This window comes from Hibiscus syriacus, unplaced genomic scaffold, assembly GCF_006381635.1.
Source record: "Hibiscus syriacus cultivar Baekdansim isolate YM2019G1 unplaced genomic scaffold, ASM638163v2 tig00110258_pilon, whole genome shotgun sequence".
Taxonomy (NCBI): Eukaryota; Viridiplantae; Streptophyta; class Magnoliopsida; order Malvales; family Malvaceae; genus Hibiscus; species Hibiscus syriacus.
The window spans coordinates 189,934-333,325 of record NW_024062649.1 but is presented as its reverse complement, the minus strand read 5'-3'; the positions used below and the strand labels follow the sequence as shown (position 1 = coordinate 333,325).

The following is a 143,392-nucleotide window of genomic DNA, read 5'->3' as shown; positions in this document are numbered from 1 at the left end:
ATTTGCTTATTTTTTTTACAAAACGGACTGTGGATTCAGTGTTGGGAGTTCAAAGTGTGTTGGATAAATTTTATGACATGTTTGGGCTGAAAATTAATGTTGTTATGTGTGATTTTTTTTCTTGTGGTGTTTCCGGGGGATATTTAGATCGTATTAAAGAAAGAGTGGGGTTCAAGATTGGGTGGTTACCAGTCCGCTACCTAGGTGTTACTCTTGTAACTCAAAAATTATTAGAGAAGGATTGTCAGAGTCTGCTAACTTCCATTAGAGCTTAATGTGGCATTGGGAGAATAGGAAGCTAAGTTATGCTAGGCGATTGAAGTTAATACAATATGTATTGTATAGTATTACAAACTTTTGGAGTATGCAGCTTGTTTTTCCTAAAGCGATAGTGAAAAGGGTGGAGCAATTGTGTATGCAATTCTTTTGTAAGGGTGCGGACACGCCTACGGCGGGTGAAAGGGTAATTTGGGAGTGTTTTTGTTCTCTCAAAGCTGAAGACGGTCTTGGAGTAAAGGACCTGACATGTTAGAATAGAGGTTGCCCCATTTTGCTACTGAGGAAGCTTCTTACTAACGAGGGGTCCTTGTGGGTGGCTTGGGTTAGGGCCTATGTTATTAAAGGGATGGACATTTGGGAGTTTGAACTGCAGGGATGTGCTAGTTGGAGCTTAAAGAAAATGTTCTCCCTTCGTGGACTTTTGAAGGAGGTAAGTGGTAATTTGAGTATTGATTAGCGACAGTTGGGAACAAAGAAGATTTGGTATGAGATTAGATCAAAGAAAGATCGGGTTTCTTGGTAGCAGGTATTTTGTGAAACATTTTATGCTTAAATACTCCTCGTTTGTTCATTACTATTGTTGATTTGGATGTATTTACATGATTTTTGTGTAGGGCAATGACTTCTGGAAAATATGTTTAAAAGGGCTAAAAACTACACTTTTTGTTATGAAATCAAGGCTGGAATAGTGGGCATTAAATGCTGACGTGGCAGTGAGTCTGCCACGTCAGCAGCTTCTAGATGATCCAGTCAGTAGCTTCCAGAAGGTCCAGTCAGCAGCTTCCAGAAGGTAGATGCATGGTTGGAGCATTTTAAATTCAAGTTTAGGAATTATCTTTTTAGAATTTAAATTTAAACAATTATTTTTTATTTTTCATCCTATCTTTAGGACTTGAGAAGGCTATAAATACCCTCTTGGGTAAGCCTAAACAATCATCAATCAACTTTCTTTTAGTTCTTTATTATTATTTTTAGATCATTGGGATCGAAACTCTTTTCTTTTTTTATAAAATTTTATCATCTAGTTTTACTTTGTTTATTTTTCAAAGTTTTCATTTCCAAAATGCTAAGTATGACTTTTGTCATGCTTAGCTAATTTTATTTTAAGTCGATGGCTAAAACGATGACTCAATTCCAACGTGAGAACTAAAAAACACTTGAATAAACTTTGGAAATCTCTCTCAATTTCTTGAACTTATTTTCAAAAATCAAAACGATTTCTAAACCCAAGATTGACATCAGTCAGGATGTTGTTATAATTAAACGTGTGGGAGGAAGGATCGTCTTATTGAAAGCACATTTGAATTCCTGCAAACAAACTTAGCAAATTGATTGCTAAGAGGAAATTGAGATCGGAATCTATTATTATTGGAACCACATAAACCGAGTCGGTCTTTTACGAACTTAAATGGTTCTTGATCTACAACAATTGATGTTGATTAGATTAATTTCCAAAGTTGGAATTAAAGGTTTCACTTGGGTATTTGGTATACAAAGGATAGTCATAAGGATTGATTCTTGTAGATAAGTAACCGACGTGAATCCCGAGGTAAAAACCATTTTTGATGATCCGAGGAAACTGAGTTAAAGCGACAGCCCAAGGCTGATTTTACCATATCGAATTTATTTCTTTTAAATCTTCTTCTTAATTATTTTTTTACTTTTCTCTTTAACCTTCTTTATTTTCTTGTTTTTATTTTATTCTCTTTATCTACAAACCCCTATCATTACTTGAATACCACTCAATCCACTTTTTGGCGCAAAGGTTAAACAAAACATAAATAAATCAGAAAGTTTTCTTAGTTTATGTGGGATCGACCCTTACTTCTCCTTTACTACATTGTTTTCCTTTATCTATTATTTGAGAATGAATTATTTTGATAATAAGAACGACGTGTTTCAAATTGGCATCGTTGTCGGGGTCTAAAGGTAAGATACTGATTTATTTCTTTTATTTTTAATTTATGACCAGGAAGAACTCGGGAGAATTAGTTGATTTTGACCTGGATATCAAAGCGCGAGCCCAAAGAATCCGCACACAAATGCTTCGAGAGAAAAGAAAAATACAAGAAGAAAAATAACGGAGTTCAGAAAAAAAATCCAGATCTAGAGAGAGATTCTGAAATTGACGCATATACACCGAGATAAAAAAAATAAAGACTAGATCCCTAATGGCAGAACAAACGATCCGAAAGCTAGTTGCATGTAAAACCCCTAAACAGATACTAGTGACCTGATCCAATCTGAAGTGTCACATTAGGGCCACCGGAGTGACCCACTCTAAAAGTTCGGGAAAAATTAATTTTTTCTTAAATCATTTCAAAGGTAAATAATTTATAAATAAAATAAAAGTTCAAGAATCATTCGGACGATAAAACAGAACTCAATAATATAACAACATCAACACATTTTTCATACTCTGATATGAAAACAGAATATGACCTACATGCCTCCTGATTATATATGTATCATACTCAGCAAACAACATCGAAGGAACTCTCATACTAATGTTGTTACGGCACAAATCAATTCCTTTAACCTAAAATGGTGAGTACATAGTGAGATTTGGGTAAGCTCAGTAATACAATACTACCAGATGAATTCTAAAAGTCAAATAGATATATGGAAAAGTATGAAATTTCCTTAGTTATCCATACATATACAAGTCCTAGTAATGAGTTGAGGTTTCACTAATAAATCTTCAGGTAAGCTTCAAGAGACTTACAATTCAGAGGAAACATTTAGAGAGATAGATTCAAGAGATCGGAATAGGACGTCTAGTGTGTTTCCACAAAACCATAATAAATGAAATCATAGTTTAAAAAGAATTGTAGTTTTTCTCAGAAAAATGGATTTTTAAAATCATTGTAATACCCTCCAACCGAACACTCCATATGCAGTTCCCCAAAACTACATCCATAAGGACTTACCCTAGGCCCAATGGACTTAGGAACCAACCTAAGGGAGAACATTGCGTCCATAAGTACTTACCCTAGCCGAATCATAGGAGCCATCTGAGGGGAGTGCCCCAGGTCCATAAAGATTTACCCTAATCACAAAACAAAAGAGCCACCCAGGAGCCTACCCAAGGGTCGCCTTAGGCCCGTAAGGATTTACCAGCCTGATCGGGACTGAAGCTGCAGAACTCCATAACAGATCTCAAATAGTACCCCAATATAAAACAGGTTAACCAGTTAACAGAAATATCAGAATTAGGATCCAGATGTATCCAGCATCAAAAGGTATATATCAAAAACCAGAGATAAGAAAATAGAGATCAAAAACCCTATTTTTATTTCACATATCATAGACATACTTTATATAAACACAAAAAATATCCATGTGTATAGGGACCACACTAAATGATCCATATATTTTTCAGAGGCACTAGGTAATTATTAGGAATAAAAAACATGGACTTACATAAATTTGATTGGATTTCAAGAACGATGTCCCTATTAAAAGAGTTCAATTACTAACGGAGCTAATCATATTTTTAGAGATTGATGCTTCTGGGTCATATAGGATTCATGAGCATCATGAAAGTATTCAAGAACCTTTACATCAGGACAATCTAAGATTTAAGATATAACCAGACCGATTCTATTAATTATGTCATCAGGAGTATTTTAGACATTTTGATTTCTGGTGGATTCTTAGTAACTTAATCCAATAAGGGTAAAATGATGATTTATGATATTCAAGATTTATTTTGATTTACTGGGATCTCGGGTCCACTCAAATTGAACAAATCCTAGCACTGCGATACCTGACAATCATTTGAACCAAGATATCTTACTAATTTTTATTTTTTAACACTGACTGCACTAATTGAACTGATCACCTTCAAAGTCATCGTTGAACTGAACTAGTATTCTAGTGGTATTTATATTATTCTAAATTGCAATAATACCCAGAGTGACCAATGTGCTTGGGTCATCTCTATAACCTTTAGAGGTCGATACAATATTTAATGCTTCACTGGTACTTTCAAAACTTGTCCACAAACATTTGCTTAAACTATATCATAAGGGTATTTAGGTCATTTCAATACTCATGGTTATTTTAGTTGTTTTGGGGCTTGAGCATATTTTGATTATTTAGGGTCCAAGGGCAATTCAGTCATTCTAAAACTCAAGGATAATCCTTCATGAACTAGAAGTTCAATGTAATATGGATTTCAAAGGTAGAAGCTGACTTTCGGGGTTTCTTAACAGGTCGGGAATTCAATCAATGATTCAAAGGTACAAAAGGAACAAATATGAGTTATCATGTCGTTTTCACAATCACGGTAATCTTTAGTTCCTTTTTACAATTTAAGGGTATTTTCATCATTTTCCCACGTAAGGGTATTTTTGTAATTTCTTATCTAAGTATTCTCACTATTTGACCTTTAAAATAAATAATTAGAATTTTAATGGATTTGAGGCTTATCATATTTTCAATTAATCATTGAATCAATACTTATTCCTTATGAGCCTTATAATTCCTTATTGACACGTGTCATTATGATGTCAAAATAAATAGCCTTAATCTCAATAAAATAAATAAGAATAAGTAGAGTAGTGAGAGTAAGGTTCGATCCACATGGACTAGGAGTTTGACGATTTCCTAGCTTTTGATATGGCTTCAAGTGTGTTTTATAAAAGAAAATAAGAGGGGGATTTAAAAGTTGGAATAAAATGTAAAATGTGAAAGAAAAATAAAAAAAAGTAAACTAAGTAAATTTTAAGTGAAAATTCAACTGCTAAAAATCAGCCTTGGGCTAAAGCTTTTGACTCGATTTAAATCGATCCTTGAATAGGATTTTACCTCTGGGCTCACGTTGGTTACAGTCTATAGGGCCCAATCCATATAACTTGTATTTCTCTCAAATGAATCGAGAATCTAAAATCAATTTTCAGATCTTAACTCTTTGTGAGTTAATAGATACAATAGCTTATTAATTCAACGCTTTTAAATTCGGAAAAAACCCGACTCATATTCTGTCCTCTCAATAAAATCTAACCCAATTTTAGTTTCCCTTAGCAGACCGCCGCTAAGTGTGTTCACAGGAAGTTGAATGTGCCACGTGCTGATCCTTCCACCCAACTATTAATCGAAATCGAAATTCAATTCGAACGTGCACTTTTTGAAATGAAATCGCCTTTATTATAAAAGGATGATAGATTATCGATCATTGATTTTCGAAAACTAAAAATGTAACCTTTTAGGGTATGAATCGCTTTTCGATTATCACGACTTAGAATCGAGTCATTGCTCTAGCCCTTAGCTATAGAAAGCTTAGCTAAGCATGGTAGAATACTTAGCATTTTGAAAGAAAAATAAAGTAACTTGAAAAATAAAAAGAAAGAAAAACTTTTGTAAATCTAAAGGAAGAAATAAACAAGAGTATAATAAATTCTGAATGAAAATCGTTGCTTAGAGGCTTACCCCAATCGAGTATTTATAGTCCAAAAAAATATAGAAAATAATATTCAAAACAAAAGATAGTTCCTAAAGATAATTCCTAAAAACAAAAATAAGATAAATCCTAATTTAAAATAAAAAAATTGGACTAAGTCTCATTCTCCACGCCACTGTTGATTGAATCTTCTAGAAGTTGTTGACTGAGTTCTATTTCACCTGCCACATCAGCTACTACGTCATCACCACATCGAGCATTGCCCAACTCGATCGACTCGCTTGATAATCACCCATACTTTATACACGTTAACTCTATAGTAGAAACACATTTTTCATAATTATATTTTAAATAATTTTTATTCAATTGGAAAGTAAAGGACAAAACAAATAATTATCTTACTTTAAACATAAAATTATCAAAGATGAGACACATTTTAAATCTATACTTTTTTGAATTTTGAAATTTTAGTCCTGACTCAAATAATATAAAGATAATATATATTTTTGGAATCAATAAAAAGGTAATACAATTGAAATATAGAAACATAAAATGATTAAAATTCAAGAAGGAGAATCAAACCTATAATTTATGCATTAAACATGCATTTATAATAGGATAATATATCCACAATTTATGTAATAACATAAGTAGTAATAGAATAATTTGACCATTTTGTTTATGGGGTCCATTCATACAATGGCCCTTCCTTAAGAAATTTCCACCCATATAATTTTCCAGGAACACGCTTTTTTAAATGCAGATTAGAACATTATGCAAGTATGCTAGCTGGCTATCAAATTTCAAAGGTCGTTGTCTTGTTCAAGATTTCCAAACCCCAAATTGAAGGGTGCAAGTAGGTGCATTGTAAGTAGTTAGTGGCAAGTGTAGGGGCTGGGATAGAACAAATGACTAACAGTCGTTTCTATTGTTCTTATGTTTTTTTTCCTATAAAATTTTATAAGTTCGTCTCCTAACATAAAAGTTTGTATCCGCTCTTGAGCAAACACTGACGGAACCAATATATATTAAGTCCAAAACTTTCAAAACTTTCTTTTTTAATCATATATATATATATATATATATATATATGTGTGTGTGTGTGTGTGTGTGTGTGTGTGTGTGTGTGTGTGTGTGTGTGTGTGTGTTTGTGTGTGTGTGAGAGAGAAAATGAAACCTTTTTTAGAAATATTTTGACACCCTTTAAAAAGAAATTGACTCATATTTTAAAAAATATTTAACAATAAAAATTTTAAAATTCAATTTTTTCACTTAAAAAGATAAACTCGATTAGATAACTTATTTGTTTATGTCCTCAAATTTATCATTTTAAGAACTCAACAACCATCGCCCTATGGTTGAAGGACCATTTTGTAACTTAATAATTAGATGACTCAATAAAACAATGTCATATAGTCGAGGGACCTTTTGTATATTTTACCCAAAAGTCTAATTGAATGCGTGTAAAATTGTAACCCCTAGACCCGGCCTATGCGTTTCGACTAAGTCTAGTGGATCACATTATGATTATTAAAGACATTTTTCGAAACCGTTATTCCATCAATATAAAATCACATTATAAATAACATGAAATTATAAACAAATTATACTATCAAAATCTAACTCATAAATATAGTACCAATAAATAATAATTTAATTTAAAACACGTCTTCAAATTCAATATCACAATAAAAAGAGCAGTATTAGCAAAAGAGTTATCATTATAAAATCTGATATTTTAAAATAAGGTCCATGTCACCAAAATAAAGTCAACTTGCCAGATAAAAACATTACAATTTGATTTACTTCAAGAGATATGTTGATCCTCCAAGTGCTCGAACCAAGGTATCTAACCAACAGTATCTGAAAGGGGAAAACATTTTCAAAAGGTGAGCTAGGCTCAGTGTGTCCCAACATTTCCATAAAATCACCATAGGTACAAATCATAGTCCAGTAATCTCACAAATTCGTAAAAGAGTTTAACTTTTTGAAAATCATAGTTTAAACCATTTTTCTGGTACACCATCAGTAGTTCCCAAAAGTATTTTCCATATAGCTTACTTTATGCACATAGCAAAAAGAAAGCCGACTTAAGGATAGGCTATGAAGCTTGTATCCTTAAGCCCAAGTCAATAAGTCCATATAGCTTACCCTAAGCACACAGCAAAGGAAAGCCGACCTAATGAAACATCTTGGGGCCCTCAAGAGTCACATTAGGCCCAGTTAGCTTGATCAGAGCTATTCCATCGTATTTCAATTCCAAAATTCAATTGCACCGTGACATAAATTCCATAAATCCAAAAACATGGTAATCATATACCATTTCAAAACAAAAATTAGATAGCAGCCATATTCCATAAATTGTCACATTAAATTGGTGCATCCATAAAACAATAGCCAATGAATTCGGTGTACCACATATTAAAACCAATAAAACAGTTCAATAATAAGTAGGGAACACACCTCGACAATAGGTTCAAATAGCAAATTTACTGATTGCTGGTTTCACCACGCTCTGCTACAATTTTCGAACGGGTGAATACTGGCACACGTGGTTTAACTGATCTAGAAGAGCTGGGTCGAGCTGTCGAACGATCCGGAGAGTCTCTTGTACCTTCAAACAATAATATTTATCAGTCTCAAATCCTATTTAATTGTTCAAAGCTAGTCTTCTTAAGTATATAAGCATTTTTCAAGTTTGACTATCAATTTGGGGTATTTCGAGTCTAAATTTGGCCAAACGGATTGCGGAAACGAAATCAGGACGTCGAAAAATATAAAGTATGACTTTTCGGAAATTCAGATTCTTGGTCAAAGTCAAAGTCAACCACTTTGACCGTCGATTTGGAGACCTTCGGGTTTGAATTTGGCGAAACGGACTGCGGAAATGGATTTGGCATGTCGAAAACTATCAGGATAGGTATACTCAGAAAAGATTTACGGTCGTTTAAGGGTCGGTCAAAGCCATTTTAAGTTTTAGTCAAAGAAAGTCAACGGTCAACGGTCACGGTCAATGGTCAACGGTCAACGGTCGGGTCGGGTCAACGGTCGGGTCGGGTCAATAGTCGGGTCGGGTCAACCCGGTTCAGACCGGTCAAACCGGTTCAGACCGGTCAAACCGGTTCGAACCGGTCAAACCGGTTCAAAACTGGTCAAACCGGTTTTCCAGCAGCTCACTCTCCCTGCGGCGGCGCGTGCGGCGCGTGAACAGTGCCACGGTGTCGGAAAATTCCCGGAAAATTTCTAAAAATTATTTTGAGCGATTTCGAGATACTTACAACGATCGGTTCAAATTTTTGAACGGCGGAGAGCTCGTATTTCAACTCGGCCGAATCTTTGACTGCTCCACCTCCTCACGCGCCGCCGTCGACGGCGAACAAGGTTGACACCGGCGGACTCGCAACGACACAAGGAACACGATGATGCAGGAGGTGTCGTAAACGGAACAACGATCGGCGGTGAATTTAAGTTTTTCCCGGCGATAGAGCTAAAAAAACGACGATGCTTTGACTGAAAATTCCCGATGTTTGGCAGCGTTTCACTTCAATTAATTTGAAGGGTTTGTTCCTCGCTTGATGATGAACACAACGGTGGTTTCAATTTTACGATTGGACGTCGAACGGCGTCGGAATCGGACTTGGAAGTAAGGGTACGGGAGGAGAAAAACTTAAGCAATTTAACATTTGTGGTTTCTGATTTGAAACCAGAAACACGCTTAAATCACCAAAGCTGCCGACACTTTTAGGATAAATTTAGGGCTTGGTCCCTGAATTTCCTTTAACTCTAAAACAAGCTACAAGTTTTAAAATATTTCAATTTAGTCCTAAAAAAATTTACCAATTTTCACAATTAACCTCCAATTTCAATTTAATATTATTCTAAATTTTTCCGGGTTGTTACAATTCTCCCCCTCTACAAGAAATTTCGTCCTCGAAATTTACCTTATGAAAATAGATGAGGAAATTGAGTCTCCATTGACTCCAATGTCTCCCAAGTAGCTTCTGAGGGGCTACGATTACTCCACTGAACTTTGACCATTGGAATACGCCTATTCCGAAGAACTCGCTCATCTCTTTCTAAGATCTGAATGGGCTCCTCTTCATATGACAAATCAGGTCTCAGCTCTACTTCTTCAACCTGAATAATGTGACTTGGATCTGGATAGTATCTCCTCAACATTGATACATGAAAGACATCATGAATACGACTTAGCTCAGAAGGCAACTCAAGCTGATATGCAACAGGTCCTACCATCTTCAAGATACGAAATGGTCCAATAAATCTTGGACTCAATTTACCCTTACGCCCAAATCTCAATACTTTCTTCCAGGGTGAAACTTTCAAAAAGACCTGATCTCCAACCTCAAATTGTATATCTTTCCTTCTCTGATCTGCATAAGACTTCTGCCTATCAAATGCCTCTTTCAAACGGTCACGTATCAATCTGACTGTGTCCTCCGTCTCTCGCACTAACTCAGGTCCCAACGTTTTCCTATCACGCAACTCAGTCCAACAGATCGGAGTGCGACATTTACGCCCATAGAGTGCTTCATAGGGTGCCATACGAATGATGGTCTGATAACTGTTATTGTAAGCAAATTCAGCCAAAGGCAAAAATTTCTCCCAGCTACCATGAAAATCGATTACGCAACCCCGCAACATATCCTCAAGTATTTGAATCACTCTCTCAGATTGACCATCAGTTTGTGGGTGAAAGGATGTGCTATAATCCAATCTTGTTCCCAAAGCCGTATGTAGCGCCTTCCAAAATCTCGAAGTAAATCTCGGATCTCGATCAGAAATAATAGACAATGGAACACCATGCAATCTAACAATCTCTGAAATATACAATCTTGCCAGCTTGTCCAAAGTATAATTTACTCGCACAGGAATGAAGTGAGCTGACTTTGTAAGTCTGTCAACAATCACCCAAACTGAATCTTTTTTCGAAGGAGTCATAGGCAAGCTAGTAACAAAATCCATAGTAATACGCTCCCATTTCCATTCAGGAATCTTAATAGGCTGTAACAAACCTGATGGATGTTGATGTTCTGCCTTAACTTGTTGACAAGTCAAACACTTCGCTACAAAATTTGAGATGTCCTTCTTCATGCTGATCCAATGATACCTCTCTCTCAAATTCCGATACATCTTATCTCCACCGGGGTGCATAGCATATGGACTACTATGAGCCTCAGTAAGGATAGTCTGTCTCAACTCAGCATCATCAGGCACACAATACCGACCTTTGAAGCATAGAACTTCATCCCGGTCAAGGGCGTAATCTGAGCTTGTCCCCTGCTCTACTTGCTCAAAGATAGGAAGCAAGGAGCTATCAAAGGGCTGCTTAGCCTTGATCTCATCAACCAAGGTCGGCTTAACTTGCAATTCTGCTAACAAAGTGCCATCATCATATAAATTCATCCTGGCCATTAAAGATTTCAACTCCGATACCGTCTTTCGACTCGAAGCATCCGCTACAATGTTAGCTTTACCAGGGTGATAATCAATCACACAATCATAATCCTTCAGAAGCTCTAGCCAGCGCCGTTGTCTCAAATTAAGCTCCTTCTGGGTCAGGAGATACTTTAAGCTCTTATGATCCGTGAAAATATAACACTTCTCTCCATAAAGATAGTGTCTCCAAATCTTCAAGGCAAAAATCACTGCTGCTAACTCCAAATCGTGAGTAGGATAATTACACTCATGAGGTCGCAGCTGACGGGATGCATAAGCCACCACTTTACCTTCCTGCATTAAAACACAGCCAAGTCCTGAGTGTGAAGCATCACTATACACTGTAAAATCCTTCCCGGACTCTGGTTGAATCAACACCGGTGCTTGAGTCAAAACCGCCTTTAATTTCTCAAAGCTCTCCTGTTGTGCCTCGCCCCAGTCAAACGGCACATTCTTCCTTAACAACCTTGTCAAAGGAGAAGCAATGATCGAGAAGCCCTCAACAAAACGTCGATAATAACCAGCCAAGCCCAAGAAACTGCGGATCTCAGATACGTTCTTAGGTCGTTTCCAATTCATAATAGCCTCTATCTTGCTGGGATCGACCTGAACACCTCGCGCAGAAATAATATGCCCCAGAAACGACACTTCTTGAAGCCAAAATTCACACTTGCTTAGTTTGGCATATAGACGATGCTCTCTCAAAGTCCGCAGAACGATCTTCAAATGCTCGTCATGCTCTGCCTCAGTACGAGAATATATCAGAATATCGTCAATGAAGACCACCACAAATTGATCCAAATATGGTCGGAACACCCGATTCATCAAATCCATGAAAGCTGCAGGAGCGTTCGTCAAACCAAAAGGCATCACTAAGAATTCATAATGACCATATCTAGTGCGAATAGCCGTTTTTGCAATATCTGATCCTTTAACTTTCAATTGATAATACCCCGAACGAAGATCAATCTTAGAGAATACAGTAGCTCCTCGCAATTGATCAAATAAATCATCAATCCTGGGTAGTGGGTATTTATTCTTGACCGTCATCTTGTTCAATTTCCGATAGTCAATACATAATCTTAGCGACCCATCCTTCTTTTTCACGAACAGAACTGGGGCTCCCCATGGTGAAGTACTATGTCGGATAAATCCTCGATCGAATAATTCTTGCAATTGGACTTTCAACTCTTTAAGTTCCCTTGGAGCTATACGATAAGGTGCCATAGAAATAGGTGACGATCCCGGATAAGTCTCAATCTCGAACTCTACCTCTCTATCAGGAGGTAACCCAAGCAACTCCTCCGGAAAAACATCAGGAAACTCGCTAACTGTACGAATCTCCTCGATCATGGACAATGCACCCTTGGTGTTCAAAATACAAGCAATGAAGGTCTCATATCCCTTCCGGATCATACGATCAATTTCCATCGCTGAAACTATATTGGAGAGATAGCCGCGACGTTCACCAATTAACACAACGGTCCGGCCATCAAAAGTTTTCAGAGTAGCTCTCTTGTGCTCGCAATCTAGATTTACTTTGTGTTTAGTCAACCAATCCATCCCAAGAATTAGATCGAACTCCTCTAAAGAATTTCTCCATGTACCTCAAGAGGACAATGCCGAAATACTTTATTTACTAATACCGCTTGTCCTACTGGACTCGTAACTGTAATAGTATTTTCAGTGTTCTCAATTGAAATCTGAAGGTTTCGTGATACCGAGCTTGATACATAGGAGTGAGTGGAGCCATTGTACGATAATGCAAAGTATGGGATAGAATAACTAGTAAATGTACATTCAATAACCTCCGATTTATCTATGTTCTCCCGACATCTAGTGGCATAACCCAAAGTTGGCTGTCTAGCCTCAGAAGCTGTTGGCCCTTTATTTTGATGAGGTCGGGCTCTACTTTCTGTCCTGGACGCTGATTCTCGAGTCTTTCCTTGACTACGATCTCTAATTGGGGTCTGTACTGTAATCTGAGAACGCACAGGAGTCTGAGTAGTGGTATGCTCAAACAAAGTTAGCTGAGGACAATCCCTCCGATAATGACCACTAGATCCACACTGATATCAAAGACCCATCTTCTTACGACACTCTCCTGTGTGTTGTTTACCACAATACTCACAAAGGAGTCCATGATAATACGACGAGAAACCGTCTCGACTGCCAATTAACGGTGAGGATGCTGCAGGCCTAAAACGTGTATTGCTTCTCCGAGGGGCCAAAGTACGAGTCCTCTTCCCGGACGGTGCTGATGACTCAATATTGGTCGCTACTATGATCGGTGTAGTCATGCCAATACATGTGGCAGAAGGCATATTCATTGGGGTCGTAGGAGCAGGATCACCTAACGGAGGTGGGGGATCTACTCGTATCCCATCGATCGGGTCTGCAAATCTAGCCACTCGATCTCGTCCACGGCTAGTTTGACGACCACGTCTAGCACTAATTTCGATTGATCTCAAGTTTACTCCAGAAGATGAAACTTAAGGTTAGATCATCACTTGAAGTCTCGAACACAGTTAAAAATCTTAATAATTTTGTGACATGGCCTTAGTAACCCGTTTTGTAAAATATTTCAAAACCGTATTTTCAATGTGGACTCATACACAGTCCGAGGGTTAAAAACCAAAAGCTCTGATACCAATAAATGTAACCCCTAGACCCGGCCTATGCGTTTCGACTAAGTCTAGTGGATCACATTATGATTATTAAAGACATTTTTCGAAACCGTTATTCCATCAATATAAAATCACATTATAAATAACATGAAATTATAAACAAATTATACTATCAAAATCTAACTCGTAAATATAGTACCAATAAATAATAATTTAATTTAAAACACGTCTTCAAATTCAATATCACAATAAACCGAGCAATATTAGCAAAAGAGTTATCATTATAAAATCCGATATTTTAAAATAAGGTCCATGTCACCAAAATAAAGTCAACTTGCCAGATAAAAACATTACAATTTGATTTACTTCAAGAGATATGTTGATCCTCCAAGTGCTCGAACCAAGGTATCTAACCAACAGTATCTGAAAGGGGAAAACATTTTCAAAAGGTGAGCTAGGCTCAGTGTGTCCCAACATTTCCATAAAATCACCATAGGTACAAATCATAGTCCAGTAATCTCACAAATTCGTAAAAGAGTTTAACTTTTTGAAAATCATAGTTTAAACCCTTTTTCTGGTACACCATCAGTAGTTCCCAAAAGTATTTTCCATATAGCTTACTTTATGCACATAGCAAAAAGAAAGCCGACTTAAGGATAGGCTATGAAGCTTGTATCCTTAAGCCCAAGTCAATAAGTCCATATAGCTTACCCTAAGCACACAACAAAGGAAAGCCGACCTAATGAAACATCTTGGGGCCCTCAAGAGTCACATTAGGCCCAGTTAGCTTGATCAGAGCTATTCCATCGTATTTCAATTCCAAAATTCAATTGCACCGTGACATAAATTCCATAAATCCAAAAACATGGTAATCATATACCATTTCAAAACAAAAATTAGATAGCAGCCATATTCCATAAATTGTCACATTAAATTGGTGCATCCATAAAACAATAGCCAATGAATTCGGTGTACCACATATTAAAACCAATAAAATAGTTCAATAATAAGTAGGGAACACACCTCGACAATAGGTTCAAATAGCAAATTTACTGATTGCTGGTTTCACCACGCTCTGCTACAATTTTCGAACGGGTGAATACTGGCACACGTGGTTTAACTGATCTAGAAGAGCTGGGTCGAGCTGTCGAACGATCCGGAGAGTCTCTTGTACCTTCAAACAATAATATTTATCAGTCTCAAATCCTATTTAATTGTTCAAAGCTAGTCTTCTTAAGTATATAAGCATTTTTCGAGTTTGACTATCAATTTGGGGTATTTCGAGTCTAAATTTGGCCAAACGGATTGTGGAAACGAAATCAGGACGTCGAAAAATATAAAGTATGACTTTTCGGAAATTCAGATTCTTGGTCAAAGTCAAAGTCAACCACTTTGACCGTCGATTTGGAGACCTTCGGGTTTGAATTTGGCGAAACGGACTGCGGAAATGGATTTGGCATGTCGAAAACTATCAGGATAGGTATACTCGGAAAATATTTACGGTCGTTTAAGGGTCGGTCAAAGCCATTTTAAGTTTTAGTCAAAGAAAGTCAACGGTCAACGGTCACGGTCAACGGTCAACGGTCGGGTCGGGTCAACGGTCGGGTCGGGTCAATAGTCGGGTCGGGTCAACCCGGTTCAGACCGGTCAAACCAGTTCGAACCGGTCAAACCGGTTCAAAACTGGTCAAACCGGTTTTCCAGCAGCTCACTCTCCCTGCGGCGGCGCGTGCGGCGCGTGAACAGTGCCAGGGTGTCGGAAAATTCCTGGAAAAATTTCTAAAAATTATTTTGAGCGATTTCGAGATACTTACAACGATCGGTTCAAATTTTTGAACGGCGGAGAGCTCGTATTTCAACTCGACCGAATCTTTGATTGCTCCACCTCCTCACGCGCCGCCGTCGACGGCGAACAAGGTTGACACCGGCGGACTCGCAACGACACAAGGAACACGATGATGCAGGAGGTGTCGTAAACGGAACAACGATCGGCGGTGAATTTAAGTTTTTCCCGGCGATAGAGCTAAAAAAACGACGATGCTTTGACTGAAAATTCCCGACGTTTGGCAGCGTTTCACTTCAATTAATTTGAAGGGTTTGTTCCTCGCTTGATGATGAACACAACGGTGGTTTCAATTTTACGATTGGACGTCGAACGACGTCGGAATCGGACTTGGAAGTAAGGGTACGGGAGGAGAAAAACTTAAGCAATTTAACATTTGTGGTTTCTGATTTGAAACCAGAAACACGCTTAAATCACCAAAGCTGCCGACACTTTTAGGATAAATTTAGGGCTTGGTCCCTGAATTTCCTTTAACTCTAAAACAAGCTCCAAGTTTTAAAATATTTCAATTTAGTCCCAAAAAATTTACCAATTTTCACAATTAACCTCCAATTTCAATTTAATATTATTCTAAATTTTTCCGGGTTGTTACAAAAATACTTAAAAGACTTAAATTTTCCACGAACTAAGACTTTACGCAATATTTTAACGATCAAATTTCAACCATTCATGTCAAATTCATTGTCCCCATAATGTTGGACAAAAATTAGAAAATATTACAACGATTTAAGTATTAGTCTTGTGTATAAAATCAAATAAAAAGGAAGACTTTGTTTTTATTTTCCACAAAACCAACACTTTCAACACGATAACTATAAAGTAAAATCTCATTTCATAATTAAATTTCGTAGAATATTTATTTAATAGAAAAAAAGATAATTATTTTACTTTAACGATATCAAAGATTTTGTTTTTCTTGTCAACAAAATTAAAATTTTGGGTAAAATATACAAATGGTTTCCCGACTATAGAATATTGTTTATTGAGTCTCGCTACTATTAAAAGTTACAAAATGATCTCCTAACTATATGACTAGTCCTCTGACTATTAAAAGATACAAAATTATTTCATACACTCAAAAATAAAATCTTATTTATTATTTTAATGTATTTGTGAATTGTTACTTTGGAGTTTAGACTTTAAAATTACTTCATACACTCTTTTGATAAATTTTTTAATTAAATTTTTAATTTATGTTTATATTAGCTATATATAATATTTGTAGATTTTACCTATAGTTAAGAAAATAAGGTAAAAATTTCGGTGAGCTTAGCTAACAACGAGGCGAGCAATGAGCATCGAGCTTAATGAGCAACGAGCTTAACGAGCAACGAGTTGAGCCACAAGTTTTCTTAACGAGCACGAGTCAAGCAAAATTTTAACGAGCTTAACGAGCAACAAGTTGAGTTGAACAACAAATTTTTTTTAACGAGAACGAGTCGAGCATTTACCAACTCGCTTGATAATCACCCCTACTTTCTACACGTTAACTCTATAGTAGAAACACATTTTCCATAATTATATTTTAAATAATTTTTATTCAATTGGAAAGTAAAGGACAAAACAAATAATATTTATCTTACTTTAAACATAAAATTATCAAAGATGATACACATTTTAAATCTATACTTTTTTTGAATTTTGAAATTTTAGTCCTGACTCAAATAATATAAAGATAATATATTTTTTGGAATCAATAAAAAGGTAATACAATTGAATTATAGAAACATAAAATGATTAAATTTCAAGAACTAGAATTAAACCTATAATTTATGCATTAAACATGCATTTATAATGGGATAATATATAACAAAAGTAGTAATAGAATAATTTGACCATTTTGTTTATGGGGTCCATTTATACAATGGCCCTTTCTTAAGAAATTTCCACCCATATAATTTTCCAGGAACACGCTCTTTTAAATGCAGATTAGAACATTATGCAAGTATGCTAGCTGCCTATCAAATTTCAAAGGTCGTTGTCTTGTTCAAGATTTCCAAACCCCAAATTGAAAGGTGCAAGTAGGTGCATTGTAAGTAGGTAGTGGCAATTGCAGGGGTATGGATAGAACAGATGACTGACAGTCGTTTCTCTGAAAAAGTTAAATTATCATATAATAAAAATATTTTCTTTATATTTTCTATTGTTATTATGTTTTTGCTCCTACAAAATTTTATAAGTTCGCCTCCTAACATAAAATCTTGCATCTGCTATTGAGCAAACACTGACGGAACCAATATATATTAAGTCCAAAAGTTTCAAAACTTTCTTTTTTACTCATATATATATATATATATATACACACACAAACTATATATATATATATGTTTGTGTGTGAGAGAGAGAAAAAATGAAACCACTTTTAGAAATATTTTGACACCCTTTAAAAAGAAATTGACTCATATTTAAAAAAATATTTAACAATAAAAAATTTTAAATTTATTTTTTCACTTAAAAAAAATTCTTCATATAATTTCTAAATTTTACAACCCAATTTTTTTCAAGCTCCGCACCTTCGTTTATTTAATTTGCAGTTTGAATAAAGCTCTTATCCTTGTGAAAAGGAACCTGATAGCCTTGGTCTTAATATAGTTTTATCATTGTATAGGAATGTTCAATTATCATTGTATACTGTGACTTCCTGTTTACATGTTTTAACTCCAATCCCCAATCTTTTTATATGTCTTAACAAAAGGAACCTTAGTAAGATAAACTCGATTAGATTACTTATTTGTTTAAGTCCTCAAATTTATCATTTTAAGAACTCAACAACCATCGCCCTATAGTTGAAGGACCATTTTGTAACTTAGTAATTAGATGACTCGATAAAACAATGTCTTATAGTCGAGAGACCTTTAGTATATTTTACCCAAAAGTCCAATTGAATGCGTGTAAACTACTTAAAAGACTTAAATTTTCCACGAACAAAGACTTTATACAAATTTTAACGATCAAATTTCAACCATTCATGTCAAATTCAATGTCCCCATAATGTTGGACAAAAATTAGAAAATATTACAACGATTAAAGTACGAGTCTTGTGTATAAAATCAAATAAAAATGAAGACTTTGTTTTTATTTTCCACAAAACCAACACTTTCAACACGATAACTATAAAGTAAAATCTCATTTCATAATTAAATTTCACAGAATTTTTATTTAAATGAAAAAAAGATAATTATTTTACTTTAAAGATATGAGAGATTTTGTTTTTCTTGTCAACAAAATTAAAATTTTGGGTAAAATATACAAATGGTTTCCCGACTATAGGATATTGTTTATTGAGTCTCGCGACTATTAAAATTTACAAAATGATCTCCTAACTATATGACTAGTCCTCCGACTATTAAAAGATACAAAATTATTTCATACACTCAAAAATAAAATATTATTTATTATTTTAATGTATTTGTGAATTGTTACTTTGGAGCTTAGACTTTAAAATTACTTCATACACTCTTTTGATAAAAAAATTTATTTAATTTATTAATTTATTTTTATATTAGCTCTATATAATATTAGTAGATTTTACCTATAGTTAAGAAAATAAGGAAAATTTTTTGGTGAGCTTAGCTAACAACGAGGCGAGCAATGAGCATCGAGCTTAACGAGTAATAAGATTAACAAGTAACGAGCTTAACGAGCAACGAGTTGAGTCACAAGTTTTCTTAACGACTACTAGGCAAGCAAAATTTTAACGAACTTAATGAGCAACCAATTGAGTTGAACAACAAATTTATTTTTAACGAGAACGAGTTGAGCATTGCCCAACTCGCTTAATAATCACCCCTACTTTCTACACGTTAACTCTATAGTAGAAACACATTTTTCATAATTGTATTTTAAATAATTTTTATTCAATTGGAAAGTAAAGGACAAAACAAATAATCATCTTACTTTAAACATAAAATCATCAAAGATGATACACATTTTAAATCTATAATTTTGAAATTTTGAAATTTTAATCCGACTCAAATAATATAAAGATAATATATTTTTTTGGAATCAATAAAAAGGTAATATAATTGAATTATAGAAACATAAAATGATTAAAATTCAAGAAGGAGAATTAAACATATAATTTATGCATTAAGCATGCATTTATAATAGGATAATATATCCACAATTTATGTAATGAAATAAGTAGTAATAGAATAATTTGAGCATTTTGTTTATGGGGTCCATTCAAAGAATGGCCCTTTCTTAAGAAATTTCCACCCATATAATTTTCCAGGAACACGCTTTTTTAAATGCAGATTAGAACATTTTGCAAGTATGCTAGCTGCCTATCAAAGGTCGTTGTCTTGTTCAAGATTTCCACACCCCAAATTGACGGGTGCAAGTAGGTGCATTGTAAGTAGGTAGTAGCAAGTGCAAGGGCAGGGATAGAACAAATGAATGACAGTCGTTTCTCTGAAAATTTTAAATTATCATATAATAAAAATATTTTCTTTATATTTTCTATTGTTATTATGTTTTTGCTCCTATATAATTTTATAAGTTCGCCTCCAAACATAAAATCTTTGTATCCGCTCTCGAGCAAACACTAACAGAGCCAATATATATTAAGTCCAAAAGTTTCAAAACTTTCTTTTTTACTCATATATATATATATATATATATATATATATATGTGTGTGTGTGTGTGAGAAAGAGAAAAATGAAACCTCGTTTAGAAATATTTTGACACCCTTTATAAAAGAGATTGACTCATATTTAAAAAAAAACATTTAACAATAAAAATTTTAAAATTCAATTTTTTCACTTCTGAATTTGACAACCTATTTTTTTTCTAGCTCCGCCCCTTTGAGCAAATAGAAATACTTGGTAAGTCCTTAATTTTAAGGCTTTATAGTTGATCTCACGGACTGTTTCAAGTTTAAGATTTTGATTACTTTGCATCATCTGTATGAGCCCCGTCACGATGGCGAACGCTGAATACAATTATTTATAATTTATTTATTTTCCTTTTTTGTGGGGATTAATGTAATTTCCAGGAAGGAAGCAATGGAAAGGCGACTAAGTATGGTATTGGGGTAGATGATAGAAACCACATTGAGTCATAAGTCAATAGTTTGTCTGTGCATGGGAAGGCTGATGTATCAATTTCCAAGTCTTGCTTTTTCCTTTGTCTTGGTTTCATATTGGAATATATTATTCCAAACTTTTTTAGGAATTAATTATAGGTTTTTTTCCCCTATAAATAACAAGGTGGATCAAGGGCTTATTCAAATCATATACATACAAGTTCAAAGTAGCTGAGAGAGATGATGATTATGATGATGGAGTTGAAATGGTTTATTAGGATAGCTGTGATGAGTGTGTTGTTGGTGTTGGAAGGTACTACTACTTATGCTTGTTTGGAGCATGAAAAAATTGCTCTCCTGCAACTCAAACCTTTCTTCAATGGTTTCGATTATCTGAATAACTGGGATGAGGTGAAGATCCCTAATTGCTGTCAATGGAAAGGGATTGACTGCTACACCACCACCGGGCGACTCAAAGGACTTGACCTTAGTTACACAATGTATCGTAACAAGGGGTGGTATCTGAATGCCTCTATGTTTCTTCCCTTTGTGGAATTGAAGAGTCTTAATTTACGACATAATGCCATTGCTGGTTGCATTCAAAATGAAGGTCTTGCCCTTACTTTCATCTTTTATTATTCCACTATACACAGGTTTTCATCAAAAACTAGCTGTTGTTTTGCAATTACCCATAATTGTCACGTTTATTCTATTGAAGAAAAGCCACTAACTCCTTTTATGTATTTAAAAAATATTTTTGCAGGTTTTAAAAAACTCTCAACTGCGTTGAATAATTTGGAGATTCTTGACTTAAGTGGGAACCAGTTGAATGATAGTAGCATGCTATCTTTGAGTGAGCTTTCGTCTCTCCGGTATTTATATCTAGAAGACAATCAAATCCAAGGATCAAGTCATTCAAAGGGTTAATTAAGTTAATTAATCAAATAAACTTAAACATGGAATATTATCATTTATTTATGTTATTGCAGCAACTAATATGTTCACATCAGATTTTTTAATTTTAGATGGCAATTAACCCTATGTTGTTTTCAAGTTGGTCAACTTATTAAATATTCAGTATCCGATGATATTAATTAGGGACATGTTTCTACAATAGATGAAGCACAATTGAGGCTACCAAAGTTGCAGAAACTTGATTTGAGTTTTAATCACTTTCGGGACAGCACGTTTGCGTTCCTTGAGGGACTTTCAAACCTAGAATCCTTGGCTATGATTTTTCATTATCAACTAAAGTTTTAGATTTACCTTTTTTCTGTTTACCTGTTCATTAAAGTTTTGAATTGATATATATATATATAGGATTGAGTAATTTGACAAACTTGAAGTACTTGGATTTAAGTGGGAATCAAATAGAAAGCCTTCAATCCTTCAATGGTATGCATTTACATTTGATCAATTGTCTAAGACATAAATAAAATTTATGCTAATTTTTATGATTAAATTATGTAAATCAATCTTTTATAGATGCTGGTACAAAACTGAAGCAGTTTGCCCATTTAGAAGAGCTTTATTTAGGTGGAAATCTCTTCAACAACAGTGCATTTGCATCCCTAAAAGTGTTTTCAAATCTGAAGAAGTTGAGCATGAGCGAAAATCTGTTAAAAGGATCATTAGATATGAAAGGTAAAAGCATCTTTTTTCTGTCAAAATTCTTCCAAGTCTGTTAACAAAACTATTAATAACGTTCTGATCAATGGAGTTCATCTCTTATTTTTCTTTTCTTTTCTCATATTTGGATATATTTACCAACTTAAGGGAACTACATATGAGCGGTAATCAATTTAAAGACATTGTGATCCACAAAGGTATCATTTAAATAAACTTAGTTTTTGCTTAAACAAAGTAATTATCTGAAAATGATCCACCAGGTGGATTACTTATATTAAAAATAGGAAATCTAGAAAAAGAGAAAAACTGTATAATTAATAAAATGAAAGAACCAATAAGTTGGTCTAGTGGGATGAGGCACTAGGTCATTTAAGCAAGGTCAGGGGTTCGAATCTTGATGTTTGCGAATGAAGCAAACTGTGTTGGGAGGGTAACCTTTGCCTCTGTAATATCTGATCTGGATTTCAGTGATTTATTAGAAAATAAAATAAAATGAAAGAAGAGTAATTGTAAAGCTTATTGGTTCCTTACCGAATCAAGGTGTAAATTTATGGCTCAAATCTAGACCTCGTAATTTTTCAAATATAATTTGGGTAAATTGCATGTTTAGTATATAAACTATCAGTTTTCTTAAAACTATACTTTACGTTTAGTTTTTGTTTCATTTTAGTACATTATCATTGAAAACTTAAACGCACTGCATTTTTATGGGTAAATTCTTTCATTCATCACTCAATTATCTTCTCACTCCTATTTTGGTACTAAAATTCAAAAAAATTCAATTTAACTATTCAACTTTGAAATCACTTTCATTTTATCACACTAACATATTTATTAATAATTTTGTGACATGACATTTTTTATTAAAAAGTTTGAGTGATTAAATCAGGAGTAGTTTGAAAGTTAAGTAATTAAATTAAGAAAAAATTAAACTTTAGTGCCCAAAATAGGAGTGAGAAGATAGTTGAGGGTGATGAATGATGCAATTTACCCTTAAAAACGGTGTCATGTGCAAATAACCATTTTAGTTTTTTAACAACGGGATACTAAAACGAAACAAGAACTAAAACTTAGGTATGGTTTTGAAAATTTTAAAAGTTTAGGTACTAAAATTGATAGTTTATGTAGTAAATGTATAATTTACCCATATATTTTAGGTACTACAACTTATGCTTGTTTGGAGCATGAAAAAATTGCTCTCCTGCAACTCAAACCTTTCTTCAATGGTTTCGATTATCTGAATAACTGGGATGAGGTGGAGATCCCTAATTGCTTTAAATGGAAAGGGACACCACCACAGGGCGACTCAAAAGACTCGACCTTAGTTACACAATGTATGGTAACAAGGGGTGTATCTGAATGCCTCTATGTTTCTTCCCTTTGTGGAATTGAAGAGTCTTTATTTAGGAAGTAATGCCATTGCTGGTTGCATTCAAAATGAAGGTCTTGCCCTTACTTTCATCTTTTATTATTCCACTATACACAGGTTTTCATCAAAAACTAGCTGTTGTTTTTGCAATTAGCCATAATTGTTACGTTTATTCTATTGAAGAAAAGCCACTAACTCCTTTTATGTATTTAAAAAATATTTTTGCATGTTTTAAAAAACTCTCAACTGCATTGAATAATTTGGAGATTCTTGACTTAAGTTGGAACCAGTTGAATGATAGTAGCATGCTATCTTTGAGTGAGCTTTCGTCTCTCCGGTATTTATATCTAGGAGGCAATCAAATCCAAGGATCAAGTCATTCAATTAAGTTAATTAATCAAATAAACTTAAACATGGAATATTATCATTTATTTATGTTATTGCAGCAACTAATATGTCCACATCAGATTTTTAATTTTAGATGGCAATTAACCCTACGTTGTTTTCAAGTTGGTCAACTTATAAAATATTCAGTATCCGATGATATTAATTAGGGACATGTTGTTTCTACAATAGATGAAGCACAATTGAGGCTACCAAAGTTGCAGAAACTTGATTTGAGTTTTAATCACTTTCGGGACAACACGTTTTCGTTCCTTGAGGGACTTTCAAACCTAGAATCCTTGGCTATGATCGACAACAAATTGCAAGGTTCGATAGATATTAAAGGTAATAAAACTGTAACCTTTTTTGACATTTGACGATTTTTCATTATCAACTAAAGTTTTAGATTTACCTTTTTTCTGTTTACCTGTTCATTAAAGTTTTGAATTGATATATATATATATATATATATATATAGGATTGAGTAATTTGACAAAGTTGAAGTACTTGCATTTAAGTGGGAATCAAATAGAAAGCCTTCAATCCTTCAATGGTATGCATTTATATTTGATCAATTGTCTCAGACATAAATAAAATTTTTGCTAATTTTTATGATTAAATTATGTAAATCAATCTTTTATAGATGCTGGTACAAAACTGAAGCAGTTTGCCCATTTAGAAGAGCTTCGTTTAGATGGAAATCTCTTCAACAACAGTGCAGTTGCATCCCTAAAAGTGTTTTCAAATCTGAGGTATTTGAGCATAAGCCACAATCTGTTAAAAGGATCATTAGATATGAAAGGTAAAAGCATCTTTTTTCTGTCAAAATTCTTCCAAGTCTGTTAACAAAACTATTAATAACGTTCTGATCAATGGAGTTTATCTCTTATTTTTCTTTTCTCAGATTTGGATATATTTACCAACTTAAGGGAACTACATATGAGCGGTAATCAATTTAAAGACATTGTGATCCACAAAGGTATCATTTAAATAAATTTAGTTTTTGCTTAAACAAAGTAATTATCTGAAAATGATCCATCAGGTGGATTACTTATATTAAAAAATGAAAGAAGAACCAACAAGTTGGTCTAGTGGGATGAGGCACTAGTCACTTAAGCAAGGTCAGGGGTTTGAATCCTGACTTTTGCGATTGGAGCAAACTGGGATAAGACCTGATCTGGATTAGTTGGTTAATAGATCGGATAGTGATTAATTCAAAAATAAAATAAAATGAAAGAAGAGTAATTGTAAAGCTTCAACATAACATTCTTTTCATTGTTAAAATATTTATCTACTCCTTTCTCTCTCAGAAATTAAGGGATTGAAAAATTTAAAAGTTGTTTATCTCGATGCTGCTTTCACCGATGGAAGTATTTCGCTGCTGAACTTGGTCGAGGCTTTTTCAACAGTTAAGACCTTGTCTCTAGTTGGCAATCATCTGAACAAGGCTATGAGTACTCGAGGTAAGTCATTGTTTTCAATTCCAACACTACTTTATTATGTTTGATTAACTTCTAATACCAACTGCCATTTATTAGGATTAAATCTGTCGACGAACGTGGAGGAAATACTTCTCGATAGGTCTACTCTCAACACTAATATTTTACAGAGCATTGGAGTAATCACTTCTCTTAAAACTCTGTCTTTATCTGATTGTGGACTTATTGGTCCCTTACCTAATCAAGGTAAATTTATGGCTCAAATCTAGACCTCATAATTTTTCAAATATAATTTGGGTAAATTGCATGTTTAGTACATAAACTATCAGTTTTCTTAAAAACTATACTTAATGTTTAGTTTTTGTTACATTTTAGTACATTATCGTTGAAAACTTAACGGCACTGCATTTTTATGAGTAAATTATATCATTCATCACTCAACTATCTTCTCACTCCTATTTTCGTACTAAAGTTCAAAGAATTTCAATTTAACTACTCAACTTTCAAATTACTCCCATTTTAATCACACTAATATATTTTATTCATAATTTTTGTGACATGACATTTTTTATTAAAAAGTTTGAGTGATTAAATCAGGAGTAATTTGAAAGTTAAGTAAATAAATTAAGAAAAATTAAATTTTAGTGCCCAATCTAGGAGTGAGAAGATAGTTGAGGGTGATGAATGATGCAATTTACCCTTAAAAATGGTGCCACGTGCAAATAATCGTTTAAGTTTTTTAACAACGGGGGTACTAAAATAAAACTAAAACTAAAACTTAGGTATGATTTTGAAAATTTTAAAAGTTTAGGTACTAAAATTGATAGTTTATGTACTAAATGTAAATTTACCCATATAATTTCTAGAATGTATCTCTTCAATATTTTTTCATCAACTTTCTTTTATTTAATAATTTTTCAAACCAATTTTAATTAGAATTTCTATTACAAAATTTATAATATTTTCAGGATGGTGTGATCTAAAAAAAGCTTGAAATATTGGATGCAAGTTGGAATACACTTGAAGGGATGCTTCCTCTTTGTTTGAGTAACTTGACTTCTCTTCGTGAGTTAGATTTGTCTAAGAATCGACTCAATGGAAATCTAATTCCTTTAACAAATCTTACATCACTTAGATCCATCCATCTTTCAGGAAATCATTTTCAAATTCCAATGTCATTGGTTCCATTTACAAATTTACCAAACCTCAAGTTCCTCTACATTGATGAAAACAATATGGTAATGGAACCTTCCTCCTCTACGCCCATCCCAAAGTTCCAGCTAAGAGAGATCATTTTGTCAAACTGCATAACATCTCAAGAACTCAGTCTTGAACTTCCCACCTTCCTTCACTACCAATATGACTTGAGATTTGTGGATCTTTCTGGAAACAATTTCAGTGGAACGTTTCCAGTTTGGTTGTTAGAAAACAATACGAAGTTAGTGGAGTTCATCTTGAATGGTAATTCTTTTAAAGGTCGTCTCAGATTACCGTCAATTCCTAATTCTAATTTAGCTTCATTTGACATATCTGATAACAAGTTACAAGGTCAGATTTCAACCAACATATGTTCAATTTATCCACATTTGGTAATCTTATTCTTATCTAAGAATGCCTTTGAAGGTAACATCCCTCCTTGTTTAAGTGGCATGAAGGATTTATATTTTTTAGATCTGTCAGACAATCAATTGTCTGGAAGAGTACAGGAAGAGTTGATCATGAAAAGCTCGTTGTACGTCTTGAGACTATCAAATAACAACCTCAGCGGAAATGTAGTTCCTGCGATTCTCAAAGCAAATTGGTTGCGAAATTTATATTTGGATGGAAATAATTTTTCTGGAGAGATGGTCAATGTTGATGTCTCTACTATTCAGTTTCCAACTTCACTGCAGGAAATTGATCTCAGTAATAACAAGTTGTATGGAAAGCTCCCAAGATGGATGGGGAACTTGTCAGATTTGCGGAGATTGGCTTTGTCTAACAACAGTTTTGAGGGTTCTATTCCAATAGAGTTTTGCAAATTGAATGGCTTGGAAATTTTGGATCTTTCTCGAAACAATTTATCTGGCTCTATGCCATCCTGCGTCAATCCTCCATACATAGAGCATGTCCACCTTCATGGGAATAGACTGAGCGGTACATTGTCACTTGCTTTTTATAATAGCTCTTCACTTGTGACATTAGATCTTGGAGAAAACAATTTAACCGGTAGGATTCCGAAATGGATTGACACTCTTTCTTCTTTGAGTGTCCTTCTGTTAAGAGCTAATCATTTACAAGGTGAAATTCCAGTTCAATTATGCAATTTGAATTCCTTGAGCATTATTGACCTTTCTCAAAATATGTTTTCTGGCTCTATACCTTCTTGTTTGGGAAATTTAACTTTACAAACGCATGAGAATAAGATCATACAACATGGGCAAGTGATAGAAGCAACAGATCGTGAAATGAAAATAAACCATGCCTTTGTCGACAGCTACATTGAAGAACGGATAGATTTCAGAACAAAGAGTTGGTTCCACTCGTATGGGGGTAACATCCTTAAGTACATGACCGGGATTGATTTATCTTGCAACAACTTAACTGGTCAGATCCCACGCGAATTAGGAAACTTGAGTGAAATCCATTCTTTAAACTTGTCACACAACAACTTGGTCGGAGTTATACCCTCGTCGTTTTCAAAACTTAAGCAGATTGAGAGTTTGGACCTTTCCTACAACAAGTTGAGTGGTGAAATCCCAAACCAGTTGGTAGAGTTGAACACTTTGGAGGTTTTCAGCGTGGCATACAACAACTTGTCAGGCAGTATTCCAGAACCGAAAGCTCAATTTGGTACCTTCATTGAAAACAGTTATGAGGGGAACCCTTTTCTCTGTGGACCTTTACTGAATAAAAGTTGCTCGAAAGCCGACGCACCATCAACAGAGTCACCTCCGTCAGATGATGATGAAGGAGAAGATAATTGGGTAGACAAGTATGTTTTTTGTGTGAGCTTTGTGGTTTCCTATGTAGTGATGTTGTTGACAGTTTTTGTCGTGCTTTACATAAATCCACATTGGCGAAGAACTTGGTTTTCTTTCGTTGGGAAGTGCGTCACTACCTGTCGCTATTCAACCATGGGAAATTTCATTGTGTATCACATCTCCAAAATTTGTGCTTAGCTGCCATGAAGATTTCATTGAAGTTGTTGCGTGCAGATCCAAGGAAAGGAAAGAAAATTTGAACTTTTGATCTGATTGTTTCAAATGTGCTTGAGATGAATTGTTGCAAGTCTTTTGTTTAATTTGTTGTTTGAATAAAGCTCTTATCCTTGTGAAAAGGAAGCTGATAGCCTTGGTCTTAATATAGTTTTATCATTGTATAGGAATGTTCAATTATCATTGTATACAGTGATTTACTGTTTACATATTTTAACTCCAATCCCCAATCTTTTTAAATGTCTTAACAAAAGGTACCTTAGTAAGATAAACTCGATTAGATAACTTATTTGTTTAAGTCCTCAAATTTATCATTTTAAGAACTCAACAACCATCGCCATATAGTTGAATAACCATTTTGTAACTTAATAATTAGAGGATTCGATAAAACAATGTCTTATAGTCGAGGGACCTTTTGTATATTTTACCCAATAGTCCAATTGAATGGGTGTAAAATACTTAAAAACTTGAATTTTCCACGAACTAAGACTTTATGCAACATTTTAACGATCAAATTTCAACCATTCATGTCAAATTCAATGTCCACATAATGTCGGACAAAAATTAGAAAATATTACAACGATTTAAGTACGAGTCTTGTGTATAAAATCAAATAAAAAGGAAGACTTTGTTTTTATTTTCCACAAAACCAACACTTTCAACACGATAACTATATAGTAAAATCTCATTTCATAATTAAATTTCATAGAATTATTTCATAAGAGATTTTGTTTTTCTTGTCAACAAAATTAAAATTTTGGGTAAAATATACAAATGGTTCCCGACTATAGGATATTGTTTATTGAGTCTCGCGACTATTAAAAGTTCCAAAAATGATCTCCTAACTATATGACTAGTCCTCCGACTATTAAAAGATACAAAATTATTTCATACACTCAAAAATAAAATCTTATTTATTATTTTAATGTATTTGTGAATTGTTAATTTGGAGTTTAGACTTTAAAATTACTTCAGACACTCTTTTGATAATTTTTTTATTAAATTTATTAATTTATGTTTATATTAGCTCTATATAATATTAGTAGATATTACCTATAGTTAAGAAAATAAGATAAAAATTTCGGTGAGCATAGCTAACAACGAGGCGAGCAATGAGCATCAAGCTTAACGAGTAACAAGCTTAATGAGCAATGACCTTAACGAGCAACGAGTTGAGCCACAAGTTTTCTTAACGAGCACGAGTAAAGCAAAATTTTAACGAGCTTAACGAGCAACAAGTTGAGTTGAACAACAAAATTTTTTTTAACGAGAACGAGTCGAGCATTGCCCAACTCGCTTGATAATCACCCTACTTTCTACACGTTAACTCTATAGTAGAAACACATTTTTCATAATTATATTTTAAATAATTTTTATTCAATTGGAAAGTAATGGACAAAACAAATAATTATCTTACTTTAAACATAAAATTATCAAAGATGAGACACAATTTAAATCTATACTTTTTTTAATTTTGAAATTTTAGTCCCGACTCAAATAATATAAAGATAATATATTTTTTTGGAATCAATAAAAAGGTAATACAATTGAAACATAGAAACATAAAATGATTAAAATTCAAGAAGGAGAATCAAACCTATAATTTATGCATTAAACATGCATTTATAATGGGAACTATTAAAAGGATCATTAGATATGAAAGGTAAAAGCATCTTTTTTCTGTCGAAATTCTTCCAAGTCTGTTAACAAAACTATTAATTATGTTCTGATCAATGGAGTTTATCTCTTATTTTTCTTTTCTCAGATTTGGATATATTTACCAACTTAAGGGAACTAGATATGAGCTATAATCAATTTAAAGACGTTGTGATCCACAAAGGTATCATTTAAATAGACTTAGTTTTTGCTTAAACAAAGTTATTATCTGAAAATGATCCATCAGGTGGATTACTTATATTAAAAATAGGAAATCTAGAAAAAGAGAAAAACTGTATAATTAATAAAATGAAAGAAGAACCAACAAGTTGGTCTAGTGGAATGAGGCACAAAATAGCGGATAATATTTACCAACTAGTATATAATTATGTTCTGATCAATGGAGTTTATCTCTTATTTTTCTTTTCCCAGATTTGGATATATTTACCAACTTAAGGGTACTAGATATGAGCGCTAATCAATTTAAAGACATTGTGATCCACAAAAGTATCATTTAAATAAATCTCTTCGTTTAGTATATAAACTATCAGTTTTCTTAAAACTATACTTAACGTTTAGTTTGTGTTACATTTTAGTACATTATCTTGAAAACTTAACGGGGCTGCATTTTTATGGGTAAATTATATCATTCATCACTCAACTATTTTCTCACTCCTATTTTGATACTAAAGTTCAAAAAAATTCATTTTAACTACTCAACTTTCAAATTATTCCCATTTTATCACACTAATATATTTTATTAATAATTTTTGTGACATGACATTTTTTTATTTATATATAATTAAAAATAATAAAATTGAATTTGAAAGTTTGAGTGATTAAATTAGGAGTAGTTTGAAAGTTAAGTAATTAAATTAAGAAAAATTAAACTTTAGTGCCCAAAATAGGAGTGAGAAGATAGTTGAGGGTGATGAATGATGCAATTTACCCTTAAAAACGGTGCCACGTGCAAATAACCATTTAAGTTTTTTAACAACGGGATACTAAAACGAAACAAAAACTAAAACTTGGGTATGATTTTGAAAAATTTAAAAGTTTAGGTACTAAAATTGATAGTTTATGTACTAAACGTATAATTTACCCATAGAATTTTTTTGGATAATTCATTTTATTACCCAAAGAAGCAGAATTTGCTACAAAAACAATCACCGATCACAAAAACCTTATGTACACCCTACTTACAAAGCAAAAGATCGGTTTAAGCTATACCCGAAGAATTACAAAGGAAAGTATTAACACTATCAAGCCTATTTATGTTTTTTCCCCTTAGTTTGATACCTACGAATTCTTTGTTGCAAATAAGAAGTTCTTCGGCAGATCTTGAGCATCCTTGGAAAATTCTTCGGTTACGTTCCTCCCACAAAACATAGATTCGACCACACCATGCAAGCTTTAAAACAGTAGAAATAAGAGACTTGCCTTTCCAAGTGTTGCATGCCCAAACTATCATGTCCTCCTAAGATGAAATGGATTTCTTTAACCCGTTAAGAAGCAATATTGCCTCCCATAAATTAGAAGCAGTAGGGCATTCAAAGAACAGATGAGACCGAGTTTCCATCGCTGCATTGCAAAGAACACAATTCACAGTAGTTGTAATCCCCATACGTTGGAGTCGATCACGAGTAGGGAGTCGGTCTAAAAGAGCCATCCATGCTATTATAATGTGTTTAGGAATATGGAGTGGCAATTAACCCTATGCTGTTTTCAAGTTGGTCAACTTATAAAATATTCAGTATCCGATGATATTAATTAGAGACATGTTGTTTCTACAATAGATGAAGCACAATTGAGGCTAACAAAGTTGCAGAAACTTGATTTGAGTTTTAATCACTTTCGGGACAACACGTTTTCGTTCCTTGAGGGACTTTCAAACCTAGAATCCTTGGTTATGAACGGCAACAATTTGCAAGGTTCAATAGATATTAAAGGTAATAAAACTATAACCTTTTTTCACATTTGATGATTTTTCATTATCAATTAAAGTTTTAGATTTACCTTTTCTCTGTTTTACTGTTCATTAAAGTTTTGAATTGATATATATATATATATATAGGATTGAGAAATTTGACAAACTTGAAGTACTTGGATTTAAGTTGGAATCAAATAGAAAGCCTTCAATCCTACAATGGTATGCATTTATATTTGATCAATTGTCTCAGACATAAATAAAATTTATGCTAATCTTTTTTTATGATTAAATTATGTAAATCAATCTTTTATAGATGCTGGTACAAAACTGAAGCAGTTTGCCCATTTAGAAGAGCTTCGTTTAGATGGAAATCTCTTCAACAACAGTGCATTTGCATCCCTAAAAGTGTTTTCAAATCTGAAGAATTTGAGCATAAGCTACAATCTGTTAAAAGGATCATTAGATATGAAAGGTAAAGGCATCTTTTTTCTGTCAAAATTCTTCCAAGTCTGTTAACAAAACTATTAATAACGTTCTGATCAATGGAGTTTATCTCTTATTTTTCTTTTCTCAGATTTGGATATATTTACCAACTTAAGGGAACTACATATGAGCGGTAATCAGTTTAAAGACATTGTGATCCACAAAGGTATCATTTAAATAAACTTAGTTTTTGCTTAAACAAAGTAATTATCTGAAAATGATCCATCAGGTGGATTACTTATATTAAAAACAGGAAATCTAGAAAAAGAGAAAAACTATATAATTAATAAAATGAAAGAAGAACTAACAAGTTGGTCTAGTGGGATGAGGCACTAGTCACTTAAGCAAGGTCAGGGGTTTGAATCCTGACGTTTGCGAATGGAGCAAACTGGATGGGCCTCGCCTCTGCAGGAACTGATCTGGATTAGTCGGTTAATAGATCGGATACCAGTGATTAATTCAAAAATAAAATAAAATGAAAGAAGAGTAATTGTAAAGCTTCAACATAACATTCTTTTCATTATTAAAATATTTATCTACTCCTTTCTCTCACAGAAATTAAGGGATTGAAAAAGTTAAAAGTTGTTTCTCTCGATAATGCTTTCACCGATGGAAGTATTTCGCTGCTGAACTTGGTCGAGGCTTTTTCAACAGTTAAGACCTTGTCTCTAGTTGGCAATCTTCTGAACAAGTCTATGAGTACTCAAGGTAAGTCATTGTTTTCAATTCCAACACTACTTTATTATGTTTGATTAACTTCTAATACCTACTGCCATTTATTAGGATTAAATCTGTCGACGAACGTGGAGGAAATATTTCTCAATTGGTCTACTCTCAACACTAATATTTTACAGAGCATTGGAGTAATCACTTCTCTCTTAAAACTCTGTCTTTATATGATTGTGGACTTATTGGTTCCTTACCTAATCAAGGTAAATTTATGGCTCAAATCTAGACCTCATAACTTTTCAAATATAATTTGGGTAAATTGCATGTTTAGTACATAAACTATCAGTTTTCTTAAAACTATACTTAATGTTTAGTTTTTGTTACATTTTAGTACATTATCGTTGAAAACTTAACGACACTGCATTTTTATGAGTAAATTATATCATTCATCACTCAACTATCTTCCCACTCCTATTTTCGTACTAAAGTTCAAAGAATTTCAATTTAACTACTCAACTTTCAAATTACTCCCATTTTAATCACACTAATATATTTTATTCATAATTTTTGTGACATGACATTTTTTATTAAAAAGTTTGAGTGATTAAATCAAGAGTAATTTGAAAGTTAAGTAAATAAATTAAGAAAAATTAAATTTTAGTGCCCAATCTAGGAGTGAGAAGATAGTTGAGGGTGATGAATGATGCAATTTACCCTTAAAAATGGTGCCACGTGCAAATAATCGTTTAAGTTTTTTAACAACGGGGGTACTAAAATAAAACTAAAACTAAAACTTAGGTATGATTTTGAAAATTTTAAAAGTTTAGGTACTAAAATTGATAGTTTATGTACTAAATGTAAATTTACCCATATAATTTCTAGAATGTATCTCTTCAATATTTTTTCATCAACTTTCTTTTATTTAATAATTTTTCAAACCAATTTTAATTAGAATTTCTATTACAAAATTTATAATATTTTCAGGATGGTGTGATCTAAAAAGCTTGAAATATTGGATGCAAGTTGGAATACACTTGAAGGGATGCTTCCTCTTTGTTTGAGTAACTTGACTTCTCTTCGTGAGTTAGATTTGTCTAAGAATCGACTCAATGGAAATCTAATTCCTTTAACAAATCTTACATCACTTAGATCCATCCATCTTTCAGGAAATCATTTTCAAATTCCAATGTCATTGGTTCCATTTACAAATTTACCAAACCTCAAGTTCCTCTACATTGCTGAAAACAATATGGTAATGGGACCTTCCTCCTATACGCCCATCCCAAAGTTCCAGCTAAGAGAGATCAATTTGTCAAACTGCATAACATCTCAAGAACTCAGTCTTGAACTTGCCACCTTCCTTCACTACCAATATGACTTGAGATTTGTGGTTCTTTCTGGAAACAATTTCAGTGGAACGTTTCCAGTTTGGTTGTTAGAAAACAATACGAAGTTAGAGGTGTTCATCTTGAATGGTAATTCTTTTAAAGGTCATCTCAGATTACCATCAGTTCCAAATTCTAATTTAGCTTCATTTGACATATCTGATAACAAGTTACAAGGTCAGATTTCATCCAACATATGTTCAATTTATCCACATCTGGGAGACTTATTCTTATCTAAGAATGCCTTTGAAGGTAACATCCCTCCTGGTTTAAGTGGCATGATGAATTTATCATTTTTAGATCTGTCAGACAATCAATTGTCTGGAAGAGTAGCGGCAGAGTTGATCATGAAAAGGTTGTACGGCTTGAGACTATCAAATAACAACCTCAGCGGAAATGTAGTTCCTGCTATTCTCAAAGCAAATGGGTTGTTAAATTTATATTTGGATGGAAATAATTTTTCTGGAGAGATGGTCAATGTTGATGTCTCTACTTTTCAGTTTCCAACTTCACTGCAGGAAATTGATCTCAGTAATAACAAGTTGTATGGAAAGCTCCCAAGATGGATGGGGAACTTTTCATATTTGCGGAGATTGGCTTTGTCTAACAACAGTTTTGAGGGTTCTATTCCAATAGAGTTTTGCAGATTGAATGGCTTGGAATTTTTGGATCTTTCACGAAACAATTTATCTGGCTCTATACCATCTTGCGTCAATCCTCCAGACATAGAGCATGTCCACCTTCATGGGAATAGACTGAGCGGTACATTGTCACATGCTTTTTATAATAGCTCTTCACTTGTGACATTAGATCTTGGAGAAAACAATTTAACCGGTAGGATTCCGAAATGGATTGACACTCTTTCTTCTTTGAGTGTCCTTCTGTTAAGAGCTAATCATTTACAAGGTGAAATTAACTTTACAAACGGATGAGGATAAGATCATACAACATTACCGAATGGTAGGAGATCATGCCTTTGCCGATAGCTACATTGAAGAACGGATAGATTTCAGAACAAAGAGTTGGTTCTACTCGTATGGGGGTAACATCCTTGAGTACATGACCGGGATTGATTTATCTTGCAACAAGTTAACTGGTCAGATCCCACGCGAATTAGGAAACTTGAGTGAGATCTATTCTTTAAACTTGTCACACAACAACTTGGTCGGAGTTATACCCTCGTCCTTTTCAAAACTTAAGCAGATTGAGAGTTTGGACCTTTCCTACAACAAGTTGAGTGGTGAAATCCCAAACCAGAGATGGTAGAGTTGAACACTTTGGAGGTTTTCAGCGTGGCATACAACAACTTGTCAGGCAGTATTCCAGAATCGAAAGCTCAATTTGGTACCTTCATTGAAAACAGTTATGAGGGGAACCCTTTCCTCTGTGGACCTTTACTGAATAAAAGTTGCTCGAAAGCCGATGCACCATCAACAGAGTCAACTCCGTCAGATGATGATGAAGGAGAAGATAATTGGGTAGACAAGTATGTTTTTTGTGTGAGCTTTGTGGTTTCCTATGTAGTGATGTTGTTGACAGTTTTTGTCGTGCTTTACATAAATCCACATTGGCGAAGAACTTGGTTTTCTTTCGTTGGGAAGTGCGTCACTACCTGTCGCTATTCAACCATGGGAAATTTCATTGTGTATCACATCTCCAAAATTTGTGCTTAGCTGCCATGGAGATTTCATTGAAGTTGTTTCGTGCTGATCCAAGGAAAAGAAAGAAAATTTGATCTTTTGATCTGATTGTTTCAAATGTGCTTGAGACGAATTGTTGCAAGTCTTTTGTTTATTTGCAGTTTGAATAAAGCTCTTATCCTTGTGAAAAGGAAGCTGATAGCCTTGGTCTTAATCTAGTTTTATCATTGTATAGGAATGTTCAATTATCATTGTATACTGTGATTTACTGTTTACACGTTTTAACTCCAATCCCCGATCTTTTTAAATGTCTTAACAAAAGGTACCTTAGTCAGATAAACTCAATTAGAGAACTTGTTTAAGCCCTCAAATTTATCGTTTTAAGAACTCAATAACCATCGCTCTATAGTTGAAGGATCATTTTGTAACTTAATAATTAGAGGAATATAAAACAATGTATTATAGTCGAGGGACCTTTTGTATATTTTACCCAAAAGTCCAATTGAATGCGTGTAAAATACTTAAAAGACTTAAATTTTCCACGCACTAAGACTTTATGCAATATTTTATCGATCAAATTTCAACCATTCATGTCAAATTCAATGTCCCCATAATGTCGGACAAAAATTAGAAAATATTACAACGATTTAAGTACGAGTCGTGTGCATAAAATCAAATAGAAAGTTGTTTTTATTTTCCACAAAACCAACACTTTCAACACGATAACTATAAAGTAAAATCCCATTTCATAATTAAATATCACATAATTTTTATTTAATTGAAAAGAAAGATAATTATTTTACTTTAAAGATATCAAAGATTTTGTTTTTCTTATCAACAAAATTAAAATTTTGGGTGAAATATACAAATGGTCTCCCGACTATAGGATATTGTTTAATGAGTCTCGTGACTATTAAAAGTTACAAAATGGTCGTCTAATTATATGACTAGTCCACCGACTATTAAAAGTTACAAAATAGTTACCTTATTATTCATTGTGTTCCAAACTCATCCCATTTTCGTTAAAAATTGAAAATGGTTTGATCTGAAAGTTAACCTGCTAATTGGGATATAATAGTCATTTGAGATTTTGAAATCAGATTACATCATATATCAGTCAACAAGATAACGTCCAAACTCAAATTGTCATCATTTTTTGAATGAAAAATGACGAGTTTGGAGCAAAATGAATAGTTAGGAGACCATTTTGTAACTTTTAATAGTCAAAGGACTTAAAAAAATAAAGTCTTATAGTCCAAGGAATATTTTATAACTTTTAATAGTCGGATGACACAATAAAACAACACTCTATAGTCTGGGATAATTTCTATACTTTAAAGATTTCTACACGTTAATTAGAGAGCTCTTGTCATCATTAACTTATTGATAATTATTATAACTTAATGGTGCATAAAATGAAACTAATAATTCGTGAGCCTTGATGTTGAAAGTGAATGCCGATGGAGCTCGGGATCATCATGGATATGCCTTGTGTGGAGGTGTGATTCGAGATGGTAGGGGGAGTGGCGTCTTGGTTTTGCACGAGCTGTTGGTATTTGTTCCGTCTTTGAGTCGGAACTTTGGGTATGTTCGCGGGCCTGCAGCAAGCGTGGAACATTGGAGCTAGGCAAATTAATCTCGAAACGGACAATGGCGAGGTCTATAAGGAGCTTTCCGGTACACTTCCGGGGAGTACGACACCAACTATTTTGCAGCACATACGCTCTCTTCTGCAGAGGAACTGGGTGGTATCTATTTCGCAAGTTAAACGTAAAGCTAATCAGCTTGCCGATAGTATTACTAAGCTGGTTCAGACAGATGATTTCTTCGGACGGAAATTTGAGTCGATTCCTATTGCTCTCAACCGGATTTTGATTGAAGACAGCCTAGGCTTATGTAGCTAATTCTTTATTTCTCTTTGCTTACCAAAAAAAAATTACAATGAAAGCTTACAACTATAATAGTAAAATAAAACACGTAACAAAGATATTTTCTTAAACACGAGAAAATTAACTACTTAAGATCAGAAGAATCATACAAGGAAAAAGTTAAAAATCTAACTAAATAAACTCGGATAAAAGGTTGATCCAAACAGATCTGGTTGTATAGATAATCAAACGATTAAAGGGGATGAAGCTATTGAAAAGCCACCGACAAATCACAAATCAGAATTGAGCGATGTAAAAATATTATTCATGAACTCAAATCATGTATCCAAATTCAATCCAAGGATCTAAAGCAAGTAAGGTCAGCATGATAACAAATAAAGTGTCATCTTGATCGATTAGTCGTGATGATATCAAATCAAACCTTAAAAAAACAAAATAACAACTAAACGATAAAAAACGTGTCATAAAGATAACGAAAAATGTGTCATAAAGGCAGAAGAAAATGTGTCATAAAAATAGAAAAAAATGTTTCATAAAGACATAATTATTAAAAATAAAAAACAAGAAAAAAATAAAAATACGCTATAATAAAATAAATGATAAATAATGAATACCGACGGTCGGCAATAAGAACTAAGACTGATGTCGTCGTCGATCAAAAAAAAAAACTAACGACGACTAAAGAAAAAAAGAAAAAAATAGGGCAAACTATCATATAATTTTCCATTTTTATTTTAATTTTTTGGACTTTATTTTAATAAAATGACTTTGTTTAATGATTTTTCATAACATAGTCTCAAAGTATTTTCATAATATAAAATTTTAAAAGGTAAAGGTATTTAACATTTTTATATAATATTTTAATTTTTTATTATTTAAAATATAAAATAAATATTACAAAAAATTATAAATTAAAGTTAAGATTTTATTCCATCCAAATATCCCTAATGTGTTTTATCATTATGTGAGCTTATTATAATATTTGTCATGTTTTTGTCGCACGTTTAAAATGTGTTTGGATTGGATTTTTGGATCTGAACCTCACATCCTTCACTCGTCACTCGTATTGATTCGGGTTTGACGAGATTCAATCCAACCCGAAATCTGACTTGATTTTTAGATAAAATCTCACATTCAGCTTGATCTAATTTAACACATGTATAATTTTATTTTTAATAGGTGTAATAGTTATATTTTTAAATATATAAAGGATAGTTATATTATTTTTTGGATCAGATTAACATTTTTTTCATCATAAACTCGTACCTGATTATACCTTAAAAAATCAACCCAATTCAAACTCAATTTTTTTCTTTAAAAAAACTAACCTTATAAGAACAAGTCATGTAAAAAACCGACGAGTCTGTGTTATTTATGTCTTCTTACGTGCATCTTACAAACAATAATACAAAAAACAACAATCTACATGAAACATAAAATCATTTAGTAAATTTTTATATTTGCTTAATATCTTTGCATAACCCTAATGCATATGCATATATAACAAGATTGGATCACAAAAATCAACATTAATTTAATTTTTTTATTAAGCTAAGAAGATTATAAAGTAGTATCTATTCTAAATACTTTCAACCATTTGACATTGACCGCTCAATCATCGTACTGCAGTCGTTGGTGCTTGAACCTTTCTGAATTAGAAGAAATTTAGAAGAGTTGTCATTATAATATGTTAGTCTCTATAAAACTTTGTCTGAATTAGTTAATTAATATATTGAATTATCAAAATTAATGAGATTTTTTTTGAATAATGTGTTGATTTTTTTGTCATATAGGGTGTAGGGCAATTTCTAGGGATCCTCTAAAACGTACGTTCACTAGAAGTGGTTTGAAATAGATGAAGATTTCTGAAAACCGTCTAGAGTGTATAACGTCTTCTTCAGATTTCATACATGCACGATAACAGAGATAGCTGGTAACGTTTTATAAGTCGTCGATGATACAAACATCATTTAAAAAATCATCGTATAATTCAGATGACTTCCAACAGGTACCGTAATAAATACTTTAGTTAAAAAGCAATTTTCTTTATACTTTACCTGAATAATATTTTTTAACACATGATTGGAGTAATTTTACCCAAATCAATGATTAATATATATATTAAAAAAAGTTTACGACATGAGTTTTGCAATTTATTTGGGCCTTTTTCTTGGACCTTTTTTCTTTTATTAATTTTAACTTCAATTTTGTTTGGATTTGATTTTCTCCTCATTTTCTCTCTCGCGTGCATCTTCCACAACAAAGACCGATTAGCCTTCTTCTAACAAAGAAGAGCTCTTTATTTCCTCTATTTCTCTCAAAATACCCAACACTTCAATACCAAAAAAAAAAAGTAAAACAGGTAGAAAAAAACTGGGATTAAACCTTTGCTTACTTCCGCTGCTTATCTCTTTAATCTGTGATTTTATAATCTAATTTTTTTATTAATTTGAGAGAGAGAAAAAGAAGAAAAGAAACGATATTGTTCCTTCCTATAATGCCCAATTTGTTGCGGGCTGGGTAATAATCTAATCTTCCCAATTACCATTGAATTTTGTTTTATTTCGAAAACTGATTTAGGGTTATTTTGTTTAACATTCACGCTTTGAATCAAAGCTTTTTTTTGGCTTTTGATCGATACCCATTTACTCTTATGGTACTCAGAAAGATAAAGTTTCTATTTTGAAAAACCTTTTTAGGTTTTTTTTTTTCGTTTATTAATCGTTGGATGAAATTGGGGTCTTCTTAAAGTTTTCTATTTTTGTATAATGGGTACTTGGTGTTTGCTCAGTTGGAGTTTTTGTTTGATTGTATATTTTTGTTTCTAGGGTTTTCATCCGGATCAACGGATTGGGGGAATTTCCCGAATTGGGAACTGATTAGTGTTCTGATCAGAGTATGAATGAGCTCAACCTCTCGTTTTTGCAGTATCGGATTGAGGAGCTATTTCTCTCGAGCTTTGGTTTTTAAACAGATTGCTTAAGGGAAATGGTTATTGGAAAGCTTTTGGACGTGGAAGAAGATTGCTTTCGTGATTAGTTGCGTAGATAGTGATTCAAAAGCTTGAGGATTTAGTTGTTTTAGACAAAAGGGTGCTTGGGTTTTTAGTGACAAAGTTGGTGGATGATTTTGGCCTTGGGTTGTGTTATTGGGAGAAGAAGGTGATGATTCTTTATTGTGCTGTAAGCAACAGAGAGTATCAGATTTTACTTGACTAATTTTGTTTCTTAAAAACCCATTTGGTTTATCATAGTTTTTGAGCTAGAATTCTTGATCAGAAGAGCATTTCTTGAAGTTATATTTCTATTTTGGGGCATTGTTGAAGTAGCTTAGGGTAAGATAAGAGTAGGTTTAGCAGTGATTGGAGACTTTGCTGCGGTGATTTTGTCATTCGAAGTGATTTGTTTAGTGTTAGATAGTTGAATTGGGGCTACATTTGAGGTTAGGGAGATTAAAGAGCTTGGTGGATTTAGGAACTTCTTTGAGCTATCGAGAGTGACAGGGAGGTCATGGAGGAACATTGAATCTGGAAATGTATGCAGATATATGGTGCATGGATAGGAGCATAGTTACTTGTTGTTCTCTTTCTGGAACATTGCTACTGGAAGATAATCCAAGTGTTTTTGCGTTCGGAAGGCATTATCGTTTCGTGTTCTAAACTTCTGTGAAATGTCGCGTTGCTTTCCTTTCCCACCACCAGGATATGAAAAGAAGGCTAGGACCAATGACGTGGACTTGCTAAATAAGGTTAACATCATTTGCTTGTATTCTGCGCCATTATCATGGTAGAATCAGTACACATCAGTATCGCGATGAGAACAAATTCCCTGATATCTGAATTGGATTTGAGCTTGCGCTTTCTGTTTTTATTTCCATGCGATGTTAAACTCTTTATTAAGTTTTTTTTTTCGTTTTCTCTGAAAATGTATTTTATGTATGCATAATCTTCTGTGACTACTTTTACTGAGAATTCAGTAACGCCATGCCTTGCTGAATGAGGCGTGTATATAGTTTTATGGATTAGGTTGATAGGCTGTATCATGAACATATCATATAGGAATGGAGCCTTTATTTGAAATGAAGTCGAAATGGAGCCTTATTTGAAACGGTAGACTGGCATTGCTGGTGCTAATTTATATACTCACCATTAGGCACTAGTTGTTATATTTATGACTGAATGAACATCTCAATTGTTATTTCAATCGTATATGGTCTATATGAATCTATGTCATTTATATTTACGACTGAATGAACATCTCAATTGTTCTTTCAATTGTATATGGTCTATATGAATCTATGTCATGTTTTTCTATTATACTATTTTTCTGATGATTTATTTAATTCATAGAAAAAAATTTTGCCAATACCCTGTTGAATGAAAGATCAAGTCGGGTTAATATCTCTCACCTTTTCTTTCTCCTCGCTAGAGATAAGCTTCTACTAACTGATGTTTGACTTGCTCTATGGATCACACAATAAAGAATTTTACTATTTTTTCTTCAGGATTTAATGGATTTTTCAATCATCCTTCTTAATGTGCACTTTTATTTCTGTTCTTATTGACGATGATGTTATTGTTTACAACCTTTGATAAGTGACGAGTGACGACACCCGTGTGTAATCAAGCTTGTCCTAAGGTTTAGCTCCCCTCCACTAATTTTGTGTCCTTACTGATTATGATTAATGTATTGAGAAGTAATGGATGAAAAAATATTGGGATAGAATATCAACCACTTCTCCTATTGGTTCGAGTATAAAGTTATTAATTAATTAAGAACACATGAATTTACTTTGTGTCTGTTTTTACTATATCTAGAAGAATTGGTTGCTTCCCGAGTTTTGACATTCTTAATATCTGTTGGAATAGTTGAATCCATATGCACTTGTGTTTGACATTCTTAAGATGGCTGTTAATGTTTTATCATATACCTTTAATTCCCATTGTCACAACCTTTCAAGACGAAATGCAAAGGGATTTTTGAGATAATTATCTTCTACGATGGCCTGTATTTAATCCTGATATATGATCGGTGTCTAATATGTTGACCGAGGTATTTCCGTAGGTATCTTTATATCTGCACTGATTGTAACTTGGTGCAGAATGGATGTTTTAGTAATTGATTTTTTAACTTTTGGGGTTTGCCGAATATCTGTTTGGTAGTTTCTGAGTTATGTCAATATTTCTCTTTTGTATTTGGTTTATGAATCTATATTTAGAAAAACTGCATTCTCGATTTTCAGGAGAAACAAAAAGAGAAGAGTCATAAGGAGAAGAAGAGAGACAAGGACAAGGAGGAGAAGAAGAGAGAAAAGAAAGAAAAAAAGGCGAAAGATAGAAGCGATGGAAAGCAAAAGGACAAGGATAAGAAAGACAAAAAGGAAAAAGACAAAGATAAAAAGAAGGAAAATGGTCGAGATAAAGAAAAAGAAAAGGACAGAAGTAATAACTCAGAGGAAAAGAAATTTTCTGGTCATTCCGATGTTCAGAATGGGGAGAAAATCTCAGATGAGAAGAAACTTCCCGGAAAATCTGAAGGTCACAGTGCGGAGAAGTTTATCCAGAAAGAGAAGGTTAGGGATAAAGATCGAAGCAGTTTGTCAGGTGAGAAGAAACTTGCTGGGCACATTTCAGGTTATAATGGAGAGAAGATTGGCCAGAATTGTCATCTGGCTGAAGATTTCCGGGATTCTAAATTTGTGCAGGAGTTGGCGGGGAGGGTCAGAGATGAAGGTGCAGGAGCTAGAAGCGAATTGGTGGATAAGTTTACGGGTAGTGACCGGAAAAAGGATGAGGGAATGGTCAGTTTTGTGGCTAAGACTGCTAATAAATTGGCTGAAGAGAAGGAAAAGACCAAGAAAAGTGATGATAGGAAGTTCAATGTGCAAGGAATCGAGGAGGAAACGAGAGCTGGTGGAAATGCTATGGTTTCGAACCTTTCTGCAGCAAATAAAGCTAGAGTTGAAGGGATCCCCAATCAAGTGGAGAATAATGCCGAGAGGCGCGGGGAAGGGAAAGAAAAAACCAAAGAAAAAGGAGATGATAAAATCAGGGATAAACGCAGGGATAAACACAGAGAGAAGAAAAGTCACAGAAAAGCCAAGGATAGGGACAAAGCGAAGGAGGAGAAGGCGAAGGCAAAAGGTGAACATAGGAATTTGGAGTTGGATAACTTAAAAGGAAGCAACAGAGATGACCCTCTGAATACCATCAGGTTGCATCCTTCTAAGGAGGGAAACAAGGATGCCATTGCTGAGGAAAATCTCCGCAAGCGGAAGGACTTGGAGAAAAACGGATTTTTTCATGGTGAGTTTTATACCATGATTGTATATACAATCCCGCTGATCACTTGAAAACATTTTTGGTGTTAGTTTAGGTAGGTGATCACTTGAAACTTTGGTGCCTTTTATCTGTTAGAAAACCCGTGAACAAAATCGTGCGATTGCATTCATGGCTAAAATTTGTCGATTTTTTTCTTAGAAGGGGACAGAGTTTGGAGGATCTATAACCATCATGGTGACATGTACTGCTTTCTATTTTGTTTTTCTTGCAGTTGATGATGTTAGACCCAATAAGTTGCCCAAAATTTCTTCTTCTCAAATGTTGACGGGCAACGGAAAGACATTGGAGTCTTGTCAAGCTCCCATTCCACTTACTTTAGATAGCAAGGGACCAGGAACCAGTCCTAGAGTCGAGAATAAAGAACGCAAGGTGAATGGTATTGTTGAAGCTCAGTTGTCATCTGTCTCCCCAGCAAAGCATTTATCATCAAGTGCACAAGCTAGTCAAATCGATGTAGTTTCTACCAAACCGCCCCATCCGGATTCAAAGTATTTGAGCCAGGTACTTACTGTGCCCAAAATGGAAGAATGGTCTGATTTTGATGAGCAATCGTGGTTATTTCAGAATACCGAATCTCAATCAAAGAAACCCAAGGTGGGATTTTCGCAGATTGACGAGCCACCACAAGTATGGGCAGAGGCTCTGCAGATAGATTCGGTTGATGTTTACGCTCTCCCATACGTTATTCCATATTGATTTTCTTTATTAGTGGGCACATGGTTAACCTTCCTACACTGCAGCTGGGTTTTGCCCTTTGGGGGCAGATTCTTTGGTTTTTCTATTCAGCATTCTTTTGTTGTTGATCTCGAGTGTTGCAGTGAATGCTTTTGAACGACTGGCTGCCAAACTGATCTGTCACGGCAACCATCGCTTGGCCTCTTATCGGGCCATTCCACCGCCTGGAAGTGTAAGCTGCGTATTTGCATCCTAGCACGAGACTACTAATTCATGCAATTCACACGAAGAGATGGAAGCACACAACCGAACACAACCAAACGAGGGTGCCTTAGGAAAAGGTAATTTATAAGCTTGTGCATTCTTATTCGAATTGCTTAAGCTGATACGCTCTTTCTAATTGAGATTGCGAGAGAAACTGGCTGTGGGGTCTTTGCAATTCCACTGCAATTTTGATTTGTAACATATAACTCTTATTTTTACAATAAAATGTAAGATAGGGGAAAAGGAAGAAGAGGCATTCATTCATTCACCTCTCCTGTTGCTTCTATGTTGTTTCGACTCTTCGCGCCAAAGATTTTTCGGATTTATGATCATGGTCGGATACCCGTGGTTTAAGGGACAGCACGTAAGTATGTTATCGGCATCGGTTGATTCGACCGGAAATCTCTTGGTCAACTGGTTCAACTTCGATGTTTAAAAGAAAGCAACCCCTTTTGTATAACCAGCTTATTATAAGCTCAAATTGAAAGGAAAAAATAACCAATTCTTAACCTTTAGGCTACCTATCATCTTTTTTATGTTTCTTCAATATTGTCCACTCTCTTGAATTTTCGAATTATTTTTTAATTATATATTTAAATTATTCGTTTAATAGAACTTTAATTAACATGATTAGTTTAATATAGGCTTAATTAATACAAAAGTAAGGACCCGAATTATGTCTTGAAAAACGTTTTCTTTAAAGAATTATTCGTTAAAAATAAGTGAATGATGTTTTCTCAATTATACTTTTAAATGCTCACTATTTATTTTTAATTATAAAAATATTATTTTTAGTTAAAAAAATTTATTTATAAAAAAACCTTATTTTTTACTGAAATAAAAAACTCTAAAAAATTAAAATCTTTCATTTTAATCCCTATTACCCAAACAGTTGTAGGCTATCTCCAACCGTCATCGTCGAAGGGTTGAGTTTTGATCAGAATTTCACGGTGGTTCGAATGGTGGCGGCGATGTGACTTATGGACGTCGGAATCGGCCGAAATCGAAGAAGAATGGCGACGGTATGCGACGAACCTTTGAACGTTTCTCCACAACAAACGATGACATATTACGACGAAAGGTCAATGGAGATTTGATTGGAGGTCGACGTCGGTGCTGATGACGGTGGTAGTGACGATCACCTCTGTCCGGTTGGCAACTATGGAAAGGGGGAAGGGGAAAGAGGAGGCACGGGAGGTTTTTTTTTTACAAAAAAATTATTTTTATTTTTTAATTTTTAAATAAATTTAAACGTAACACGTGTCACTTAAAGGGGATATTTAAAGGCGGTTAATGTCCGGACACCTAAAAATATTTTATTTAATTAAAAAGCTCATTTTCCATTATATTTTAATGAAAAATATTAAATGACTTAAAAATATTTTTTAGATTAATTATTGTGGTGCACTTTAACACCTTAGTAGTCCAAGGCATAAGTTAGTCCCTACAACTAAAATTGTTAAACTTTTGAATTGCTTGTTGACACGGACCAATAACCAACTTAAAAAGTTGATTATCTTAAAATCATTTATATCATTTATATTTTCGTTAAAATATCCAAAAAATATTAAATGAAATCAATTAAACAAATAATTTAATTAATCAAATGTTTCAAGAGCTACTTTGACAGAAGCTATCAATTTAGGAGTCAATTTGACCCAAAGACAAGTTCAGGAGCCAAATTAACAGAAGTTGTCATTTTCAAGGATCAACTTGACCCCTCAAAACACTGAGGACCAATTTAACAAAAGTTACAAAATGCAAAGGACAATTTGTGTATTAACCCTTCAGAAAAGTGGCTTAAGACCGTAATATATATGAAAACAAAGATAAAATTAACATAAGTCAACCTTCAACAGATTTATGTACACATTAAAAGCCAATTAGTGGAATTTTGTTCTCAGATTAGCATTGGAAGTCCATATCTTTGAGCAATGATGATCAAATCACCATATACAAAGAGAGTCGAGTGATATATATATATATATAGACACATACAAAAGAAAGATTTTTGTATACATTTGAGGTTAAAAGGAAAGCTTTGTTTATAGTTCTTTAGATAATTCTTCCCTTTGCCGGCTCATTCGAGCTCCCCATGACATGTTCCCTCCGGCATCCCTGTTCATGCTTCTTCTCTTCAGCTCATAGCTGAGATTGCCATCGGTTTCTCCACTCGCTTCGATCTTCTAGATCCTGGTTATGAAGAGAATGTAAGAATTTAAAGCAAACAAAACGGATCCTCTCAGAAGACCTGAAAGGATGAACAGACTCTAAAGACTTGTTAACAGATTTAGCATTACTTAATCAGAACACGCAAATCCTATTCGCAAGGACAGTTTCAAACAAGGTCTTTTTAGTTTCCCTGATAACCATGTCAAAATGAGGGGTCATATGGGAGGTGTCCAAATTCGAACCGAAGAGTTTAAGCATACAAGTGCAACGATCACATCCGACCAGTATGGAACTGGTATCAAAATAAAGGAAATGTTTGAACATGGTGAGTCGAGAAACAATTGAAAAGTACAAAATCGAAGAATGATGACTAATTAACCATCTCTATCATCTGCAAAAAGCAAAAGCTAGCGTCCCCATATTCAGAAAGCATACACAGAAAAACTCCAGATTAGAAGTTCTACCTACTAATAAAAAAAGTCCAATGGATAGAGTTGATTGCTTGTTGTTCCGGGTACCCGTAACCACACGGCTCAGCGACTCATACTAGTCTTGGACTCGAAAGATATGATGTGCACATTGAAGACTAAATGTGAAGAGAACAAAGGTTCATCTTCCCGAAGCTGAAGCAAATCGAAAAAGGTAGTATCCGACACGTAGGGACCGGTCTCTTCTCCGAATCAACGCAAAAAGGATCAACCATTTAGAGTAGGATCAATCATTAGACATAGATGCAAATTCAGAAGAAAAAAAGAACGAAAACCATTTCACACAAGATGATTCAAGCAACAGAAAATATCAATTTCCACAAGAAAAAAGAGTCGGTTTTTCAAAAATCAATCTCATCATAAACAAACAGAAAGTAAGTCAAAAGATGAAGTACCCAGTCTACACTTTCATATCCTTTAAGCTTACCCATAATACTATAACAGCCAAGCTTTACTTCTATGCTAGTAACTTTACATGTTAACCCAATATGACCCTTGAAGACCCTTGTAATTACAATCTAACCACTACACAGAATTAAGCAGTTACCATCATCGGCAGTCAAAATGAAGTAGATTTCAACTAGAATATAATTTGAGAACTTCGTCAAAGCATCAATTCAGTTGATTGGTGAAAATGAGGAAAATGAGGTTTGGCAAAAGATGGAGAAGGGTTGTGGAGGTATGGTACGGAATCGAACAACTTGTAGAGAAGGGTTGTGTGTTTCCAAGGCAGAATCCGGCTAGGAAGATGTCGTGGGTGTGGAGGAACAGAGTTAATCCGGTGGGTGATTTTCAGCGGTTTGATAGCAAGAAGATTCTTTTTATTAGTGGGGATGGTTCAGGGACAGATTTCTGGAACGATTTTTGGACCGAAGTTCCTTCGTTGAGATCATATTTCCCATTGATTTATGATCTGGCCATATGTCACACCCCAAAATTTATAGAATTAACATTAATAATTATCTCGCTTATTTGCAGGGACGATCTTGACACACTGTTATAAATTTCGGAGTCAATTTGAGTTTCAAAGAAATTCAAGGGCTCCTTTCCATCGATGATCATTTGATATATAAAAGTTTTATGAATACATTTTATATATAACGTTTTCAATCTATAAAATCTATAATTAGATTTTATCATTATCATTAATATATTCATAATTTTACTTATAATTTTATTCTTATTTTCATTCACTTTGATCTTATCTTTTTTGCCACGTATTCTTTTTGCATGTCCAAATCCACATGACACGTTAGCCGCTTCATCACAGGCGGCTCATTGTTCCAAGTGGACTTCTTCAATGATTAATAGATTTGGGAGTGAGTTAATCCGACTATATGTTTTAAATTACGATTTTTATTTTATAATTTATAGATTTTTAAAATTTTATTTTTATTTTTAGACTATAATTTTTATTTCAAATTAATATCTACGCTTTTGAATATCATTATAATATAATATGACATAAATATTAATCAATTTAAAATAACAATTAATATTTTTAACAATTTTTTAATATGAGACATCATTAACATATATCAATAATTTACATAAGACATATTAATGTTTATGAGACATTTAATAATTTTTTTAACGATTTTGATAACATAAAACATCATTACCATTTAGCAATAATTTAAAGAGAAAATATATATATATGAACAATTAAAGATCAACTTAAAATAAATATTTGATGAGAATAATTTAAAAGATTTGACGAGAATAATTTAAAAGATTTGACACTGAAAGAATAAGAAAGTGACCGATTTACATAAGCAATTCATATAAATAATGGCCTTCGATAGTAAACTTAGAATCTAGAATGGTATAAGTTTAAATGTTTTTTGTATAATAATTGAACTATATCACTCCACAAACACTATTATATAATATGGTAAACTACACATTTAATACCTAAACTATCAGTTTTAATTCATTCTAATACATAAACTTTCATTTTCTTCAAAACCATATCTGATATTTAATTTTTATTTTATTTTAATACTACACTATTAAAAACTTAATGCGTTTAATACCTAAACATAATACCAAAAGTGATAGTCTAGGAACGAAATGAGTAATTTACTCTACATAATATTATATATTATATTATATGATTGAACACACTAAAACCCAAATATTAGTACATATTGCTACAAATAGAACTATCCGACGCATTCCTTATAGGATTGGGGGATTAGGGTTGTGATTCAAGCTGGGAGAACACCACCAAAATTATCTTAAAAGCAAACATCATTTTGAATTTTTTATGTTTGCTGGTCTATATATCCGTATCCGACTCATTCACATACCCAAACACGTAGGGATATTTTCTACGGATTGACCCTCCAAGAACGTGAACAGGCTTTAAAAATATTCCGAACACACACTATAACCTAGGTATGGAAATTTAAACACACTCATGTCAGATACATATCGATATCCGACACTCACACATGAATCCAAGTAACAGAGCCGCATGCTAACTCAACCATTTCCAGAGGTTTGATACCAAATCCGTGCTCTTATACCTACTAGAAACGAAACAATGCAAAAAAAGGGAAAGGGTGGGGGGGAGAAGAGGAAAAAACTAGGAAAAAATGGGAAAAAAGGAAAATTGAAGACGAAAAACAGGGTGAGTTTTCGGCAATGCCATTACAGTCCTACTGGAAATCAACAACCAGTAGAACATCAAACTATTTACAAATTACTTCAGACAACATAATTTCATTCAAGAACTAAAAGCTATACACCGAAGGAAAGACCACAACCAGAGTATTAATATCTAGGGCAGGGTATCAAATAGCGTTTCGAAAATGCTATAGCAGCCACGATATTACGGTCGCGCCACTGTCCGAAACTGTTATTTATGATTTTTACGATGGGTCACGGATTCATATCGATCGCGGTCGATTGCGCCCGCAATTTAACGGAAAACGGACGATTACGCCGATAACGGGACGCAACAACCATTATTCAACTGTGATTCTAAAATAAAATCAAAAACTAACATTCCCTGCATTTGATTCTCGGTTACGAGGGAGGTGACAGGATCTTTGAGCTTCAAAGAAGAGAATACTCTTATTCAAATCTTGGTTGTAGTCATGACCAGCAAATACAAAAGAAATGTAAAATAGAAGAAACAAATGAGCCATTGAAAATGGACGATTTCAAGGTTTGTGAAAAGAAAGGAAAAAAATTGAAAGGAAGACGACGCAGCCACGGGGGAGAGAAAGAAGAGTTAGAATAGGATTTAAAGCAATTTTGGTATAATTTTCAGTTGATCCTGTTCTTTTTAGGGTTTTATAATATGGTAACATGTTTTACATTATTTTCAAATTGGCCACTAAAATTAATTTGAGGATTTAGAAAAAAAATTCTCAAAAGTTAGAATTTTTAATTAAGAATAAATTAGAGTGTTACACTAATTTTCTATGAAATATTGACTTTATTTATGATTTTTTTACACCTATTTATAATTTAAAATTTTTTATATACCATCCCCATACCTTATAATTTTAGAAATTACCATTTTTCGTCTTCATCCCGTATATATTTCCGTATTAGTGTAACATAAGACAGAAGGTCAGAACTATTTTTTTTTCATACAATGATGAGAGGAGGAAGGGGGGAAGCATATAGAAAAGTCGGGGAAAAGGGAGGCAGAAAGGTGAGGAAGGGTGGAGGGCGTGACATTTCTTTTTTTTTAATAATTTTTAAAATACAATTTTAAATGATATATTAATTTGAGATCCTCCAACTTTTAAAATTTATAATTTAATCCCTAGTTTAAAATATAAACTTTAATTTTTATTTAATTTAATCTTCATTTAAGTAATCTAAATTTATTCAATTTAAATTTTATAATTTTATTTTAATTATATTTAATTTAGTCATTTTAAGGTAAGTTGTGCGACATTTAAAAAAATCCACTACCGCGATACCCGTAATGACTGCAATAACATCTGTTATGTACGCAACCGTGATAAACACAACACGACCGAAAACGTGACCGCGATCGCTATTTAAAAACCATGATCTAGGGTACAAATGCAAGCAAATCTAACTTAACACTTACTATCATACAAAGGACTCAGGCAATCAGTGTCATGAAAGATTACCTGTGAAAAAACCATGAAATAATTTTTTAAAGGGATCAACCAATCTGTGCTACGGGGCTAAAAAATAGACGCTGTTCATCCTCGCCGAGTCTGGTTACACAGGACCTTAAAGTAGCTTTGGAAAATAACTTTCCTTGAAATGAGGAAAAAAGAAAAAAAAGGAAAAAAATACAAGCGAAGTGAAAAGATAGAACCAAGCCTAAAGACAGCAGTCACCTTATATGACAAATCAACACTAAAGGAATTTAAGAAAAATATAAATTTCATAGCACTAGCTCTCTGCCACAAAGCAACTGCATACCTTGAAATAGATAAGTAAAAACCAACCCTCCAAACAGATCACGATAGGTCCAACAGGAACACCTTGTAAAAACCTGCATGAGTTGGATATAACAGGCCGTCTAGACCATCAAAGACATATAAAAGTGGACCCATGATCAAGCACATCAATCAAAGGCCAAAAGTTGTACATTCAAGACTGCTAGAAGACAGGTGACTCGAATAAAATAAAGACCAGCATGTGTTGGAATCTAAACAAGGATGCACGCTTGCTGACACATAAAAATAAATAGAGGTAGAGAGGATAAATCTAAACCAGGCCGGAAACATTCAAATAAATGCTTAATAAATTACAGTTCAGCAGTAGAGATAATGGTCCAACATACATCTAGCAGTAAAGAAGCTTGCAACAAACATTGCATGGTTGATTGCAGAAGAAAGCAGAACACTGCTTGAATTACTTTATCCATTGTAAATGTGAGCTCAAAGACTTCAATGTCAATCTGTTCCAGATGCCTGCAAAGGATAAAGGAGCACAATGGCATACATTTATGAAGAAACAACAAATGTCTGAAAAATCCAAGCACGAAATGAAACACTGAGCAATGTCTTAAGTGAACTGTTGTTCATATGGGAGCCAAAAGCTCTCATTAAACTTAGATAACTTGTTCATATCTGAACAAGTTTGGATTGAACAAAGGCCAAAGTGGAGACTGAGCACTCAGACAACTTGGAACAGCTAAGGTTCAGTAGCATGCAAAGCCCACAGATCATTTCTGCTGAGGTGAAATTGAATAATCTTCTGATCCTGCAAAGAATGTATAAGAGTTGCTATCAGTCCTATCTGTATATCTTTTTTAGTGTTATTTCATTTTCGGTGATTTGTTAAATTACCATTACTATCAAGCCACTGCTTACTACCTGATCTTCCAAGTTCGTTTTGCTCATCTGCATTCAATCTGCTATATGGAGAGATTTCTTTATCCCTGCCAAACTTCGGAAAATATTTGCTTTTCAGTTCCTGATCATCATGTACTGAAACTTTTGAGTCATAAGTCTCATATTTTGAAACCAAAATCTTGTCATCCCCTGTATTTTATAAATCATCCACAATGTAAGAAAGCAACTCATTACCATATCCAATCTTTCTTATTGTTTTACCAAAATGTGAACTTTTATTGTTACCATCAAAATATTACTTACCTTCAACTGACTTTGACCTTGATCGCCTTCTGTGCCTTGAATCATTGTCTTCAGAACTTCTTGGAGAAGATCTGCTTCCTCTAGCAGGCATAGCTTCAGGAGATAATAAATGTTTTTTTTCATGACGTTTTGATTTTTCATCTATTTTATCAGCAGAACAATGTTTGCCCTCGGTAGACCTTGACCTGGAACGCCTTCGGTGTTTTGATCTATTTTCATCAGAATTTTGGGAGGACCGCCTGCTTCCTCTGTGATGCTTGCCATAAGCAGTTCTTGACCTTGATCGCTTTCTATCACGATGCTTGCCATCAGCAGATCTTGACCTTGACCGCTTTCTATCACGATGCTTGCCATCAGCAGATCTCGACCTTGATCGCTCTCTATCCCGATGCTTGCCATCAGCAGATCTCGACCTCGACCACCTTCTATCCTGATGCTTAGATTTCCTATCTCTACTTCTTTCACTCCTCTCTTTGGCATAATGCCTACCTTCAGCAGATCCTGATCGGGACCGCCTTCTTTCACTATGTTTCAATTCATCTTTTTTCACTTCATCAATTTTACTGTTCGAGTGAACCTTGTCTTCTACAGAAACTGATCTGGACCGCCTTCTGTGTTTTGAATTGTTTTCATCAGCAGAAGACCTCCTTTTGTGATGTCTACCTTCTGAAGATAATGACCTGGATAGCCTTCTACTGCTGTGTTTTGTTTTTTCATCTAGGATTTCATTCTTTTTGTTGTCAGAATCAGCAGAGTTTGATCTAGAGCGCTTTCTATATTTCAATCTTCTTTCATCATCATGCTTTGGGGATGACCTATTTCTTCTCTGCCGCCCTGGTGATGTTGAACCAGGACGGGCTGATTTCCTAAGCCTAGGTGAACTTTCTCTGCTCTGTTTTGGGGAGTCTGAATCTACAGGAGGTGATTTTCTATTTGGAGGACTAGTACTCCTATTTCTCCTCGAAATAGATGAATGGCTATCACGTGATCTCTCTGCATCTCGTCTGCTACGCCTGCCATTGTCATCCCTATCTCTATAAGTATGTCGTTCACTTTCGTATCTTGAACGATGGTGAGACCGCACAGGTGATCGGGACCTACGGTCACGTCGGAAACGAGGCAGAGGTGAATAAGAGCGAGACCTCCTTCTTCGCCTATAACTGATTGGTGATCTTGACTTGGACCTCGACCTTCTTCTATAAATAATTGGTGACCTTGACTTGGATCTTAATCTTCTCCGGTAACTAAGGGGTGATTTTGATTTGGATCTTGACCTTGCACGGGAAGTGTATGGTGACCTATAAACAGGAGTTATGAATCAGTAGAACTCAAATCTATTATTAAGGTTTGAAGTCTAACTTAGAAACAAACAAGGGGAGACATTGATCACTTTTTGTTCCTAATATGTAAAATATCATCTTAAGACAATACCAAGATTTGGAAACATGAGAAAATCATTGCAAATAGATAACTGTTGCACTATTCTGCTCATGAAAAAATAAACTTAAGGGAGAATGCAAGTAACCGTATTATTTAACAATATGGAAGCAAAGCCTAAATTAAAATTAAGCCTTAGTAAAAAAAATGCATGCAAGGAAGTAGACTTGTCCTGACGAGGAGAAATACCTAGATTTACTCTTGGTTTCCTTCTCTTCTGTAAAAAGCCCATCAGCTTTTAGCTTCTTACTTATTTCTGCAGCTCTTGCTGCAGCTAACTCTGTTGCAGACTTCATGCTTGCAGCCCGGTTAGCTGCCTGCTGAGCAGTCAATGTCTGTTGCATAAGCAAAGCCTGTTGGAATTGCATCTGTTGCATGGCAACAGCTTGCTGCATCATCAAAGGCAGAGATGAAGAAGTCACTGATGAAATAGCTGGTTTTGGAGGAAGAGTTTTGGCCATCTCCACATTTAATGGTCGACCACCAATATCCATATTGTTCAATGCCAATGCAGCGGTTGCTTCCTCGGGTTTTGAATATTCTATGTAAGCAAAATGCTTTGAATCAGTGATTGTACACTCAACAACTGTACCACAGAAGCTAAAAAGTTGCTTCAACTGCTCCACAGTGAGAAGTGGGTTAAGATTGCTAACTTGTAAGGTTTTTTTCAATGAATCACACTTTGCAGCTTTGTCAGGAGAATCTGAAAATCTTAACTATTAGGTTGGGCATTCAACTGAAATAAATAGGAAATAGAAAAAAAATTAAAGAAAAAGGCAGTGGAAAACAAGATAGTGTAAACGGTGCAAGATGAACCTTTGGTTGACTGAGTTTGTGCCACCTGCGCAGCATGAGCTTGAAGGGCCTGAGCAGCAACAATAGCCTGCGCTGCAGCCATTGCAGCTGCAGAAGGTGCCATAGGAACCTGACTGAGAGTTCCCATACTGGTTGTTGCTGACAAAGCAGTCATCAGTAAATTGTGGGGAGGATGGTTCAATTTGCAGTCAGTTTTGGCATAATGGCCATTGAGGTATTCTCGACAAACTTCACCAAGAGATGCCCCCATTCCTGGCAAAATAGCACCTCCTGAAGCACCAGATACGATGCCTGGGATCATTCCCAACAAGCCAGGGAAAGCTCCAGAAACAGATCCCGTATAGTTTGGCATGTTGGGCATTGTTTGATTTACAAGGTTTGGATATGTGGATGCAGGAGCCACCCCTAGTACAGCTCCAGTAGAAGCACCTGCAATACAACAAATTCAACATCTGCTCCATGAGCACTTAAGAATGCAGTCATAAGCTATGCTCAAAACTGAAGTCACACATATCAACAATAAGCAAGAACAGAAATTCAAAATAAAGTTAGATGGCAGTGAGCAAAATTATATGAAGGTGAGACACATCAAGAACATTTCTCATTCCAATTTGTGAGCCTTCTTCACACAGAACAAGGAAAATAATACTACGAGTAGACTGAAATTCATATGAAAAGTAACAGCTACTCCAAATATTTGAATTTTGAGGATAAAGAAATTAGCATTAATCAGGACAATCAAATAAGGTTAACAAACATAGAAAAATTTACATGACAAGTAACAACAAAAGATACAATTAAAAATGAATAGACATAGAGTTAACAATGTTACCTGTACTGAAGAACACGGGGAATGGGCTACCCATGATCGGTTTCCCATTGCATTCAATGTTCACCATATAGTTCCCTCTCTTGGGAACCACATAAGTCACAGTGTAAGTCCCATCTCCCATATCCTTCACAATACCCTCCTGATCCGATCCCCCAACACCAACACCCGGCGAAACTTTCACCTGAATCTGCGCACCCCCACTCTGTACTTTCCTCCCATCTGCATCCTTCGTCAACACCATAAACGTGGAGGCTGCACAGGCTGTGCCGCCCGCTATTCCTGGCCCTGCTGCCATGCACTTGGCAGGATCCACAGGTCCAATTGGCTTGTCCACCAAGTCACTGGTATCGTCCTCGGACTCACTATCCGATGAAGCCGCCAATACATCCTTGTTACAGCTCTTATCAACATCTTTAAATGTGGCTTCAAAAGCCGCTTTGGCAGCCGCATCTTTTTCTGCCTCACTTTTCAGCTTGGCCTCTTCAGCTTGTTTCATCCATATAGGCTTCGCGCCGGCAGCCAAGCTTCTATCCGCCATCAAATTATAAAATCTAAAAAGAAAAAAGAAAAAAAAAAGAAGAAAGATAAAATCATCAATCATTCAAAATCCAAATCCAACAGCGAAATATTCCAGATCAAATTAAAATATTGAAAAATAAATAAATCGATCGAATGTACTCCAATAAACCTAGAGATTCCATAACTAAAAGATACACCAATTTCAACTTACGATTCAGATGCAACGCCAGAAAGAAAACCTACAGAATTGGTAAAGCAAAACCTTAATTTCGAGGCTAAAAAGGGGGGGAAATAAATTAAGAATTTGAGATTCTACTTTCGATAACTTTTGGAGTCCATCGGGCTATGTTTGGATGCAAAGAAAATTAAGGAAAGGAGGAGAAAATATAAGGGAAAAGCTCGTTACCTTATGCTGTTAAATTCGTATCTGGCGGCGAAATCGGGCGGTAAATGACTATATGAACATATATAGGGCAGATAGCGATGCGATGGGGGAAAACCATGATAAACTCTTTAAACAATTAAAATGTTAAATTCCTCTATTAGCCCATGTATTATACTTAATTTACGAATTCAATTTACATACTATAATTTATCCATTTTTAAATCTTTGTATTTTTTTTAATTTTAAAAATTTCATCCTAACAAACAAATAACGACTTAAATTAGAATAAAATCTGTTAAATCAAGACTTGAAATCTCTTATTGAAAAATAAAGAACAATAAAGACTTAAATTATAATAAAATCAAAGAACTATTTTCGTTATACTCATCATAGATGTTGCTTTGTTGAGTCCATCGACTATTAAAAGTTATAAAATGGTCACTCAACTATTCATTATACTCATCTTTTTCTATTAAAAATTAACGGTCTTCTGATCTAGATGTTAACATATTAACTGACATGTTAATGTATAGTTTAGACGAAAATTAATTTTTTAACAGAGAGAATAATTTGGATAATGAAAAATCAAGTGACTATTTTATAACTTTTAATAGACGAGAGACTCAACAGCTACACCATATAATCAAAGGATCATTTTGTAATTTTAATAATTGACTTAATAGATACAATGACTCTCAAACTATAATCTATTTACATTTTAACCATTATATTTTTGTTTTTAATCAAATATTACCCTTAAAGTATATTTTCGTTAACACTTATCTTTCGTGCTTTAACTTGACGATATTTTTTATATTGAAATTTTAACCAAAATTTTATCCTTCAGAGCATTTAGTAGCTGGGAATGATGATTGAAGCACTTGCAGATCCATAAATATTTTTCAGTATGGACACATATGTATTAATAATAAAAAATTTCATATGGGACAAACATAAATAAAATTTTAGAGTGGGCAATTTCAATAAAATGAACAACTAATATAAAGAAATTCAAATTTCAAGGTGAGCACAATAAAATTTTAAGTGGACATCTTTGATAAAATAAATAACTAGTATAAAAAAATTCGGATTCTAAGTTAGTCACATGCCCACCCTACGATGTACATGCATCCACAAGTGGATTGAAGAGAATAAAGATAAAGGAAGAGACCATGAATTTTTACAAGAAAGAAGATAAAATAATAAAAGTTTATTTTTATTTTTCTAAATTAATAATTTTTATATTACATGAATAAAAATATATACACATTAGTATCGAGAAGTTAAAATTTGACACTTGTTAATTTTATACTGACAAACAGCATATCAGATTCGAGCGACGTAAAAAGTCATCCACGAACACAAATCGGGTTTAATTATTAAAAATATAAAATATACTATAAAATATATTATTTTAATTATTTTAAAATATTAATATATTCGGATCGGATCGAGATCAGAGTTTTAGTCTAAAAATCAAGAAGGAAAAAAACCTAAAACTCATCGGGATGAGGCGGGTCAAGTATAAGATTCATATTTTCGAGTCGGGCAACTAAAAAATGACCCGGCCCGGCTTACCCGTCCCGTGCCCATCCCTTCACAAGTTGATATTTGAACTAGACGCCTTCTCCTAAGTTGGCATCAAAAATTGTTTTGCTCCCAGGTTAATACCAAACTTTAAATTACATCCATTACTTTGTTACTTAAATAAAATGGTTGAATATTATTTTCATGGGACACCAAGACAGAAAAAATTGAACCAAGACCCCAACCAATAAAATATTAAAAAGTTATAATTTAAAAAACTTGAGAATGGAATAAATTTGAGGGCTCAGTCAAAATCATAAAAGATTCGTCTGTAAATACTATGTTGTATTTGAAACAAGCCATATCCAGCAAACATGAAGACTCTTCGTTGTCTAGTTTCACTCTTTTTCTCTTTTCATGCTTCCTTTCTCTTGTGTTTTCTTCTCCAGATGATCTCCCAAAGCAATGCCTTGATGACCAGAGATCTTCCCTGTTGCAACTGCAGCATGATCTTTACTATTCCCCAAATTTTACTTTCTCTTCCAAATTTGAACTTCGGGATGTCAACACTGATTTTTGCTCCCGGGAAGGAGTTACCTGCGATACTCTTGGTCATGTCATTGGACTCGATCTCAGTTACAAAATCCTTTCAGGTAGCTCTCACTTCGTTTTCGATTTCCATCATCTTCAACACCTTAACCTTGCTGGAAACAACTTCAACACCACGCTGCTTTCGTATGGGTTTGATAAACTCCCAAATCTAACTCATCTCAACCTTTCAAGCTCATGTTTCCACGGCCAAATTCTAGTCGTCAAATGTAGATCAATTTCATTGTGAGGAGACTCAACTATCAATAGAGGTTTCAGGTGATTGGATGCTAAGATCATTTTTAAAAGTATTGTGTTCTTAGGAAATAATATGAAGGATTACATCCCCACACCGTTATATAGATATGTCTTGGACAAGAGGGTTTAGGGTAGATAAAAAGAATATGAAGAGCCTGAACAGCATTGGTTGTGTTCTTTTTATGCTGCATGTTTACCATAACATATTTTTCTTACTGCCATGCAGTTTTTCTACTGCGACTTCATGTCAAGAAACTCCTGATGTTACTGTTTTGAGTTATGTTAATGTGCTTTACTTTTACAGTGATAGTCTGGGAGATCTTTCAAATCATATTTTTCAAACTTATATTCTTAATTTACATATGTTCATTGGCTCTAGATTCACGTATCGTTGTGTTTCTTGTTGCTACTAAAAGATTAAGGTATTTTTGCAGGCTTTGGACACCTTCAACACTGCTGTTGCATGCCATGTTTACTATGCCATGTTCACAACATTCACCATTATTGAAATCATAATCATGTTTAAGGCAAATTTTCTTGCAACATACTTTCCCACTCTAACTATAAATGAATCGAGCTTTAATGGACAGATCTCTGTTTATTTTTTAGCTTCTTCATATGATTTTTTATTTGAATCAACTCATTAACATCAAATGAATATTCTCACTAATATGCTCAGTTGCGCAATACGGCTATCGGAAAGAGCAAAATCGCAACTGATAATTTGAGAAAATAAAAATGAAGATAAATAAGACACAAATTTTACATGGAGAACCTATAAATAATATAATCACGGGCAAAAGTAGAATAATTTCACTATGATAAAATAAGAATTACAACTTCTCTCGATCTAACCAGGAGAAAACAATAACAATTCTCTCTTGATAAAAAGAGAACAACTCTCAAGAAAACTCTATAAATTCTCTAGTATTGAAAGAAAACTAGGATGATTTTGGGATGATTTTGAAGCAAAACGGGTTAGTGTATTTATAGTTGAAGCTTAAATATTAATCTTATAAATATCCTAAAGTATAAGGACTAAATGAATAATTTTCATATCATTTTTTCAACCAAAGCTGCAAACTTTCGACTATTATTGCTGCCAACTTATTCCACCAAAAGTTTGGCCTTGCACCTAAAGTTTGGCCAAGTTGGCCACTTGACTTTTCAATTTAATGACTTAAACAGAGTGGTAGGGTATTATTCACATGCAGTAAAAACCGGGAAAGAAGACTTTAGACGTTTCCATGCAGTGCCAAAGACTAAGACTCTGGCCAATACATTATAGGAGATTAAAAAAACATTATACTCATACAAATATGCCTATTTATACCATTACCCGATCTGTTTAATTTCCTCATACCATCTCCAATAATATGCTAATTATCATGGAAAACATTTTATTTTTAGCCTCTCTATCTTTCTTCCTCTCTATTATCTCCTCTCCTTTATTTTCCTTCCAATTGCAACGGCCCATGCCGAGACCTGAACGACTGCTCCGGTCAGCTCATTTGCATCAGTGGCAAGTGCAATGACGATCCTGATCTGGGGACTAGTATCTGCCGTGGAGGTACCCCCACTCCACCAGCTTCACCAAACTGTCAACAGTCGGGTACGCTTCGATGCAGAGACCAAATCTATCCCACCTACACATGCTCACCTCCAGTCACGTCCTCCACCAAAGCTAAGTTGACAAACAATGATTTCAGCGAAGGCGGCGATGGAGGAGGCCCATCTGAATGTGATGAGCGGTACCATAGCAACTCCGAGCTTATAGTTGCACTTTCCACAGGTTGGTATAACGGCGGGTCAAGGTGCGGGAAGATGATAAGGATCAGAGCCAGTAATGGTAGAAGCGTGACGGCTAAGGTAGTGGATGAATGTGACTCAAGAAATGGGTGCGATAAAGAACATGCATACCAGCCACCATGTAAGAATAACATTGTTGATGGGTCCGATGCAGTGTGGAGAGCTTTGGGGCTGAATAAAGATTTGGGGATTGTAGATGTTACTTGGTCCATGGTTTAAACTTTTAATTACTTTTACTATTACCATAATAATAATGGTGATAAAATCTTTATTTATATATATATATATATATAAACTAAGGTTTACAAAAAAGTTTAAACAAAATAATCCAATAGTTATTATAAATTCTGATTACATATCAATAAGATTTACATGGACACGTATGTCTTCTAGAAGAATCAATATTGTACTCTGAATAAACGTGCTCGAATTCTCTGTTCTCTTAATAAATTTGAAGCTTAACTTGGAATGATGACTTGATGCTGAAGAAATAGAGTGATTCTGCAAAGAGACACTACCGCTAGAGCCATCTGTGATTATTTTCGCCGTTATTATATAAAACCCCCCAAAAGATCATTTATCGGAATAGTAACCTCAAACATTATTAATTGTAAAAATACCCTCAAACTCCACGTGTAGGACTATCTCGCGTTTTACAAAACGCGTTTAAAGGATCTCGCGTTTTATTGGATGAGAGATCCATCAACTTTTCAGGTCACTTCATTTAATTTGTGGATAAAGGGCACAATAAATGTGACACGCGTCATTATGATATCAAGATAAATTGCCTTAATCCCAATAAAATGAATAAGAATAAGTAGAATAATTACAATAGTGAGAGTAAGGGTCGATTCACAGGGACTAGGAGTTTGACAACTTTCTTGCTTTTGATTTGGCTTCATGCGTGATTTGTAAAAGAAAATAAGAGGGGGATTTGAAAGTAGGAATAAAAAGTAAAATGTGAAAGGAAAATAAAGAAAGTAAACTAAGTAAAATTTAAGTGAAAATTCAATTGCTAAAAATCAGCCTTGGGCTAAAGCTTTTGTCTCGATTTAAATCGATCCTCGAATAGGATTTTACCTTTGCGCTCACGTCGGTTATAGTCTATAGGGTCCAACCCCGTGTTTTTCTCTCAAATGAATCGAGAATATAAAATTAATTTTCAAATTCCGACTATTTTTGAGTTAATAGTGACAATCGCTTATTAATTCAACACCTTTAAATTATGGAAAAACCTGACTCGGATTCTATATTCTCAATTGAGAATCTAACCTGATTTCAGTTTCCCTTAGCGAACCGTCGCTAAGTGTGTTAAGAGGAAGTCGAATGTGACACATGTCAATCCTTCCTCCCAATTATTAATCGAAACTGAAATTCAATTCCAACGTGTGCTTTTTGGAATGAAATCACCTTGATTATAAAAGGATGGTCGATTACCGATCCTAGATTTTCGAAAACTGAAAATGTAACCCTTGAGGGTATGAAGCGTTTTTCGATTCTCATGACTTAGAATCGAGTCATGGCTATAGCCCTTGGCTATAGAAAACTTAGCTAAGCATGGTAGAAACCATACTTAGCATTTTGAAAGAAAAATAAAATAACTTGAAAACTAAAAAAGAAAGAAAAACTTTTATAAATCTAAGGAAGAAAAAAACAATAGTTGAATGAATTTTGAATGAAAAATTGATGCTTAGAGGATTACCCTAATGGGGTATTTATAGTCCTAAAAAAATCTAAAAAATAATATTCAAAACAAAAGATAATTCATAAAAATAAAAATAAGGTAAATCCTAATTTAGAATTAAAATTCAGCTAAGTCTCATTCTCCATGCACTGTTGATTGGATCTTCTAGAAGTTGCTGATTGGCCTTCTAGAAAATGTTGACTGGGTGCCATGTCACCTGCCAAGTCAGATACCATGTCATCACCATGTCCGCTACCACATAAAGGCCATGTCAGGTGTGTCATGTCTCAAGCCGTGCCTACTAATTCAGCCACGAATCTAGAAAAATAAAAAATTGCACGATTTCGTTGTTCTTAGCATAATTTCTGGAATTCAATGTCCTGCATCGAATATGAATAAAAAGGCCCAAGTCAGCAACTAAAATTATCTAATCAAAGAGTAATTAATCATAAAATAATGTATAATTTAACCGCTAATCAAATGGCCCCTCACTTATTCAATGCTTGTCCTCAAGCATTTCTCAATTATCATGTTAAAATTCTCAAGTTGCCAACTTTAATTCCATAGAATTTCTAAGATTTCTAAACAAACTCAATCAAGCAAATGTTGAAATTCAAGATCAACCAAGCAAAGCATAACCAAGCAAACTCAATCAAGCATGTGTAGTAAATCTTTAAAGCTAGAATTGAAACAACAGCTTTTGATTGGCATGAACCAGCGAAGCTTTTTTTTTTCTATCTTTTCAATGAACTCCATCAAAGTTTCAGTGTGGAAATTTCCACTCCTTGTGCCCATCAATCTATATCAAGCAGCTAAGAAATTTGGTGTATTTTTGTCATTTTAATGACTTAAACAGAGTGGTAGGGTATTATTCTCATGCAGTAAAGACCGGGAAAGAAGACTTTGGAAATTGGAAATTTCCATGCAGTGCCGGATTCTGGGAACTCTCAAGCTCCAGTTGAGAGCTCTCTAGAATTCTCTCTCTCCTTCCAAACAAGGAAATGAAGCAAATTGAATGGAATGACCGGTTTTAGGCCAGGTCTTTGTCATATATATGGCGTATGAAACGGTGTCGTTTCAAGGGGATGGTTTCTGTAATTTCGTCCATGGGAAATTTCTAGTTTGGATCCTCACATGTTTTGTAAACCTTCATTTTAGTCATTAAATAAAAGGGTTAATCCATGTGCGTTGTCCTTAAATTATAATAGGTTTATGTTTTGGTCCCTTGTTTCCTGTATTATTGAAAGTTGGTCTATTTATGTTTTCAGTTACTCGTATTTTCATGTATAAGCAATTTGGTCACTATTTTATGCTGAAAATTTTGGATTATTGCCAAATTAGCTCCCTGTATTTTTGTATTCATGTATTTTGATTCCTGCATTGTTTTCTTATTATATATCGACCCTTAACTTAGCATGTGCACATTTTGTAAATATTGTTACGCAAGTGATGCCATATCAAATATTTATATGAGTATATTTATGTATATATATGTACATATGTGTAGCATTGTTTGTATATTATGATTTTATATGTTTTATGTAGGATATATGTCGTTAGACCTTATTTGCACTAGATTTCTTTATTTTTTATACATATTTTATTATGATATGTGTATGCATAAATTATCTATATATATTTTTATTCATATTAAATTTCATTCTTATTTTATATTCCTTTATTTACTGATACTTTGCTCGAATATTTTCAAGAACTGTATTTGTAGAACGGGTGTGGAAAGTATCACTTGATCGAAGTGGTGCAATCGGATATGGCGTTCAAACAAAATGAGAGCTTGAAATAAATCGAAGTTTTAGTTCTATTTAATTCATTTTTATTTTTAGTTAAACAATATAATTTATGTTTCTCTAAATAGTAATTTATTTTGTTTTACGTAAAATGATGCCGATATGCAATTTATATTCGATTGACATTTTTATATATTCGAAGATAGAATATTCTTTTGCAAATGAGAAATAGTTGAGATAATTTTCCCAACGGAGGATTACAAATTTCAAGATTTATTGTAAGATGATTTTCTTTAAATAATTAATTCGAAGTAAATTAATTAAACTTTAAAAAATGGACCATTCTTTTAACTTTATATTCGATTCAAAGTTTCCACCATTATGACAACGTGTAAGCGATCAAATACCAATTTTGGGCGTTGTGGGAGTGTTAATCCTTCCCCAAGCGTAACCGACTCCCGGAATCTTTAAATCGAATTTTTGGTAAACGCAGACCAATTTTTCTCTTAAAAACGATTTTCCTTAAAATTGTTTTATAAGACGTTTTAAGTATTCGACCTACCTAACTCAAATGTCGATGACGACTCCTATCCAATTTAATTCAAATTAATTCAAAATCATCAATTTTTCAAAATAAAAGTCATAATTTTTTTTTTAAATAATACTTAATTGTTTTAAAAAAATGGTTATGAGATGAGGTTTATGGGTAATCAAGACATGTTTTTTATTTGACATTGGTGGATGTATAGAGATTCTACCAAAGTTAAAGAAAAAAACTGTTTCTGATGTTTATTTTTATTTTTCTCATAACATTTTTATATGTTTATTTTATATATGTAAGTTTATATTATGTGTTTATTTTACTATAAACCAGAAGATCTTTACAAAGGAAATTCACATTCATTGTGCTATCATGTATCTATCCATCACAACCAACGAAGAAGATTCCCAGTTTTGTGTTTATAATGACTAATTCCATGCAGTGATGAAGGGGTAGAAAGACGTAGACATTTGCATGCAACGCCAAAGACCAAGACTAACACTCCAACCAATAAAATTGAAAAGTCGATTAATTAGCCAAAATTCTCCATCTTTTCAATGAACTCCATCAATGTTTCAGTGTGGAAATTTCCACTCCTTATTCCCATCAATCTATATCAAACAGCTAAGAAATTTGGGGTATTTTTGTCATTTTAATGACTTAAACAGAGTGGTAGGGTATTATTCTCATGCAGTAAAGACCGGGAAAGAAGACTTTGGAAATTGGACATTTCCATGCAGTGCCGGAGACTAAGACTAAGGCCAATACATTATAGGAGATTAAGAAAACATTATACTCGTACAGGTTTGCTTATAAATATGTTGTATTTGAAACAATCTTCATTCACAGCCATACCCAGCAAACATGAAGAAGACTCTTTATTTCCTAGTTTCACTCTTCTTTCTTTTTTCGTGCTTCCTTTCTCTTGTGTTTTCCTTGGATGATCTCCCAAAGCAATGCCTTGATGACCAGAGATCTTCTCTGTTGCAACTGCAGCATGATCTTTATTATGCCCCGAATTTTACTTTCTCTTCCAAATTCGAGCTTTGGGACGTCAACACTGGTTGCTGCTCCTGGGAAGGAGTTACCTGTGATGCTTTTGGTCATGTCATTGTGCTTGATCTCAGTTACAAAAACCTTTCAGGCAGCTTTCACTCCATTTTCGGCCTCCGTTATCTTCAACACCTTAACCTTGCTGGAAACAACTTTAACACCACTCTGCTTTCGTATGGGTTTGATAAACTCCAACATCTAACTCATCTCAACCTTTCAAGCTCATGCTTCCATGGCCAAATTCCAGTGGAGATCTCATTCTTATCGAGGTTAGTTTCTCTTGATATATCTAATCAAGATGCTTGCTATTGGAGATATTATCAATTTCTCCACCCATTATACTACAATGTTCTATTGCCTTACGAACTGGAACAACCTCTTAAATTAGAGAATCCAGACTTCAAGACATTGATAAAGAATTTGAGGAATCTCACAGAGCTTTATTTGAATGGAGTGGACATTTCATTTCAAAGTAGTGAATGGTGTGAAACCATATCTTTACTACTTCCCAACCTTCAAGTGTTGAGTCTGTCAAACTGTGGTTTAAAGGGTCCATTATGTCCTTCACTCTCAACACTTTCTTTTCTTTCCAAACTAGACCTTTCAAACAATTACCAACTTATGGGTCAGTTGCCAGAATTTCCATCAAACAGTGCTTTACGCAGTTTGAACCTTCGTTTTACAAATTTAAGAGGGAAACTGCCCGAATCAATTGGCAACCTAAAGTTCTTGACAGATTTAATTCTTTCTGGGTGTCATTTTCTTGGACCTATCCCATTGTCAATTGCAAATCTTAGTCACCTGGTGAACTTGGATCTAAGATATAATAGTTTCAGTGGCCAAATACCTCCATTTCATAGATTTGGAGTTCCAAATCTTGCAGCTCTTCTTTTGGGCGGGAACAAATTTTCTGGATCGATAAATTCTTCATTATTTTCCCTTCCATCATTGCGAATATTGTCTCTCGGAGAAAATCAATTGGTTGGAAAAATTGATGAGTTTCCCAATGCATCTTCTTCATTGATCGAGAGATTATATTTAGGCAATAATTATTTCACAGGACCAATCCCGAAGTCAATCTTTCAGCTTCCAAGGCTTGAAAGTCTTCTTATTGAAGGGAATGGCTTTAGTTCCTTGAAGCTGCCCGTGTTTACCCATCTCAAGAACTTGAGGTTTCTCTCGCTATCCGACATAAGTTTGTTAATTCAAAGCGACAACAGAAGTCTTCAATATTTTCCCCAATTAGAGGCTTTAATACTAAGCTCATGCAACCTCACTGAATTTCCAGAATTCATCAAAACACTAGATAAGTTGACTTATCTAGATCTTTCTAGCAACCATATCCATGGTGTTGTGCCTAATTGGTTGTGGAAGACCACTCTTTTACGGGTAGACCTTTCTTTCAATCCCATTATTGGTTCAGAAAATCCAAACCGAACAAGTGACAAGGGAAACCTCACTTTTCCCCAATTAGAGGGACTAATTCTACGCTCATGCAACCTCACTGAATTTCCAGAATTCATCAAAACACAAGACAAGTTGACTGATTTAGATCTTTCTAGAAACAATATCCATGGTGTTGTGCCTAATTGGTTGTGGAATACCACTCTTTTACGGGTAGACCTTTCTTTCAATCCCATTAATGTTTCAGAAAATCCAAACCGAACAAGTGACAAGAGAAACCTCACTTTTCCCCAATTAGAGGAATTAAGACTGAGCTCATGCAACCTCACTGAATTTCCAGAATTCCTCAAAACACAAGACAAGTTGACTGATTTAGATGTTTCTAGCAACCATATCCATGGTGTTGTGCCCAATTGGTTGTGGAAGCCCACTCTTTTATCGTTAAACCTTTCTTTCAATCCAATACGTTTTCCAAAACAGCTTCCCATAAGTGATGCATTTCCAGAGCTCTTAAGGAGTCTAAGAAACTTAGAAGAACTCAGCCTCTCGAATAACCGAATAAGTGGTGCAATACCAAACTGGGCGTGGAAGAAAAGCCTGGACTATCTGGATCTTTCTAATAACCATCTCTCATCTTTGGACCAACTTTTATCCAACCAGAGTTTAACTTCTTCGCAGGCCTCTTTGCTTCGACCTATTTGTGATATGAGTCGACTATACTTTTTCGATGCATCTCATAACAATTTCAGTGGCCCCATTCCAAATTGCTTAGGCAATATGAGTGCCATCGAATATTTGGATCTTCATGGAAATAACTTCAGTGGAATCTTACCAGATTTTTCAAAGTCACCCAATCTGCGGATACTCAAAGTCAGTGAGAATAGATTGGATGGGAGGTTGCCAAGATCACTGGCGGAATGCACCCGGCTTGAAGTCTTGGATGTGGGAAACAACATGCTGCGTGATACATTCCCTTTTTGGTTGAGGAAATTGCCTGCGTTGACTGTTCTAGTATTGCGGAAAAACAAATTTTATGGTGAAATTAAACATTTCAAAAATAAAATTGTTTTCCCAACTTTGGATGTGTTGGACATTGCTTCTAACGAGTTTTTTGGTAAACTGTCCTTTGATCTCCTTCAAGCCACTCAACTAAGGTCGCTCAAAATTGGTGGGAATAAATTTGAAGGGAAGCTGCCAAGATCATTAGTCAATTGCTCAAAACTTGAGGTTCTGGACCTCGGAAACAACATGATTCATGATCCATTCCCGTTTTGGTTGGCAAAATTGCCTTCCTTGAAAGTTCTCATTCTACGAGCAAACAGATTTTATGGTACAATTTCAGAATCAAATGCTGAAAGTGGTTTTCCAAAGCTGCGAATATTGGACATTGCTTCCAACAAATTTTCAGGTGAATTATCCATTGAATTTTTGCAAAGTTTGACGGAAATGACAATGATGACTGATGGTGGCCAAGCTAATAAGCTAGATTACATCGGAGAGCGATACTATCAAGATTCTTTGACTATTGTCAATAAAGGGGTTGAATTGTTCTATGAGAAAGTCTTGACCATTCTTACTTGTCTTGACCTTTCCAACAATAGTTTCCATGGGAGAATACCAGGAGAAATACATATTCTCAAGGCACTTAAAGTGCTAAACTTGTCCCATAATAGCTTCTATGGCGAAATCCCATCAGCACTTGACAACCTAAAAGACCTCGAGTCTTTGGATCTCTCACTCAACAAGCTCTTGGGGAAGATTCCTCCACAGCTTACAAGTCTAACTTTCCTGGAGGCACTGAACTTGTCTTACAACCAACTTGAAGGGAATATACCACAGAGCAACCAATTCGGTACATTTTCAAATGACTCTTATCTTGGGAACCCAAAATTATGTGGGCGGCCATTGTCAAGGAATTGCGGTGAAGATGATCTTCCAGTGCCACATTCTCCAAGGGAAGACAAAGAAGATTCATGGTTAGATGCTATGTCTACTTGGCAAATTGCTTTGATAGGCTATGCTAGTGGTTTGGTCGCTGGGCTATGCATTGGATATACAGTGTTGAATGAGTTGGGAAACAAATGGGTTTACAAGCTCAAAAAGCATGGGGAAAGGAATAGAAGAAGATCAAGGTGACTCGATCTGAATTAATGTTTCAAAATCATCAGGTAAGCATTTCATCTTCTTTAAATTTACTTGAATTAAGTTTATGCATATAAAAATGATGATTGTTGCTCGTATTCTTATTTTCAGGCCAACAATCTGAGAAGACAGTAAGACCTATAGGCTTTGGTTTTTGTTATTTATTCCATGGAAAAGAAAGTGTGGATTGCAAGAGTAAAGTTCAGAAAAAGGCCTATCCCAGAATTGGAACGTACGTTGCCGCAACTCCCAATCTTTTTTCATTTCTCGACAACCCTCTATGTTTGTATCTTTAATAAATATATATGCAGTTGGAAAAGGTTAAACTTTGATCATTTGGAAGTAGGATTACACTGGACTGCCACCAGTGGCTGACCTCGACAGCATGTGAGAGGACATGAAGAATCTCGGCAATGATCCTAACAAGATCAGTCCACTGGTTTGTAATTTGGCTTTTATATGCACTTGTTCCTTCTATAATTTTCCACAAGTATGTAACCGTTTATTCGTTTTAGCATCCAGGTCCCTATGGATTTTGTTGTTAATCATTCAGAACAGCCTAATGTCACGAGATCTGAAAATGCTGTCCGTGCAAACACTGAACTTGAATCTCACATGTACAAAGAGAGAATTGCTTTCAGTAAATGCAGTTCTGGAATTCTTCACCAGGTAATGATGCAAACTTACATATACATGCATGCAAGTTCAGGGCAGTTTGTTCAAATGAAAGAAACTTTGGTACTGAGTTTGTATCTAAATAAATTTGAATATTAGCCCGGTATACCTCGACGCGTCGTCTTTAACAATGATGGAATACTTTTTATTTATGGTATGTTTTGATACAGCAATGATAAATGGATTAGGAATTGGTGGCCGTGGAGTTAGTGGAACGGAAGCAGAGGCAGCAATGCTAGGCCAGGTGTTACCCAACCCATTTTTCCTTATTTTCATGAATCTCTATGCAGTTGAAAAGCTTATTTACTTTTCTTTCTAATCTTTTATTTGCAGATTATGCAGCCCCCAAGCATGGTAATGCCTGGTGTTATTCAGGCATATTTATCGAGTTTTATGGTTAGGTCTATGATCACAAATCTTGACAGAGTTAAATGGCCTTTGTCCCCTTAAAGCTTCAAATAATTGCATTTGAAATAGAAAAGCACACAAATTAAAAGTGGTGGCTCACTCTGTTCACATCCCAAAAGACTCTTCGGATCAAGAAATGAAAGAGGTGACAAAGGGCCCTTGGTTGTTCGTGATGAAGCTGTTACATATACTCTCTCTTTTATGATTCGTGTAATTCCTTTCCATAACTTAATTCCTATGCAATAAGATACAAATTGGTCACTAATAGATATAAAAGCAACACATGCACACTCTCACCTACAAGCATTCCTCTGTTATAGAAAGTAATCCATAATTCTTGAATCTAAATGATAAGAACGTTTTATCTCTATTTTGTTGCAGGGGCCAATCTCCCTGGTGTTCTTGGCTTCCAATCCCACATCTTTAATTTGAAAATACATTTAAGGTAATGATCACTTTGGAGTATTTTATTGGATATTTCGAATTAAACATGAGCTGCATGCGTTTGGTTTGCTAGACATGCAAAAAGTTATGTCAATAATCTCCCTTGTGAGATCCTTCTCGGCCTTTCACCTCTCCAAACAGAAGTAATTAATATGCAGAAACTCGAGATCATAATGGTTATGTACAGATGAAATGTTTTTGGTTTTGTATATGCATGTTATTAGAGTCATATTGGTAGGCAACAACTTTAACCGTTATTCTAAGCGATTGGGGGCTAATGTTGTGTTTGAATGTACTATGTTCTTGGGCAACACATGAAGTGCTTGCTCATACAGGGATATCTTTTGAAGTTTTAAAGTGATTCACCCAGAAAAACGACAGACATTTGAAGACATATGATGATGGGCATGCTATGCTTCAATTCACAAGACATTTGGGGCACGTAATCTTTCTACAGAACTGAAACTTGCATGCTAATAATACCATAGAAGAGGATCAAGTTTGACATGGCCTTCTTTATTGTGTTATTCATCATTTTTAGATCAATTTTTTTATGCAGCTGAGAAGATATTTGAGGACCGGATGTTGATGAAAACCACATTTGACGGAGTGTTTCTCTTTTCGGAATGGATTAATTCTAGTGGACATGGTTCTGACTAGGGAGAAGCAGGTTGGCAGCATCCTTTTCATGTTTAGCCGCAACCACTGGTCTCCAAATTCTGTTCACTTCGGTGATAAAACGCTGGAAGTTCACAGGCACGGGACAACAAAGGTTCGCTGGACGAGGCGGAGCCAGGAACCTTCAGGGCGTGGAGTGTTATTGGTGAAGAAAATGGAAGGGTTCAACGGGGCAACATTGGTTCATGTAGACCCTCTTAACAGTCACTGAAACAAGCGGTGAAGGGAAAAATTGTCACCATTTAAGTTTGAGAATTTCAGTTGTGAACACAGTTTAGCGTAAACCAGAAGGAAACTCTGCTTCTTCCCCTGTTTCCAGGCATTGAAAGAAAATGGTATTCAATATTTATATAATTTTATTTTTTATAAATTAATGTATTTTAATGAAGTTTTGTATTCATATCATAATTACACTATAAGATTATGATATAATTTTTTAATGTGTTTTTCAATTAAAATTCTCTTATCACCCAAAAAAAATCACCTTTTTACTGCTTTACAACTTTTAAATGTTGAGTCTGTCAAAGTGTAGTTTAAAATGTCTATTATGAGTTCCTCTTTATGTTAGGTTCAAGTGCCTCCTGGTGCACATTTCCTCTTCAATTGATTTTTTTATTTAATATTGCGGTGACACGTGTCACCACCTTATTAGAGAAAAAATAGATTAAATTAGAATAAATAAAAAGTAAGAAAATATCCTCTAATCTGATAGTGACACGTTTCGCCATCTAAATTGGAGATTAAATTTATTTTAATTGAATTAAATTATGATTAAATTGATAGAATGTAAATATACTGAGGACGAAATATGTAATTATACCAAGTTTTTTAACTACCACGTCAATTCCTCTGTTAAAAGTTAATGGTCAATGACTTGATTGAAACATTTAAATATTTGGGTGGTCTGATTGATGAAATGGATACATCGGTGGTCAAAATGAAAATGGGCAATAGATAAGTGGTCTCCAATGTAATATACCCATTAATTTACTATTGTGATGCTTGGCTCAGTGGTAGTGGGGCACGCCATTTGTCTCAACAACTTGGTTCGAATGCTGTTCAAGGCAACTAATTGAATGATTAATTTATTAAATTAAATTAAAGTTAGGATTAAGTTACAAAAAGTGTAAGTAATAAATATTAAATGTGTAATTATTTAAAATTTTTATTAACTGCCACATCACCCCTTTGTTAGGTTTTAATGTCAGATGACTTGATTGATACTATAGAAATAGTTATGTGGTAAGAGCAATCAGTCTTGTTTTGAGTTTTACAAAGATGTTATGAACGCATGATGTTGGCATATTTGTCGAGTTTTACGGTTAGGTCTATGATCACAAATCTTGACAGAGGTAAATGGCCTTTTTCCCCCTAAAGCTTCCTATCATTGCATGCTCATTGATGGCATTTGAAATAGAAAAGCACACATTTTTTAGCAGGTGTCCAAAAGCAAAGGTGGCGGCTTACTCTTTTCGCATTGCCAAAAGACTCTTCGGATGGAGAAATGAAGGAGGTGACAAAGGGCCCTTGGTTGTTCGTGATGATGCTGTTACATATATTCGCTCCTGTATGATTCGTGTAAATATTTTAAATAACCTACTTCCCATGCAGTAGGATAAAAAATGGCCTTGGTTGTTCGGAAAATGATAGGTGAAAAGGCTTATCCCAGAATTAGTATGCTACCACAACTCTCAATCTCCTTTGAATTATATATAATTGAGGCAGGCAGAGATTAAAAAAGGCTTGAATTTCAAATCAACAAAGAGAAACTTGCGTTCATTAAATGGACTTCATCTGCTTTTAAAAACATGCTTGTTCTTCCTCCTGGTTCTGGAATTCTTCATAAGATACTGATACAAATATACATACACATGCATGCAAGTTCACAATTATTCGTTCATCTCAACTTGGAATGATAACTTGATGCAGATGAAACAGAGTGATTCTGCAAAGAGACACCACTGTTAGAGCCATCTGTTTTGGAATGATACCTTCATAGGAGATGAAGACTTTACCAGAAAGTTGAGAGATCTCCTTTGCTTCCTCTTTATAATTTTTCTTTGCAAGGAAGAATCAAATAGTTGAATGTTCAGTAGGTGAGAAGCAAGTTATGGACTCACTGCTTGCTTCATCATCTTCTCACCCTTAGAGCCATAAGAGAGATCCAACTGGATTTTGGAGACTGCAAATTGGATGTCAACAAATGCACAGATGAATAATTTTTTTTTATGTTCGTTTTACAGATCATATTCATAATAGTGTTTGAATTTCTTCTTTTCTCTGTAAGTATTAATTGATTGATCAACCTTAGATATATCCTTGTAAAGAATCTTTCAAACTTTAATGAAGTTGGTAAGAGTTGACATTTTAGATTCTCAAGGAAAGTAAAATAAAAAAGAAAATGTGCTTAGCATTTGAAATAGCCATCAAGTTCATGATTATTTTATCTTAACAAGTATACGAGCCGAGTTCATATTATCAAGTTCATGATGTGAGTAGGACCGTAAACGAGTCGAGTCGAGTTCGAGTATTACTGAGTTCGATTGGACTCGAAAAGTTTGAAATTGAACTTTACTCGACTCCAAAGCTCGCAAGCTTAAAATTGTGAAACTCGACTTGAACTCAAAATAAAAAATTGAAGCTCGACTCGAAAGCTCACAAGCTTCAAATTTTGAAGCTCGAAAAAACTTGAACTCGTAACATTCTTAGACTTAGATCGATTGAAGCTCGAATTATAAAAGCCTTGTATTTAAAAAATACCAATAACATATAAATGTTAATATCAGTAATAATTTAATTTAAAATTTGAACGCGTTTTTGGTGCGTAATTAAACTATTTTATCACCACTGACTCGTTCAATCACCTTACAACCAGGTCGAAGTTCTTCATGCATTGCATGCAGCAAAGACACGATGGGTTTCTTTTAGACTTTTACAGATACATGGTAGGAGAGTATGTAAACAATAAACTAATACAGATTTGTCTATAAATACAATGATGTACTTGAAACAATCTTCCATCACAGCCATAACCACCAAACATGAAGACTCTTTATTTCCTAGTTTCGCTCTTCTTTCTATTTTCATGCTTCCTTTCTCTTGTGTTTTCCTTTGATGATCTCCCAAAGCAATGCCTTGATGACCAGAGATCTTCTCTGCTACAACTGCAGCATGATCTTTACTGTGCCCTTGATTTCACTTTCTCTTCCAAATTTGATCTTTGGGATGCCAACACCGATTGTTGTTCATGGGAAGGAGTTACTTGTGATGCTTCTGGTCATGTCGTTGGACTTGATCTCAGTTACAGAAGCATTTCAGGCAGCTTTCACTCCATGTTGGATCTCCGTCATCTTCAACACCTTCACCTTGCTGGAAACAACTTCAACACCACTCTGCTGTCGTATGGGTTTGATAAACTCCCAAATCTAACTCATCTCAACCTTTCAAGCTCGTGCTTCCATGGCCAAATTCCAGTGGCGATGTCGTTCTTGACGAGGTTGGTTTCTCTTGATCTATCTAATCAAAAGCACTGTTATATGAGAAACGGTGATGGTTATTTTTATGATTCACCTACTCTGAAACTAGAGAAACCAAACTTCAAGACATTGATCAAGAAGTTGAGGCATCTCAGAGAGCTCTATTTGGACGGAGTGGACATTTCGTTTCAGACTGGTGACTGGTGTGAAACCACATCTTTATTACTTCCCAATCTCCAAGTGTTGAGTCTGTCAAACTGCGGTTTAAAGGGTCCATTATGTTCTTCACTCTCAAGACTTCCTTTTCTTTCCAAACTTGTCCTTGACTGGAACCCAATCTCTTATTTACCTCCAAATTTCTTGGTAAATTCCTCAAATATGACTTCTCTCAGCTTGGTAGATTGCAGTTTGAGTGGGCATTTTCCAACACAAATTCTTTTATTGCCAAAAATCCAAAGCATTGACATTTCGTTTAATGATCAACTTATGGGTCAATTGCCAGAATTTCCACCAAGCAGTGCTTTACGGATTTTGGAGCTTCCTTTTACAAATTTCGGTGGAAAACTGCCTGAGTCAATCGGTAACCTTAAGTTCTTGACAGATTTAACTCTTATTTTTTGTCAATTTTATGGATCCATTCCATCATCAATTACGAATCTTAGTCACCTTGTGAACCTGGATCTAAGATATAATAATTTCAGTGGTTTAATCCCTCCCTTCCATAGAATAGGAGTTCCGAATCTTGCATCTCTCTATTTGGATGGGAATGGGTTTTCTGGATCAATAAATCCTTACTTGTTTACCCTTCCGTCATTGCGAGTCTTGTCTCTTGGAGCAGATCGATTGGTTGGAAAAATTGATGAGTTCCCCAATGCATCTGCTTCATTGATTGAGGAATTAGATTTAGGCTATAATTATTTAACAGGACCAATCCCAAATTCAATCCTTCAACTTCCCAGGCTTGAAAGTCTTAATATCGGAGTCAATAGCTTTAGTTCCATGAAGTTTGACATCTTCTTCCAAATCAAGAATTTAAGGGAACTTGACCTATACAACATAAGCATGTTAATGGAAAGTGACAACAAAACCCTCACATTTCCCCAATTAGAGATCCTAGGACTAAACTCATGCAACCTCACTGAATTTCCAGAATTCATCAAAACACAAGACAAGTTGACTTATCTTGATCTTTCTGACAACCATATCCACGGTGTTGTGCCTAATTGGTTGTGGAAGGCCACTCTTTCACGGGTAGACCTTTCTTTCAATGCCATCGATTTTCCAAAACAGCTTCCCTTAAGTGATGCAAACTTCTCTTTTCCAATGCTGAGGCAATTATATCTGGGATCATGTAACATAAGTGTTTTTCCAGAGTTGTTAAAGAGTCTAGAAAATTTAGAATTACTCGACCTTTCGAATAACAGAATGAGTGGTGCAATACCAAATTGGGTGTGGAAGAAAAGCTTGGGTTATGTGAATCTTGCTTATAATCATCTCTCATCTTTGGACCAAATTTTATCCAACCAGAGTTTAACTTCTTCGCAGGCCTCTTTGCTTCGACCGATTTGTGATATGAGTCGACTATCCTTGTTCGATGCATCTCATAACAATTTCAGTGACCCCATTCCAAATTGCTTAGGCAATATGAGTGCCCTTCGATATTTGGATCTTCATGCAAATAACTTCAGTGGAATCTTACTAAATTTTACAACAGCACCTAAATTGTCGATACTCAGAGTTAGCGAGAATAGATTGGAAGGGAAGCTGCCAAGATCATTGGTGGAATGCACTCAGCTTCAAATATTGGATTTGGGAAACAACTTGCTGCTTGATACATTCCCTTTTTGGTTGGAGAAATTGCCTGCATTGATTGTTCTAGTATTGCGGGAAAACAGATTTTACGGTCAAATTAAATATGTGAAAAATAAAACTGTTTTCCCAACTTTGGATGTGTTGGACATTGCTTCTAACGAGTTTTCTGGTGAACTATCCATTGATTTCTTTCAAGCCAGTCAGCTGAGGTCGCTCAAAATCGGCCGGAATAATTTGGAAGGGAAGCTACCAAGATCATTGGCCACTTGCTCAAAACTCGAAGTTTTGGACGTTGGAAACAATATGTTTCATGATACATTCCCGGTTTGGTTGGTGAAATTGCCTTCCTTGAAGGTTCGCATCCTCCGAGCAAACAGATTTTATGGTACAATCAAAGCCTTTGACACTGGACTTGGTTTTCAAAACCTAAGCATACTGGACATTGCTTCCAACAATTTTTCTGGAAATTTGTCCGTTGAATTTTTGCAATGTTTGAAGGCGATGATGCAGACGATCGATGGCCGCAAATCTAAATTGGATTACATCGGAAGGCTGTACAACGGAGGGCAGTACTATGAAGACTCTGTGACAGTTGGTAATAAAGGGATTGAAATGTTCTACCAGAAAGTTTTAACCATTTTCACATGTCTTGATCTTTCCGGCAATGGTTTCCATGGGAGAATACCTAAAGAAATACGATTTCTCATGTCACTCAAAGTGCTAAACCTGTCCTATAATAGCTTCTTTGGTGAAATACCATCAGCACTTGAGAACCTAAATGAACTTGAGTCTTTAGATCTCTCAATGAACAATCTATCAGGTAAGGTTCCTCCACAGCTTACAGGTCTAACTTTCCTGGCGGCATTGAACTTCTCTTACAATAAACTTGAAGGGAGCATACCACAAAGCAATCAATTCAGTACATTTTCAAACGATTCTTATCTTGGGAACCCAAAATTATGTGGGCCGCCATTGTCAAGGAAATGCGATGAAGTTGGTATTTCGGTGCCACCTCCTCCAAGGGAAGACGGAAAAGATTCATGGTTAGATGCTATGTCTACTTGGCAAATTGCTTTGATAGGCTATGGTAGTGGTTTGGTCGTTGGGCTATGTATTGGATTTACAGTGCTGAATGAGTTGGGAAACAGATGGGTTTACAAGTTCAAAATGTATGGGAATCAAAATAGAAGATCTAGGAGACTCCATCCAAGTTAGTGTTTCAAAAATCATCAGGTAAGCATTTCGCTTTGAAACTTCAGTTTTCCTAATTTGAAAAGGTAGTTGTTGTAAACTACGAGACATTGCATATTCTTTCGAAATTTGGCACTGACCTATTTTTTTTATTTCAGGATGGACTGGAAGCAGGACATGGAATGTAAATTAAGGAGATACTATAAGAGATGAGGACTTCACCAGAAATTCGATATTGGGGGAATTGAAGCAGAGGCAGAACTGCTAGGGCGGGTATTCCCACCCCCTTCAATCTTATTTCCATGGATTATATGTAGTTGAAAAGCTTATTTACTTTTGCTTCTATTGCTTTATTTGCAAACTATGAAGCCCCTGAGCATGTTGTTGTTCAGGATATTGCGAGTTGGTGTAAGAACAACCAGTCAGGTTTAGATTTTGACCAAGATGTCAACAAGGCATGAAGTTGGCATATTTGTCGAGTTTTATGATTAGGTCTATGATCATAAATCTTGATAGAGGTAAATGTCCTTTGTCCCCATAAAGCTTCAAAGCGTTGCATGTAAGTTGGTGACATTTGAAATAGAAAATAACCAAAAGTATGGTACAAAATTTGTAGCCGGTGTCTTGATGAAAACACTGTGATGCTTCCTTTCTCTTGTGTTTTCCTAGTTTCACTCTTCTTTCTGCTTTCATGCTTCCTTTCTCTTGTGTTTTCCTTGGATGATCTCCCAAAGCAATGCCTTGATGACCAGAGATCTTCTCTGTTGCAACTGCAGCATGATCTTTATTATGCCCCGAATTTTACTTTCTCTTCCAAATTCGAGCTTTGGGACGTCAACACTGATTGTTGCTCCTGGGAAGGAGTTACCTGTGATGCTTTTGGTCATGTCATTGTGCTTGATCTCAGTTACAAAAACCTTTCAGGCAGCTTTCACTCCATTTTCGGCCTCCGTTATCTTCAACACCTTAACCTTGCTGGAAACTACTTTAACACCACTCTGCTTTCGTATGGGTTTGATAAACTCCAAAATCTAACTCATCTCAACCTTTCAAGCTCATGCTTCCATGGCCAAATTCCAGTGGAGATCTCATTCTTATCGAGGTTAGTTTCTCTTGATATATCTAATCAAGATTATTGCTATTGGAGATTGCCTTACGAACTGGAACAACCTCTTAAATTAGAGAATCCAGACTTCAAGACATTGATAAAGAATTTGAGGAATCTCACAGAGCTTTATTTGAATGGAGTGGACATTTCATTTCAAAGTAGTGAATGGTGTGAAACCATATCTTTACTACTTCCCAACCTTCAAGGGTTGAGTCTGTCAATGTGTGGTTTAAAGGGTCCATTATGTCCTTCACTCTCAACACTTTCTTTTCTTTCCAAACTAGACCTTTCATTCAATGACCAACTTATGGGTCAGTTGCCAGAGTTTCCATCAAACAATGCTTTACGCAGTTTGAACCTTTCTTCTACAAATTTAAGAGGGAAACTGCCCGAATCAATAGGCAACCTAAAGTTCTTGACAGATTTAATTCTTCATGGGTGTCATTTTTTTGGACCTATCCCATTGTCAATTGCAAATCTTAGTCACCTGGTGAACTTGGATCTAGAATATAATAGTTTCAGTGGCCAAATACCTCCATTTCATAGATTTGGAGTTCCAAATCTTGCAGCTCTTCTTTTGGGCGGGAACAAATTTTCTGGATCGATAAATTCTTCATTATTTTCCCTTCCATCATTGCGAATATTGTCTCTCGGAGAAAATCAATTGGTTGGAAAAATTGATGAGTTTCCCAATGCATCTTCTTCATTGATCGAGGGATTATATTTAGGCAATAATTATTTCACAGGACCAATCCCGAAGTCAATCCTTCAGCTTCCAAGGCTTGAAAGTCTTGCTATTGAAGGGAATGGATTTAGTTCCTTGAAGCTGCCCGTGTTTGGCCTTCTCAAGAACTTGAGGTTTCTCGAGCTATCCAACATAAGTTTGTTAATTCAAAGCGACAACAGAAGTCTTCAATATTTTCCCCAATTAGAGGCTTTAAGACTACGCTCATGCAACCTCACTGAATTTCCAGAATTCATCAAAACACAAGACAAGTTGACTGATTTAGATCTTTCTAGAAACAATATCCATGGTGTTGTGCCTAATTGGTTGTGGAAGACCACTCTTTTACGGGTAGACCTTTCTTTCAATCCCATTATTGGTTCAGAAAATCCAAACCGAACAAGTGATAAGAGAACCCTCACTTTTCCTCGATTAGAGAGACTATTGCTACGGTCATGCAACCTCACTGAATTTCCAAAATTCATCAAAACACTAGATCAGTTGACTTATTTAGATCTTTCTAACAACCACATCCATGGTGTTGTGCCTAATTGGTTGTGCAAGACCACTCTTTTATCGTTAAACCTTTCTTTCAATCCCATACGTTTTCCAAAACAGCTTCCCATAAGTGATGCAAACTTCTTTTTTCCGATGTTGAGGGAACTATATATGAGATCATGTAACATAAGTGCATTTCCAGAGCTCTTAAGGAGTCTAGGAAACTTAGAACGACTCAGCCTTTCGAATAACCGAATAAGTGGTGCAATACCAAACTGGGCGTGGAAGAAAAGCTTGGACTATCTGGATCTTTCTAATAACCATCTCTCATCTTTGGACCAACTTTTATCCAACCAGAGTTTAAATTCTTCGCAGGCCTCTTTGTTTCGACCTATTTGTCATATGAGTCGACTATTCTTTTTCGATGCATCTCATAACAATTTCAGTGGCCCCATTCCAAATTGCTTAGGCAATATGAGTGCCCTCGAATATTTGGATCTTCATGGAAATAACTTCAGTGGGATCTTACCAGATTTTTCAAAATCACCCAATTTGTGGTTACTCAAAGTCAGCGAGAATAGACTGGAAGGGAAGTTGCCAAGATCATTGGCGGAATGCACCCAGCTTGAAGTCTTGGATGTGGGAAACAACATGCTGCGTGATACATTCCCTTTTTGGTTGGAGAAATTGCCTGCGTTGACTGTTCTAGTATTGCGGAAAAACAAATTTTATGGTGAAATTAAACATTTCAAAAATAAAATTGTTTTCCCAACTTTGGATGTGTTGGACATTGCTTCTAACGAGTTTTTGGGTAAACTATCCTTTGATCTCCTTCAAGCCACTCAACTAAGGTCGCTCAAAATTGGTGGGAATAAATTCGAAGGGAAGCTGCCAAGATCATTAGCCAATTGCACAAAACTTGAGGTTCTGGACCTCGGAAACAACATGGTTCATGATGCATTCCCGTTTTGGTTGGCAAAGTTGCCTTCCTTGAAGGTTCTCATTCTACGAGCAAACAGATTTTATGGTACAATTTCAGAATCAAATGCTGAAAGTGATTTTCCAAAGCTACGCATATTGGACATTGCTTCCAACAACTTTTCGGGTGACTTGTCCGTTGAATTTTTGCAAAGCTTGAAGGCAATGACAATGATAACTGATGGTGACCAAGCTAATAAGCTAGATTACATCGGAGAGCGATACTATCAAGATTCTTTGACTATTGTCAATAAAGGGGTTGAATTGTTCTATGAGAAAGTCTTGACCATTCTTACTTGTCTTGACCTTTCCAACAATAGTTTCCATGGGAGAATACCAGGAGAAATACATATTCTCAAGGCACTTAAAGTGCTAAACTTGTCCCATAATAGCTTCTATGGCGAAATCCCATCAGCACTTGACAACCTAAAAGACCTCGAGTCTTTGGATCTCTCACTCAACAAGCTCTTGGGGAAGATTCCTCCACAGCTTACAAGTCTAACTTTCCTGGAGGCACTGAACTTGTCTTACAACCAACTTGAAGGGAATATACCACAGAGCAACCAATTCGGTACATTTTCAAATGACTCTTATCTTGGGAACCCAAAATTATGTGGGCGGCCATTGTCAAGGAATTGCGGTGAAGATGATCTTCCAGTGCCACATTCTCCAAGGGAAGACAAAGAAGATTCATGGTTAGATGCTATGTCTACTTGGAAAATTGCTTTGATAGGCTATGCTAGTGGTTTGGTCGCTGGGCTATGCATTGGATATACAGTGTTGAATGAGTTGGGAAACAAATGGGTTTACAAGCTCAAAAAGCATGGGGAAAGGAATAGAAGAAGATCAAGGTGACTCGATCTGAATTAATGTTTCAAAATCATCAGGTAAGCATTTCATCTTCTTTAAATTTACTTGAATTAAGTTTATGCATATAAAAATGATGATTGTTGCTCGTATTCTTATTTTCAGGCCAACAATCTGAGAAGACAGTAAGACCTATAGACTTTGGTTTTTGTTATTTATTCCATGGAAAAGAAAGTGTGGATTGCAAGAGTAAAGTTCAGAAAAAGGCCTATCCCAGAATTGGAACGTACGTTGCCGCAACTCCCAATCTTTTTTCATTTCTCCACAACCCTCTATGTTTGTATCTTTAATAAATATATATGCAGTTGGCAAAGGTTAAAGTTTGATCATTTGGAAGTAGGATTACACTGGACTGCCACCAGTGGCTGACCTCGCCAGCATGTGAGAGGACATGAAGAATCTCGACAATGATCCTAACAAGATCAGTCCACTGGTTTGTAATTTGGCTTTTATATGCACTTGTTCCTTCTATAATTTCCCACGAGTATGTAACGGTTTATTCGTTTTAGCATCCAGGTCCCTATGGATTTTGTTGTTAATCATTCAGAACAGCCTAATGTCACGAGATCTGAAAATGCTGTCCGTGCAAACACGGAACTTGAATCTCAAATGTACAAAGAGAGAATTGCTTTCAGTAAATGCAGTTCTGGAATTCTTCACCAGGTAATGATGCAAACTTACATATACATGCATACCAGTTCAGGGTAGTTTGTTCAAATGAAAGAAACTTTGGTACTGAGTTTGTATCTAAATAAATTTGAATGTTAGCCCAGTATACCTCGACGTCGTCTTTAACAATGATGGAATACTTTTTCTTTATGGTATGTTTTGATACAGCAATGATAAATGGATTAGGAATTGGTGGCCGTGGAGTTAGTGGAACGGAAGCAGAGGCATCAATGCTAGGCCAGGTGTTACTCAACCCCTTTTTCCTTATTTTCATGAATCTCTATGTAGTTGAAAAGCTTATTTACTTTTCTTTCTAATCTTTTATTTGCAGATTATGCAGCCCCCAAGCATGGTAATGCCTGGTGTTATTCAGGAAATTGCGAGATTGTGTAAGAGCAACCAGTCTGGTTTTGATTTTGACAAAGATGTTAACAAGGCATGGTGTTGGCATATTTATCGAGTTTTATGGTTAGGTCTATGATCACAAATCTTGACAGAGGTAAATGGCCTTTGTCGCCTAAAGCTTCAAATAATTGCATTTGAAATAGAAAAGCACACAAATTAAAAGTGGTGGCTCACTCTGTTCACATCCCAAAAGACTCCTCGGATCAAGAAATGAAAGAGGTGACAAAGGGCCCTCGGTTGTTCGTGATGAAGCTGTTACATATACTCGCTCTTTGATGATTCGTGTAATTCCTTTCCATAACTTAATTCCTATGCAATAAGATACAAATTGGTCACTAATAGATAAATAAGCAACACATGCACACTCTCATCTACAAGCATTTCTCTGTTATAGAAAGTAATCCATAATTCTTAAATCTAAATGATAAGAACGTTTTATCTCTATTTTGTTGCAGGGGCCAATCTCCCTGGTGTTCTTGGCTTCCAATCCCACATCTTTAATTTGAAAATACATTTAAGGTAATGATCACTTTGGAGTATTTTATGAATATTTCGAATTAAACATGAGCTGCATGCATTTGGTTTACTAGACATGCAAAAAGTTATGTCAATAATCTCCCTTGTGAGATCCTTTTCGGCCTTTCGTCTCTCCGAACTGAAGTGATTAATGTGCAGAAACTCGAGATCATAATGGTTATTTACAGATGAAATGTTTTTGGTTTTGTATATGCATGTAATTAGAGTCATATGGTAGGCAACAACTTTAACCGTTATTCCAAGCGATTGGGGGCTAATGTTGTGTTTGAATGTACTATGTTCTTGGGCAACACATGAAGTGCTTGCTCATACAGGGATATCTTTTGAAGTTTCAAAGTGATTCACCCAGAAAAACTACAGACATTTGAAGACATACGATGATGGGCATGCTATGCTTCAATTCACAAGACATTTGCGGCACGTAATCTTTCTCCAGAACTGAAACTTGCATGCAAATAATACCATAGAGGAGGATCAAGTTTAACATGGCCTTCTTTATTGTGTTATTCATCATTTTTAGATCAAATTTTTTATTTCTAGATTTTTTTCTATGCAGCTGAGAAGATATTTGAGGAGTAGATGTCGATGAAAACCGCATTTAACGGAGTGTTTCTCTCTTCGGAATGGATTAATTCTAGTGGACATGGTTCTGACTCGGGAGAATCAGGTTGGCAGCATCCTTTTCATGTTTAGCCGCAACCACTGGTCTCCAAATGCTGTTCACTTCGGTGATAAAGTGCTGGAAGTTCACAGGCACGGGACAACAAAGGTTCGACGGACGAGGCGGAGCCAGGAACCTACAGGGCGTGGAGTGTTATTGGTGAAGAAAATGGAAGGGTTCAACAGGGCAACATCGGTTCATGTAGACCCTCTTAACAGTCACTGAAACAAGTGGTGAAGGAAACTCTGCTTCTTCCCCTGTTTCCAGGCATTGAAAGAAAATGGTATTCAATATTTATATAATTTTATTTTTTATAAATTAATGTATTTTAATGAAGTTTTGTATTCATATCATAATTACACTATAAGATTATGATATATATTTTTTATGTATTTTTCAATTTAAATTCTCTTATTAACCAAAAAAAAAAATCACCTTTTTACTGCTTTACAACTTTTAAATGTTGAGTCTGTCAAATTGTAGTTTAAAATGTCTATTATGAGTTCCTCTTTATCTTAGATTCAAGTACCTCCTGGTGCACATTTCCTCTTCAATTGATTTTTTTATTAAATATTACGGTGACACGTGTCACCACCTTATTAAAGAAAAAGTAGATTAAAATAGAATAAATAAAAAGTAAGAAAACATCCTCTAATCTAATAGTGACATGTGTCACCATCTAAATTGGAGATTAAAATTATTTTAATTCAATTAAATTGATAGAATGTAAATATATTGAGGACCAAATATGTAATTATTCCAAGTTTTTAACTACCATATTACTTCCTCTGTTGAAAGTTAACGGTCAATGGCTTGATTGAAGCATTCAAATATGTAATTATGTGGGCCGCCATTATCAAGGAAATTCGATGAAGATTATATTCCAGTGCCACCTCCTTCAAGGGAAGACGGAGAAGATTCATGGTTAGATGTTATGTCTACTTCGCATATTACTTAGCATCCGGGTCCCGTTGAATTTTGTTGTTGATCATTCGTTCCAAGTTAGTGTGAGAAGATCTGAAACTGCTGTACAATCGTACATGGAACTTGAATTTCAAAAGAACAAAGGAGAGATTTGGTTTCAAAAAATGGGTCTCATCCGCTTTTGGAAACCAAGGAAGCGCAGATTGCCAGAATAAAGTTCGGAAAATGATGGGTGAAAAGGCTTATCCCAGAATTAGTATGCTACCACAACTCTCAATCTCCTTTGAATTATATATAATTGAGGCAGGAAGAGATTAAAGAGATTAAAGAAGGCTTGAATTATATATATTTCACCTGCCAAGTCAGATACCATGTCATCACCATGTCAGCTACCACATAAAGGCCATGTTGGGTGTGTCATATCCCAAGTCGTGCCTACTAATTCAACTACGAATCTAGAAAAATAAAAAATTACACGATTTCGTTGTTCTTAGCATAATTTCTGGAATTCAATGTTCTGCATCGAATATGAATAAAAAGGCCCAAGTAAGTAACTAAAATTATCTAATCAAAGAGTAATTAATCGTAAAATAATGTATATTTATCGAGTTTTATGGTTAGGTCTATGATCACAAATCTTGACAGAGTTAAATGGCCTTTGTCCCCTTAAAGCTTCAAATAATTGCATTTGAAATAGAAAAGCACACAAATTAAAAGTGGTGGCTCACTCTGTTCACATCCCAAAAGACTCTTCGGATCAAGAAATGAAAGAGGTGACAAAGGGCCCTTGGTTGTTCGTGATGAAGCTGTTACATATACTCGCTCTTTGATGATTCGAGTAATTCCTTTCCATAACTTAATTCCTATGCAATAAGATACAAATTGGTCACTAATAGATATATAAGCAACACATGCACACTCTCATCTACAAGCATTCCTCTGTTATAGAAAGTAATCCATAATTCTTAAATCTAAATGATAAGAACGTTTTATCTCTATTTTGTTGCAGGGGCCAATCTCCCTGGTGTTCTTGGCTTCCAATCCCACATCTTTAATTTGAAAATACATTTAAGGTAATGATCACTTTGGAGTATTTTATGAATATTTCGAATTAAACATGAGCTGCATGCGTTTGGTTTACTAGACATGCAAATTGTTATGTCAATAATCTCCCTTGTGAGATCCTTTTCGGCCTTTAGCCTCTCCAAACTGAAGTAATTAATATGCAGAAACTCGAGATAATAATGGTTATTTACAGATGAAATGTTTTTGGTTTTGTATATGCATGTAATTAGAGTCATATGGTAGGCAACAACTTTAACCGTTATTCCAAGCGATTGGGGGCTAATGTTGTGTTTGAATGTACTATGTTCTTGGGCAACACATGAAGCGCTTGCTCATACAGGGATATCTTTTGAAGTTTCAAAGTGATTCACCCAGAAAAACTACAGACATTTGAAGACATACGATGATGGGCATGCTATGCTTCAATTCACAAGACATTTGGGGCACGTAATCTTTCTCCAGAACTGAAACTTGCATGCTAATAATACCATAGAAGAGGATCAAGTTTAACACGGCCTTCTTTATTGTGTTATTTAGATCAATTTTTTTCTATGCAGCTGAGAAGATATTTGAGGACCAGATGTCGATGAAACCCACATTTAATGGAGTGTTTCTCTCTTCGGAATGGATTAATTCTAGTGGACATGGTTCTGACTAGGGAGAAGCAGGTTGGCAGCATCCTTTTCATGTTTAGCCGCAACCACTGGTCTCCAAATGCTGTTCACTTCGGTGATAAAATGCTGGAAGTTCACAGGCACGAGGCAACAAAGGTTCGCTGGACGAGGCGGAGCCAGGAACCTAGAGGGCGTGGAGTGTTATTGGTGAAGAAAATGGAAGGGTTCAACGGGGCAACATCGGTTCATGTAGACACTCTTAACAGTAACTGAAACAAGTGGTGAAGGAAACTCTGCTTCTTCCCCTGTTTCCAGGCATTGAAAGAAAATGGTATTCAATATTTATAAAATTTTATTTTTTATAAATTAATGTATTTTAATTAAGTTTTGTATTCATATCATAACACACTATAGTTAAATGAAAGCGAATACATACCAAAAGATAAATGAAAGCGTGTCACAAAGATATAGAAAAATGTGTCATAAAGATAAAATTATTAAAAAGAAATAAAGATACAATATAAGAAAATAAAAATAGAAGTAAAGAATATAAACAGTCGAGGACTAGCACCAAAGTTACTGCCCTTGCATGCAAGTCAAGGAAGAAAAGAAAGAAACAATAATCTTTTCAATAGTTTATTATTAGGGCATGAATTTTTTATTCGTAATCTTTGCTTTAATATGCCCTTGTTTAACACTTTGCTTTAGGTCCTACCATACTTTTGTTGACTTTAGTTCGATTGAAAATAATCTTATATTGAAGTACGTGTTCTCGTAGAAACAAACCTTTGTTGTTACGACAAGCTACCTATGTGACTGTCCATATAGAAAAAACAAACACCTTTTGTTCTTTTTCAGTGACACCGAATTTGTATTATTTTATGCATTTTATATACATTCCGACAACCAGGCAGGGTACAATCAATTACCATAACCTCTCAATGCAATTTTTCCAAGTAGATATACAAGAGATGCCTCTAGCAGTGGTGTCTCTTTTCACAATTACTCTGTCAAGTGTCAAATGTGGCTTTCATCAACATAAAGTTCACTACTACAGTATATATAATACAATTTGCAAATTCAAGTAACATGTCGGTATGCGCAATCACTTTCAGTATTGTCTAAGAACACGGTACGTTAAAAAATGATTTTAGCATCCAATCACTTGAAATATTGTGCTTGTAGTTCACTTGGCTTAATATTCAGAGGCGCTGTTACCCAGCGTACTGTCTTGAATGCAGCTGCATACAGTATAAGAGCATGTGATATGCATATAACAACATCATCATGAACAACCAAGAGTCCATTGTCTCCTCTTTCATTTCTCTATCCGAAGAATCTTTTGGCCATGCGAACAGAGTGAGCAGCCACCTTTGATTTTAGAGACCTGCTACAAAGTTTGTATCATACGTTTGGTGCTTTCTTTTTAAATACCACCGACTTAGATGCAACGATTTGTAGCTTCAGGGGGCAATCCGTCAAGATTTGTAATCTTAGACCTAATCACAAAACTTGACAGATATGCCAACATCATGCCTTGTTAACATCTTTGTCAAAATTAAAACCAGACTGGTTGCTCTTGCACCATCTCACAAATTCCTGAATAACACCAGGCAATACCATGCTTAGGGGCTGCATAATTTGCAAATAAAAGCATTAGAAAGAAAATTAGATCAGCTTTTCAACTAAATAGAGATTCGTGAAAATAAGGAAAAAGGGGCTGAAAATACCTGTCCTAGCAATGCTGCCTCCGCTTCAATTCCCCCAACTCTACAGCCCCAAATTCCTAATACGTTTATCATTGATGTATGAACCACACCATAAAGTAACAGTATTCCCTAATTGTTAAAGATGACTCGTTTAAGGTATATGCATATATAAGTTTCTTTCAAATATATTGAGAGACAGACACGATTGCAAAGTTTCTTTCATCTGAACAAACTACCCTGAACTTGTATGCATATATATGTATATGTAAGTTTGTATCTTTACCTGGTGAAGAATTCCAGAAATAGGAAGAATAAATAGCAGGTTTTGAAAAAGCAAATCTCATTTGTTCTTTTAAAATTCAAGTTCAGTGTGTGCTTGTACAACGTTTTCAGATCTTGTCACATTAACCTGGACTGAATGATCAACAACAAAATCAATAGGAACCAGGATGCTAAAATGAATGAATAGTTACATACTCGAAGCAAATCCATATAGCTCATATTTGTTAGAAAATTTTACTATTTTCTTCAAGTTGCCAATCTCTGCTTCAGCTTGGCCTGTTTGAAGTACCTCTTAAATTTACATTCCATGTCCCGCATCAAGTACATCCAGCAAGGAAAAAATGGTTAGGACCTGAATTCAGAAGCATATGTATATGTACCGTTTTTTACAACAAATATCATGATTGCCCGATGATTTTGAAACACTAATTCTGGAGTCACCTTTATCTTCTTCTGCTTCTTTTCGATCTTGTAAACCCATTTGTTACCCCACTCATTCAGTACTGTATATCCAATGCATAGCTCAGCGGCCAAACCAAGAATCTTCTTCATATTTCCCTAGAAGAGGTGGCACTGGAATATCAACATCCCATTTCCATGACAGTGGCGGCCCATATAATTTTGGGTTTCCAAGATAAGAGTCATTTGAAAATATGTTGAACTGGTTGCTTTGTGGTATGCTCCCCTCAAGTCCGCACACTCCTCATCGATCCCTTACGATATCGTTCAAGCCTTATAACCATCAAACTCAACTGAACCCCTCTTGAGTTATCTAGGGTGACCATTTCTTTAATTCATTAAAAAAATTCTTTCATTTATCTACCTTTTTTCTATATTCGATAATTAAAAAGGGTATATTTTAAGGAAAATCAAAAGATATTTGACATTGGTTGAGCAGGCCTGTAAATTGCTGGTGAGGCCGAAGCTGTTGCAGCCGAATTGTCGTCATGAACAGCGATGGCGTCCTCCGCCGGATGGGTGGACAAAAGTGAATACGGACAGTGCGCATAAGCCGAGGTCGGGCTTGTCAGCCTGTGGTGGAGTCTTACGCGACGACAGATGCAATTGGTTGAATGGCTTTGCTAAGGTTATCGGAGTTTGCTTTGCTCGATAATGGATGCTGAGTTATGGGGTATTATCGAAGACCTTGGAATAGCATGGGAGTTAGGTCTACCGAATGTTATTCTTGAAATTGATAATAAGGAAGTTTGCACGTTGGTTCAACATGGTCTTTGTATGGATCTACATTCTCGCTTACAGGTTCATGTCGATGATTTGTTACGGCGAGATTGGCGAGTAAACGTTCAACGTGGTGCATGTCGTCCGTGAGAAGAATCAAGTTGCAGAAGGAATGGCTAAATTGGCTTGGAGCCTCCCGTGTGTTTTTGCACCAGATCATGGCTCCTGCAGCAGATTTGCAGTGGCTGTATCATAGGTACGTAGCAGGTGTCATGCCTGCTGGCGTATCGGTGGAATAATCTACGGTTGAACACTTAACTATTTAGTCATTTTACTTTTTTCATCAATTCAATTTGATGTAGGATACCATTTAACTAACTAATTATACCACTTGACGTTAAGAATGCATAAAAATACTGATATGACAGTTAAAAGAATATAGACATAATTTAACATTAAATCCTTAATATTTATACATTCTCTCAATTTGATCCATAGAAAATAGGACAGCATGAAATCGCTCTTACCCAGAATCGAACCTAGACTACTACAATGAAGGAAGCATGCCAATATCAATGGGCTGTCTTCACGTTTTGTGCTAATAACGACACAATAATATATATATATATTGATACTAAAGTTAAGCCACCTAAAATTGAGTATTTTTAATTTAATTAATAATTTAATTGTTTATTAAATATAAACGATTGAATTTATATTTAAGTGTACAAATCATTAATATTTATTGAATATTTTATTTTTCTTGTATAAATTAATATTTAAAATATAAACTAAATCGTTTATGTTTAAAAAATATATTAATACAAGAAAAATAAAATATTTAATAAATATTAATGATTTGTACATTTAAATATAAATTAAATTATTTATATTTTTATTCATTTTATATTTAATAAAAAATTAGATTATTAATTAAATTAAAATTACTCAATTCTAGGTGGCATTAACTTTAGTATCAAGATATATATATTTTATTGTGTAACACAAAATGTGAAGACAACCCGATTTGTTTTGGCATGCTTCCTTCACTGTAGTAGCCAAGGTTCGATTTTGGGCAAGATCAATTTCTTGATCCCTTATTTTTTATCCATTCGGGTGGCGTGTCACCGCCTAATTGGATAGAACAATTATTTAACTAAATAAATTAAAATTGATATAAAAAAATCTCTAATCATGTGTTGACATGTATCATTAATGATATGTGTCATGGTCTTGTGTTGACACGTGTCAGATTCTGATTGAATGATTAATTTATTAAATTTAAATTTGAAATAAATTGAGAGAACGTATAAATATTAAGGACTAATAGAATTATGCCTATTCTTTTAACTTCTACCTCATCATTTCCATCCATTCTTAACGGTAAGTGTTCTGATGGAACAAATTAAATATTTAAGTTGTGTCTTACACCAAATTAAAATATCAGTGATAAAAATAAAATGACTAAATAATTAAGTGGTCAATTATACAGTTTACTCTAAATTTTTTTCCCCAACTAAAAGCTTATTTTGTTTCCCTTGTTTTTGGACCGTTCTAAGTCCTAACATAGGGATTGGCATGTTAGTACACATCATTAACGTGAAATCGCCACAATTTTGTCCCACTTGAAGGGAGCATTCCACAAGGCAACCAATTCAGTACATTTTCAAATGACTCTTATGATCTTGGAACCCAAAATTATGTGGGTTTCCATTGTCAAGGAAATGCGATGAAGATGATCTTCCAGTGCCACCTTCTCCGAGGGAAGACAAAGAAGATTCATGGTCAGATGCTATGTCTACTTGGCAAATTGATTTGACAGGCAATGCTAGTGGTTTGGTTGCTGGGCTATGCATCAGTGTTGAATGAGTTGGGAAACAAACGAGTTTACAAGTTCAACAAGTATGGGAAAAGGAATAGAAGAAGATCAAGGTGACTCGATCTGAATTAGTGTTTCAAAATCATCAGGTAAGCATTTACTATAGAAACTAGACCTTTTCTAATTTGAAAAGATAATTGCTGTAAACTACGATGCATATGCATCAGTGTTAAATGAGTTGGGAACGATAAACTTTGGTTTGTAATTTATTTCATGGAAAAGAAAGTGTGGATTGCAAGAGTAAAGTTCAGAGAAGGCTTATCCCAGAATTGGTATGTTGCCTGCCGCAAATCCCAATCTTTTTCATTTCTCCACAACCCACTATGTTTGTATCTTCTTTAAGAAATATATATGCATGTGAGACGCTATGAAGAACAAATGAACAAACAGTTCAAACTCGGTTCATTTGTTTATAATGACTAATTCCATGCAGTGATGAAGGGGTAGAAAGACGTAGACATTTGCATGCAACGCCAAAGACCAAGACTAACACTCCAACCAATAAAATTGAAAAGTCGATTAATTAGCCAAAATCCTCCATCTTTTCAATGAACTCCGTCAAAGTTTCAGTGTGGAAATTTCCATTCGATTAATTAGCCAATATTTTATTTGAGGTTTATGGATAATTAAGACATATTTTTTATTTGACATTGGTGGATGTATAGAGATTCTACCAAAGTTAAAGAAAAAAACTATATTCTCTTTTAGTTTCCTTCTGTTTCTGTTTCTGATGTTTATTTTTATTTTTCTCATAACATTTTTATATGTTTATTTTATAGATGTAAGTTTTCATTATGTGTTTATTTTACCATAAACCAGAAGATCTTTACAAAGGAAATTCACATTCATTGTGCTATCATGTATCTATCCATTGTTGGTTTTTGGCAAAAGTCCCACATTGGTTGTGTATAAGGAGGAGGGGAAATTCTTTTGTTATAAATAAAGCCCTCCTCCTCCTTAGTTAATCATCCCACAAATATAAGCCTTCTTCTATTTTAAAGGCTATTTGTATTCTTTCTCTCTTTGTAATATTTCCTCTATTAGTGAAATATTTTGGTGTTCTCTTTTATGTCTATTTAATAGCTATTGTCGGGTATAGTTGTTGTCAATTATTGTCCTATTAAAATTACTTGTCTTGGTAGTTCTGTCTAAGGAAAGTGGGTTTTAAGAGGGACCATTGTGACCCCTCCTCTTTCCTGGGAATCTACCTTGGGGTGATTTTTAGTACAATCGTTTTCACACTAGTCACCTAGATAATAGTTTTCACGGTGAATCTGTTATTGGTGGAAATTAACCCGAATTTCACAACAATTGGTATCAGAGCTCTTGGTTTATTTTAGTATGCTCTGTGGTTGCGGCTTAGGCTGATCTTCCACATCAGAAAAATTTCCTTGGGATAATTGACATTCTGCATTGGCAGCTATTAAATAGAATTTGTAGCAGAAATGGCAGACGCTTCTTCATCTTCAATTTTGGCAAGAAATGCTGTGACAAATGTTAGATTTGCAGTGGAGATTTTTGATGGCACCGGTCATTTCGGCATGTGGCAAAGCGAGGTTCTAGATGCCCTATTTCAGCAGGGTCTAGACATTGCTATTGAAGGAGAGAAACCAGATGATGTTGAGGAGAAAGAATGGAAGAGGATCAATAGAATGGCATGTGGTACTATTCGATCGTGTCTTTCTAGAGAGCAGAAGTATGCATTTTCTAAGGAAACTTCTGCAAGTAAATTGTGGAAGGCACTGGAGGAGAAATTTTTGAAGAAAAGCGGTCAGAACAAACTCTACATGAAAAAGAGACTGTTCCGCTTCAACTATGTACCAGGTACCACTATGAATGATCACATTACTAGCTTTAATCAGCTGGTGACTGATCTGATGAATATGGACGTGACTTTTGAAGACGAAGATCTGGCTCTGATGTTGATGGGATCACTTCCTGATGAGTTTGAGTATCTTGAAACTACTCTACTTCATGGGAAGGTTGATGTGTCTCTCAGTGAAGTAACTGCTGCCTTGTATAGTTATGAATTGAGAAAGAAAGACAAACAAGAAAACACAAGTGTCGAAGCAGAAGCTCTTGTTGTTAGAGGCCGTTCCAAGAGTCAGAATAAAGGAAGCAGAGGGAGATCGAAGTCAAAGTCCAGATTGAGCAAAGATGAATGTGCTTTTTGTCGAGAAAAAGGGCACTGGAAGAAAGAATGTCCCAAGCTAAAGAATAAAGGCAAACCTGAAAGGGGGAAGGCTGTCTCAGAATCAAATGTGGTCGAGTATGATGATGGAGATTCAGATTTCGCATTCGCTGCTACGCCATCAACCAGCTGTTCCAGTTCATGGCTGTTAGATTCAGCTTGTAGCCACCATATGACCCCCAATAGAGAATGGTTCTTTGATTTTAAAGAACTAAAAGGTGGAATTGTCTACACAGCAAATAATTCCCCTCTTGACACACTTGGGATTGGTTCAATTCGCTTGAGGAATCAGGATGGATCAATCAGAACCTTAACAGGTGTCCATTATGTACCAGATTTAATGAGAAATCTCATCTCTGTGGGAACCTTAGAGTCAAAAGGTTTAGAAGTGAGGGCAAAAGATGGGATTATGAGGATTATCTCTGGTGCACTGGTGATAATGAAGGGAATCCGAAAAAGAAACAATGTGTATTACTTTCTGGGTAGTACAATTGTTGGGACAGCAGCAGTGGCAGCTTCTACTGATGAACAGGAGTCAGAAGCAACCAGGTTATGGCATATGCGCTTGGGGCATGTTGGTGAAAAATCCTTGAAATTACTGATAGATCAAGGATTATTGAAGGGTGCTCGGGCTTGCAAATTAGCTTTTTGTGAGCATTGCATCAAAGGGAAGAAGACGAGGGTGAAATTTGGAACAGCAATCCATGATACTAAAGGTATTTTGGATTATGTTCATTCAGATGTATGGGGGCCTTCCAAGACAACTTCATTGGGAGGAACACACTATTATGTCACCTTTGTTGATGATTTTTCCCGGAGAGTTTGGGTGTATCCAATGAAGACAAAGGATGAGGTGCTAGGATTTTTCCTTAAATGGAAAAAGATGATGGAGACTCAAACAGGCAGAAAAATCAAACGTCTCCGTACAGACAATGGTGGAGAGTACAAAAATGATCCATTTCTGAAAGTCTGTGAAGAGGAAGGTATTGTTAGGCACTTCACTGTCAGAGGTACACCACAACAGAATGGAGTGGCAGAGCGTATGAACCGGACATTAGTGGAGAAGGTTCGGTGTATGTTGTCTAATGCTGGGTTAGGCAAAGAATTTTGGGCTGAGGCTTTGGTCTATGCTTGTCACCTTGTCAACCGCTTACCATCGACTGCTATTGGTGGTAAAACACCATTAGAGAAATGGTTTGGAGTACCTGCTACAGATTATGATTCCTTACATGTGTTTGGTTCCACTGCATACTACCATGTTAAGGAGTCAAAGCTGGATCCAAGAGCAAAGAAGGCGATTTTTATGGGGATCACCTCTGGTGTGAAAGGCTATCGTCTTTGGTGTCCAGAAACAAAGAAAATAATCTTCAGCAGGGATGTTACCTTTGATGAATCTACCATGTTGAGAAAGGTGACTTCAGAAAAATTGGAGCAGACAGATGGAACTCCCAAAAAGGTGGAGTTTGAAGGAAGCAAATTTGTCCCAACCAGTAAAGAAAATGATGTTGACTCTCCTATGGTAGAAGAAGAGTCAGATGAAGAAGAGGTTCAGACCCAAGAACCTCCACAGCAACATGAATCAATTGCACTCAGAAAGGGAAAGAGGACCATTAGACAACCTGCTCGTTATGCTGATATGGTCTCTTTTGCATCACCAATTGCAATTGATGACGTTCCTGCCACTTTTAATGAAGCAGTTCAAAGTTCAGAACATAAAAAGTGGAGGATTGCCATGAATGAAGAAATGCAATCCCTTCAAAAGAATCAGACGTGGAAACTAGCTAGTCTTCCGAAGGGAAAGAAGGCAATTGGGTGCAAGTGGGTATATGCAAAGAAAGATGGATTTCCTGACAAGAATAACATCCGCTACAAAGCAAGATTGGTGGCTAAAGGCTACGCTCAAACGGAGGGAGTTGATTATAATGAAGTATTTTCTCCAGTTGTAAAACATTCCTCCATCAGAATTTTGTTGGCTTTGGTAGCGCAGTTGGATTTGGAACTAGTTCAGATGGATGTAAAAACTGCATTTTTACATGGAGACTTGGATGAGGAAATCTACATGACTCAGCCAGATGGATTCAAAGTTGCTGAAAAAGAAGAGATGGTGTGCAAATTAGAAAAATCGTTGTACGGATTGAAGCAATCTCCAAGGCAGTGGTACAAGCGATTTGACAAGTTTATGATAGGGCAGAAGTACACAAGAAGCAAATATGATCATTGTGTGTATTTACGTGAGCTAGAAGACGGATCCTATATATATCTTCTTCTTTATGTTGATGATATGCTGATAGCTTCCAGGAGTCAGACAGAAATTGCGAAACTAAAGACTCAATTGAACAGGGAGTTTGAGATGAAGGATCTTGGTGAAGCGAAGAAGATTCTAGGCATGGAGATATCAAGGGATAAGAAATTGGGGAGGCTTTGTTTGTCTCAGAAAGAATATCTGAGGAAGGTACTAAAACGTTTTGGCATAAATGAGATGTCAAAACCAGTTAGTACACCTCTTGCTCCTCATTTCAAGCTCGGTGCATCCATGTCACCTAAGGATGATGCAGAACGGGAATACATGTCAAAGGTTCCGTATGCAAGTGCTGTTGGTAGCTTGATGTATGCAATGGTGTGTACGAGACCCGATATTTCACAGGCAATTGGGGTTGTGAGCAGGTATATGCATGATCCTGGAAAGGAGCATTGGCAAGCTGTGAAATGGATTCTGCGGTATATTCTAAACACCGTAGATGTTGGTTTGGTCTTTCAGCAGGACAAACAAGATGGTCAGTGTGTAGTTGGGTATTGTGATTCAGACTATGCAGGTGATTTGGACAAGCGTCGATCAACTACTGGTTATGTGTTTACATTTGCAAAGGCACCAGTCAGTTGGAAGTCCACCTTACAGTCAACAGTGGCTTTGTCTACTACAGAGGCAGAGTATATGGCAGTTACAGAGGCTGTGAAGGAGGCAATTTGGCTTCAAGGGTTGCTTGGTGAATTGGGAATAGAACAAAAGCACATCAAAGTGCACTGTGACAGTCAGAGTGCTATTCATTTAGCAAAGAACCAGGTTTACCATGCAAGGACGAAGCATATTGATGTTCGATATCACTTTGTACGAGAGATTCTAGAAGAAGGTGGAGTCATAATCCAGAAGATTCGGACCACTGAGAATCCTGCTGATATGTTGACAAAAGTGGTAACTGCGGTCAAGTTTAAACATTGTTTAGATTTGGTCAATATTGTTACAAATTAAAAGATTGTTTTTTAGAGATGTGTGTGGAATTTGCCAAGGTGGAGATTTGTTGGTTTTTGGCAAAAGTCCCACATTGGTTGTGTATAAGGAGGAGGGGAAATTCTTTTGTTATAAATAAAGCCCTCCTCCTCCTTAGTTAATCATCCCACAAATATAAGCCTTCTTCTATTTTAAAGGCTATTTGTATTCTTTCTCTCTTTGTAATATTTCCTCTATTAGTGAAATATTTTGGTGTTCTCTTTTATGTCTATTTAATAGCTATTGTCGGGTATAGTTGTTGTCAATTATTGTCCTATTAAAATTACTTGTCTTGGTAGTTCTGTCTAAGGAAAGTGGGTTTTAAGAGGGACCATTGTGACCCCTCCTCTTTCCTGGGAATCTACCTTGGGGTGATTTTTAGTACAATCGTTTTCACACTAGTCACCTAGATAATAGTTTTCACGGTGAATCTGTTATTGGTGGAAATTAACCCGAATTTCACAACATCCATCACAACCAACGAAGAAGATTCCCAGTTTTGTGTTTATAACGACTAATTCCATGCAGTGATGAAGGGGTAGAAAGACGTAGACATTTGCATGCAACGCCAAAGACCAAGACTAACACTCCAACTCGAATATTTTGTTGCAGGGGCCAATCTCCCTGGTGTTCTTGGCTTCCAATCCCACATCTTTAATTTGAAAATACATTTAAGGTAATGATCACTTTGGAGTATTTTATGAATATTTCGAATTAAGCATGAGCTGCATGCGTTTGGTTTACTAGACATGCAAAAAGTTATGTCAATAATCTCCCTTGTGAGATCCTTTTCGGCCTTTGTCTCTCCGAACTGAAGTGATTAATGTGCAGAAACTCGAGATCATAATGGTTATTTACAGATGAAATGTTTTTGGTTTTGTCTATGCATGTAATTAGAGTCATATGGTAGGCAACAACTTTAACCGTTATTTCAAACGATAGGGGGCTAATGTTGTGTTTGAATGTACTATGTTCTTGGGCAACTACAGACATTTGAAGACATATGATGATGGGCATGCTATGCTTCAATTCACAAGACATTTGGGGTACGTAATCTTTCTCCAGAACTGAAACTTGCATGCTAATAATACCATAGAAGAGGATAATTCTAGTGGACATGGTTCTGACTAGGGCAAAGCAGGTTGGCAGCATCCTTTTCATGTTTAGCCGCAACCACTGGTCTCCAAATGCTGTTCACTTCAGTGATAAAATGTTGGAAGTTCACAGGCACGGGACAACAAAGGTTCGCTGGACGAGGTGGAGCCAGGAACCTACAGGGCGTGGAGTGTTATTGGTGAAGAAAATGGAAGGGTTCAAAGGGCCAACATTGGTTCATGTAAACCCTCTTAACAGTCACTGAAATAAGTGAAGGGAAAAATTGTCACCATACAGTCGAACAAGTCGGACCGTGTCGTGATGGCATAATTCGAAATCGTGTTCTTTGAATTTAATATTTTGGATTAAGTATCCTAATAAAAGAATTCATTTTTGCAAAAGATAAGCATCCTATTTAGTATTTACCACCAATGGTATTCAATATTTAGCGTAAACCAGAAGGAAACTCTGCTTCTTCCCCTGTTTCCAGGCATTGAAAGAAAATGGTATTCAATATTTATATAATTTTATGTTTTTATAAATTAATGTATTTTAATGAAGTTTTGTATTCGTATCATAATTACACTATAAGATTATGATATTATTTTTATATGTATTTTTCAATTAAAATTCTCTTATTACCAAAAAAAATCACCTTTTTACTGCTTTACAACTTTTAAATGTTGAGTCTGTCAAATTGTAGTTTAAAATGTCTATTACGAGTTCCTCTTTATGTTAGGTTCAAGTACCTCCTGGTGCACATTTCCTCTTCAATTGATTTTTTTTATTTAATATTGCGGTGACACGTGTCATCACCTTATGAGAGAAAAAATAGATTAAATTAGAATAAATAAAAAAGTAAGAAAATATCCTCTAATCTGATAGTGACACGTGTCACCATCTAATTTGGAGATTAAATTTATTTTAATTGAATTAAATTATGATTAAATTGATAGAATGTAAATATATTGAGGACCAAATATGTAATTATATTAAGTTTTTAACTACCACATCAGTCCCCTGTTAAAAGTTAACGGTCAATGACTTGATTGAAACATTTAAATAATTGGGTGGTCTGATTGATGAAATAGATACATCAGTAGTCAAAATGAAAAAGGGCACTAGATAAGTGGTTTCCAATGTAGTTTACCCATTATTTTACTATTGTGATGCTTGGCTCAATTGTAGTGAGGCACGCCATTTGTCTCAACAACTTGGGTTCGAATCCTGTCCAAGGCAACTAATTAAATGATTAATTTATTAAATTAAATTAAAGTTAGTAATAAATTACAAAAGTGTAAGAAATAAGAATTAAAAGTGTAATTATTTAAAAATTTTATTAACTGCCACATCACTCATCCGTTAGGTTTTAATATCAGATGACTTGATTGATACTATTTAAATAGTTTTTTTTGAAACAGGGTTTTGTATTAAAGAAAGTAACAAAGTACATCACCTCAAGGCCCTCATTCAGTACATACCCACACCTTACCACAATCACCAAATCAACACATAAAAAAACTAACACAGACAACCAACAATAAGAAAAGAGGTCACACTGCGAAATACACATACAACAAAATCAGAGGAACGAACCAAGCACTGGAACAGACCAGCAACAACACCCGGAACTTGACCAAAGGCACATCATTAGAAAAGACACACACTTGCTGAAAATCCTTCCACACTTCCTCGAAGAATAGTATGGGCACTACAAAATAAACCAACTAAATTGATGCTAACATCCACCCACTGAATAGTGGCCCAAACTAAAACAGTATGGGCACACTAATAAACTATCACCACACTACCTAAATACCCGCAAAATGACAGAGCACCAAACATCACACCTCAACTCAGTGCTTCCCTGAACAAACTTCAGAAAAGCTACCTCGAAGCCAGCAAAAGCAAGAGAATCCTCCTGCAGCAAAGAAAGCAACCATCACCGTCTCAGCCCAAGAGCCAACCTAAATGATAACCGAGCAAATGACAGGGACCACCGAAGCCCGCTGCACTACCAGAGGCAATCTGGCGACAGCGGAACGGAATCAAACTTGTAACTTCAAGGCTTTAAAGAGCATAACCCCACAAGAACCTTAAAACGATGAAGAATCGAACACCCCCATAATTAGGTGCCCATTTGATTAGTTTACCCTAAATTGACGAGTTTTCCAATGGTTTAAAATCACATCTTTAGTACTTTACAACCTTTAAATGTTGAATCGGTCAAATAATGATTTAAAAGGTCTGTTATGCCCTTTACTCTTAAGACTTCTCTTTCTTTCCAAGCATTTGGGGATAGAATTGAAAGATTCAAAAGTTTGGGGATCAATTTAGAATGAGGGTTATAGACTTATAATTTGAGGATGAAATTAGAATGTTCAAAAGTTTTACTGAAATTAAACATTTCAAAAATAAAAATTGTTTTCCCAACTTTGGACGTGTTGGACGTTGCTTCTGGAGAACTACCCATCAATTTCCTACAAGCCACTCAACTAAGGTCGCTCAAAATTGGTGGGAATAGATTGGATACATGTACATATGCTTCTGAATTTAGGTCCCAACCTTTTCTTTCCCTTGCAGATGTACTTGAAGCAGGACATGGAATGTAAACTCATGGGGTACTTGAAACAGGCCATGCTGAAGCAGAGATTGGCAACTTGAAGAAAATGGTAAATTTTTCTAACAAATATGAGCCGTATGGATTTTCCACGAGTATGTATGTAAATGTTCATTCTTTTTAGCATCCAGGTCCCGTTGGATTTTGTTGTTGATCATTCGTTCCAAGTTAACGTGAGAAGATCTGAAACTGCTGTACAATCGCACACGGAACTTGAATTTCAAAGGAACAAAGGAGATATTTGCTTTCAAAAAATGGGTCTCATCCGCTTTTGGAAACCTCATAGTTATTCCTCCTATTTCTGGAATTTTTCAGCAGGTAAAGATACAAACTTGCTTGTACATATACATATGCATACAAGTTCAGGGTAGTTTGTTCAAATTAAAGGAACTTTGCAGCCGAATCTGTCTATCAATACATTTGAAACAAACTTACATATAGGTATACCTCAAATGAGTTGTCTTTAACAATGACGGAATACTGTTTCTTTATGGTGTGGTTCATAAATCAATGATAAATGGATTAGGCATTTGGGGCCGTGGATTTGGGGGAATTGAAGCAGAGGCAGCAATGCTAGGCCAGTTATTCTCAACCCCTTTTTACTTAATTTCATGAATCTCTATGCAGTTGAAAAGCTTATTTGCTTTTGTTTCTAATGCTTTTATTTGCAAATATGCAGCCTCTCAGCCAGGTATTGCCTGGTGTTATTCAGGAAATTGCTAGATGGTGTAAGAGCAATCAGTCTTGTTTTGAGTTTTACAAAGATGTTAAGAACGCATGATGTTGGCATATCTGTCGAGTTTTACGGTTAGGTCTATGATCACAAATCTTGACAGAGGTAAATGGCCTTTGTTCCCCTAAAGCTTCCTATCATTGCATGTTCATTGATGGCATTTGAAATAGAAAAGCACACAATTTTTTTAGCAGGTGTCTAAAAGCAAAGTTGGCGGCTTACTCTTTTCGCATTGCCAAAAGACTCTTCGGATGGAGAAATAAACGAGGTGACAAAGGGACCTTGGTTGTTCGAGATGATGCTGTTACATATATTCGCTCCTGTATGGTTCGTGTAAATCTTTTAAATAACCTACTTCCCATGCAGTAGGATAAAAAATGGTCATTTATAGATATATAGTCAAAACATGCACACTCTCATCTACAAAGCATTCCTCTGTTATTATAAGTACTCTATAATACTTAAATCCAAATAATAAGATCGTTTTCTCTCGATTTTGTTGCAGGGGTCAGTCTCCCTGATGCCTTGGCTGTCAATCCCTCATCTTTAATTTGAAGGAAATACATTTAAGGTAAGCGTTAGACCTTAGCTTGAATGGAATTTTTGGCACAATCGCAGTATCCCACCTCAGGTCTATCAACTCTCTAAACTCAAACCTTGGTCTGTCATCTAATGATTCATCTGAAAAAATCAAACCTCAAATTGATCAGTATACTCGGGGTTAAGTCCCTTTTTGGCACAAATTCTGTAGCAAGTGTCCAAAATCAATGGTGGCTGTTCAGTCTGATCGAATCGCAAATAAACTCTTTGGATAGAGAAATGAAAAAGGTGACCAAGGAAGCTCAGATTGCCAGATTAAAGTTCGGAAAACGATAGGTGAAAAGGCTTATCCCAGAATTAGTATGCTACCACAACTCTCAATCTCCTTTGAATTATATATAATTGAGGCAGGCAGAGATTAAAAAAGGCTTGAATTTCAAATCAACAAAGAGAAACTTGCGTTCATTAAATGGACTTCATCTGCTCTTTAAAAACATGCTTGTTCTTCCTCCTGGTTCTGGAATTCTTCATAAGATACTGATACAAATATACATACACATGCATGCAAGTTCACAATTATTCGTTCATCTCAACGTGGAATGATAACTTGATGCAGATGAAACAGAGTGATTCTGCAAAGAGACACCACTGCTAGAGCCATCTGTTTTGGAATGATACCTTCATAGGAGATGAAGACTTTACCAAAAAGTTGAGAGATTTCCTTTGCTTCCTCTTTAGAATTTTTCTTTGTAAGGGAGAATCAAATAGTTGAATGTTCAGTAGGTGAGAAGCAAGTTATGGACTCACTGCTTGCTTCATCATCTTCTCACCCTTAGAGCCATAAGAGAGATCCAACTGGATTTTGGAGACTGCAAATTGGATGTCAACAAATGCACAGATGAATAATTTTTTTTTATGTTCGTTTTACAGATCATATTCATGATAGTGTTTGAATTTCTTCTTTTCTCTGTAAGTATTAATTGATTGATCAACCTTAGATATATCCTTGTAAAGAATCTTTCAAACTTTAATGAAGTTGGTAAGAGTTGACATTTTAGATTCTCAAGGAAAGTAAAATAAAAAAGAAAATGTGCTTAGCATTTGAAATAGCCATCAAGTTCATGATTATTTTATCTTAACAAGTATACGAGCCGAGTTCATATTATCAAGTTCATGATGTGAGTAGGACCGTAAACGAGTCGAGTCGAGTTCGAGTATTACTGAGTTCCATATTTTAACTTGATTCATTTTCAGTTTACATCCCATTGTGTAATCAACGCGTTTTTGGTGCGTAATTAAACTATTTTATCACCACTGACTCGTTCAATCACCTTACAACCAGGTCGAAGTTCTTCATGCATTGCATGCAGCAAAGACACGATGGGTTTCTTTTAGACTTTTACAGATACATGGTAGGAGATTATGAAAACAATAAACTAATACAGATTTGTCTATAAATACAATGATGTATTTGAAACAATCTTCCATCACAGCCATAACCACCAAACATGAAGACTCTTTATTTCCTAGTTTCGCTCTTCTTTCTATTTTCATGCTTCCTTTCTCTTGTGTTTTCCTTTGATGATCTCCCAAAGCAATGCCTTGATGACCAGAGATCTTCTCTGCTACAACTGCAGCATGATCTTTACTATGCCCTTGATTTCACTTTCTCTTCCAAATTTGATCTTTGGGATGCCAACACCGATTGTTGTTCATGGGAAGGAGTTACTTGTGATGCTTCTGGTCATGTCGTTGGACTTGATCTCAGTTACAGAAGCATTTCAGGCAGCTTTCACTCCATGTTGGATCTCCGTCATCTTCAACACCTTCACCTTGCTGGAAACAACTTCAACACCACTCTGCTGTCGTATGGGTTTGATAAACTCCCAAATCTAACTCATCTCAACCTTTCAAGCTTGTGCTTCCATGGCCAAATTCCAGTGGCGATGTCGTTCTTGACGAGGTTGGTTTCTCTTGATCTATCTAATCAAAAGCACTGTTATATGAGAAACGGTGATGGTTATTTTTATGATTCACCTACTCTGAAACTAGAGAAACCAAACTTCAAGACACTGATCAAGAATTTGAGGCATCTCAGAGAGCTCTATTCGGACGGAGTGGACATCTCGTTTCAAAGTGGTGAATGGTGTGAAACCACATCTTTACTACTTCCCAATCTCCAAGTGTTGAGTCTGTCAAACTGCGGTCTAAAGGGTCCATTATGTTCTTCACTCTCAAGACTTCCTTTTCTTTCCAAACTTGTCCTTGACTGGAACCCAATCTCTTATTTACCTCCTAATTTCTTGACAAATTCCTCGAATCTGACTTCTCTCAGTTTGGTAGATTGCAGTTTGAGTGGGCATTTTCCAACAGATATTCTTTTATTGCCAAAAATCCAAAGCATTGACATTTCGTTTAATGATCAACTTATGGGTCAATTGCCAGAATTTCCACCAAGCAGTGCTTTACGGATATTGGAGCTTCCTTTTACGGATTTCGGTGGAAAACTGCCTGAGTCAATCGGTAACCTTAAGTTCTTGACAGATTTAACTCTTATTTTTTGTCAATTTTATGGATCCATTCCATCATCAATTACGAATCTTAGTCACCTGGTGAACCTGGATCTAAGATATAATAATTTCAGTGGTTTAATCCCTCCCTTCCATAGAATAGGAGTTCCGAATCTTGCATCTCTCTATTTGGATGGGAATGGATTTTCTGGATCAATAAATCCTTACCTATTTACCCTTCCATCATTGCGAGTCTTGTCTCTTGGAGCAGATCGATTGGTTGGAAAAATTGATGAGTTCCCCAATGCATCTGCTTCATTGATTGAGGAATTAGATTTAGGCTATAATTATTTAACAGGACCAATCCCAAATTCAATCCTTAAACTTCCCAGGCTTGAAAGTCTTAATATCGGAGGCAATAGCTTTAGTTCCATGAAGTTTGACATCTTCTTCCAAATCAAGAATTTAAGGGAACTTGACCTATACAACATAAGCATGTTAATGGAAAGTGACAACAAAACCCTCACATTACCCCAATTAGAGATCCTAGGACTAAACTCATGCAACCTCACTGAATTTCCAGAATTCATCAAAACACAAGACAAGTTGACTTTTCTTGATCTTTCTGACAACCATATCCACGGTGTTGTGCCTAATTGGTTGTGGAAGGCCACTCTTTCACGGGTAGACCTTTCTTTCAATGCCATCTATTTTCCAAAACAGCTTCCCTCAAGTGATGCAAACTTCTCTTTTCCAATGCTGAGGCAATTATATCTGGGATCATGTAACATAAGTGTTTTTCCAGAGTTGTTAAAGAATCTAGAAAACTTAGAATTACTCGACCTTTCGAATAACAGAATGAGTGGTGCAATACCAAATTGGGTGTGGAAGAAAAGCTTGGGTTATGTGAATCTTGCTTATAATCATCTCTCATCTTTGGACCAACTTTTATCCAACCAAAGTTTAACTTCTTCGCAGGCCTCTTTGCTTCGACCTATTTGTGATATGAGTCGACTATCCTTGTTCGATGCATCTCATAACAATTTCAGTGGCCCCATTCCAAATTGCTTAGGCAATATGAGTGCCCTCCGATATTTGGATCTTCATGCAAATAACTTCAGTGGAATCTTACCAAATTTTACAAAAGCACCTAAATTGTCGATACTCAGAGTTAGCGAGAATAGATTGAAAGGGAAGCTGCCAAGATCATTGGTGGAATGCACTCAGCTTCAAATCTTGGATTTGGGAAACAACTTGCTGCTTGATACATTCCCTTTTTGGTTGGAGAAATTGCCTGCATTGATTGTTCTAGTATTGCGGGAAAGCAGATTTTGCGGTCAAATTAAATATGTGAAAAATAAAACTGTTTTCCCAACTTTGGATGTGTTGGACATTGCTTCTAACGAGTTTTCTGGTGAACTATCCATTGATTTCTTTCAAGCCAGTCAGCTGAGGTCGCTCAAAATCGGCCGGAATAATTTGGAAGGGAAGCTACCAAGATCATTGGCCACTTGCTCAAAACTCGAAGTTTTGGACGTTGGAAACAATATGTTTCATGATACATTCCCGGTTTGGTTGGTGAAATATCCTTTCTTGAAGGTTCTCATCCTCCGAGCAAACAGATTTTATGGTACAATCAAAGCCTTTGACACTGGACTTGGTTTTCAAAACCTAAGCATACTGGACATTGCTTCCAACAATTTTTCAGGAAATTTGTCCGTTGAATTTTTGCAATGTTTGAAGGTGATGATGCAGACGACTCATGGCCACAAATCTAAGTTGGATTACATCGGAAGGCTGTACAACGGAGGGCAGTACTATGAAGACTCTGTGACAGTTGTTAATAAAGGGATTGAAATGTTCTACCAGAAAGTTTTAACCATTTTCACATGTCTTGATCTTTCCAGCAATGGTTTCCATGGGAGAATAACTGAAGAAATACGATTTCTCATGTCACTCAAAGTGCTAAACCTGTCCTATAATAGCTTCTTTGGTGAAATACCATCAGCACTTGAGAACCTAAATGAACTTGAGTCTTTAGATCTCTCAATGAACAATCTATCAGGTAAGGTTCCTCCACAGCTTACAGGTCTAACTTTCCTGGCGGCATTGAACTTCTCTTACAACAAACTTGAAGGGAGCATACCACAAAGCAATCAATTCGGTACATTTTCAAACGATTCTTATCTTGGGAACCCAAAATTATGTGGGCCGCCATTGTCAAGGAAATGCGATGAAGTTGGTATTTCGGTGCCACCTCCTCCAAGGGAAGACGGAAAAGATTCATGGTTAGATGCTATGTCTACTTGGCAAATTGCTTTGATAGGCTATGGTAGTGGTTTGGTCGTTGGGCTATGTATTGGATTTACAGTGCTGAATGAGTTGGGAAACAGATGGGTTTACAAGTTCAAAATGTATGGGAATCAAAATAGGAGATCTAGGAGACTCCATCCAAGTTAGTGTTTCAAAAATCATCAGGTAAGTATTTCGCTTTGAAACTTCAGTTTTTCTAATTTGAAAAGATAGTTGTTGTAAACTACGAGACATTTCATATTCTTTCGAAATTTGACACTGACCTATTTTTTTATTTCAGGATGGACTTGAAGCAGGACATGGAATGTAAATTCAGGAGGTACTATAAGAGATGAGGACTTCACCAGAAATTCGATTTTGGGGGAATTGAAGCAGAGGCAGAACTGCTAGGGCAGGTATTCCCAACCCCTTCTCCCTTATTTCCATGGATGCATGTGTAGTTGAAAAGCTTATTTACTTTTGCTTCTATTGCTTTATTTGCAAACTATGAAGCCCCTGAGCATGTTGTTGTTCAGGATATTGCGAGTTGGTGTAAGAGCAACCAGTCTGGTTTAGATTTTGACCAAGATGTCAACAAGGCATGAAGTTGGCATATTTGTCGAGTTTTATGATTAGGTCTCTGATCATAAATCTTGATAGAGGTAAATGTCCTTTGTCCCCATAAAGCTTCAAATCGTTGCATGTAAGTTGGTGACATTTGAAATAGAAAATAACCAAAAGTATGGTACAAAATTTGTAGCAGGTGTCTAAAATCATAGGTTGCAGCTCAGTCTATTCACATCGCCAAAAGACTCTTCGAATATAGAAATGAAAGAGGTCACAAAGGACAATTTTTGAAGGTACTGTGTTCTTAGGCAATACTGAAAGTGATTGCTCATACCGACATTTTACTTGAATTTGCTAATTGTATATACTGAGGACATGTAATGAGTATACTATGATTAAATGGGTAGGCCAACTGAGTTGATCTTTCTGTAGTAGTGAACCTTATGTTGACGAAAGTCACATTTGACAGAGTAATTATGCAGAGAGACACCGCATCTAGAGGCGTCTCTTTTATATCTACTTGGAAAATTGAATTGAGATGTTATGGTAATTGATTTCTCATTGTGATATGTATCGGATATACAGTGCCGAATGAGGTTCTGGAAATCTAACAGGTGACTTCACCAGAATTCATATGCTATAACTTACTCCCTACGCAATATAAAGGAAAAAAGGGTTGTTACTAGCTATATATAATCAATATATGCATAACGATCCACTAAGCATTCCTCTGTTATAGAAGCTGATCCATGATTCTTAAATCTGAATAAAAAGATCATTTTTGTTAATTGTGTTTCAGGGTCCAAAGATAGTTCTTTCAGGGTAAGGATCGATTGGGAGCTGATATTTATTTGAAAGAATATGATGATCAGCAAGCCGTGCTTCAATTCACAAGTCATTTGGGGGAGGGTATAATTTTTATCTAGTACTCAACTTCCATGCTAATAATAGCTATCATAGCTTTCTTTAACATGCTATTTACTTTTATTTCGAACTTTTTATTTTCAGAATATTTTATGAATCTGAGAAGAAATTTGCTGGGTTGATATTGATGAAAGCCACATTTGACGGAATGATTTGACTCCACTGCCAGGTTGCCGGTGTGTACCTTGTTCTTGGGCAGGCAATACCGGAAGTGCTTGCTCATACATGGATCTCTTTTGGAGTTTCAAAACTACAGACATTTGAAGACATATGATGATGAACATGCTAAGGTTCAATCCACAACACATTTGGGGTACGTAACCTTTCTCCAGGATTCATCAAAACACAAGATAAGTTGTTTGAGCTAGATCTTTGAAGATCGTTTGTTTCGTCTTGACAGTTTGGGGTTCAATCCACATTTGGGGTTCAATCCACATTTGCTCATACCTGGTTGTTTCGTCTTGACAGTTTGGAGGTACTTGAAGCCGTCGAACCTCAAGTGAAGATCGTTCGTTAACTTTATCTTTGAAGACTATTATTCTTCGTAAAAGTTCTGAATTCGATAAATTGTATCTACAAGATGGTTATGTAACTAATTAATTAAGAAAAATCTGAATGACAACCTACATTATTCAAAAATAGTAAAATCATTTGTGTAATATTTTTTTTACTGATTAATTTAATATTAAAAATAGAAAAAAAAATCTTTAGATAAAAGAAAAAAATAAAAATAGATTGTGCTTGGCATTTAAAAGAGTCATGAATTTCATGATTACAGCTAATTAGGTCAGTCAACTGGCCAGATTTTCTATCTTAACAGGAAGATTATTTTAGGGTAAACTACATTTATAGTCATTAAACTATAAGATTTTTCTATTTTAATTATCAAGCTATAAACTTTATCAAGATATAATGATGAAATTAGCCTCCGATGTTTATTAAAATTGTAATTTTGATCTTTATTCTTTTTTCTGGAGTATTTTAGTTGTTTTATTTCATGATAAAAAAACTCCAAAAATTGACTAACTAGTCTATTTTACCCCTATTCTTTTATGGAACATTTTGACAACCGACATTTCATTTTAATCGATTTGGCCATTAACTATTAAGGAAGATATTGATACAAGTAAACAAAATAGCAAAAACATGGATTAACATAAAAACACTTACTATAACCATTAGTTATTAAACAAATTATTGACATTAACCATCAATTTATTTAATAAAAATAGGATAGCGAAAGCATGGACCAACATAGAAATAAAAAATAATGGAAACTAAGTATTATTATTGATTAACAAGGGTGACGACACATGCAAGTGTCGTCGGGAGCACTGACGGTGAAGCAAAAGCCATGAGCATCTTCACCAAACTTGGCCCTGCATCCATTGAAGCATTCGTTTACTTCGCACCCTCCACCGTGCCCTAACACATCACAGTTTCCTATTGCATTTGCCATCTTTGACTCATTCCCTATGCAAAAATAATTAAAAATCAATAATAAAAAAACTATACCCAAAAAAAATAATCGATATTTACACCGTCAAACGAACACATAAATGTTTATAAAACAAAATTTATTGAATCGTTTGACTAATAATATAGTGTTTTTCTTTTTAGGAGATGTACGTTTGAATAATTGCATTTATAAAATGTACATAAGTCGTCAATAGACTAAAACAATTATGAACGGTTATTAATTTATAATCCATCGATGATATTAAAGAGTAAATGATTTGTAATTCAATAATAATTTGTAGAAGAAAATTTTACCTGCAGTGATGAAGAGAGCGATGAGAAAAATGGCAGCAAATGAAAGGGTTTTCATTTTTTCCCCACTAAGTGGCTTTAGTGAAAATAGTGAGTGAGAAGAGGAAAGTTTTGCTTGAGTAGAACTATTTATAGGCAATATTTTGGAAATTTTAAAAAATATAATAATTTCATTGTAATTTTCTTTAGGAAAGTGTGTAAATATTTTTATTTATTTCCTAAATTAATTAAATGTTAACTATACAGATAATCACTTATATTTGTGTTTTGTGCACTTTTGGTCACTGATTTCAAAATACATAAGATATTTTCACCTTCCTTTTTATTTAATTAAGATATGGTCACTTTAGTTTTTATTTATTTAAGATGTGGTCACCTCGGATTAACCGCAGTTAACAATTAACAGATTAAATGATGTGATATTTTGGTATAATCACACATTTGGTCCCTATTATTTACATATTATCTCGATTTAGTCATACTTTTAATAAATTAAAATAAAATTTAATAACACAATCGAATGATGTCACATGTAACTGGTGTCATGTGTCGTGTCGTGTGTCACCATTCGGTTGGAGGACTAACATTATTTTATTTTAATATATTTATTTTCCACCAATTTGCTTTGATTTGTTAAATTAAAATAAAGTTAGTTTTCCAACTAAATGGTGAAACATGACACAACATGTGGTACCAATGACAGTGACATCATTCGATTGTATGATTAAATTTATTTTAATTTATTAAAGTATAACTACATTGAGAGAATATGTAAATAACATAGACCAAATGTGTTATAATACCAAAGTATTTAACGGTGGTTAACTCGTGGTGAGCATATCTTATGTATTTTGAAGTCAATTACCAAAAGCGGATAAAATAAAAATATAAGTGATCATCCATATAATTAACCCATTTATTATTCGTGGAGTTGTTCTCACTAGGAATGGTAATTAAGGGAATAATTTCCCTGAATTTCTAAAGTCAACGTCAAATCTGTCCAAATCAATGTCGAGGTCGTTTTATTAATTATTTTAAGGAAATGAATGTATTGGTATCAAGACCAAGACCTGCCTAAATTCACCGTTCACATCAACGATGTTACATTTTTATAAAAAAATTATATTTTATAGGTTGTTAATGAATTTGGGCTTATAAAAAGGCTTAATAAAAAATAATTTACGATTAAATTTAATGAAAAAAAGAATTACCATTACAATTATAAATACATTTATAAGCAGTATATTGAAAAGCTACAACTTACATCAAACATTGTTGTGCACATCTGAATATAAAATAAACATATATTTTAATTAATAAAATCTTATTGAACGAGAGTATGGTTTTTTTAATATATCGAATTCGAGTAGTTACGTTTATAAATCATGTATATTTATTGTTAATTAACTAAAAATTTTGTAACATATATTATCTTATAATCATTAAAATTAATAAAAAATAATAATGATTAAAAAATTAATTAAAAACATAATTCAAATATATAGAAACAAAAATATACTTGATAATAATATTATATGTTTAATAAATTAAGTTTTTAATTTAAAAAAAATAAATAAAATATATTTGATATTAATATATATTTTTATAATTAAATTCAAATAAAATATTAATTTTATTATTAAAAAATACCTTGTTAAAAACTGAAAGCAATCCAAAAGAGAATAATAAATTAAGAATAAAGTAGAATATATTTAGGAAAATTCTACAACGCCCAACCAGTACTGATGAGCGTAACTAACGATGAGCATCATTAATGATCACCTAACTACTGCCCCTTTTTATTTTGACCACCATTGTTGAAGTTTTGTCAATCAGGTCACTTTACTATTTAATGCATTCAATTAAGCCACTTGTTGTTAATATTTAACGGAATAGTTGATGTGACAGTTAAAATATTTGATATTATTACACATTTAGTCCATGTTACTTATATATTTTATCAATTGGTCCTAATTTTAATAAATTAAAATAAACTTAACCCTCAAATCAAATGGTGCCAAAGTAGTCTTTATTCATCTTATTCTTTCAATTTGTTGGAAAACAAACAAGAAAGAAAAGAAAAGAAAACTTACAAAAAAATGATTTTAAAAAAAAATAAATATCAAACGCTTTGATTTCAAAAATACATCTATATTAAGTAAAATCAAAATTTAAACTCTTAAAAATTATTCCAAAATAATTAGATTTTACTTATAATGCGACGAATTAGGTAAAAATAAAGTTATAATACTTGGATAGCTAAGTAATAAAAAATAAATATTTTTAAACAAGCGGTCTAAAAATAATTACAAAATAAAATAAAACATCTAATTTAAACTCCTAAAATCATTGAAATATATAATTTAAACACATGAATTTGTCACACTAGTTGTCTTGTGTGTATTAATGTAAAATATATATTTTTAGCTAAAAAAACGAAGAACGTGGAGAAATGTTGGCACGTCTCATCACAAAACGTTGGCATATTTATTTTACTTTATTATTAGAAATAATAAAAGTTGATAAAGAGAAAAGAAAATTTGTAGTGGTTGGTATTAAATTGGATTCCTTTCCAATTAACTACTTTGGCATATTTGAGGGTTAAATTTATTTTAATTTATTAAAATTAGAACCAAATTAATAGAATATATAAGTAACTGTTATTAAATGTGTAATTATACCAAATATTTTAACTGACACATAATATTTTCGTGCAGATATTAATGACGAATGGTTTTATTGAATGCATTTAAGTACTCTAGTGACCTGGTTGACAAAATTTTAAAAATGATGGTCAAAATAAAAAGAGACAATAGTTAGGTGGTCACTGGTATAATTTACCTTTTATTTCAAATAGTTTACCTTTAAATTTTCAACTACTTTATAATTATACGTCGAGTCCTTTAGAATTTTAACGTTTTATAAATTAATTTATATTTTATTAATGGTGCTCATCGTCGCTCGTTGAGCGTGAAAGAATCATCTTATATTTTATATTATTATTTATATATTTTATAATTAAAATTTAAATGAAATATTAATTTTATCATTAAAAATACCTTGTCCAAATAAATAATAATAATAATAATAAATTAAGATTAAAGAAAAATATATTTAATATTAATTTTTTATATATCTTAAAATTATATTTAATATAAATTTAATTTATTATTAAAAATTACCTTGTCCTTCACTAAAAGAAAAATCTAAAAGAGAACAAGAGGATAAGTATGTATTCTTTGTTTAAAAACAAAATATAAAATCCCTTCGTTAATAGGTTTGAATTTCGAATCCTAATAAAAGACTGAATATCTTATGTTATTCCACATGTACATGTACACACATATATATATATATATATATATCCCAGTTCTGAAGTATTTTACCCGAGCAAACCTTTATAGCGTTTTGTTTTTGAAGAGAGTAGCAGCGTTCATCAATGGCAAGTAGCGAACCGCGTTTTGAACTGACGGTAGACCACTATCGTTCAAACAATGTTGCTAACTTTTCCCTGATCGAATTTCATCTTGAGATACGTACGTTTCATGAGGATGACAATGGCCGTCTTCGATGGTGTGCTCGGCATGAAGATAACGCCGACGAGTTCATTACTTTACCCGAATTTTTGGTCAGCTCCTATCGACACCGCAGCCTCGTCGCTCGTCGTTTACTCCAAGCCGGATGGCTCGATCGAGGCAGCCTTGTAATGATATTGGATCGAGCATTCTCCTATACCGACTTGATTTTAGAAGAAGAGAAGAAGAAAATTAAGAATCGAAACAACAATGAATTCCACAACGTGCTGAGGATAATTTTTCGAGTTAAAAAGATCGTGACAAGGGAATACGAGGAGGGTGAGTTAGCCGCGATGGCGATGGAGTTATCGATGCGGGAAGATCCGAAGCCGGTGCCGGCGACGAGAGAATCGATCCGGGCTTTGAAGAAAGTGAAAGTTCTTGAAGGCGATGGTACCGAATGCATGATTTGCATGGAGAAGTTGGCGTCGTCTAGAATGGAGGACGCCACTTGCATGCCGTGTTCTCATCTCTTCCATGGAGATTGTATCGAGAAGTGGCTGAATACCAGTCATATTTGCCCATTGTGCCGCTTCCCGATGCCCACCGGCGTCGGAAAACATTAGGGTTTCAAATTTTGATTAGGATTATTTTTTAAAATAATGTAATTTTATCCACCAAATATTTGATTCTTTCTATTCTTGAACATATGGACTAGAATTAAATTGGAATACGTGAGCCATTGGATGAATTAATATTTAAACATCAATTTATTTAAGGATCAACTACGGGATTGATCAATTATATTTGTGTTTTGTCCACTTTTTCTCATTGATTTCAAAAATCATAATATATGGTCACTAACATAGAAACAAAAACTAAAGGAAATTAAGTATAATTACGAGTTAATTGATTCACACGTTTTTTGGTTACTAGTCTCGTTTTAAATTGATACTTAAATATTTAAAATTTTAATTTTATCTTAAAATATGTCTCTAATTCTAAATTAGTTCTCAAACTTTTGAACATTCTAATTTTATTATTAAATTATAACCCTAACTCTAGTGCGGTCTAAAAACTTCTAATCTTCCTATTTCATCCAGAAATTCATCCAAATATTTATTAGTTTCAAACATAGTTTAACCTGATTCTTTTTCAAATATATAATAATATAGATTAACTTAATGATTTTATTATAACATGAGATGCAATTAACATATATCAATAGTTTGAGATGAAACTAAAACACATAGAAGTTTGGTGACTAATATAAAGTGATGACGATAGTTTGGAGATGGAATTGAAAGGTTAAAAAATTTAAGAGCTAATTTAGAATGAGAGATGTAATTTGATTTTTTTTTTTGCTCATCAATAAAGATTTTATTAGAGAATCATAAAACAAGAAGCTTTAGCTTAAGAGAATGTCTCGCTAAAAACAATTCCTTAACTGGATGAAATGTATTTGTACGGGAACAAGTCGGGTGGTTGCGATGTGCATATATATTATCCTTATGTTTAATCACCTATTAAAATGTACGTTTTAAATGATTATATTTAAACACTTGAAAACTTCATACGTAAACGATATGAGATTCGGAAAATCTTATGAGCTTCTCAAATCCAACATTATTTAGATATGCATGTTTTCAAGTATTTAGATATAATCTTTTTCTTTAATAATATGGGGTAAAGTAGTCCAGGGTCCAAACCTTAAGCAAGGTCGTAAAGAAACTCTATCTGCTGTTAGTATTTCAACCGTTGGATCTGCTAATGCCATGATTAAACTTTAGTACTAAAATATTTCATAATCCAGTCACCATTGATATCAGTTGTTGGATTTGGTTGATAGTCCAACGGTTCAGATTGCTTCAGACCGTCCCAGACGCTTCAGATAGCCAAATCAAATATGTGTGACATACGACGTTCTGGGTAAACGTCAATTTATTTAATATAAATAGCATAGCAAATACATGCGATGCACTAACGTAGAAATAAAAACTACTGGAAATAAAGTATGGTTATTGATTAACAAGGGTGACGACAGATGCAAGTGTCGTCGGAAGTATGGATAGTGAAGCAAAAGCCATGAGCATCTTGACCGAACTTGGCCCTGCATCCATTGAAGCATTCGTTTATTTCGCACCCCCCGCCATGCCCCATCACATCACAGCTTCCTATTGCATTTACCATCTTTGACTCATTCCCTATACAAAAATAGAAAATAGGATCAAATACACAAATGGTTCCCCGACTATAGAGTTCTACTTTTTTGAGTCTCCCGACTATTAAAAATTAAATAATGATCTCCCAATTATACGCCGATTCTTTTTTGAGTTCATTGACTATTAACAATTACAAAATGGTCATCTCATTATTCATATGTTTCAAACTCATCATTTTTCGTTGAAAATTTGAGAGTTGTCTGAATTGGACGTTAACCTACTTATTAAAATATAATAAAATCATATTTTAATGATGCCCACAGGCACTGTCGTTGCTTTCAAGCACTAGCTTGACGATATAGTGTAAATGGAAACTCGATCTATAAAATACAACTCAAACGTTTTTGGGATCATATTTTATCATATCAAGTCAGTAGGTTAACATCAAACTCATACGGTCATCAATTTTTTTAACAGAAAATGATGAGTTTGGAACACATACATAGTTAGATGACCATTTTGTAACTTTTAATAATCGCGGAACTCAACAAAGAAACGCCCTATAACAGGGGGGACATTTTATAAATTTTAATAGTCGATGACTCAACAAAGTAGTGGCTTACAGTCAAGGGATCATTTATGTACTTTACCTTAAAAAATATATACAAAAAAATAATTAATCTCTACTTAGATCATTAAATAAATACAACAAAATTAAACATAAAAATCTAATTATCTTCTAAATCAAAACATAGAATGTTTAAAAGATAATCAACACAGTAATTGTTAAAAGAGAAAAAATTACCTGCAGCAATGAAGAGAACAATGAGGAAAACGGCAGAAAATGGAAGGGTTTTCATGTTTCTTTTTACTAAGTGGCTTAAAAGAAAGTAATGAGTGTGATGATGAATGTTTAGCTCGAGTAGGATTATTTATAGGCAATATTTTGGGAATTAAAAAATATATAATAATTTCTTTGTAAGTTTTTAATATATTTCCTAAATTATTTCTTTGTGAAGTTGCTTCGTAAAGAATGGAAATTGAGGTTTTCTAAGGAAATGTCAAATATGGTCAAGTCAATGTTCAGGTCATTTTCCATTTTATTGTTAGCCTTGTTCTTTTTGTTCATATTTCACGTATAATAATCATTTTAAATTGGTCCTTAAACTTTTGAATATTCTAATTTCATCCCTAAACTACGAGTCTTACTTTAAATTAATCCTTAAACTTTTGACCATTTCAATTCCATCCCAAACTATGAATCATACTAAATTGGTATCCAAACTTTTGAATTTTCCAAATTTATCCCCAAATTCATCCAAATATGTAGTTAGTTTCCATCATAGTTTAACCTAAATTTATTTTTTTCAAACATATAATAAATAATTTGGCCTAACAATTTTATTAAGAAGGATGTGATTAGTATATACATACAATTTTGGATGAAATTGAAATGTTAAAAGTTTGAGGATCAATTTAGAATAAAGGTCATAGTTTGTGTACCTCGGTGATAAAAGAATTGTTGTTATTCCTTGAGGTCTCGAGTTTGAGTACCAGGAATGCCATGGGTGTGAGCGTTTAATGTCAAATAGTTAAGAGTTATATTTGAACCGCTATTGATTTGTACTTAACTCAATTTAATAAAAAATAATATCAAATTTTTTTATCTAATTTTTTTTATCTATAATACTAATAATTAAATCTTACTCAGAAATTTAATGTCTTGTTCCCCTAAATGACAATTAATTCATGCCATTCTTCTTTTGTTCACACTTTAGGTCATTTATTATTTCAAGAAAAACCTAGGTATTTTGTTGTTCACACTTTAGGTCATTTATTATTTCAAGAAAAACCTAGGTATTTTGTTGACAATCTTCCGAGAATACTTGTTACCAATTTTTCCCCATTTTACTTATTCAAAACAATAAATTTTAATAGTTTGTTAATAAATTTGTTTAATAAAAATAATGTTTTTTTAGTTGACTGCTTCTGGTCCACCCTTTTCCAAGGGTGTGAATTGTCTATGAAATGTAATGTGTCTATGAAATGTAATGGGTCGGGTTTGATAAGATTTTAATCGATTCGAACTTGATCCGGGAATTATATCTCTTATTTGATATTGATTTTATCTGAGTCTAGAAAATTTTTATTCGAATTGAATTTTAAAGTAAAATATGATCTGACCTGAATATTAAAAATTATTTTTATTAGATAAAATAAAGATTCAATTGTATATACATAGAGGGATATTTTAGTAATTATCTTTAAATATATAAAGATCAATTATACTGTTATTTTCAAATAAAACTGAAATTCTATAAAATTAAATCAGAACTCGTCAAATTTAAGTTAAATTTTCATTTATTTTAGCTTAAAATTCTTATCAGAATTGTTTAGTTTATTTATTTATGTATTTATTTATTTTTGTTTTGATGTGCACTTGTCAGATAAGAGACTATGATTAATATTTCCTGGTTGTCGCCTGCTCAAACTTTGGTTGGCTCATAGTGAAACTATCTTTGATAATAAATTGATGTCTCTCTATGAGATGACATTTCTAGTAAAGTTGCGATCAATGATGTGAATTAAAGATATTATAATCAGTGGCGAAATTTTGCGATATAGATTAGAAGGATTAATTTAAACATTAAAAATTTAAGAAGTTTAATTAAAATTTTTAAATTTTTTGAAGGATTTAATTATGTATTTTTTTCTAAAAAGTTATGGTCTAACTAAATTTTTGAAATTTCGAGAGGCTTAATGATAGTTTTTATAAATTATGGAAGGGGTTCAATTAAGAACATTCAAAAGTTTAAAATTTAATATGAATTTCTAAAAATTTTGGGAGTCCAAATTAAATATTTTAAAATTTTTAAAAGTACAAATTATAATTTTTTAAATTTTGAGAAGGCCATGGCATCATTAGTCTCACTTAGGTTCCACCATTGGTTATGATACCTTTAGGATATGTAAAGACTTTGGTGGCATAAATCAGTTTAGTGTTCTATTCAAAAAGGTCACATAGGTATTATTTCATGTTCATCATGAAATAGCCAACCCATTTGTTTCCCCTCAATCAGAACTGGATATCCAAAGCATAACCCAATGACCAACCCACTGGCATAGCCTATCAAAGCAATTTGCCAAGTAGACATAGCATCTAACCATGAATCTTCTTCATCTTACCATGGAGGAGGTGGCATTGGAAGATCAAATTCATCACTTAGCATAACTCAAGAAATAACATCAGGAGTTAAAAAACTCCATTGGATTATGCTATCATGACACAGTCCGGCTTTTCGATTGTGTGGTGACAATTTATCCCTTCACCACTTGTTTCAGTGACTATTAAGAGGGTTTGCATGAACCAATCTTGCCCCGTTGAACCCTTCCATTTTCACCACCAATAACCACTCCACCCCTTTAGGTCCTGGCTCTGCCCCGTCCGTTGAACCTTTGTTGGCCCGTGCCTATGTAAACTTCCAGAACACATTCTCGGGCCTCTGAACAATGTCTCATTTTATCACAGAATCTTTTGGTATGGATCTTAGAAAGAGCGAAAGCTTCACCCCATAAAAGGAGCGAATGCAGCAGCCGAAAGAGGTCGGAGGGATTGGGATCCATCAGTCTAGGTTGAAAATAGGGCCTCAGGAGGACCAAAGTGAACAACATTTGGAGAACAGTCGTTCTGGCTAAATATGAAAATGCTGCTGCCAACCTGCTCCCTCCTAAGCAGAACCATGCGAAACATTACTAGTGCATGGAAATCATTTCCGCCAGAATTAATCCATACCAAAGAGAGGGCTCTAACAGAATCATTCCGAAGAGATTGGATCCTTCAACAAAATAGAAAGAAAACGATCTTGTTATTTGGATTTAAGAATTTTTTTCCTATTGCATAGGAAGTAAGTTACGGAAAGGATTTACTCGAATCATACAAGGGCGAGTATATGTAACAGCATTATCAGGAACAACAAAGGCCCCTTTGTCACCTCTTTCATTTCTCTATCTAAAGAGTCTTCTGGCGATGCAAACAGAATGAGCCGCCACCTTTGATTTTAGATTGCAACTAGGTACAAATATTTGGTTGACCAAAACGAAACCATGAAAATAGTTGAGAGGCTAAATATATAATTTACTCTTTCCGTTTTTAACGGAATTAACGGTTTAGGGCAAACGAGAATATATTACACAAAGGATTAACTTGAATCGTCCACAAACAATAGGAAAATTCATAGTTTGTAACAACTATCTTTTTAAATTAGAAAAACTTCAGTTTCAAAAGGAAATGCTTACAGCTGATTTTGAAATATGAATTTTCTTCTGCTTCTTTTCCCATACTTTTGGAACTTGTAAACCCATTTGTTTCCATACTCATTCAGCACTGTAAATCCGATACATATCCCTGCGACCAAACAACTAGCATAGCTTGTCAAAGCAATTTGCCAAGTAGACATAGCATCTAACCATGAATCCTCTTCATTTTCCCCTGGAGGAGGTGGTGACATTGGAAGACCAACATCATTGCATTTCCTCGACAATGGCGGCCCACATAACTTTGGATTCCCAATGTAAGAGCCGTTTGAAAATGTAATGAATTGGTTGCTTGTGGTATGCTCCCTTCAAGTTGGTTGTAAGACAAGTTGAATGCTGCCAGGAAAGTTAGACCTGTAAGCTGCGGAGGAATCTTACCTGACAGGTTGTTCATTGAGAGATCCAAAGACTCGAGCTCTTTTAGGTTGTCAAGTGCTGATGGGATTTCGCCAGAGAAACTATTATGGGACAAGTTTAGCACTTTGAGTGACCTCAAAATATGTATGTCTTCAGGTATTCTCCCATGGAAACTATTGTTGGAAAGGTCAAGACAAGTAAGAATGGTCAAGACCTTCTCATAGAACAATTCAACCCCTTTATTGACAATAGTCACAGAATCTTCATAATACTCCCCTCCGTTGTACTGCCTTCCGATGTACTCCAACTCAGCTTGTTGCCATTACTCATCTGCATCATTGCCTTCAAACATTGCAAAAATTTAGTGGAAAAGTCACCAGAAAAATTGTTGGAAGTAATGTCCAGTATTCGCAGGTTTGAAAATCATGTCCAATGTCCAAGTCTTCAATTGTACCATGAAATCTGTTTTCTCGGAGAATGAGAACCTTCAAGGAAGGCGACTTCATCAACCAGATCGGGAATGTATCATGAACCATATTGTTTCCAAGGTCCAAAACTTCAAGTTTTGAGCAAGTGGCTAATGATCTTGGCAGCTTCCCTTCAAATTTATTCCCACTGATTTTGAGCGACCGTAGCTGACTGGCTTGAAAGAAATCAACGGATAGTTCACCGGAAAACTCGTTAGAAGCAATGTCCAACACGTCCAAAGTCGGGAAAACAATTTTATGTTTGAAATTTTTAATTTCACCATAAAATCTATTTTCCCGCAAAATTAGAACTTTCAACGCAGGTAATTTCTCCAACCAAAAAGGGAATGTATCACGCAGCATGTTGTTTCCCACATCCAAGACTTGAAGCGGAGTACATTCTGCCAATGATCTTGGCAACTTCCCTTCCAGTTTATTCTTTCTAACGTTGAGTACCCACAAATTGGGTGCTTTTTCAAAATCCGGTAAGATACCACTAAAGTTATTTTCATGAAGATCCAAATATTCGAGGGAACTCATATTGCCTAAGCAATTTGGAATGGGACCACTCAAATTGTTATGAGATGCATCTAAAAAGGATAATCCACTCATATCACAAATAGGTAGAAGCAAAAAGGCCTGAGAAGAAGTTAAACTCCGGTTGGGTAAAAGTTGGTCCAAAGATGAGAGATGATTATAAGAAAGATTCAGATCAACTAAACTTTCTTCCACACCCAGTTTGGTATTGCTCCACTTATTCGGTTATTCGAAAGGTCAAGTATTTCTAAATTTTTTGACTCCTTAAGAACTCAGGAAATGCACTTATGTTACATGATCCCAGATATAAGTGGCTCAACATTGGTATAGAGAAGTTTGCATCACTCAAGGGAAGATGTTTTGGAAAATCAATGGGATTGAAAGAAAGGTTTACATAAGAAAGAGTGGTCTTCCACAACCAATTAGGCACAACACCATGGATGTGGTTGTTAGAAAGATCTAGAAGAGTCAACTTATCCAGTGTTTTGATGAATCCTGGAAATTCAGTGAGGTTGCATGATCCTAATATTAGGATCTCTAATTGGGGGAAATGAATACTTCTGTTGCTCCTTTCAATAAACAAGCTTATATTGGATAGGTCAAGATCCCTTAAATTCTTCATTTGGACAAACAAGGAAAGGTTCATGGAACTAAAGCTATTGCCTCCAAGATAAAGCCATTCTAGCCTTGGAAGTTGAAGGATTGAACTTGGGATTAGTCCTGTTAAATCATTATTGCCTAAACTTAATACCTCAATCAATGAAGATGATGCATTGGGGAACTCGTCAATTTTTCCAACCAATTGATTTTCTCCAAGAGACAAGAACCGTAATGATGGAAGTGTAAACAAAGAAGCAGTTATTGATCCATAAAGCTTGTTCCCACCCAATTCTAGATATGCAAGATTTGGAACTCCAAATCTACTAAATGGAGGGATTAAACCACTGAAGTTATTATTTCCGAGATTAAGGTGCTCCAGGCGACTAAGATTTGCAATTGATGATGGAATGGATCCCAAAAAATTACAACCTATAAGAGTTAAATCTGTCAAGAACTTAAGGTTACCTATTGATTCAGGTAGTTTCCCACTAAAATTTGTATATGAAAGTGACAAACTCCGTAAAGCACTGTTTGATGAAAATTCTGGCAACTGACCCATTAGTTGACCATTATATGAAAGGTCAATGCTTTGGATTTTTGGCAATAATAGAATTTCTGTTGGAAAATACCCACTCAGAATGCAATCAGCTTGACTTGATAGATCAAGAGATACTAACCTTGTTAAGTAAGATATCTTCACTGGAATTTGGCCTTGGATACATGAGCTTGAAAGGTTTAGATGAATTAGATTTGGTAGTTTATCAAACCCATACGAAAACAGAGTGGTGTTAAAGTTGTTTCCAGCAAGGTTAAGGCGTTGAAGATGATGGAGATCGAAAATGGAGTGAAAGCTGCCTGCAAGGTTCTTGTAACTAAGATCGAGCCCAATGACATGACCAAGAGCATCACACGTAACTCCTTCCCAGGAGCAACAATCAGTGTTGACATCCCAAAGCTCAAATTTGGAAGAGAAAGCAAAATTTGGGGCATAGTATGTTGGTTTTTGGCAAAAGTCCCACATTGGTTGTGTATAAGGAGGAGGGGAAATTCTTTTGTTATAAATAAAGCCCTCCTCCTCCTTAGTTAATCATCCCACAAATATAAGCCTTCTTCTATTTTAAAGGCTATTTGTATTCTTTCTCTCTTTGTAATATTTCCTCTATTAGTGAAATATTTTGGTGTTCTCTTTTATGTCTATTTAATAGCTATTGTCGGGTATAGTTGTTGTCAATTATTGTCCTATTAAAATTACTTGTCTTGGTAGTTCTGTCTAAGGAAAGTGGGTTTTAAGAGGGACCATTGTGACCCCTCCTCTTTCCTGGGAATCTACCTTGGGGTGATTTTTAGTACAATCGTTTTCACACTAGTCACCTAGATAATAGTTTTCACGGTGAATCTGTTATTGGTGGAAATTAACCCGAATTTCACAACAATTGGTATCAGAGCTCTTGGTTTATTTTAGTATGCTCTGTGGTTGCGGCTTAGGCTGATCTTCCACATCAGAAAAATTTCCTTGGGATAATTGACATTCTGCATTGGCAGCTATTAAATAGAATTTGTAGCAGAAATGGCAGACGCTTCTTCATCTTCAATTTTGGCAAGAAATGCTGTGACAAATGTTAGATTTGCAGTGGAGATTTTTGATGGCACCGGTCATTTCGGCATGTGGCAAAGCGAGGTTCTAGATGCCCTATTTCAGCAGGGTCTAGACATTGCTATTGAAGGAGAGAAACCAGATGATGTTGAGGAGAAAGAATGGAAGAGGATCAATAGAATGGCATGTGGTACTATTCGATCGTGTCTTTCTAGAGAGCAGAAGTATGCATTTTCTAAGGAAACTTCTGCAAGTAAATTGTGGAAGGCACTGGAGGAGAAATTTTTGAAGAAAAGCGGTCAGAACAAACTCTACATGAAAAAGAGACTGTTCCGCTTCAACTATGTACCAGGTACCACTATGAATGATCACATTACTAGCTTTAATCAGCTGGTGACTGATCTGATGAATATGGACGTGACTTTTGAAGACGAAGATCTGGCTCTGATGTTGATGGGATCACTTCCTGATGAGTTTGAGTATCTTGAAACTACTCTACTTCATGGGAAGGTTGATGTGTCTCTCAGTGAAGTAACTGCTGCCTTGTATAGTTATGAATTGAGAAAGAAAGACAAACAAGAAAACACAAGTGTCGAAGCAGAAGCTCTTGTTGTTAGAGGCCGTTCCAAGAGTCAGAATAAAGGAAGCAGAGGGAGATCGAAGTCAAAGTCCAGATTGAGCAAAGATGAATGTGCTTTTTGTCGAGAAAAAGGGCACTGGAAGAAAGAATGTCCCAAGCTAAAGAATAAAGGCAAACCTGAAAGGGGGAAGGCTGTCTCAGAATCAAATGTGGTCGAGTATGATGATGGAGATTCAGATTTCGCATTCGCTGCTACGCCATCAACCAGCTGTTCCAGTTCATGGCTGTTAGATTCAGCTTGTAGCCACCATATGACCCCCAATAGAGAATGGTTCTTTGATTTTAAAGAACTAAAAGGTGGAATTGTCTACACAGCAAATAATTCCCCTCTTGACACACTTGGGATTGGTTCAATTCGCTTGAGGAATCAGGATGGATCAATCAGAACCTTAACAGGTGTCCATTATGTACCAGATTTAATGAGAAATCTCATCTCTGTGGGAACCTTAGAGTCAAAAGGTTTAGAAGTGAGGGCAAAAGATGGGATTATGAGGATTATCTCTGGTGCACTGGTGATAATGAAGGGAATCCGAAAAAGAAACAATGTGTATTACTTTCTGGGTAGTACAATTGTTGGGACAGCAGCAGTGGCAGCTTCTACTGATGAACAGGAGTCAGAAGCAACCAGGTTATGGCATATGCGCTTGGGGCATGTTGGTGAAAAATCCTTGAAATTACTGATAGATCAAGGATTATTGAAGGGTGCTCGGGCTTGCAAATTAGCTTTTTGTGAGCATTGCATCAAAGGGAAGAAGACGAGGGTGAAATTTGGAACAGCAATCCATGATACTAAAGGTATTTTGGATTATGTTCATTCAGATGTATGGGGGCCTTCCAAGACAACTTCATTGGGAGGAACACACTATTATGTCACCTTTGTTGATGATTTTTCCCGGAGAGTTTGGGTGTATCCAATGAAGACAAAGGATGAGGTGCTAGGATTTTTCCTTAAATGGAAAAAGATGATGGAGACTCAAACAGGCAGAAAAATCAAACGTCTCCGTACAGACAATGGTGGAGAGTACAAAAATGATCCATTTCTGAAAGTCTGTGAAGAGGAAGGTATTGTTAGGCACTTCACTGTCAGAGGTACACCACAACAGAATGGAGTGGCAGAGCGTATGAACCGGACATTAGTGGAGAAGGTTCGGTGTATGTTGTCTAATGCTGGGTTAGGCAAAGAATTTTGGGCTGAGGCTTTGGTCTATGCTTGTCACCTTGTCAACCGCTTACCATCGACTGCTATTGGTGGTAAAACACCATTAGAGAAATGGTTTGGAGTACCTGCTACAGATTATGATTCCTTACATGTGTTTGGTTCCACTGCATACTACCATGTTAAGGAGTCAAAGCTGGATCCAAGAGCAAAGAAGGCGATTTTTATGGGGATCACCTCTGGTGTGAAAGGCTATCGTCTTTGGTGTCCAGAAACAAAGAAAATAATCTTCAGCAGGGATGTTACCTTTGATGAATCTACCATGTTGAGAAAGGTGACTTCAGAAAATTGGAGCAGACAGATGGAACTCCCAAAAAGGTGGAGTTTGAAGGAAGCAAATTTGTCCCAACCAGTAAAGAAAATGATGTTGACTCTCCTATGGTAGAAGAAGAGTCAGATGAAGAAGAGGTTCAGACCCAAGAACCTCCACAGCAACATGAATCAATTGCACTCAGAAAGGGAAAGAGGACCATTAGACAACCTGCTCGTTATGCTGATATGGTCTCTTTTGCATCACCAATTGCAATTGATGACGTTCCTGCCACTTTTAATGAAGCAGTTCAAAGTTCAGAACATAAAAAGTGGAGGATTGCCATGAATGAAGAAATGCAATCCCTTCAAAAGAATCAGACGTGGAAACTAGCTAGTCTTCCGAAGGGAAAGAAGGCAATTGGGTGCAAGTGGGTATATGCAAAGAAAGATGGATTTCCTGACAAGAATAACATCCGCTACAAAGCAAGATTGGTGGCTAAAGGCTACGCTCAAACGGAGGGAGTTGATTATAATGAAGTATTTTCTCCAGTTGTAAAACATTCCTCCATCAGAATTTTGTTGGCTTTGGTAGCGCAGTTGGATTTGGAACTAGTTCAGATGGATGTAAAAACTGCATTTTTACATGGAGACTTGGATGAGGAAATCTACATGACTCAGCCAGATGGATTCAAAGTTGCTGAAAAAGAAGAGATGGTGTGCAAATTAGAAAAATCGTTGTACGGATTGAAGCAATCTCCAAGGCAGTGGTACAAGCGATTTGACAAGTTTATGATAGGGCAGAAGTACACAAGAAGCAAATATGATCATTGTGTGTATTTACGTGAGCTAGAAGACGGATCCTATATATATCTTCTTCTTTATGTTGATGATATGCTGATAGCTTCCAGGAGTCAGACAGAAATTGCGAAACTAAAGACTCAATTGAACAGGGAGTTTGAGATGAAGGATCTTGGTGAAGCGAAGAAGATTCTAGGCATGGAGATATCAAGGGATAAGAAATTGGGGAGGCTTTGTTTGTCTCAGAAAGAATATCTGAGGAAGGTACTAAAACGTTTTGGCATAAATGAGATGTCAAAACCAGTTAGTACACCTCTTGCTCCTCATTTCAAGCTCGGTGCATCCATGTCACCTAAGGATGATGCAGAACGGGAATACATGTCAAAGGTTCCGTATGCAAGTGCTGTTGGTAGCTTGATGTATGCAATGGTGTGTACGAGACCCGATATTTCACAGGCAATTGGGGTTGTGAGCAGGTATATGCATGATCCTGGAAAGGAGCATTGGCAAGCTGTGAAATGGATTCTGCGGTATATTCTAAACACCGTAGATGTTGGTTTGGTCTTTCAGCAGGACAAACAAGATGGTCAGTGTGTAGTTGGGTATTGTGATTCAGACTATGCAGGTGATTTGGACAAGCGTCGATCAACTACTGGTTATGTGTTTACATTTGCAAAGGCACCAGTCAGTTGGAAGTCCACCTTACAGTCAACAGTGGCTTTGTCTACTACAGAGGCAGAGTATATGGCAGTTACAGAGGCTGTGAAGGAGGCAATTTGGCTTCAAGGGTTGCTTGGTGAATTGGGAATAGAACAAAAGCACATCAAAGTGCACTGTGACAGTCAGAGTGCTATTCATTTAGCAAAGAACCAGGTTTACCATGCAAGGACGAAGCATATTGATGTTCGATATCACTTTGTACGAGAGATTCTAGAAGAAGGTGGAGTCATAATCCAGAAGATTCGGACCACTGAGAATCCTGCTGATATGTTGACAAAAGTGGTAACTGCGGTCAAGTTTAAACATTGTTTAGATTTGGTCAATATTGTTACAAATTAAAAGATTGTTTTTTAGAGATGTGTGTGGAATTTGCCAAGGTGGAGATTTGTTGGTTTTTGGCAAAAGTCCCACATTGGTTGTGTATAAGGAGGAGGGGAAATTCTTTTGTTATAAATAAAGCCCTCCTCCTCCTTAGTTAATCATCCCACAAATATAAGCCTTCTTCTATTTTAAAGGCTATTTGTATTCTTTCTCTCTTTGTAATATTTCCTCTATTAGTGAAATATTTTGGTGTTCTCTTTTATGTCTATTTAATAGCTATTGTCGGGTATAGTTGTTGTCAATTATTGTCCTATTAAAATTACTTGTCTTGGTAGTTCTGTCTAAGGAAAGTGGGTTTTAAGAGGGACCATTGTGACCCCTCCTCTTTCCTGGGAATCTACCTTGGGGTGATTTTTAGTACAATCGTTTTCACACTAGTCACCTAGATAATAGTTTTCACGGTGAATCTGTTATTGGTGGAAATTAACCCGAATTTCACAACATAGTAAAGATCACGCTGCAGTTGCAACATAGAAGATTGTTCATCCAAGGAAAACACAAGAGAAATGAAGCATGAACTGAGAAAGAAGAGTGAAACTAGGAAAGGAAAAGCCTTCATGTTTTCTGGTTATGGCTGTGAAGGAAAATTGTTTCAAGTACAACATATTTATTCTTTGGCATTGCATGGAAATGTCAAAGCCTTCTTTCCCAATCTTTACTGCATGAGAATAATGCCTTACCACTATGTTTAGCTGTCTCTGTCTGTGATAGATTGGACACAAGGAGTGGAAATTTTGATGATATTATAATTGTTAATACAATTTCAGACCAACACTGCAATAATCCCAAGGTGATGTTCAAGACAAAGGGACAGGGTTATAACTTGTCATTTCTCTAATATATTATTTGGTCAATCTACCAACAAATAATTCAAAGAAAAGTTTGGATTTGTACAGACAATAGGTGTATCTGCTGGTGACAGCTATTCCAAAAATGTACAAATAAAATAAATATTTTGATTACACATTTGGATGTAACTCGAAAAGGAATCAAGCTAGAATATGGAACATAAAGCACCATTTCCCCCATGAAAAACAAGAAAGAAAGCACAAAATCATATATATGAACGACAAAACTTCTTGATGGTGACCAGTTTAATTATATATTTTTGCTTTACTTTGCTGCAAGTTACCCAGAAATTCTTTAATCTCTTTGTTCCCAAGATTTTATTAGCAAGTTTTGATTTCGTTTAAAATTAAGTTAATTTATTGAAATTTTAAAATATTTTAATTAAATCTTTAAAATATTAATTAATATTATGTTAATTAGGGTATTAATGCCAACTCAAATCTAACATGAAATGTATTTAAAAGATGCCAAAGTTGACTTTGAGTGAAATACGGATCTTAGCTCATTATATTAATAAGAACTTTCTTATGAAGTTTGTCAATTTAGTGAGAATTTTATGAATCAAAATTTCTTATTTAACTTTGTATTTTATTGTAGATTGTCGACAATAATAATAATTCTATTATGTCGCTGCGATCGGTCATTGAGAATGACAAATTTACTGAGACTAACTTCCTTGATTGGTATCAAAACTTGAGAATTATTCTCAAATACGAAAGAAAGAATTATGTCTTGGACGAAACTTACCATGAAAACCAGCTGAGAATGCTACTAGAGCTGAAAAAAATGCTTATAAGAACACATGCTTTGCTTCGTCCATTGAACCTTTGTTGGTTCGTGGCTGTGAACTTCAGGAACACATGTTCGGGATATTGAACAAGTAGTAATATATTAAAGCACACATGCTTCGTCCACCAAACCCTCTTAGCATGTCCATCTTCATATGTCTTCAAATGTCTGTAGTTTTGAAACTCCGAAAGATATCCATGTATGAGCAAGCACTTCCGGTATTGCCTACCCAAGAACAAGGTACATTCCGGCAACCTGGAAGTGGAGTCGAATCATTCCGACAAATGTGGCTTTCATAAATATCAACCCAGCAATTTTCTTCTCAGGTTCATAAAACATTCTAATAATAAAAAAGTTTGGAATAAAGGTAAATAGCATATTAAAGAAGGCTATGATAACCATGATCCGTGTCTATATCACTATCATCATGAAAGTTGAGTACTAGATAAAGATTCTGCATCAAATGGGGATCTTTTGAAGCTCTTGGTGAGAATGCGCATCATATTTTGGACTGTGAAAAAATTTCTATCTTGATTACTACAAATGTGGCAAAGAAGATCTCTGAGTCGGTTGAAATAGAAGCTGGTGATATGGTTTTTGAGGTGCGAGTTGAGGAGCTGGGGTTCTCAGATCGTCAAGATCGACCAGTTTCATCAAATCTAAAGCATTCTCAGGTCAAGAATATTGAGGAGGTATTAAGCCACTCTGAATCGTCGTCTAAAAGTTCAAAACTTGAGGCGCCGGAGGAAGATTGGAGTTTTCAAACAATTGAAGAAGAGACTTTAAATGCTATGTATGGGGAGAAGGTGAATAATGATAGTTGTTCTCCGGAAAACAGGATATCTGGAAGGGATTTAGGTGAGAAGGATTTGGTGGGTACGAGGCTCAAGGACAGCTCATTGGATATCAATGAGGAGGTTAGAATTTTATCGGAGAATGAAGTTGAGGAGGTGGAAGAGAGTTTCCAGGAAAATATCAGTGTTAGACAGTCTCTAGATAATCAGGAGCTTAGAATTCTAGTCCTTCAGCTATGCATGAGTTTAGCCCAAAAACTTCTTCAAGAGCGAGGGATGACATCCGTGATATGGGCTTAGGGGTAGACAGGGTCAATCTGGGTCAAGATGAGGATAAAATTTCTTCAGAAGTTGCAGGTTACAAAGTAATACATTAGCTGCAATAATAAACGTTTATGCCCCCCGTGTATTAATAGAAAACAAGGTTTTATGGAATGATTTGCTTGACTTGAAGAAAGCTAATCCTGTGTTCTGGACAGCGGGAGGGTTTTCAATGTCACGAGATGTAGAAGTGAGAGGAGTGATTGTTCAGGGATAGGGGAAGGGAGTTCGGAGTTTAATGAATTCATAGATCATTGTAATCTGGTTGATTTCCTATGTCTGGTAAGAAAGTTACCTGGTTCGGCAGTGAAAATAGAAGAAGCAGGCTTGATACGAGATTATCAAGGCATTGCGGTTTTACAAAACGGCTTAGGATGCTTCAATTAGCGCTCATCTTAAAGCCCCCTGTAGAATAGGCCTCGGAGACCAGTGGTTGCAGCTAAACATGAAAAAGATGCTGCCAACCTACTCCCTCCTAGGCAGAACCATGCGAAGAAGTTACTTATATGGCCAAAAAAAATATCGACCCTAGGGGTTTGGGCCTTGCAACCATATCGACAAGAAGCAATCTTGGATTTATGGATTAGTTTCTACAATAGAGCAATGCGTGCGTAGAGAATATATTACACAAAGGATTTACTTGAATCGTCCACAAACAATAGGAAAATTCATTTTCTTTTCTTTGTTCATTGTTCCTTAATTAGACACCAAGAAAGAAAGAATAAGAAACTCCATTTTCAATCTTCTCTTCCCCGTTCTCTTTTTAAACAAATATCATTTTGTAATCCTCTTCATTGGGTGTCAAAATCTTGTGGTCTGCTCTTCATACTCCATGTAATCGATGACGAACAATCTTCGCTTGAGCTTGGACTGCTTCAAGTACCTCCTAACTGTCAAGATCGAGAAAAAGAGATAAGAAAATTAAAAATGTGTTTATCATAGTTTGTAACAACTATCTTTTCAAATTAGAAAGGTCATAGTTTCTAAAGGAAATGCTTACGGCTGATTCTGAAATATGAATTTTCTTTTGCTTCTTTTCCCATGCTTTCTGAACTTGTAAACCCATCTGTTTCCCAACTCGTTCAGCACCGTAAATCCAATACATATCCCTGCCACCAAACAACTAGCATAGCTTGTCAAAGCAATTTGCCAAGTAGACATTGCATCTAACCATGAATCTTCTTCCTTTTCCCCTGAAGGAGGTGGTGACATTGGGAGACCAACTTCCTTGCATTTCCTTGACAATGGCGGCCCACATAACTTTGGATTCCCAATGTAAGAGCCGTTTGAAAATGTAATGAATTGGTTGCTTTGTGGTATGCTCCCTTCAAGTTGGTTGTACGACAAGTTCAACGCTGCCAGGAAAGTTAGACCTGTGAGCTGTGGAGGAATCTTACCTGACAGGTTGTTCATTGAGAGATCCAAAGACTCGAGCTCTTTTAGGTTGTCAAGTGCTGATGGGATTTCGCCAGAGAAGCTATTATGGGACAAGTTTAGCACTTTGAGTGACCTCAGAATATGTATGTCTTCGGGTATTCTCCCATGGAAACTATTGTTGGAAAGGTCAAGACAAGTAAGAATGGTCAAAACCTTCTGGTAAAATATTTCAACCCCTTTGTTGACAATTGTTACAGAGTCTTCATAGTACTGCCCTCCGCTGTAATGCCCTCCAATGTACTCCAACTCAGCTTTGTTGCCATTACTCATCTGCATCATTGCCTTCAAACATTGCAAAAATTCAGTGGATAAGTCACCAGAAAAATTGTTGGAAGCAATGTCCAGTATGCGTAGGTTTCGAAAACCTTGTCCTGTGTCAAAGTCATCAATTGTACCATGAAATTTGTTCTCTCGGAGAATTAGAACCTTCAAGGAAGGCAACTTCATCAACCAGATTGGGAATGTATCATGAATCATATTGTTTCCAAGGTCCAAAACTTCAAGTTTCGAGCAAGTGGCTAATGATCTTGGCAGCTTTCCTTCAAATTTATTCCCGCTGATTTTGAGCGACCTTAGCAGACTGGCTCGAAAGTAATCAACGGGTAGTTCACCAGAAATCTCGTTAGAAGCAATATCCAACACATCCAAAGTCGGGAAAACGATTTTATGTTTGAAATGTTTCATTTCACCATGAAATCTATTTTCCCGCAATATTAGAACATTCAACAGACGCAGTTTCTGCAACCAAAAAGGGAATGTATCACGCAACATGTTGTTTCCCACATCCAAGACTTGAAGTTGAATACATTCTGACAATGATCTGGGCAACTTTCCTTCCAGTCTATTCTCGCTAACTTTGAGTATCGACAAATAGGGTGATTTTGCAAAATCTGGTAAGATTCCACTGAAGTTATTTCCATGAAGATCCAAATAAAGGAGTTCACTCATATTGCCTAAGCAATTTGGAATGGGACCACTCAAATTGTTATGAGATGCATCGAAAAAGGATAGTCGACTCATATCACAAATAGGTCGAAGAAAAGAGGCCTGCAAAGAAGTTAAATTCTGGTTCGATAAAAGTTGGTCCAAAGATGAGAGATGGTTATTAGCAAGATTCAGGTCATACAAACTTCTCTTCCACACCCACTTTGGTATTGCACCACTTATACCGTTATTCGAAAGGTCGAGTGCTTCTAAGTTTTCTTGACTACTTAAGAACTCTGGAAATGCACTTAAGTTACATGATCCCAGAAATAATTGAATCAGCATTGGAAAAGACAAGTTTGCATCACTTAATGGGAGCTGTTTTGGAAAATGGATAGGATTGAAAGAAAGATCTAAGGATAAAAGAGTGGTCTTCCACAGCCAATTAGGCACAACACCATGGATGTGGTTGTTAGAAAGATCTAGCTCAAACAACTTATCTTGTGTTTTGATGAATCCTGGAAATTCAGTGAGGTTGCATGAGCTTAGCCATAGGCTCTCTAATTGGGGAAAATTAATACTTCTGTTGCTGCTTTCAATTAACAAGCTTATATCGGATAGGTCGAGAGCCCTTAAATTCTTAATTTGGAAAAGCAAGGAAAGGTTCATGGAACTAAAGCTATTGTCTCCAATGAAAAGCCGTTCAAGCCTTGGAAGTTGAAAGATCGATTTCGGGATTGGTCCTGTTAAATGATTACTGCCTAGATTTAGTTCCTCAATCAATGATGATGATGCATTGGGGAAGTCATGAATTTTTCCATCTAAATTATTATCTTCGAGAGATAGAACCTGTAATGATGGAAGGGTAAATACAGAAGAACTTATTGATCCAGAAAGCTTGTTCCCACCCAAATAGAGAGAAGCAAGATTTGGGACTCCAAATCTATGAAATGGAGGGACTAAACCACTGAGATTGTTATGTGATAGATCCAGGTTAACCAGGTGACTAAGATTTGCAATTGATGATGGAATGGATCCCAAAAAATTACAACGACTAAGAGTTAAAACTGTCAAGAACTTAAGCTTACCTATTGATTCAGGTAGTTTCCCACTGAAATTTGTATCAGAAAGAGATAAAATCCGTAAAGCAATGTTTGATGGAAATTCTGGCAACTGACCCATAAGTTCGCCATTGTTTGAAATGTCAATGCTTTGGATTTTTGGCAATAAGAGAATTTCTGTAGGAAAATGCCCACTCAGACTGCAATCCGCTAAGCTAAGAGAAACCAGGCGAGAGGAGATTTCCAAGAAATTGGGAGGTAAAGAAGAGATTAGGTTCCCACCAAGGAAGAGTTTGGAAAGGAAAGAAAGTCTTGAAAGTGAAGAACATAATGGACCCTCTAAACCACAGTTCGACAGACTCAACACTTGAAGCTTGGAAAGTACTAAAGATGTGGTTTTGCACCACTTATTACTTTGAAATGAAAAATCCACTCCATCCAAGTAGAGCTCCGTTAGATTCCTCAAATTCTTTATCAATGTCTTGAAGTTTGGTTTCTCTAGTTTCAGAGGTCGTTCAAGTTCATAAGGCACTGGAACAGATGAGTAGATGCCACTGTGTGGGTAAAGAAACTGATAATATCTCCAATAGCAATCACCTTGATTAGAGAGATCAAGAGATACTAACCTCGTTAAGGAAGAGATCTTCACTGGAATTTGGCCGTGGAAACATGAGTTTGAAAGGTTGAGATGAGTTAGATTTTGGAGTTTATCAAACCCATACGAAAGCAGAGTGGTGTTAAAGTTGTTTCCAGCAAGGTTAAGGTGATGAAGATGACGGAGATCGAAAATGGAGTGGAAGGTGCCTGAAATGTTGTTGTGACTAAGATCAAGCCCAATGACATGACCAAGAGCATCACAGGTAACTCCCTCCCAAAAACAACAATCAGCGTTGAGATCCCAAAGCTCAAACTTGGAAGAGAAAGCAAAATTTGGGGCATTGAAAAGATCATGCTGCAGTTGCAACAGAGAAGATCTCTGGTCATCAAGGCATTTCTTTGGGAGATCATCCAAGGAAAACACAAGAGAAAGGAAGCATGAAAACAGAAAGAAGATTGAAACTAGGAAAGGAAGAGCCTTCATGTCTACTGGCTATGGCTATGAAGAAAGATTGTTTCAAATACAACATATTTATGCCATAGTCTTGGTCTTTGGCATCGCATGGAAATGTCAATGTCTTCTTTCCCAATCTTTACAAATAGGTGTAGACAATAGGTGTAGCTGCTGGTGACAGCTAATCGAAATATGTACAAATAAAAAATATTTCTTGAAAACTAATCAAGCTAGAATATGGAACATAAAGTACGATTTTCCCCCATGAAAAACAAGAAAGAAAGCACAAAATCATCTATATGATGACAAAACTTCTTGATGATGACCAGCTTAATTATTTCTTAGTTTCCCAAAGCTTGTATTTGAATTTTTTTTAATATTTTAATTGAATTCTTAAAATATTAATATTATATCAATTAGGCCCTTTAGTCAGCCTAACCATTAATTAGGGCATTAAATGCCAACTCAAATCTAACATGAAATGTGTTTAAAATATACTAGAGGTGATCTAAAGTTGAGTGAAATATGGATCTTAACTCACTATATTAATAAAAAAATTCTTATAAAGGTTGTTAGTTTAGTGAAAATTTTTATTACACAAACTTTACATTTTGTTATTAAGGTAATATCATATCTGTCTTTCTCGTAGTTAGTATGATATGCATGAGATTTTAGAAAAATTCGAGGATAGATTAAATTTATTTTTGTTCCAATCACGATTGAATCTTTCCCTCGAAATCTTACATTCAACAATTTTTTGGTCAAATCTCCTCTTCAAATGATTTTAACATTTTAATCCATTTTCTCTCCACTACATAAAGACTAGTTATACACAATTTAGACACAACTTTGGTATAGGAAAAAACTTAAAAAATTCATTCTAAATTCGTTCTTCCAAGTGATAAAGAAATGCAAATTTGTGTTTGACTGTTCATTATCGTTGTGTTTACTGATGTGATCATTTTTTGTTGTATCATGTTAGTTAAAGCACCAACGAGATGACGAATATATCTTAAGGAAATTGTTCGTACACGCCTCTATAAAAAATTCTTCTTATGTTTACCTGGCTCTGCTCATTCGGTTTCACATCTACATACGAGTAAACAATTTTGTTTGTTAATCTTAATTTTATATTTATTTTGTTTCATTGGATACAATAATAATCTTTATTTAGTATTTTATCATTCGGATTAACATTTTGTCTAACAAAACCATCATTTTTAAGTCGCCATAACATTTTGTCTAACATTCGGATTAATCTAGAGGAAAGTTCTACAGCGCGACACCCTTAATGTACAACTAAAAAAAGGCATTATCGGTTTTGTTATTATTTAAATAACAAAACCGGTAAAAAAATACCTAAAACATTATTATTTCTACCTAAAACATCAATGTTTTTTAACATTTCTGATAAAGTGCCCAACAATAACAAAACCGATAGAAATAATAATATTTCCGATAATTTTTTACCAGTTTTGTTATTTAAATAATAACAAAACCGGTAGCACCTTTTTTTAACCGTATATTAAGGCTGCCGTACGTAATCATTTCCCCTAGACTGGATCAATAAAAAAATACATGAAGCTGGACGAAAACAAAATGAATATTTATATCATTGCAAACTATATTAAAGATGCATCTCAAAGACCCTCTAAAGTAGAACCGGTCATGCCATGATATTAGAGACTTGGTGGCTTAATTGGGTCAGTTATTTGAAATTAACATAACCAGATATCACCTTGATCTCCTATTTATACTCCCATACCTTTTCAACTTGTAAACCCATTTGTTTCCCAACTTATTTAGCACTGTATATCCAATGCATAGCCCCGTGACCAAACCACTAGCGTAGCCTATCAAAGCAATTTGCCAAGTAGACATAACATCTAACCATGAATCCTCTTCATCTTTCCCCACAGGAGGTGGCATTGGAGGACCGACTTCGTCGCATTTCATCGACAACTGCGGCCCGCATAATTTTAGGTTCCCACGGTAAGTCGGTAAGAATCATTTGACAACGTATTGAATTGGTAGCTTTGTGGTATGTTCCCGTTAAGTTGGTTGCAAGACAAGTCCAGTGGCTCCAGGAAATTAGACTTGTAAGCTGTGGAGGAATCTTCCCCGATTGTTTGTTCACCGAGAGATCCAAAGACCCGAGGTCTTTTAGGTTGTCGAATGCTGATGGGATTTGGCCGGAGAAGCTGTTATGGGACAAATTTAGCACCTTGAGTGACCTGAGAATTTTTATTTCTTCTGGTATTCTCCCATGAAAACTGTTATTGGAAAGATCAAGACAAGTAAGAATAGTCAAGACTCTCTGTAGAACATTTCAATCCCTTTGTTGAAAATTGTAACAGAGTCTAGACGGTAACCCTCTCCGATGTACTTTATCTTAGCTTTGTCTTCATTAGCTATCTGCATCATCGCCTTCAAACTCTGCAGAAATTGAACGGACAATTCACCTGAAAAATTGTTGGAAGAAATGTCCAAAATACGTAGCTTCGGAAAACCATTTTCTGTGTTGAATTCTGTAATTGTACCATAAAACATATTTGCTCGTAGAATGAGAACCTTCAAGGACAACAACTTCGCCAACCAGACCGGAAATGTATCATAAAACATATTGTTTTCGATGTCCAAAACCTCGAGTTTTGAGTAATTTGCTAATGATGTTAACAGCTTCCCTTCCAACCTTGTTAACTCATTCTGATTTTGGAACTAGCTGTTGTTTTTGGCAGGTCAGAGGAATAGAATTCACAATTCTTTTCTACCTTGTGTCTTTTAAAAGGAATATATATATATATATATATATATATATATATATATAATGATTTAATGTTGATATTATTGGTGAAATATTGTTTTTTTTTTTGTTGACTGTAACACTAGTTCTTTTTGCCTAGCAATGGAGAAAGAAAAGTTGTTTGTCCCATAGTTGGCTCTTCATGGATAGGAATGGCAACGGGGCGGGTTTTGCTCTCCCCATCCCCGAACCTAAAATGAATCCCCATCTCTGACCCCGACCCGATCCCTGACGAGTTTTTATCGGGGCGCCCCTTCGGGGATTCTTTTTGCCCCGTCCCCGAACCCGACCCGAAATATTATACACAAACCTTAAAATATTATATATATAATTAATATAAAAATATAAAATATTATATATATGATTAATATAAATAATATAAAATATTATATATATATATAATCGGGGCGGGGCGGGGATACCTTGCCCCGTCCCCGAACCCGACCCGAAAAAATCCCCAATACCCAACCCGACCCGATATCATTCAAACCCGACCCGACCTAAATTTGACCGGGTTCCGGGTTTCCCCGTCGGGTTTGGGTCATTCTGTCATCCCTACATGGCAATGACTAAATCACATTAGTTATTTTTAAGACTGACTCAAAGATAATTAAATTATTTTATCAATGGAATTTTAGGTTAATATTATATTTTAGTATCTAAATTTAACTTCAATGCTCAATTTAATACTTAAATTCGTTTATTCAATTAAATACTTGAATTTGACTTTTTTTGTTCAAATTAGTATATGAACTTGACTTTATTAAAATTAATTGAAAATTGTAAATACCAATTTGAAATAAAAACTCGAGTCTTGTACCAACTTGAACAGATTAGCCAAGTTCAAATACATCGGGGTGTATTCACTCAAATAGTGTAGAATAAATATAATGTAATATTTGTTTATGATTTTTTTTAATTATTGATAAGACATACACTCTGTAGACGTAATTGTTCGAATTCGAGACTTTTTGAAAGAATAAGATTTCATTTTACCATTTAAATCGCTTGATAAGTTCAACAAATTTCGAGCATGAACCAAACAAAGATACAAAAATTTAAATTGACAAAATTACCATTATTAATTTTAGGGTTTTGTTTATTTAAGTTTGTCTTGTGATAAAATTGAGCTAAACGAATGACTTTGAGTTTGATTTCCATCATTATTTTTCTTAACTCGATTTGATTTAGAACAAATGAGATTCATGTAAAAAATCTGAACCAAATAATGAAGATTTGAGTAGCTTGACCGACACGAAACCAAATCGTAAAGTGAAAATCCAACTTATACAGTCTGTTTGAATCGATTTTTCAATATTATTGCTCAGAACTGTAAGTACCTAATTGGATAAAAGAAATGTTTAAGTACCAGATTGAATATTGAAGCCAAATTCAAGTACCAAAATATATATACCCTATGATAGAAGAAAAGAAAACCCAGTAGAAGACGAAGACATAGTTACTGTTACTGTTCGTTTTTGGGCTAAAAACTTGTAAGAAATTGGAATTCAAGCTGCCTATTGCCGGCGCCGACCGAACTCCTCCACTGTCATTTTGAAGTACCGCCACCAAGTCCTTGTACCACAGACCAATGACCACGGAAACGCCAAAGAAACCTGGGCCTCCTAAAATAGTTACGCTGAATAACGCATCGAAACTGGTAACTATCTCTCACTTTTTCTTTTATTCGTAATGAAATTAATGAATTTTCATGATTTTTAGTAAATTGATCATGAATGCTGATCTGGGTTTATACTTTTGTAACCCTAAACTCGGCCTGAACGTTAGACCCAAATCTAAGCGGTTGTATATCCCATTCAGAGATTATTTTTATATTTAAAACAACTTATAAAACATTAAAGGTAATACGGAACAAAATATCGATAATACAGATATATCCAAAACAATAGCAAAATACATGTCACCAAATACAACTGGAAAATAAATAGAAATATATGTTTGTACAAAGTAAAAGTAGTTGATCTCCCCTGATGTCAAATCTACTAGTTTACGATCTGCTGTTATCTGAAAAGGGTAAAGTTCACAAAATGAACTAAAAAGCTCAGTGTGCTCCATAAAGTGAAAAAATAAACATACATATAAAATATTTCAATCAAATCGGTTTATCAAACATATTTTTAAAACATGAATACTATTCTCATCCAATCACTCCGATCACTAGAATGTGTAGGTTCTTCAGAACCATACACCCACCTGCACACCAGTTAGGCTTACCCTGAGCACAAAGCTGAGGAGCCTACGGTAATAACTACCCCATCCAATCACTAGAATGTGTAGATTCTTCAGAACCATACATCCACCTGCACACCAGTAAGGACTTACCCTTAACACACAGCAAAAGAGCCTGAAATACTTCCTTCAATAATACCCCAAATGACAATACTAAACATGTATGTACTGAAGTTAAAACAATAATTAATCCATATTCAGAAATTAGGTACAAAATACCTTAACCACTAATCATATCAGAAATATGCAGTAACTCATATATTAAATAAACAGTATTTCGGATATCATATATTGTCTTATAAAATATTTAGTGTCTTTTAAAAAATGTAGAACATTTCAGATAAATAGTTTAAAACAATTAGGTAACACCGTCAGGAAACACACTTGTAATAGTCTGAGAAATCGGATAGGGAAGTCTATTACTGGGTCTGTCGATCACGCTCTGCTGTAGCGCTAGATCCTATGAATCGAGAAAATCCATATTGGAATCCTAATATAAATAATCTTAATCTTTATTTAAATAATTTACGGAAACCTACGGGTAATTCTCGTAGTACATGGTTCAGGCTGATCTGACGAACGGACAACACCGGACCTAACAGATCCTCGCTCAGGTGAAACACGAGTACCTTCATAAAATATCTTAATGAATCAATTTCATAACCATATCTCAAATAAATAATCAAAAATGCTAAAATACTAAGTATTTTTAGGTTAACAAGCTCGATTCAGGGATTTCGGGTCAGAATTTAGCAAAATGGACTTCGGAATTAGATTCAAGACATCGAAAAACATAAAATACGACCTTTCAAAATTTTGAATTTTTGGTCAAAGTCAAAGGGTTTGAATGACGATTTGGAGGCTTTTGGGTTTGAATTTAGCAAAACGGACCCCAAAAACAGATCCAGGACGTCGAAAAATGTCAGAATAAGTATACCTGAAAAAAGTCAACGGCCGTTTAATGGACGGTCAACGCCAGTCAAAGTTCTGGTTAAAGGTGGTCAACGACAATCAACAGTCAACGGGTCAGGTCAAACCTGTTCGGACCGGTCAAAACTGCACTAAACCAATTTTCGAAGCTCCTCCACGCGCAGTGGCGGAGCGTGCGACTGTCTCCGAGGTCCTAAAAATCACGAAAAATTTTCTAAAAATTATTTTAAGCGATTTTAAGGCACTTACAAAGCTCGATTTCAACAAATCCGAAACTTTGATCGCTTCACCTTCCTTACGCGCCGCCGTCGACGGGGACAAGGAGAATGTTGGCGAACTCAAAACGACACAAGGAACACGATGGTGCGGGAGGTGTCGAAAACGGAGCAACGATCGGTGATGAATTGAAGATTTTCTCGGCGGTGGTACTAAAAAAATGTCGAAACTTTGAATCGAAATTCACGGCGTTTGACAGCGTTTTACTTCAATTGATTTAAGGGGTTTGTTCATCGCTCAATGATGAACACGATGTTGGTTTCAAATCGACAATCGGAGGCCGGACGGCGTCGGGATCGGGTTTGCACGCATATATAACCCAAAACCTGCCGATACTATTTGGGTAAATTCAGGGCTTGGTCCCTGAATTTCCTTAAACTCTAAAACAGGCTACAAGTTTGAAAACTTTTAATTTAATCCCCCAAATTTCGCCAATTTACACAATTATAATTTTTTCCCATTTTTTCCGGGCT

The 143,392-nt window shown here is 35.2% G+C and overlaps 14 protein-coding genes across 19 annotated transcripts; 8 read left to right on the top strand and 6 right to left on the bottom strand.

Annotated features, from left to right (window-relative positions):
* The first annotated feature begins 20,849 nt into the window (after window positions 1–20,849).
* LOC120115102 (receptor-like protein 13) lies at window positions 20,850–28,736 on the top strand. Of its 2 annotated transcripts, XM_039135861.1 has the most exons (12): window positions 20,850–21,246; window positions 21,400–21,489; window positions 21,957–22,031; window positions 22,122–22,280; window positions 22,388–22,462; window positions 24,211–24,363; window positions 24,497–24,571; window positions 24,662–24,820; window positions 24,923–24,997; window positions 25,329–25,481; window positions 25,557–25,703; window positions 26,426–26,550. In XM_039135861.1, exons 1-12 carry the CDS (start codon window positions 20,877–20,879, stop codon window positions 26,449–26,451), a joined length of 1,557 nt encoding a protein of 518 aa, XP_038991792.1. In that variant the 5' UTR covers window positions 20,850–20,876; the 3' UTR covers window positions 26,452–26,550. The 2 variants fall into 2 exon arrangements, with proteins under 2 accessions (XP_038991792.1, XP_038991791.1); XM_039135860.1 differs by lacking the exons at window positions 20,850–21,246; window positions 21,400–21,489; window positions 21,957–22,031; ... (5 more) ...; window positions 24,923–24,997; window positions 25,329–25,481 and having other exon boundaries at window positions 25,566–25,703; window positions 26,426–28,736.
* A 1,562-nt stretch (window positions 28,737–30,298) lies between these two features.
* Window positions 30,299–33,371, top strand: LOC120115107 (receptor-like protein 15). Its single transcript, XM_039135868.1, has 6 exons — window positions 30,299–30,317; window positions 30,420–30,494; window positions 32,107–32,259; window positions 32,385–32,459; window positions 32,554–32,889; window positions 33,279–33,371. The coding sequence occupies exons 1-5, from the start codon at window positions 30,311–30,313 to the stop codon at window positions 32,754–32,756; spliced, it is 513 nt and encodes a 170-aa protein (XP_038991799.1). The 5' UTR covers window positions 30,299–30,310; the 3' UTR covers window positions 32,757–32,889; window positions 33,279–33,371.
* A 152-nt stretch (window positions 33,372–33,523) lies between these two features.
* On the top strand, window positions 33,524–35,709 carry LOC120115170 (receptor-like protein 13). The gene is made up of 2 exons (XM_039135942.1): window positions 33,524–33,655; window positions 34,377–35,709. The coding sequence occupies exon 2, from the start codon at window positions 34,435–34,437 to the stop codon at window positions 35,707–35,709; it is 1,275 nt and encodes a 424-aa protein (XP_038991873.1). The 5' UTR covers window positions 33,524–33,655; window positions 34,377–34,434.
* Window positions 35,710–36,021: 312 nt separating this feature from the next.
* Window positions 36,022–36,556, top strand: LOC120115108 (receptor-like protein 56). The gene has a single exon (XM_039135869.1). It carries the CDS (start codon window positions 36,037–36,039, stop codon window positions 36,448–36,450), a length of 414 nt encoding a protein of 137 aa, XP_038991800.1. The 5' UTR covers window positions 36,022–36,036; the 3' UTR covers window positions 36,451–36,556.
* Window positions 36,557–40,543: 3,987 nt separating this feature from the next.
* LOC120115104 (nipped-B-like protein B) lies at window positions 40,544–45,816 on the top strand. 2 transcript variants are annotated; one of them, XM_039135863.1, is made up of 4 exons: window positions 40,544–40,668; window positions 41,135–42,053; window positions 43,548–44,610; window positions 44,858–45,816. In XM_039135863.1, exons 2-4 carry the CDS (start codon window positions 41,976–41,978, stop codon window positions 45,340–45,342), a joined length of 1,626 nt encoding a protein of 541 aa, XP_038991794.1. In that variant the 5' UTR covers window positions 40,544–40,668; window positions 41,135–41,975; the 3' UTR covers window positions 45,343–45,816. The 2 variants fall into 2 exon arrangements, with proteins under 2 accessions (XP_038991794.1, XP_038991793.1); XM_039135862.1 differs by having other exon boundaries at window positions 40,544–40,826.
* Window positions 45,817–52,369: 6,553 nt separating this feature from the next.
* Window positions 52,370–53,226, bottom strand: LOC120115111. 2 transcript variants are annotated; one of them, XM_039135870.1, is made up of 3 exons: window positions 53,032–53,226; window positions 52,668–52,767; window positions 52,370–52,499 (listed from the first exon to the last, which is right to left on the bottom strand). In XM_039135870.1, exons 1-3 carry the CDS (start codon window positions 53,188–53,190, stop codon window positions 52,402–52,404), a joined length of 357 nt encoding a protein of 118 aa, XP_038991801.1. In that variant the 5' UTR covers window positions 53,191–53,226; the 3' UTR covers window positions 52,370–52,401. The 2 variants fall into 2 exon arrangements, with proteins under 2 accessions (XP_038991801.1, XP_038991802.1); XM_039135871.1 differs by having other exon boundaries at window positions 52,668–52,740.
* LOC120115101 (serine/arginine repetitive matrix protein 2-like) lies at window positions 53,169–57,484 on the bottom strand. 2 transcript variants are annotated; one of them, XM_039135858.1, is made up of 6 exons: window positions 56,934–57,484; window positions 56,093–56,530; window positions 55,475–55,988; window positions 53,849–55,146; window positions 53,540–53,734; window positions 53,169–53,453 (listed from the first exon to the last, which is right to left on the bottom strand). In XM_039135858.1, exons 1-6 carry the CDS (start codon window positions 57,469–57,471, stop codon window positions 53,416–53,418), a joined length of 3,021 nt encoding a protein of 1,006 aa, XP_038991789.1. In that variant the 5' UTR covers window positions 57,472–57,484; the 3' UTR covers window positions 53,169–53,415. The 2 variants fall into 2 exon arrangements, with proteins under 2 accessions (XP_038991789.1, XP_038991790.1); XM_039135859.1 differs by having other exon boundaries at window positions 53,567–53,734.
* A 4,099-nt stretch (window positions 57,485–61,583) lies between these two features.
* Window positions 61,584–62,417, top strand: LOC120115106 (kiwellin-like). The gene is given in 2 exon segments (XM_039135867.1): window positions 61,584–61,666; window positions 61,668–62,417. Coding segments are annotated over 2 exon segments (651 nt in total). The 5' UTR covers window positions 61,584–61,586; the 3' UTR covers window positions 62,239–62,417.
* Window positions 62,418–66,821: 4,404 nt separating this feature from the next.
* Window positions 66,822–102,538, top strand: LOC120115100 (receptor-like protein 7). Its single transcript, XM_039135857.1, has 5 exons — window positions 66,822–67,639; window positions 76,588–76,776; window positions 80,709–83,470; window positions 96,590–96,595; window positions 102,524–102,538. The coding sequence occupies exons 1-3, from the start codon at window positions 66,857–66,859 to the stop codon at window positions 83,436–83,438; spliced, it is 3,702 nt and encodes a 1,233-aa protein (XP_038991788.1). The 5' UTR covers window positions 66,822–66,856; the 3' UTR covers window positions 83,439–83,470; window positions 96,590–96,595; window positions 102,524–102,538.
* Window positions 102,539–105,326: 2,788 nt separating this feature from the next.
* On the top strand, window positions 105,327–110,628 carry LOC120115169 (receptor-like protein 7). Its single transcript, XM_039135941.1, has 6 exons — window positions 105,327–108,742; window positions 108,922–108,947; window positions 109,134–109,219; window positions 109,987–110,009; window positions 110,311–110,401; window positions 110,512–110,628. Exons 1-6 carry the CDS (start codon window positions 105,327–105,329, stop codon window positions 110,626–110,628), a joined length of 3,759 nt encoding a protein of 1,252 aa, XP_038991872.1.
* Window positions 110,629–111,389: 761 nt separating this feature from the next.
* LOC120115159 (putative defensin-like protein 170) lies at window positions 111,390–118,449 on the bottom strand. 2 transcript variants are annotated; one of them, XM_039135933.1, is made up of 2 exons: window positions 118,364–118,449; window positions 111,390–111,584 (listed from the first exon to the last, which is right to left on the bottom strand). In XM_039135933.1, the coding sequence occupies exons 1-2, from the start codon at window positions 118,416–118,418 to the stop codon at window positions 111,406–111,408; spliced, it is 234 nt and encodes a 77-aa protein (XP_038991864.1). In that variant the 5' UTR covers window positions 118,419–118,449; the 3' UTR covers window positions 111,390–111,405. The 2 variants fall into 2 exon arrangements, with proteins under 2 accessions (XP_038991864.1, XP_038991863.1); XM_039135932.1 differs by lacking the exon at window positions 111,390–111,584 and adding an exon at window positions 117,281–117,600 and having other exon boundaries at window positions 118,364–118,448.
* Window positions 118,450–120,634: 2,185 nt separating this feature from the next.
* Window positions 120,635–123,308, bottom strand: LOC120115168 (receptor-like protein 12). Its single transcript, XM_039135940.1, has 5 exons — window positions 122,607–123,308; window positions 122,026–122,515; window positions 121,900–121,963; window positions 121,277–121,394; window positions 120,635–120,685 (listed from the first exon to the last, which is right to left on the bottom strand). Exons 1-5 carry the CDS (start codon window positions 123,306–123,308, stop codon window positions 120,635–120,637), a joined length of 1,425 nt encoding a protein of 474 aa, XP_038991871.1.
* A 9,875-nt stretch (window positions 123,309–133,183) lies between these two features.
* Window positions 133,184–136,690, bottom strand: LOC120115167 (receptor-like protein 7). The gene is made up of 2 exons (XM_039135938.1): window positions 135,514–136,690; window positions 133,184–135,438 (listed from the first exon to the last, which is right to left on the bottom strand). Exons 1-2 carry the CDS (start codon window positions 136,688–136,690, stop codon window positions 133,184–133,186), a joined length of 3,432 nt encoding a protein of 1,143 aa, XP_038991869.1.
* Window positions 136,691–138,563: 1,873 nt separating this feature from the next.
* On the bottom strand, window positions 138,564–139,282 carry LOC120115166 (receptor-like protein 48). The gene is made up of 2 exons (XM_039135937.1): window positions 139,047–139,282; window positions 138,564–138,933 (listed from the first exon to the last, which is right to left on the bottom strand). Exons 1-2 carry the CDS (start codon window positions 139,280–139,282, stop codon window positions 138,564–138,566), a joined length of 606 nt encoding a protein of 201 aa, XP_038991868.1.
* Window positions 139,283–143,392: the final 4,110 nt, after the last annotated feature.

Excerpts from the sequence above, each read along its gene's own strand:
- LOC120115102 (XM_039135860.1), top strand. The coding sequence starts at position 26,486 with ATGCTTCCTCTTTGTTTGAGTAACTTGACTTCTCTTCGTGAGTTAGAT.
- LOC120115107 (XM_039135868.1), top strand. Across the intron at positions 32,260-32,384 it reads AGGTTCAATAGATATTAAAG|GATTGAGAAATTTGACAAAC; the intron begins GTAATAAAACTA and ends ATATATATATAG. Across the intron at positions 32,460-32,553 it reads AAGCCTTCAATCCTACAATG|ATGCTGGTACAAAACTGAAG; the intron begins GTATGCATTTAT and ends AATCTTTTATAG.
- LOC120115170 (XM_039135942.1), top strand. The coding sequence starts at position 34,435 with ATGCTTCCTCTTTGTTTGAGTAACTTGACTTCTCTTCGTGAGTTAGAT.
- LOC120115108 (XM_039135869.1), top strand. The coding sequence starts at position 36,037 with ATGGTAGAGTTGAACACTTTGGAGGTTTTCAGCGTGGCATACAACAAC.
- LOC120115104 (XM_039135863.1), top strand. The coding sequence starts at position 41,976 with ATGTCGCGTTGCTTTCCTTTCCCACCACCAGGATATGAAAAGAAGGCT. Across the intron at positions 42,054-43,547 it reads ACGTGGACTTGCTAAATAAG|GAGAAACAAAAAGAGAAGAG; the intron begins GTTAACATCATT and ends CTCGATTTTCAG. Across the intron at positions 44,611-44,857 it reads GAAAAACGGATTTTTTCATG|TTGATGATGTTAGACCCAAT; the intron begins GTGAGTTTTATA and ends TTTTTCTTGCAG.
- LOC120115111 (XM_039135870.1), bottom strand. The coding sequence starts at position 53,190 with ATGCCATTGTGCTCCTTTATCCTTTGCAGGCATCTGGAACAGATTGAC. Across the intron at positions 52,768-53,031 it reads AAGCTTCTTTACTGCTAGAT|ACGGCCTGTTATATCCAACT; the intron begins GTATGTTGGACC and ends TTGATGGTCTAG. Across the intron at positions 52,500-52,667 it reads TTTTACTTATCTATTTCAAG|GAAAGTTATTTTCCAAAGCT; the intron begins GTATGCAGTTGC and ends CCTCATTTCAAG.
- LOC120115101 (XM_039135858.1), bottom strand. The coding sequence starts at position 57,471 with ATGGCGGATAGAAGCTTGGCTGCCGGCGCGAAGCCTATATGGATGAAA. Across the intron at positions 56,531-56,933 it reads CCCCGTGTTCTTCAGTACAG|GTGCTTCTACTGGAGCTGTA; the intron begins GTAACATTGTTA and ends GTTGTATTGCAG. Across the intron at positions 55,989-56,092 it reads GTCAACCAAAGGTTCATCTT|ATTCTCCTGACAAAGCTGCA; the intron begins GCACCGTTTACA and ends TAAGATTTTCAG.
- LOC120115100 (XM_039135857.1), top strand. The coding sequence starts at position 66,857 with ATGAAGAAGACTCTTTATTTCCTAGTTTCACTCTTCTTTCTTTTTTCG. Across the intron at positions 67,640-76,587 it reads CACTTTCTTTTCTTTCCAAA|CTTGTCCTTGACTGGAACCC; the intron begins CTAGACCTTTCA and ends TTTCTTTCCAAA. Across the intron at positions 76,777-80,708 it reads TTATGGGTCAATTGCCAGAA|TTTCCATCAAACAATGCTTT; the intron begins TTTCCACCAAGC and ends CAGTTGCCAGAG.
- LOC120115169 (XM_039135941.1), top strand. The coding sequence starts at position 105,327 with ATGAAGACTCTTTATTTCCTAGTTTCGCTCTTCTTTCTATTTTCATGC. Across the intron at positions 108,948-109,133 it reads CTTGAAGCAGGACATGGAAT|CCCCTGAGCATGTTGTTGTT; the intron begins GTAAATTCAGGA and ends CAAACTATGAAG. Across the intron at positions 110,402-110,511 it reads ATGATGATGAACATGCTAAG|TTTGGGGTTCAATCCACATT; the intron begins GTTCAATCCACA and ends TCGTCTTGACAG.
- LOC120115159 (XM_039135933.1), bottom strand. The coding sequence starts at position 118,418 with ATGAAAACCCTTCCATTTTCTGCCGTTTTCCTCATTGTTCTCTTCATT. Across the intron at positions 111,585-118,363 it reads TGTTCTCTTCATTGCTGCAG|GGAATGAGTCAAAGATGGCA; the intron begins GTAATTTTTTCT and ends ATTTTTGCATAG.
- LOC120115168 (XM_039135940.1), bottom strand. The coding sequence starts at position 123,308 with ATGAGTGGATTATCCTTTTTAGATGCATCTCATAACAATTTGAGTGGT. Across the intron at positions 121,964-122,025 it reads GAAAATGAAGAGGATTCATG|GGATATGTATCGGATTTACA; the intron begins GTTAGATGCTAT and ends GTTTGGTCGCAG. Across the intron at positions 121,395-121,899 it reads TGGGTTTACAAGTTCCAAAA|GATCCAATCTCTTCGGAATG; the intron begins GTATGGGAAAAG and ends ATTTTGTTGAAG.
- LOC120115167 (XM_039135938.1), bottom strand. The coding sequence starts at position 136,690 with ATGAAGGCTCTTCCTTTCCTAGTTTCAATCTTCTTTCTGTTTTCATGC. Across the intron at positions 135,439-135,513 it reads ATCACATAACAATCTCAGTG|GATCAATAAGTTCTTCTGTA; the intron begins GTTTAGTCCCTC and ends ACAAGCTTTCTG.
- LOC120115166 (XM_039135937.1), bottom strand. The coding sequence starts at position 139,282 with ATGTTTTATGATACATTTCCGGTCTGGTTGGCGAAGTTGTTGTCCTTG. Across the intron at positions 138,934-139,046 it reads GAAGACAAAGCTAAGATAAA|TTTTCATGGGAGAATACCAG; the intron begins GTACATCGGAGA and ends TTCCAATAACAG.